At 54.3% G+C, this 137,114-nt stretch overlaps 5 protein-coding genes, 1 long non-coding RNA gene and 1 pseudogene across 16 annotated transcripts in view; 4 read left to right on the top strand and 3 right to left on the bottom strand.

Annotated features, from left to right (window-relative positions):
• Positions 1-19,512, bottom strand: part of GGA1 (golgi associated, gamma adaptin ear containing, ARF binding protein 1) — a 19,910-nt gene extending 398 nt beyond the window's left edge. Inside the window, exons 1-18 of one of the 5 annotated variants that reach the window (XM_036867539.1) lie at positions 19,126-19,511; positions 18,598-18,809; positions 15,143-15,227; positions 13,819-13,894; positions 12,653-12,751; positions 11,548-11,671; positions 11,029-11,165; positions 10,260-10,340; positions 9,070-9,210; positions 8,911-8,992; positions 7,703-7,810; positions 6,870-7,022; positions 3,383-3,447; positions 2,735-2,901; positions 2,077-2,270; positions 971-1,140; positions 623-733; positions 1-530 (exon numbers count right to left, since the gene is read on the bottom strand). The exon at positions 1-530 is cut by the window's left edge and continues 398 nt beyond it. In XM_036867539.1, coding sequence (XP_036723434.1) covers positions 420-530; positions 623-733; positions 971-1,140; positions 2,077-2,270; positions 2,735-2,901; positions 3,383-3,447; positions 6,870-7,022; positions 7,703-7,810; positions 8,911-8,992; positions 9,070-9,210; positions 10,260-10,340; positions 11,029-11,165; positions 11,548-11,671; positions 12,653-12,736 — 1,728 coding nt within the window. In that variant the 5' untranslated portion in view covers positions 12,737-12,751; positions 13,819-13,894; positions 15,143-15,227; positions 18,598-18,809; positions 19,126-19,511 and the 3' untranslated portion in view covers positions 1-419. Of the gene's footprint in view, positions 531-622; positions 734-970; positions 1,141-2,076; positions 2,271-2,734; positions 2,902-3,382; positions 3,448-6,869; positions 7,023-7,702; positions 7,811-8,910; positions 8,993-9,069; positions 9,211-10,259; positions 10,341-11,028; positions 11,166-11,547; positions 11,672-12,652; positions 12,752-13,818; positions 13,895-15,142; positions 15,228-16,487; positions 16,584-18,597; positions 18,810-19,125 lie in introns of all 5 variants that reach the window. The other 4 variants (XM_036867535.1, XM_036867536.1, XM_036867537.1 and 1 more) reach the window with 4 other exon arrangements.
• Positions 19,513-23,309: 3,797 nt separating this feature from the next.
• LGALS2 (galectin 2) lies at positions 23,310-39,790 on the top strand. 2 transcript variants are annotated; one of them, XM_036866594.1, is made up of 4 exons: positions 23,310-23,373; positions 37,559-37,641; positions 38,776-38,935; positions 39,101-39,790. In XM_036866594.1, exons 2-4 carry the CDS (start codon positions 37,574-37,576, stop codon positions 39,245-39,247), a joined length of 375 nt encoding a protein of 124 aa, XP_036722489.1. In that variant the 5' UTR covers positions 23,310-23,373; positions 37,559-37,573; the 3' UTR covers positions 39,248-39,790. The 2 variants fall into 2 exon arrangements, with proteins under 2 accessions (XP_036722489.1, XP_036722488.1); XM_036866593.1 differs by lacking the exon at positions 23,310-23,373 and adding an exon at positions 33,129-33,204.
• A 94-nt stretch (positions 39,791-39,884) lies between these two features.
• On the bottom strand, positions 39,885-47,839 carry CDC42EP1 (CDC42 effector protein 1). The gene is made up of 3 exons (XM_036866592.1): positions 47,692-47,839; positions 42,488-43,256; positions 39,885-41,152 (listed from the first exon to the last, which is right to left on the bottom strand). The coding sequence occupies exons 2-3, from the start codon at positions 42,948-42,950 to the stop codon at positions 40,530-40,532; spliced, it is 1,086 nt and encodes a 361-aa protein (XP_036722487.1). The 5' UTR covers positions 42,951-43,256; positions 47,692-47,839; the 3' UTR covers positions 39,885-40,529.
• A 23,860-nt stretch (positions 47,840-71,699) lies between these two features.
• On the top strand, positions 71,700-75,709 carry LOC118902260. The gene is made up of 4 exons (XR_005021536.1): positions 71,700-71,925; positions 73,824-73,950; positions 74,579-74,880; positions 75,095-75,709. It is a non-coding gene; the product is annotated as an uncharacterized LOC118902260 (long non-coding RNA).
• Positions 75,710-77,772: 2,063 nt separating this feature from the next.
• CARD10 (caspase recruitment domain family member 10) lies at positions 77,773-106,660 on the top strand. 5 transcript variants are annotated; one of them, XM_036866824.1, is made up of 22 exons: positions 77,773-77,994; positions 78,492-78,658; positions 81,286-81,537; positions 82,411-82,548; positions 84,005-84,330; positions 88,101-88,292; positions 89,233-89,388; positions 89,972-90,097; positions 91,218-91,409; positions 92,582-92,716; positions 93,062-93,177; positions 93,973-94,001; positions 94,451-94,574; positions 100,259-100,418; positions 100,857-100,965; positions 101,619-101,862; positions 102,024-102,093; positions 103,127-103,229; positions 104,408-104,566; positions 104,660-104,775; positions 105,252-105,367; positions 105,624-106,660. In XM_036866824.1, the coding sequence occupies exons 3-22, from the start codon at positions 81,303-81,305 to the stop codon at positions 105,859-105,861; spliced, it is 3,084 nt and encodes a 1,027-aa protein (XP_036722719.1). In that variant the 5' UTR covers positions 77,773-77,994; positions 78,492-78,658; positions 81,286-81,302; the 3' UTR covers positions 105,862-106,660. The 5 variants fall into 5 exon arrangements, with proteins under 5 accessions (XP_036722719.1, XP_036722720.1, XP_036722718.1 ...); XM_036866825.1 differs by having other exon boundaries at positions 78,457-78,658; XM_036866823.1 differs by having other exon boundaries at positions 78,413-78,658.
• Positions 106,661-109,299: 2,639 nt separating this feature from the next.
• MFNG (MFNG O-fucosylpeptide 3-beta-N-acetylglucosaminyltransferase) lies at positions 109,300-124,444 on the top strand. Of its 2 annotated transcripts, none has more exons than XM_036864646.1 (8): positions 109,300-109,757; positions 114,186-114,234; positions 114,644-114,746; positions 115,155-115,308; positions 118,068-118,153; positions 120,032-120,197; positions 121,950-122,035; positions 123,487-124,444. In XM_036864646.1, the coding sequence occupies exons 1-8, from the start codon at positions 109,503-109,505 to the stop codon at positions 123,551-123,553; spliced, it is 966 nt and encodes a 321-aa protein (XP_036720541.1). In that variant the 5' UTR covers positions 109,300-109,502; the 3' UTR covers positions 123,554-124,444. The 2 variants fall into 2 exon arrangements, with proteins under 2 accessions (XP_036720541.1, XP_036720542.1); XM_036864647.1 differs by having other exon boundaries at positions 109,542-109,757; positions 114,186-114,244; positions 123,487-124,424.
• A 3,539-nt stretch (positions 124,445-127,983) lies between these two features.
• LOC118902937 lies at positions 127,984-128,076 on the bottom strand (annotated as a pseudogene).
• Positions 128,077-137,114: the final 9,038 nt, after the last annotated feature.

The raw sequence follows: 137,114 nt of genomic DNA, 5'->3' as shown, positions 1-137,114 counted from the left end.
TCCTATGGAGGAGGCCTGAGCTGGTCCCGGCTCCAGCACGGCCCCAAGTTATGGCTGGGCCTTCCCATAAGGCATAAGAGACAGGCAGGGATGACCCCTCCCCAGGCTGGGGTCGGGGCTGGGCCTGAGGTCCTGGCCCTTGCCCGACAGCCATGCTTCTCCCCCACGGCCCCAAGTCCTTCCGGGGCCCATGTGCAGCACTTCCCTGCTCCAGCCTCCCACCTGTGATGAAGGTCCCCACCAGTGCAAACCGAGGCCTAGCCTCCTGCTGGGTTTGGCTCAGCAGGGGAGAGGGCAAGGAAGGAGGGGGCCACAGGGGGGAGGGGAGAAGCACCAGACCCAGGGGAATATGGCCGTGGGAACCCAGGCTCAGTGGTGGCCAGTCCCGTTGCCCCTCCTCTCCCCAGCCCCTCTCTGTTCTAGAGGCTCCCCCAGGTCTCCGGTGGGGGGAACTGGTCCACGTCCCCCATCTCGTTGTAGGTCTGGTCGCCCATGGTGAAGAGCAGCTTGTAGCGGAGACGAACCTTCTCCTGAGGCAGATATGGTGAAGGCAGAAGGGTCGGACGGGGAAAAGAGGCTGCCCCACCCCACAGCGGTGCCCTGTCACAGCCGGGCCCCTCACCTTCTGGGGGTTGGCAAGGAGCAGGACCTGGGTGATGGCTGAGGGGTGGACGATGGGGTTAAATGCTGGCAGCTCTGTGCCTGAGGGCGGCTGCAGCTTCACCTTCATGACCTGCGGACAGGAGGGCAGGACGGGGCGCAGCTAGCCCTGGCTTCTCGTCCCTGGTCCCTGGGGAACAAGGCCCAGCCTCCTGCCAGCTCCTCCTCTGGGGGCCCTTCTACCCCCCAACTCCCCAAGAAGAGAGAGACAGAGAGACGGAGACAGAGGCCCTACCCCCGCCCTGGAGAGCTGGCTCCCCATCCAGCCCCAAGTCACCCTGCCTTGAGGAGGGGGGGCTGCCTATGTCACCTTGGGGACAGCTGACTGGAAAACAATGTTGCGGATGGGCTGGGGGGCAGTGCTCAGCATGGAAACCACCACCACCAGCACATCGGAGCGCCCGGGCAGTGGGTCTCGAGCGAAGTGGAAGAGGACCCGGAAGCCATGTTGGTCATACACGGTCACTGGCAAGATGCTGCCTGGCGGAGGAGAAGGGGAGAGGGCGATGGCGGGGGGCGTGGGGGGGTGCCAAGCCTGAGCCCAAGCGCATCCGACCAGCTCCCCACGCCCGGCTGACCCCAGGCACTTGCTGCTCTGCTGGGGATGAATGAACAGACCCAGACCCAGGCTGTTGCCTTGACCCTGGGCAGCAGTGCAGTCAGGGGTACAGTCCGGGGCCCAGAGAGGCAGGTGGACTTCTAGTGTGATGGTGAAGGCAGGATGCCCACCCTGGAACTGAGTCCCAACCGGGCTCCCGAAGTGCCGGGCGGCTGCTCCCAGAGTGCTCGAGTGAAGGGCTGTGCCTGAGCTTCACTCATGCTCTCACTGTGTGACCCTGGTACCGCCACTCTGCTTCTCTGAGCTCAGGGTCCTCCATACTGCTAAGACGGTGGCACCACTACCTAGCTCCTGGGGACACCAGGGGTGTGACACCCTCGTCACAGTGAGCTCACAAGATGGACAGTGCCGAGAAGACTAGCCTGTCTTCATCAGTCTGCTCACAGCCTGGTGCCGTGAGCGGCCCTTTTGCTCCTGGGCAGGAGAAGCCTAGGCTTGGACCTCAATCTTTATCCTGGTTCGGTTTTATGATCTTGGGGAGCCCCCCCAAACCTCCCCTGTCCTGGCCCTGCCTTCCCGGGGAGGGGCACAGAGGCCATCCATGAGAAGTCCTCACGCCTGGGTCACCCTGGAGTTTAGAACGTAGTTTTGTGACACTCGGGGACCAGTGAGAAAACTGAGTCCTGGGAAGAGGAAGGGTCTTGCCCAGAGCCCCCCGCTGAGTCGGGCAGGGCTGGGAGGGGAGCCCTGCCTTCCCACCTGCTGCCCCAGATCCAGCTCCTGACAGCAGGCAAGGCGGGTGGGGCCGCGAGCTGACCCAGCCCAGCTGGTACCCGCTGTGCCCCCGCCCTACTCACTGGGTTTGATGGACTCCAGAGGCACAGTGATGTTGGCCAGCGAGAGCTCCGTCGGCGTGGGCTGCTGCAGGGGCCCAGGGGGCTCGGGGGACACGGTGTGGAGGAGGCTGGTGGCGCCGGAGCTGGACAAGCTGCAGCCGCTTTTATTCTGCAGGTCCCGGAGCGTGAGCCGGGGCGCTGGCTGCTGCTTCTCCCTTATCGGAGGGCGGTGCATTGAGAGGTGAAGCTTCGGCGGCCAAGAGACGAGGGGCACAGGAAAGGCTGGGCTTCCTGGCTGTCCCTGACGGCTGGCTCAGACGCCCCCTGTCTCTCTGGCCTTGGTCTCCTCACCTTGGAATGGGCAGCTCTTGCTCACCCCACCCACTCGGGGTCAATGCCCTCGTCCCTGGCAGCCCTCTGGGCCTTCAGTCTTTGTCAGGTGCTGGCAGGCCAGCCTAGGGGAGGGCGTGTGAGTGGGGCACGGTCCCCTCTCATACTCTCCACGCCCTGTTGGATGGGCCCTGCACCTGCTGCGGTCACTGCTGTGTCCCTCGAGCCCAGGACGGCACCTGGCACACGGTGGTGCTCTGGCAGTGCTGCTCACGGGGACAGACCAGCACCGGGCCTCTCCCTGATGGGCCTGGGGCAGGGGCAGACTCCGGGCAGGGCGTGCCCTCACCACCGCACTTGCTGGGACTCCGGGGGCAGCGACTGCTGCAGGAGGGTCTTCCCCAGGAGGTCCAAGTCATCCAGACCACTGCTCGTGGGCAGGGACGTCTGCGCCGGGGGCCGACTGTCCACGCTGGGGGCCGGAGTGGGGTGGGGGGGCTCAGTGCCATCAGACGACTGTCGGGCATACAAAGGATGTGGGTGGGTGAGGCTGTGCTGAGAAGGCGTCAGGTCACCTGGCAGGTCACCTGGCACTGCCCTGAGGCCCCTGCCCCTCCCGGCAGGAGACGTCTGGAGAAGCAGCAGCAGGGGTGTGGACAACATTCCCACCGGCCTGCGCCCCTCTCACCCCAGGGCCATCGGTGGGCCAGGCCTGGTCTGGGATTCTACTCGAGAAACCATCCCGTTCCAGGGACCTCGGAGTCACCCTCAAGAGAAAAGGAACGGGGAACCCCCATCTCAACCCAAGGGAAACCCAAGGCTGAGACATGCAGGGAAAAGCGCTGTGAGGAGAGGCCCGCCCACCTTCCTCCATCCTGGGATGGGTGCCTCCGCCCCCGGGCCACCCCGTCCCCCGGCCCTCCTGCCCACCCGTCCCTTCACTGCCCCTCAGGCTGCCTGTCCCAGCTGCTCTAACCCTGGGATGGGCCCATCCTACCTGGAAGCTGTTCCACCCAGCACCATCCAAGCCTGGGCCTGAAGGGGGTGTGGGGTCGCTTAGGCCTGCAGGGAAGCAAGACCGAGGTAAAGCAGCTGGATTCGTGAGCAAAGGCAAGAGAGCTGGGGCGGCTATGTGCTGAGTCAGGGTTCCCTGATTTCTACCCTCCCCCTGCACCCCCTCCTCCGAGAGGCTCAGCTCGAAGGGGACACACCCCCTTCCCCCCTAGAGGGAACCAGCTGCAGAGCAGAAGTAGAAACCAAAGACACCGAGAGCCCATTCCCTGGGCCCAAACACACTTCCTCTCTTGCCACTCAGAAAACAACTCAACTACTGAGGTCAGGACTTTCACCTTCGTTCATTAGCGGGCAGCTGGGAGCCAGTGGGGGTGGGGTGGGGGGGAGGGGAAGAGGGCATGGGAGATACCACGGGAGGTTCGTAAACTCACAGATCCAGGCAGGCTGGGGTCAGCATCCTGTGCCCATCCAAACTGACTGGAGGGACACCCTTTGAGCGTCACAAGGGCACTGCGGTGCAGTGAACAGGGCCCTGGGCCCAGGCCCGGCCCAGAATCTGCGGAACCGTGGGCAAGGTGCTGGCTGGGCCGCAGGGCCCCTGAGCACACCACGCGGATGGCCTGGGCAGACTCTAAAGGCCCTGTCTGCCCTGGCACAGGCCAAGGCTGGCTGACTGGTGCAAAGGAGGGCAGTGGCGCTTCTGGAAGAGGCGTGCTCATCGCCTGCTGGTCGGTAGAGGGCATTAGGTCACCAGCCAGTTTGACCTCTGCCCGCCCTGAAGCACACCCCCAGCCAAGTTCACCCTGGTTTTTAAAGAAAAGCCAAGTTATCCTGTTTGTAGCAAAGCCTGAATAAGTGAGGTCTAGCCTGACAGGCAAGAGTGAGGCACGGGAGGCTGTAACTGCTGGGTCTCCACCTCTGGACATGCCTCTCTGAGAGCAAGGACAGCACAGTGGAGGCTGCGAACAGCCCCGGGTCAGGCACTGCAGACATGGGTCTCAGTCCTCACACAGCCTTACAAGGTGGACGTGGACAGAGCAAGGCCTAATTGCTGGAGCTCAAACACAGCTCTGCCACCCAGCTGTGTGACCATGGGCTGGTGGCAACCTTCCTGTGCCTCATCTGCAAGACGGAGACAACAGTAGCATTTGCATCAGAGGACTGTTGTCACTGCTGAATGCGGTGCCTGCCCGGCGCGGGGACGCCCTCTCTGGCCGACAGGAAGTGCGTTTTGCTCACCCCACCCTCCCCCTCCCCCTTCCTGCCGCAGAGAACCGTTTAGGATGAGCCCCCTTTGTGGTCCCGAGGCTTCCTCCACTCCCCTGAGGCGGGGAGCTGGGCGCTGCTGCCCTGCCACTTCTGGTTCTGGTTCCCACATTTTCTTTGCTTTGAGTAGCAACCAGAGGAAGCTGGAGGCTCAGGGCTCCGCTGAAGCGACCAGGACAGGAAGTGCGAAGCACACAGCGCCTCGCTGGGGGCTGGGCCACACGCTTCCACTGCGGGGGTGGGGTCGGGAGCTGGCGCAGGCCCTGCTGGGGAAGACGAGCCTGTGTGCGCTTTCTGGTCACTGGCCCATCTTTACCTCTCAAGCGGGGCCAGGGTCCTCTCTCCCTGAGTCACCCCGGGCTCTGAATGAAGAGGGGGCAGGTGGGTGGGACTCCTCGGCAAGCCCCCGGACACCCTGTGGTCAGGGCCTCCTCCGGGGTGCTGGCTGACCGGCCCACACAGGGGAGCTTGACCCGGTCCGCTGTCCCCCTTGTCTCCTGCTCCTCACTCCAGGTCCTCACTTCCCGTTTCCGGCTGACGAGCCGAGTCAAAGCAGCTACGGGTGAGGCTTCAGAATCTGAGGGCCTCGTGCAAAGCCTGGTGCCCCGTCGGGCAAGTCACTCAGCCTTTCTAAGCCTTGCTCTGGCATCCGTGGACCAGGGACGTCGACAGCACCGTCTTCTGGGCTGAGTGGAGGGTGGGCTAAGACACAGCAGCGCTCGGTGGCCGCGGTCAGGGGAGCCCCCGCCGGGACCCCGGCACACCATCGCTTCTCGGAGTCCGTCAGGTACAGTTTTCACCTCAGAACTAACTCAGGAGAACACAGTCTGACTTGGCTTCCAAGTTAGTTTCCCAACATATCCTCTGAGACTCCTGTGACAGGGCAAGGTCTCCTTGACAGAGCCGGATCACCTCTATTCCTTCACAACTTTGGGGCCATTGTGAGGAGGCTCTGAGGCCCTCCCGCTGCTACACTCTCAGCAGGCGCCGCTGTGCCTGAAAGCTGGAAACTGTAAAACTGCTTGGCCTGCGAGGTGCCCGCTGCTTCTTCCCCAGGGACGAGCCTGCTCCCCACTGGGCTCTGGAGCCCCGACCCCGCCAGAGTGACCGCGGGCCTGGCCTGGGACCAGCGTGGCTCACAGAGTGCCTTGCACTCCTGCACGGGCTTCCCTGGAGCTTCCAGAGCTCCCCACCTCTTTCTCTCAGTGGCGAGGAAATGCTGACTTGCCTGGGGAGCTCCCAGTTCTAGGCTCTAACCTGCTACAGGGAAATCCCTTTGTTTTCCCTCAGGCCGCCAGAGCCTAGGTGTGGCTGGCTTATCAGAGGTGATGCCAGCCTTACTGTTTTTTTTTTGGTTTTTTTTTATTTGTATTTTTTTGGCTGCGTTGGGTCTGTTACTGCGCGTGGGCTTTCTTTAGTTGCGATGAGCAGGGGCTACTCTTTGTTGCAGTGCGTGGGCTTCTCATTGTGGTGGCTTCTCTTGTTGTACAGCACGGGCTCTAGGTGTGTGGGCTTCAATAGTTGTGGTGCACGGGCTTAGTTGCTCTGCGGCATGTGGGATCTTCCCAGACCAGGGCTCGAACCTGTGTCCCCTGCAATGGCAGGTGGATTCTTTTTTTTTTTTAATAAACTTATTTATTTATTTATTTTTGGCTGCATTGGGTCTTCGTTGCCGTGCGCGGGTTTTCTCTAGTTGCGGTGAGCGGGGCCTACTCTTTGTTGCGGTGCGCGGGCTTCTCATTGCGGTGGCTTCTCTTGTTGCGGAGCGTGGGCTCTAGGCGTGTAGACTTCAGTAGTTGCGGCACGCGGGCTCAGTAGTTGTGGCTCACGGGCTCTAGAGCGCAGGCTCAGCAGTTGTGGCGCAGGGGCTTAGTTGCTCCGCGGCATGTGGGATCTTCCTGGACCAGGGCTCGAACCCGTGTCCCCTGCATTGGCAGGCGGATTCTTAACCACTGCGCCACCAGGGAAGTCCCACCAGCCTCACCCTTTGACTGTAGGACCTGGCACAAGCTCCTTCATTTCCCTGAGCCTCAGCTTCCTCAGCTGTGAAAAGGGCCTGGTGCCTATGCCCCAACCTCCAGAGGACTCACAGGAGGAGGAACACGCTGACGTGACTGCGCTCTGAAAGCCGCCTCGTGTGCTGGGGGCATCACCCCCCACCTGCAGCAGAGCCTGTCCTGCTCTGGGCCCCGCCCCTTCCTCACCCAGAGACATGAGCTCATCGTCAAGTAGGGAAACTGAGGTGCTGGGCTGCTCCAGGCTGGCCTGGTCACCAGGGCAGGTGGGCGTGGCTGGGTCAGTGGTGCCCACCGGAGGGAGATCCAGACCTGAGAGGTCCAACAAGGCCGAGGTGCTCCCTGGGGTGGGAAAGGAGAGTCAGGCCAGCCTTGGGCGGAGGACACTCAGAGTCCCTGGGGTCTGGGAGCAGCGAGCTTCCCCTCCTTGGCCACATTCCCTCTGCCCCGAATCTGCTTGCCAGGTCTCTTCTTTGGCACATAGTGTCCCTTCCTCACAGAATGTACTTCCTTCTTCCCTCTTGGCCAATTGCCTCCCATCCTTTAAGGCCCCTCTTAGACTACGATGTTTCTGTGTAGTACCCCACCCCCACCTCTCCCAAACAGGGCCAATTCTAACCTCTCCCGGGGTCCCCCAGGGCTGTCACTTTACCCTGAGTGGAGCCGAGCCTGTAATGCTGATGTATCAAACCCTCCGTGCCCACTTCTGATAATTAAACTAAGCCTCGGGGGTGTGACCTAGCCCCAGACAACAGGTGCCAGACTGGTCAAATGAAAGAAAGGCCTTCCTTCTCCTGCCTGTCCTTGCCAAACCCTCGGCTCCCTCCCCTCCGACCCTCATCCAGACCTCCTCCCCCCGCCTCCCCGGCAGCTGCAGGCTTGGCACAGACTCCACCCCCAGTTCTCCCAGCGAGGGCCTCCCACATCTTAAGGGGCCACCAAGCTCTGTGACCAGCACCCTACCCGGGACCCCATGCCTCTCCGACTCGGGGGCCCTCCCAGCTCTCCTGCCACCTCCTCACCAGGGATGCAGGCGGCTGTGGCATCGCCGTTGACCTCCTCTCCCCGCACCAGCTGCTTGTACAGGTTGATGACCTGGGTGAGGTTGTCGTTGGCTTGCAGGATCTCCGCTGCAACAGGCAGGAGGGGAGAGGCCAGGCTGAAAGAATGTGGGGGCCTCCGGGGGGGAGATGAGCACCCCGCGGCCATCTCAAGCCTCGTGGGAGGGGCCTGGGGGCAGCCCACCTCGACTCCTCAGACTCAGGCCCTCTGCGACCTGCCCTTGCCCAGTCTCCTCCACGCTGCCCCGTGCCAGCCCCCGAACACACAGGTGTGCCCCGGCCTCCAGGCCTCCACGCTGGCTCTGCTGTCTGGAGACCCCTAGATCTCTGCATGGCTTCACCCCTTCCTGCTTCAGGTCTTCTTCCAATTCACCTCAGGAGGCCCTCTCTAACCCCGAGCCCGCAACACCAGTCCCACCTCTGTTTTTCTTCACGCCCCTTATCACCGCCTGACAAACTGCCCCGCTCACACCCTTGCTTTACTGTCTGTCTCCTCTCATCAGGCTACAAGCTCCATGAGGATTTGGCTCTGTTGATTTTGATCACTGCCATACCCCCCGGGGCCCAGAACAGTGCCCGGCACAAACTAGGCCCTCATCGATGTTACCTCTTGGTGGCCAAGGCTTAGAGGGATCTGAGCAGCAAGCCTCTTGGGTGGGGACCAGGTGCCTGGCACATGGGAGGCGCTCAGGGAACTCCTGATGAATGGAGGCTGAGATGGTACCTAGACTGCTGCCCGAGAGGCCCTGGCTGATGTGGGGGCACAAAACAAGGACGAGACCCTGACGTGTGGCCCTAGCAGGAGCCACGGGGCCCAGCTCTGGAAGCGCTCAGGCCTGAGGGATTTGCTCTAGGTTTCGAGCTCACCCTTACTGGGGAGGCAGTGTCTGGAGGGAGAGAGCCTCCGGTCCACCCTGGCTCTGCCACCGTTCTGCTCTCTGGACAGGTCACTTCCCTCCCTGAGCCCCAGTTGTGAAATAGGGACAATTCTCCCTCCTGTGCGGCTTACGGGCAGTAAAAAAGGTGTCTGCGAAGGGGCTTGACCCAAAGGGTCTCTAAAGCACATCAGCCCCTGATCTCTGCTTCCTTCTTCCTCAAAGTGGAGAAACCCAAGGTCACTGCTGGAGAAGGGGGCCCCCTGGTGGCAGCTCCTTCCAACTGCAGCTCACCTAAGGCCTCGTCATTGTCCTCCGTGTCGCTGGCCAGTCGGAAGAGCGTGGGCCGCAAGCGCTCACAGCGCTGGTACAGTTCCTGGGGGCAGCAGGGCGGGCAGGTCAGGGCCGGCGGGGGCCCTGCAGTGCGTGGGGGGTGGGTGGGGGCGGGCGCACCTTCATGAGGTCCTCACTGCTTTGGGCAGCCGCGCCGCCCTGGCTGTGGTTCATCACCATCTCCGTCAGCAACTTCACGTTGTTGTTCACCTCCTCGATGGCGCTCACCCGCTTTGAGATCTTCTCCATTCGCTTCTGGTCCTGGGGAGGCATCGGCAAATGGCCCCGGAGCGCCCGAGTCAGGCCTGGACCTGAGCCAGGCACTGTCCCACACCACCCTCTGCTGGGTGTGAGATCAGCCCCTGCTAAGGGCCCCTTGGGCCCAGGACAGGGCACTCTGGTCCAAGAAGCCCTTGACCAACCCTGTGTTCACTTCCTCTCCTCTTGGCAACGCCCCCTGGACCCAGGCCTCTGCACGAGCCCATCAGAATCTCTAGGGGTGGCCCAGGAATCTGGGTTTCCAACACACTCACCAGGTGATTCCGGAGGGCCGGGAGCTAGATTTACACCTGTGGTTCTACATAACCCTCCCCCTCTCTGTGTTTGTCCCTTGAAAGGAGGTTCCCGTACTTGAGAGTGAAAGGGGACCTTAGCGGTCACCAAGTACAACTGAGAAACTAGTGCCGTGACCCCCTTGAAAGGCCACTGCAGCAGTGACCCTGCTATCCCTCTCCCACTCTGCTCACCATGCATGCTCCTCCCTTGTGGAATGAAAGGTGGGCTTGTGCTGTGCTGTCTGATACAATCGCCCTCCTTGAGAGGGGCTGCCCTTTCTCTGGGCTGTCAGAGCACACAGTCTGCCCTAAGACAGCCCACAGTGTCTGCCCTCTGGGTCTCTGGACTGCACTTTTTTGATGACATACCCTCATCAATAAAAAAGATTTCAGCATGCACCCACAACACAGGTATACATACTTATAAAATACATGTATATTATTCTCTCTGTACATATATGTATGTAAAATATACTATATCTTGAACATAGTAAGGCCTAATTTCCCTCTAACTTTTACAGAAGAGGTATTCAGCCTCACAGAAGCTAACGCACGTCAGCTCGGCTGCTGGGAAATTCTTCCTTCCACACGCTGATCCTGGCTCTGCCCGCAGGGTCCCCCTGACTCGGTCAGCTCTTTTTCTGCTGTCACAGCCCTTTAGTCGGGCCACTGCGCACACGTACACACGACCTCCCTCAGTGGCCCGGCTCAACATCCCATCCCGCCACCTCCTTGCACTCTGGGCTTGGCCATCACCTCCTGCACCATCTCCTTGATGAGTTTGTTGGCTGCTCGGAGGTCCTCGGGGTGGGAGCTCTTCAGCAGGCGGGCCAGCATCTGTGGAGACAGAGGGACATGGCTGTGACAGCAGTCCTTGGGCTTGGGGTCCCGTGCTGGCTCCTTTTCCTGGTGGTGGGATGTGAATAAGTTACTAAGCTCTCCATGGGATGGCAAGGATCTACTGACACCTTACAGGGTGGCCGTGGGATAAGTGACACACTGCACGTAAGTGCTCTCCGCAGCGCCCGGCAGAAATAAGCTTTCCACAAATGGTGCGAAACATTACATTACTATTGCTAGAGAATTCTTCTGGAAGGATGTACAGGAAACTCAACAACGTTTACCCCCTGGGACTAGACTGGGTAGAAGAGGAGCTTTTACTTTTTATCCTACCTCCCGTGCTGTTTAAGTTCTTGCCCATGACCACATGCTTCTTTAACAAGCTAGTAAAATTATTGTTGAGAAGGTCACAGACATAAAAACAGGCAAGCTCCTTCCTGATCAACCTATGAAATGCCCTCAAACCAACCCCAGGGCCACCAGCCTCAGGCCTGAGTTTACTAAGTGAAGGGCACTGCGTGCGCAGCACTCAGCATGTGTAAGGGCTCAACACCCGGCACCCGTCACCCACCACAGCGGCCGTGCTCAGCGTAGCCTCTGCTCCAGGGACAGGGCCGCCAGGGGCTGGAACCCGCTGACCCCCATTGGGCCTGGAGTCCTCATCTGGCCCTCCCTGAAGCCTCACCTTGGATTTCTCCTCGTCTTCAAAGATCACATTCTTGGGCCGTGGCGGAGGAAGGGGAAAGGTGGCATCATCTGGAAGCTTGGGGTCGGCCTTCACAATCCCTGCAGCGGATGGCGGTGGGGAGACCGTCTCAGGGGCTGGGGCGGAGGGGAGAGGGGGATGGGGGCAGGCAAGGGTAGGATGGAAGGTGGAGGGCAGGCTTTCTCCAGCATGCTGGCGCTGGACTTTGGGGGGTCAGGGCCTGCTCCTGAACTACCATGTCAAATAGTGTGTGTGCGGGGTTGGGGGCAGTTAGAAACCTGTATTTTGAGGCCATACCATGGGGACCAGTCTCTGACTCAACCCCATCTTTTCTCCATCCAAGCTGGCCTCAGGCAGAACCATAAAGAGGCCCCACTGGCTCTATGTTCTTGAGAAGTTAAAGGGCAGACCTAGGACCTTGCTGCCAGAGGCCCTGAAGCTGCCAGAGCCCCAGGGAGGAGGGGAGGAGGTGGCCACACCCCACCTCTGGCGCCTCACCCTGCTTCTTCAGCATCTGGTAGGCCTCTGCGATCTTCACCTCCTCAGGGAGGCCGACCATCCAGCTGTAGAGAAGCTCCAAGATCTTGTTCTTCACCTTCTCCGACGTCCGAGAGCCCAGGTACTTCGGGGACGGAAGGGAGAGGAGGCTTTGACATTGCCCGGCCCCACTCACTGTAGTCCCAACCCCAGCCTAAACCTGGCTGCCTCCCCAGGACTCCTTCAGAAACCTCAGCCTACACGACCCTCCCACCTGACCAGCCTGAGCTCACCTCCTAGCCCTGCTGCTCACCAGCTGTGCCAGCCCTGGGTGTCCCAGTGCCCCGCCTGTTAAGTGGGGATGACAGCAGTAGCACCGTGCTGGGGACGCAGAGCTGGCACAGGTAAGGCCCAGAGCCCGGCGCCTGCTCTCGGCCAGCTCGTGGAAACCTTAACTGTGACCTCAGGAAGGAGGAGCCACCAGGCTCCGGGCTGACCAGGGAAGGAGCAGGTGTGGAACCGCTCGGCCCTGGGCTCCATTCAGTCTCCCAGCAGCAAACTCGGCAGAGGGAATCGGCTCTCACTCCGGTCATCTCCTGAGAAGAGCTGCTGGGTCATTCAGCTGCTCTGGTCAAGGGATGGGTCTGAGCAAGGATGGGCGAAGGGGTGGGCTCTCACCCAAGGGGCATCAAACATGTTCCTGCCCTAGGGGAGGACTCCTCAGGCCCGTCAGAGGCTCTATCACTCAGGTTTGGGGCCTCAGCATCCAAGGCCTCAAGGAGGCCACTCTTGTGAGGTGGAGACAGGGAGACCCTCCACTAGACACCTAGGTGGGGTGCTGTGGCCAGGTCTGCAGGGAGAGATCTCAGAGCCCGAGCAGCCCGCACTGGGGAAGTGTTCTGTGTTCACTGCAATCATTCCTCCCTAAGTGCCAAGCAGCTCCAGAGCTGGCCGGCCACCAGGCAGCCTGGAAGCATTCTTCCTGGAAACCCAGCCGTCCCGGACTCAGCCGTGAAGGGAACCCTGAGAAAGGGTCTGTGTTTGTGTCGGGTCAGGATGAGGCCAGTCACCCCTCCTCAACCGCCATCTGACAGCGCAGGTCGGAGCGCGCGCTGGGAGCACCCACCTTGGGAGACACGACCTTGATGAGCTCGTTGAGGAAGCGGAACTTGCCCACCTCGTCGTGGAACCTCTTGCCGCAGCTCTTCATGCATGTTTCCAGCACCTGGGGGGGGTGGTGTGAGGTGCGGGGACTCCCAGGGAGGATCAGAGGAGGTACCCTCCCTCCCACGCCTCAGCCAGGGCCCAGAAGCCCAGGGACCGGCAGTGAGAAGGGGGAAAATGACTCTTGAGAAAAAGAGGATTCTGAAGTTCAGAGACCCCCTGAGATTGATCACCACCCTCTGGGGGACAGGGCTGGGCCACCCCGAGAGCCTGGCGATGCCCAACTCGCAGCACCGACTTAGTCCCTCCATGGCTTGGCCACATCTGAGGACCACTTGTAAATTATTTTCTTACTATTTTCCTTCGATGATTTTTTGAAACGTAAATAGGCACCATCAAACTCAGCCTTATCCTAAGCTAGATGTATGTGAAATCACAGGACTAATATGTATTTCAGGGAAAAAAAACCCACCCAAACTCTAACATGTTAAAACAAATACATAACTATTAAAAGGAAAGCTGTTTATCTACCACCGTCTAAAATCAGCTTTGCTGTATGGTTTGTTGCTACCTGACCCATGCTTGGGGGCCACAACAGTGCACTCCCTGCTCTTCTGCTACTGGCTCAGCTTTGAAACCTCTGGCCTGAGCCCAGCTGTCACCCCTTGCACCCCTGTGCTGTCCTGTGCCTGGAGGCCATCGATGGGCTGGCCCGGCCCGGCCCCGCAATGCATCTATCAACACGGAGCTCTATAAACACGAAGACTCCTGGAGGCATATACTATAGGGGTTCTGGTCGGCGGGCCTGGGGTGGGGCCCTGATTCAGCCTCCTGAAGGTCGGAGGCACAGCTGGAGCTGGGAATCCCTGGGCCGAATGACCTAGGGCTTCCTCCCCACAAGAAACCTAACTGTGCAGGGTCTGGGGTGGGAGGTCAGCCCACTGGTTCATTGGTTGCCATGGGACCCTCAGAGGCTGGGCCACACCCCCATTCTAGGCCATCTGGGCACAATTCCCTTGGGCTCTAAAGAAGAACCTGTTGGGACCCCAAAAACCCCAGTCTTGGCCCCCCCCGGTGCCACCCACATGGTCAGGGGACAGATGGCACCGTGCTTCCCCTTCTCCTCACCGTCAGGGCCTGGATCGCCTCCCACTCCTGCGGGGATTGGATCTTGTGGGCCAACAGCCGGGTGGCAAGTGGGGGCCTGAGTGAGAGGAACAGCAAAGAGCCAGACTAGCCACAGAGCCCCGGGCACCCCAGGGAGGGCGGCCACACTTCCCCGCTGGAACTGCAGCCGGCAGCCGCTTCTCCAGGACACATGCAAAGGCCCAGCTCCCTCTCCAGATTGGGGCTGGAGACTGTGGCACAAGAGGGCAGGACCAGGTAGGGAGCGCAGGCCGGGGACCTTTGAAAGGCGTGAGCTCAGCCCGTTGGCCGGCTTTACTGAGAACTATGACCTGCCGTGTCCTTGGCTTGCCGTAGGGACAAGTACAGAGAGATGCCCACAGCCTTCAAGGGCCCAGCCTGGGAGCAGAACATGACAATGTGCACAGGATATTCTGCTGGGAGAAGTCACGGTGGCAATGGTGACATCATCTACCAGATCATGAAAGACCTGTCACCAGTGACAGTAACAGCTAACACATACGGAGCACTTACGATGTGCGAGGCACCTCACGTCCATTTTCCTGCCTAACCTCCATAAGAGCCCCCCGAGGTAGGCAGCACTATCACCTCCACTTTACAGTCCCAGAAATGGGGGCTCAGAGGCATCTAGTTACTCGTCCAGGAGACTCAGCTAACAGAAGGGATGGGACTCCCACCTGCGCAGCTGGACTGGGGAGCACACACGTCACGCTGTCTGCACGGCATCCCGAGTGGAGCGCCTATGCTCATGGGGTGTGGCGGGAGCGAAGCACACTGAGCTGTGCTCCCCAAACTTCAGTGCCACCTGGGGAGCCTGCCAACAACGTCCCCCCCCAAGCTCCCTGCCGGCCAGTCTAGTCCAAGTCTGGGTGCAGCCCACAAATGGACATTTTTGACAAACACACCAGGTGATTCTAATGCAGACGGTTCTGGTTCTTCCTTGAGCAAAGGGCCTGCTGGCCCCTCCCAGCTGGGGAGCACGCAGTTCTCTGGGAGGCCCTCCCCAACAAAGCATGGGTGCTTCATCAAGCCCGGGACTACCTCCTTCTCTCTACGAGATCTTGGGGCAACTGCTGAGCTCCCTGAGCCTCGGTTTCTTCACCTGTAAGATGGGTCCAGCAAGACCCACCTCAGAGGGTGGCACACAGTGGCACTGAGTACAAAGTGCGCGCTGCCATTGTTAATTTGGGAGCACTTAAGAATGGAAACTGGGTCTCAACTCATCCTTGTCTCTGCCCAAGGCCAGGGTCTGGAGTGTGCACGGCAGGTGCTGAGTATGTGAGTGAAAGACGGGGAAGCCACCTACCCCTCAAAGTCCTCGTTGAGCTGCTCGCAGAAGCCGTTGATGCTGGCCCAGTGCAGCTCCTTGTTCAGGGGGTTTGTGGCTCTGTCTGGAGGAGGAGAGAGGGCCAGTGGCCTGGTGAAGGGATCCCTGCCTCTCCCACTCCCTGCCCTGGCGTATGGCTGAGCGTGCGAAAAGGCCTCCCCTGGACTCCCTGCTCCGACGGCCCCGAGACCCCAGCACTGACGTCCGTCAAGTCAATGCACAGATGAGCCGTCGTCTGCGGGCTTCTCCTCGCAGCTTCTCCCCGAAGGGCCCCATGTCTAGAGATTGTGCTCAGGGGTCGTTCCCCTCCCGCCACTGTCCCAACCCCTGCTGCTGTACGCGTGTCTGCACCTCCTCTGATTCTGCTGCTGAAGTGTCCCCGTAATTCTCACGGAATTTACTCTCAGAGGAGATTCAGAGGTAAGGGAAAAAAGCAGTAGTTCCAACCTCAAGGAGCTTTGCAGCTGGGAAGTGGGCCAAGGTCAGCTAGGTTCTCAATAGAATGTGACAGAGGGAGGCAAAGCAGCCGTGGGAACCGGTAACAGGAGGAGGGGACTCAGGGGAGGCTGCCTGGAAGAGGCAACACATAGAAGCATTGGAGGGACTTAACCAGGCTGGGGATGACGTGCCTCGGAACAGCTCAAGGGTTGCGGGTGAGAAGAGCTGTGGATAACAGCTCAGGGCATGGGGGACCTTGGGAAGGAGTGCGGCTCAGGTATCGCTTCCTCCTTCCCTAACAGCGCCACCTGCCCGGGGCAGCACTGCCGAGGCAGCTCTCTGCTGCGTCCCCCAGACCCGACCTTCATCGTGGGCCCAAGTCTGCTATTGCACCGCATCCCAGCCACTTATGCACACGCCCATAAATGCACACCCAGTAAATGAGTGAATGGATGCGGGCTCAGCTGCAGGCAGGCAGGGGGAGGTTCTGGGGGAATCCGAATCCAGGAGTAGGTAGTGGCCAGGAAAGGGCCAACAGGAAGGGGTGGTAAACAAGGCCAGACAGTACCCCCCGACCCCCAACGTTGGTGAGACAACAGCTAAAAATAAACAACAAGGTCCTACTGTATAGCACAGGGAACTATATTCAATATCCTGGGATAAACCATAATGGAAAAGAGTATAAAATGAGAACGTATATATGTGTAACAGTGAGTCACTTTGCTGTATAGCAGCAATTAACTCATTGTAAATCAACTATATTTCAATAAAATTTTTAAAAAACCCCAACGATTAAGTAGGTCAGTTAACTTCCCCGAACCTCCATTTCCCCATTTGTAAAGTTGGAGCAAAATAAGAAGTGATTTGGGATGACAGCATACTCTACCCAGGGTAAGGCGTGGGGCAGCCAGAGCTGGATCTTCATCACCTCTCGACAGCCTATCTCCAAGCGTCACCCTGTGCTGGTCAGTTCTGCCCAAACCTGAGGATGGAGCCGAGGGTGTGGAGGGCACAGCCCAGGAGGTGAGACACAGAAGGATCTGTGGTCAGGAGGAGGCTGGGGACTCGGTCTGTGGCCCTGCCTATTTGGGGCCCTGTGCTCTGGCGGGAGGCCTGGAGTCCTAGGATCCCAGTGCCTGGCAGCCAATCATTTAATTCATATTTATTCAATAAATATTCTGAGTGTGGGACCACAGCAGTGAACAAGACAAAATCCCTGCCCTCTTGGAGCTCATCGCCCAGCAAAAGAAACACTGACTACTCAGATAAACAAACACAGGATACTGTACACTGTTGCAGAGTGCTATAAAGAAAAATAAAGCATTAAAAAAAAACAGAAAGAAAGAAAGAAAACCATAGCAGGGAGAAGGTATAAAGAAGTATGTGTGGGGTGCTGCTTTCTGGGAGGGCTCTCAGAGGTACAGCTGAGCAGAGATCTGAAAGAAACATTTCCTCTGTGCATACAAATCTCTGTTCCAGGAGCCCTGCAGAGCCCGCCAGCCCCTGGGAGAAATGAAGCCCCTGCTGACCACCCAGGAACACCAGAAACAGGTGCCCCCCATCTACTCTGCCTCCCAGCCTCCCAGCCCCCCAGCACGGCCAGAGGCTGCTTAGAAAACTAGAATGGGGCTGGATATTGCTTACTCAATGACATCCAGCCGGGGGACCCTAAAACAGGAAGTCCCTTAGAGTGTCAGAGACACGTGAGTCTGAGTGAGGACAGAGAAACTGGTTCTAGAGCCCGCTCCTAAGTCAGAAGCCAGTGAGGAAGAAGTAGTGGCATCATGAGACATGTCTGCATCTGGTTCAGAGCGAGGGCCTCTGGGTCCAAGGAGATCTGACCAACCTCTCTGGCCCTGGCCCCCAGCTCCCAGTCCTCTTACCTCTACCTGGGGGGAGCACTTTCCCCAGCAGGCAGCAGGGTAGAACACACAGGGAAGGAGGGAATTGTTTCACAACAGGGCATGACTCCACCCTGTCACTCTACAGTGGTGACAATGTCATCAGTTACCCACCAAAAGCTACTCTTCACCTCCAGTCACTGCAAGGTAAGAGCTTACCATTTTGCTAGGGCACAAAGGGGAAGAAAAAGAGAAAACCACCTCAGCCGCCATCTATCAGAGTCTAGCCTCCTGCCAAACCTGAGTGTCCTGACTCCTGTTTTTCAGATCAGACTCTTTGGCCGCTCAGAAAATCCCCACCGTTGCTAAACCTGACACTGTTCCGTAGCACCCATGGCTCAAGGCTTGCGGCCTGTCAGATCTGTCAGTGAGGGCCCTGCCCATCCCCCCTAAGTTACTGCTGAGACCTGGACACTTGTGGCGTTCCAGAACAGTCTCGACGGCCACTGAGTGCTTCCTTTCCATGCCCTCCCCCTCCACTGGCCAGACGGACTCTGAAACATCCTTGGAGACGGTGTACTTCTGGGACCATCCTCAGGATTCAACTCTGCACAAGACTGGCTTAAAAGGGGCTGGTCATAATCCCAAATCATCCTGTGCAGCTCCCTGGTGTGCCTGGAGTCAAGGGGCTGAGATGAAAGTAGACCCAGAGGACTCTCTGAGGCCCTGGTACAGATGTGACCTGAACGGGAGCAAAGACTTGGGAGGGAGCTGTCCCTAGTCCAGGGGGAAGCAAGCCGTGCTCTCAGGAGCAGAGTCCAGTAGTGGGTTATGAGAGCCGAGGATCTTCTGCAGTGTGGGACATGGAGGTCAGGTAGACAGTGTGAGGGCTAGTACTCAAGCCTAAGTAGTAGGAAATCGTGTCTGAGGAGACACAGGAGGGGATGCAGGGCCCTTTGGAGAAAACTTAGCAAGGGCTAGGAAACGAGTCTTTGGTAGGGGGTGCAGAATCTCAGGGCCTGGACTGAGGGTAGTGATAGAGAACTTGAAATCACTTCTGGAGTCTGAGACAGGACCCTCCCAAGCCTGTGGGGTTTGGGGGTTTCTCACTATGTGGCCAGAGCGTGGGGGATTCGATGGGTTAGTGGGTCCTACCTTCCTGGGCGGGGGAACGAGCAAATCTGAGTTGCAAGCTCAAGAAAGGGATAGGAGAGAGTCACGCCATGCAGCGCCAGTGAGTGGAGGATTCGGGGCTCAAGGGGAGCCTGGTCCCTCGCTCCCGGGTGTGAGGTGCAGCTCTCGGGGCCGCTCGCTTGCTTCCTCCCGGAATCCAGGGAATGACTTGGGTGTCCGCTCCGCGGAAAAGTCTGGGCCCGAGACAGTTGGAGGGTGCTCTGTCCCGGGGGTTCTGGGCGCAGAGCCGGGCGCAGCTCACTCCTCCCCGGGGGTCGCGGCCCAGGAATCGGAAGGGTGGGCGGCGCCCGCTCCCATCGCCGGTCCGCGCAGCTGGTGGGGTCTCCCTTAACCCCAGGATCGGAGGTATGGGCTTGGGACACCGCCCCTACCGGGCCGGGGCAGGGCGTGAGGAGGGGGCGCTGCGTACCCCGCCCCCGCCGGGAAGGGGCCCGCCTAGTGCCCCCGGTTCCGGTTCCGGTCCGGCCCGCGCCCCTCCCGGACACTCACTGATTCGCGCCTCCAGAGTCTCCGGCTCCATCGCAGGCTCCATCGGCCACGGGCCCCCAGCCTCGGCACCGCCCCCCGCCGCCCGGTGCTCTCGCGGGACCTCGTCGGCACCACCCTCCGCCGATTAAAGGGGCAACGTCCGTCCCGACGCGCGGAGCCGAAGAGCATTCGGCACCATAGAGACGCGAACGAACTCGCCTAGAGCGCCACCTGCGCTCCCAACCCCTCCCCCAAGCGGCGTTAACATCGTGGGAGGGACTCGCCGCCTGCCTTGCTCACAGCGCTCTGGCCGGAAAGGAAGCCGAGGGACTCGGGGCTGAGGGCTGCACCATGGAAACCCTGCGGGACGCTCTAAATCGTTCTGCGTCACGGCGATGCCTATGATCGCTTCCGGAAGAACTTTCCGCGGCCATGTTTTTGAGGGGCTCTTAGGTCACTTCCGTATCCCTGAGCGGGTATTTCCGCTTAGATGCAGAAGTGGGAGGGTCCCTTAAAAGGGCAATGACGTACGTTGGCCGCTGTGAAAATAAGTCAAAGTTTGAGTGCTTACAGTGTTCCAAGTATTGTTTTAAGCACTTTTTATACATTTCTCTATTTACTCCTCACAACATGAACGAGGTAGTTTGTCGTAGATCACACAAGTGGCAGAGCCGGAACCCTGTACTATTTTCTGCATTCATTCTGCAATCATTTCATGCACTCTGTATTCGCCTTGCTCTGGGACAGGCGCTGGAAGAGAAAGGCAAGTCCAGATATTTATTACACAACGTGGTAGGGGAAGCCCACGGGGTAATGGCAACACAGGAGGGGCCCTCTACCCCAAACTGGGGTGGGTATGAGGGAGGTGCTCTCTTGTCAGGGGAGGTTTCACAGGGGAGGTGATATTTAGCTGAAAGACAGTCAGAATTCTCCAGGTAAACCTGGTGTGAGAAGATATTCCAGGTAGAGGGAACCAAACGTTTCAGGGCTCACAGGAGAGAAAGAGTATGATGAGGTCAGATAATTGAAAGTATTTCAATTACGCTTCAGAGGATGTAGGCCTGGAAATACGCTGGGGCAAGATCACGCAAGTCCTGCAAGTTTAGCTTTTTTTCTTGTGAACTATGTTGGAGATGTCCTTAAAGAGTTTCACGCGTAGTGGTGACAAAGTCAGGTTTTTGTTTTAGAGAGGTCCAGGCGGCAACAGTGGGCGGAAGACACTGCTGGGTGCCAGACTGAAGTCAGGCAGGGCAGAATGAATAGACTTCCTAGCCTCTGCCTTTTCTCCTGCCGTTTCTCCTTCTATTACAGACCCTTTTCATCTGTTTTCCCACCCGCGGCCCGGGGGAGCCCGGTAACCGGCTTACCCGGGTCCGTTGCATTCTGTCGCCCCCTGGCGGTCCACCGGGGAACTGGTCCGTGGTGTCCTCTCGAGCCTCTTGGTCTCCGGGAGGGTTAAAGCGAGACCGAGACAGGGAATCTGGCGATTCTGGTTCTGCTCGGCCGTCGCCCTGGCAGGCGACCTCGATTCACCTTGTAGAACGGAACTGACCTCATTAGGGAGTTGAGAGGCATGTGCTGGGTCAGTTTTTCCCTAAACTCAATCATTCAGCCAGCTGGGACGCTTTTCTAAATTCTCCCCCACAGGCCATTAAAATTATACAGGAAAGTGATATGTATGTTTACTGCATTCCTCAATAAAAGCTGTAACATAATATGTACTTAGAGCTCTTTTCCTTTGTTTCTTTTATTACTGAAATGAATTATTACAGAAATAAGATGCAACCGCATTTACCGCATTGATTTAGGGGCATATACACACTGTCAAGACTCACTTTTTAAAGACGGCATAGATTTGACCAGGGTTCAAATTCTGACTTGACTTCTTTCTAAACTGTATGACCTAGGACAAGTCACTTAGACACTCTCTGTCTCAGGCTTCTCATCTGAAACACGGTTGTGAGAATTCAGTGGAAGGGTGTCTGCAAAGTGAACCCCAATAAATGCTCTCCACCCACTTTCTCTGCTGGACTTTTCTCCTTAGCATTTATCTATCTTAGCACTGTCTATTTCCTTTCTTCATCGTGTTTTCTGTCTTCCTCCCCCACTGGAATGTAAGCTCGGTGAGGATGAGGAATTTCAGCTATTTGGTTCATCGATGTATCCTCAAGACTTGAAAGAGTAACTGGCACATAGGTGTTCAATCAACATGGATTGAATAAATGAATGAGTTGAAACTATTATTCATAAGCTTTATGGGTGAAGGGGTGCAGGAATGTGCTCAACATTGCACAGCGAGTGTGTGTGGGAGGGGAGCCAGATCATACTTTTAGTGAAGGCTCTAGGCTCGCCTCACTGAGTCCTGGAGAGCAGGGATTGGTGAGGGAGTCAGGAGGTGGCTATGCAGGTAGGGCCTGGCCCAAACTGGGTGTCAGGGTAGAAGGTGTGGAAGGAAGGATCTGAGGATGGTGACAAAGGTGAGGATGCTGAAAGGAAGGAGGACCAACACAGGAAACAGGAAATGCAGGAATTGGGCCTTTGGCAGCTGTTCCCTTCTCCACCATTTGCAAATGTGTTCCTCTGAGTGACTTGGGGAACCCCTAGGAGGGGGTGGGCAAGTAGAGCTGAGCTGTCCTTGAAGCAGCTATAATCAACTAATCCAACTGCTGGTTTTCTCTGAGGTGGCTACCTGTGTCAAAATCTCCTGGGGAACTAATGAAGAATTCAGGCTCCTGGGCAACCTCATATTCAAGTAGGACTCCCGGGATGTGGCCCAGGAATTTGCAGTCCAAAGTTAGCGTTATCCTTTGCTCAGTCCACCCCCAGCTCCCTGAACACCCTTTGCCTGCTCTGGTTCCTCAAAGACCTTAGATGCGAGATGTGCACGTCTGGGGTAATACAGACCCACCCGATGGTCTGACTGCGCGGTGTGGATGATCACTGCAGCTTCGCGGGATCCTGGTGTCCGACCTCCCTCTGCCCCAGCTCTTCGTAACATCAGCCTCTCCCAGCTCGGTGCTCAGGTATACCAGGTAGGGTCACACTCGCTGTGTGACTGAGTTGTGTGCCAACGGGGTTAGAGGATAAGGGGCTGGGGACTGAAAGGTCTGAGCAACCCCGTTCCGCCCCCCACCCCCATCCATACCCCTTCCCAGCGGGTAGGAAGATCTGGTTTCTACAGAAGGGTGTGGCCACAGAGGCCGATATTATGACCCTCCTTCCACTGGCTGGAAGGAAACTAGAGACCACGGATTTCACCAATAGGAAGGCAATATGCAAATATTGCCCAGCGTTAATTGGCTGATGGACAGAGGCGTGCCATTCATTCTTGTGCTCTGAGACTTGGAGCGTGGAGCACAACTTTGAGGTAGAGGTTGCACTTGGAAGTAATTATTGAACGCCCACCTTGTGCCAAGTCCTGTGTCAGGGCATACAGGGGTGAATAAGACCGGCAAGGCACCGCCCTCGTGGAACTTACATTCTAGTAAACTAATAAGAACATAAATAAATGAACAATTTGTTTTCTAAATTTCAGATCTGGGTGGTGCCACGAAGACAATGCACCAGGGAGCTGTTAACACCAGCGATGCTGTAACAAGTCCTGCAAGGGTATATTCTAAGAGCAGCAGAGGAGGGCAAGACCAATTACCCTGGTGGTGGAGTGAGAGGTGGAAAGAGGAGGTGCCCTTGAGCATGGAGCTGAAGGAGGAGGAATTTCCTCCCCTAGCTGAGGGGGCAGTATGTGGGAAGTACATACTGAACTTTAGGAACCCCAGGAACTGTGAGGTAGATGGAGGGAAGAATGTGCAGGGCAGGAGAGAGCAGAGTTATGTGACTTTGGGCAAGTCTTTTACCACTTGAGCCTCAGTTGGCAGAGGATTAAAGATAATACAGAACACATAGTATATATGTGCACTCAATAAATGCTAAATAAAGAAAGCTCCAGGTGGTGACCACTACTGTCATACTGGGAGAGCCCCTCAATTGTGTTCCCTAGATTTAGGGCTTTGGTCCTACCCCTCTCTCTTCCCTTTCCCCCAAAGCTTATACCTTCAGGGCTTCTGTCTTCACTTCTCCCCCTGGAACTTAGCACACTGGCATTTTGTCTTCCTGCCTCCCTAGGGGACAAGGACTCCAAGTAGAGCAGGAAAGACTTGGATAAGCTCCAAGAAAGGACTTCCTTCTCTTTTTGTCAGAGTTGCAGCTGCTCAGAGGAGGGGACAGCGTGCATTTCCCACAGATTTAGAAATTTCTGGAGCTGGAAGAAAGGTTTGTGATAACATATATAGTCCAGAGCTTTTTTTTTTTTAATTTAATTTTTTTTTTTGGATTTTTTTTGATGTGGACCATTTTTAAAGTCTTTATTGAATTTGTTACAATGTTGCTTCTGTTTTATGTTTTGGGTTGGGTTTTTGGACACGAGGCACGTGGGATCTTAGCTCCCTGACCAGGGATCGAACCCATACCCCCTGCATTGTAAGGTGTAACCACTGGACCGCCAGGGAAGTCCCTAGTCCAGAGCTTTTCAATTTTTTTTTTTTTGACAGATATCCAATGTAAGAAATGCACTTTACATCAGGACCAGCTGAACTCAAGTTTTATGGAGGCTGAAGTTTGTAAAATTTAGGGACCTCTTTAAAAAAAAAGAATATAAAATTATGTATGCAAAATCAGGTATTTATTTAGAGCAAAAAAATAAATTCCTATAAATTACAAACTTTAAAAGTCTGACTGGGATTTCCCTGGTGGTCCAGTGGTTGAGACTCTGAGCTTCCACTGCAGGGATTGGAGGTTCAATCCCAGGCCAGGGAACTAAGATCCCACGTGCCGTGTGGCGTGGCCAAAACAAACGAACAAAAAATAAAAAGTAAAAAAAAAGAGTCTGACAAACACCATAATCATAAAGTCAGAACAATAAGAAATTTTCACTAAACTACCTGACGTATTGCTTTACTACCTTTTTTTCTGCAATTTGAGGATGCATGCTTTTCATATAGCAGTGACTTTCTTATATTTTCTATAAAGAGAAAGAAAAGTCAGGCTTCTAGCATGTTTGATCAAAATGTTTTTTGTTTTATTATTTTAGAAAAGTTTTTCTCAGCTTTGCAATCAGTTTTTGGTAATGTCATGTAAACCTAAAATGTTTAATTTTGTCAAATTTGGGAAAGACAAATTTTCTGTATGGTTTCACTAGGAGCCGCAGACTTTGTCAGAACAAAATGTGGTGTGTATGAGACAGAAGCCCATGAGTCATGATATATAAAACATTTGAAGACATACACAGATGTACTTGCTATGCACAGTACTGTTATGGGTTGGTGTCCTACAACAGAGGCATCCTGGTTAATTCTATTGCACATGATTCTCCCACCCCAAAAAGAAAATAGCATGTGGTGCGTTTATAATTAGATATGCTGTGTTATTGTGTTCCCAATGGCGTGGACTTTTGCTGTAACTAGATCAGTGGGAACTCAATCCTCCACATGTAATTTTACATGTCTGAGAATTGGAAGAGTTTTCCATAGACTAGCTTCTGGCTCTATACAACGCAGACCTGGGTTCTCCTCCACTGCCCACATTCTTCCCATGTCAGGTGCCTAGGTGTCATGGTGACGTAGTGATGTGACCTCTGTCCCTGCACCTTTATGTCAGGACACCAGGTGAATTGACATGGTGACTGGGTATGGGTGATTGGAGTATTTCTGGGAACCATTCCCTACACTAGGATGCTAGCAATCACCTAACTATTCTAGAAGTTGACTGTGAACCTTATAACTATAATCTACTAAACTCAAACTAAATGTATGTCCAACTCAATTTCCCATTAGTTGGATCTCAGAGTAGTTGGACACAGCCTTTGGAAAGAGAAAAGTGTTTTACTGATATGGAACAATCTTCAAGATATATTAAGAGAATAAAAGCAAGGTACACTTGCACACTTGCACCTGTGTGGTGTGTAGGGTATCTCTGGAAGGAAGCAGGAGAAGGGTATTCTCCTCTGAGTAGCTGTGGAGACCGGGGTGGATGGGGGACTTGCTTTTCCCTGTAAAGCCCTTTTGAGCTTTGTGAAGTGTTTTTTAAATAGCATGCATGTCTTCTTTTTCTTTTCTTTCTCTCTTTTTTTTTTTTTTTTAAGATAAATGCTTAGCAGTTGACAATCTATTTTTCAACCTGATTTAGATTGTTCTCTTAGTGGCCAGCAGGAGGAGGCAAATGCTTTCTGTCTCTTGGAGAGAGGTTTCCCCTTCTACAACCTTCAGAAAACACCATGGCTGTGCCCTGTAGCTGGAACCCAGACTCCAGGTGGGGTCTTAAAAGGAAAATAAGTGAAAATAAGTTGTCATTACGAACTCTAGGGAATCTCTGATTTTTAAAATAGCTTTATTGAGATATAATTCACATGCCGATCAGGAGCTGGGCGCAGGTGGGAATTCTCGGTTGGGAGTTGCAATCCAGGTGTTGCTTCTGTACTCCATGGATCTGCCGCATCAGCTGTGACCAGGCCATTAAGGCATTCAAGCCCCCATTGTCCACAGGAAGACTGGGTGCTCTGGACACAGGAACCGGGCTCAGGGCTGAGGTCTCCTCTTCCCCAGGAAGGGCACTCCAGGACTACCCAAGTAACAGAAACAGTTTGCTTTATTGTTTAATTTCTAGGGAGATGTTCTCTGTGGAAAAAATGTTCCTCTTGCCACTTATAAGAAGCAGAACATAGAACATTATGGTCTCTTGTGTAAATGCACCCAGTACCACATGTTCATAGGTAGGTATGACCCTGAGAAGGAGATTCCCTGGTCCAAAGGACCTGGGTAACATGCTGGGAGGGCGTGGGGGGAAGAGGAAGTGAAGGGGCAATGCATCACTGGATTGGAGCCACTGAAAATAACCCCCTTCTGAGCCCTGTGATGAGTGGTTCCTGCTGCTGATCTACCATCCAACCACCCATTCGTCCATCCACCCCTCACCCACCCACCCAACCACCTATTCACCTTTTCATCCTCCTGTGCACTCATCCATCCATCCATCCATCCATCCATCCATCCATCCATCCACCCTTGAGTTAAGATCAACCTGATAAGGTCCAGCCAAGAGCTGAGGAAGAGTTCTAGGTGGAGGGAACAGCAAGGACAAAGTCTTGAGGCTGGAATGAGTTTGGCGAATCCACAGGTCAGCCTGGCCAGGGGGCATGTGTGATGAGATGAGGCTGCAAGGTGGACAGGACCGGATCGGCGGGACCTTGTCAGCCAAGGGGGGAAGTTTGGATTTGTTCTAAGTGTGAGGAGAAGCCACTGGAGGGTTTCGAGCAGGAGAGTGGGGTGTTGTCATTTCCATTTTACAAAGACCCCAGTGGGTGGTGAAAAGATAGTGGGGGCAGGAGCGGAGAAGGGGAGACAGTGAAGTGGCTGTGACCCACCCCTTTCTCCCACAAGGGCCCTCCCCAATTCCAGGTGAGGCGAGGATGACCCGGGAGCTCCAGTGGACCTAGGCAGTCCTGGAAGGATGCGCACTGGGAGTGTGGCCAGGTGCAGCCAGCAGCTGGGGTTCAGGGTGAGGCCACAGAACCCGGCGATCAGGTTAAACAGGGAAGATCCCTGGACCAGATGAGGTAAGAGCTCTGTGGATATCCGTTGAAGCACAGACGGTCAGCTGGTCAGAGATGCAGAAGCAGGGCTGGACGTCCAAGCAGACCTGATATTAATATTTAATAACAGCGAACATTTATTTATTCAGCTGAACATGGGTCGGCACTACGATTAGCACTTCACATACGTTCTCCCTTAAGGCCCACATCTGCCCTGTGAGGTGTGACCGTGACAGTTCCCATTTTGCAGACGGACCAGCTGAAGCCCAGAGAGGTTACGTGACTTGCCCAAGGTCACACAGCTATAGACAGACCTCCCTGTGCCTGAGGCTAACACAACTGAAGAAAGATTGTGGGAATAAGAGGGGCTTTTCTCTGTATAGGGACTGGAAAGCACAGATCATAAGCCCTAGATCTGTCCAGGGGAAACAGGGCCCCGATCTTGCTGGTGTGATCATTTGGCCCCTTGAGATGGTACATCTGGCTGTCACCAGCGTCTTTCTCCTTACCCATCATGCTCTAGTCCCAGGCTCCCTGGGCTCTGGGAGGATGGACGCTGGCTTCCCAAGGAGAACTGTCCTCCAGGGGCGGGGGAAGGGATGTGCTCACCAGCCAGAGTCCAGGCTCTTAGATGCTGCTTGTTGCAGATTCGCTCCGAGCTTCTGCTCTCTCCACTGTCCTGGATACTTGGCTTCATCGTCTCAGGTGAAACCTCTGCCCATTTAGGAATCCTCCCTCAAAGCAAGGAAGGAAGACATTTGTTTCTTTACTTAATTTTTAGCATCTATTATGTGCCCCACGTGCTACATAGGTTAACTTTTTTAATTTAAAAAATCTTTAAAAATTCTCACAATCGGGAATTCCCTGGTGGTCCAGTGGTTAGGACTCCGTGCTTCCACTGCAGGGGGCACGGGTTTGATCCCTGGCTGGGGAACTAAGATCCTGCATGCTGCATAGCCCTAAAAAACCAAAACAAACAAACAAACAAAAATTCTCACGATCACCCCGTGAAGAAGATACTATTAGCTCCCTTTCACAAATGAAGAAACTGAGGCTTGAAGTGACCTGACGTGGCTCCTCAGCTTGCAGGTGACAGAGCCAGGATGTGTTATTTGCCTATTTGATGCCAAAAGCTCGGTGCTTTCCGTGAGCCCCGTCCTGGCACCTCCTGGTCTCAGAAAGAGGAAGTTGGAGAGGGAATGAGCAGGGAGGGAAGTGTGGACAGACATCACTGATGAGTTGATTTGTTTGTTCTTTGGGAGGAGAAGGACAGGAGAGGAGATAGGCAGGGATCCCACAGACCTCAGGACCAAAGTCCCCCAACAGCAGGAGGCCTGGTGGGTGACAGTTACTGGAAGCCACGGGCCAAACTCTCCATTAGGCCCAGCAGAACACGGTGGCTCAGTCCCAGACAATTTAGGGGCCCACCAAAATGTTTTAATCTCTTATAAAATCAGAAGAGGAATTCCCTGGCAGTCCAGTGGTTAGGGCTCCATGCTTCCACGGCAGGGGGCACAGGTTCCATCCCTGGTCGAGGAACTAAGATTCCATTTGTCACGTGGTGTGGCCAAAAAAATAAAATCAGAAGAGAAAATGAACTTTCAGGTGGACAAAAGTGTTTTAATAAATAGCATTGAGGGACTTCCCTGGTGGCTCAGTGGTTAAGAATCCGCCTGCCAACGCAGGGGACACGGGTCGATCCCTGGTCGGGGAAGATACCACATGTCGCGGAGAGCTAAGCCTGTGTGCCACAAGTACTGAAGCCTGCGCACCTAGAGCCCGTGCTCCGCAACAAGAGAAGCCACTGCAGTGAGAAGCCCTCGCACCGCGACGAAGTGTAGCCCCCGCTCACTACAACTAGAGCAGGCCTGTGCGCAGCAACGAAGACCCAACGCAGTCAAAAATAAATAAACGAATAAATTTATTTATTAAAAAAATATATATATGTAACATTGATATATTTATTCAATGCAGTCATAAAATACAATTAAATATATGTATGTTTATGTCTATGTGTATATAATATATATTTTCTAATGGAGGAAGGGACCCATGAAGGCAGAAATACCTCAGGCTCACAAAAGTCATGATGGGGCCCTGGGAGTTTGCAAGGAGAACATTCCCACAGGCCTGGGTCCCAGACCTGGCCGCCAGGTGGAGGTGAGCAGCCTTCCTCCCAGCTGACACAGGGAGGGCACTGGGCTCCTGATAACAATGACAAATGTTTTCTGTTAACTATTAACGAAGTGCCAGGCTTTGTCTCCCTTAATCCTCACAACACTTATTGCTCTCATTTTACAGAGGAGGAGACTGAACTCAGAGAGGTTGGAACCAAGATTCCAGAGCTATACTGACCTCTAAATGACATTGGAGAACCCCCTCTGGCCCCGGGAATCTGGGACTTTCTGAAGCCTTCCATTGGGGTGTCATTAATTATTTTCTAGTCGTTTCCTGTGTCCAAGCTTATCTCTCTACTAGACTTGGCCTCTTTAAGGCCTGGCTTTATTTTGTACTTTTCTTCTATGGGGCCCTCAATCCCATGCATTTGAATCAAGTCTTTTGTGCTTTTGTTCCATGAGGGAGACCCTGTGTGGCCAGCTAGGCCATGTCCTCCTTGGCACCTCAGAGGTGGACACACCAGCAGCTTTGTTACGGCTGCTCCTCACTGTTGTCCCTCAGCGCAGCCTGGTGGCCTGGTGTACAATTCAGTGAAGGCAGATCTGTAAGGGCCCATCATGAAGTCCTGGGAACTTGCTTTTGTAGCCGCTTTATTCACTTAACACTGTACCATGAGCAAGGAACCACGGCCATTGAGGGTCTCCTCAAATTGTGATCTCTGATGGCCGCGTAATAGTTCATTTATATTTTCTTAGCACCATTAACTTAGCCAATCCTGTAGTATTGATGTTTCACTTTCTAACTCTTCCCTGATGATGATGATGATTTTTGGTATTCAGTCAGTCAGTCAATAAATATTTATTAAGCATGTACTAAGTGCTGAGAACAACTTTCTGATCATCTGGCTTGATTCAAGGGTAACATTTGGAATATTGAGCAGAACATCTGAAAATCTACGAGAAGGGGCCAAAGTAGTAGGTAGAGGAAAATTCATAGCTTTAAATGCAGTTATTAGTAAGAAGAAAAGATGAAAAGTCAATGAACTAAACATTCACCTCAAGAAGTTAGAAAAAGAGCAATAAAAGAAAAAGTAAAAAAAAACTCTAAAAGTTAATTAGCATAAAAGCAGAAAATAATGAAGGAAACAAAACCAAGAGCTGGTTCTTTAAAAAGAACAAGGTAGTAGAATGTCTAGGGACATGTGCGGACTGCAGATTCTTTATTTATTTATTAAAAAAATTTATTTATTTTAAAAATATATTTATTTATTTTTGTCTGCTTTGGATCTTCGTTGCTGCATATGGGCTTTTTTTAGTTACAGCGAGCAGGGGCTACTCTCGTTGTGGCGTACGGGCTTCTCATTGCAGTGACTTATCTTGTTGCAGAGCATGGGCTCTAGGTACACGGGCTCAGTAGTTGTGGCATGCGGGCTCAGTAGTTGCGGCACACGGGCTTAGTTGCTCCGCGGCATGTGGGATCTTCCCGGCCCAGGGATTGAACCCGTGTCCCCTGCATTGGCAGGTGGATTCTTAACCACTGTGCCACCCAGGGAAGTCCCTGCAGATTCTTTAGTCAGGAGGCTTTCATGAGCATTATTTCTCCCACCAAACTTCTGATAACAATTGCTTGGCAAAGTGTATTACTTATCTACTGCTGTGTAACAAATTAACCAGAACTTAGGGACTTAAAATAAGAAACACATTTCTTACAGTTCCTGGGATCAGGAATCCAGACAGGACTTAGCTGGGTGCCTTCTGGCTCAGGGTCTCTCACAAGGCTGCAGTCAAATTGTTGGTGACACCAGCCATCCCAAGGCTCAAATGGGAGAAGATCCGCTGCCAAGTTCACTCACATGGGTATTGGCAGGGCTCAGGTCCTCATCACTGGTTGGCCGGAGACGTCAGTTCTCTGGCACATGGACTTCTCCATAGGACTACTGATAACATGGCTCACTTGCTTCTTCCCCCAGAGCTAGGGCAGAGAGAGAGAGAGAGTGAGAGAGCAGTCTTTTTGTAGTCTTTCTTTTCATAATCAGTCTTTTGAAACCTAATCTTCTAGCTTTCTGTTCTAGAATTCTAGTATGCTATTAGAATTGGGTCACTGGGTCTAGCCTCGCTCAAGGGGAGCCAGTTATACACAGGTGTGAATACCAAGAGTAGGGATCACTGGGGGCCAGCTAAGAGGTTGCCACCACACAAAGGGTTTAAGATCATACTCCTCCTGGAGGTCAAATATTGTTTTTGCTAAGTGAGGGCAGTGTAACATGCCTTGGCAGTCATCTGAGCAATGGGTTGGTAGACAAGGCAAGCTCTGCTACTTGTTAGTTGTATGAGGCCTGGGAACCTTTGTTCCTCATCTGAAAAATGGGGTAATAGTAAAGATCACCTCCAGAATTTATTGAGTTTATTGTGATGAGGTCTGGAAAAAGTGCTCTGTAAAGTGTAAAATACCCTGCAGAAGGTAGGCATTATTAAGAGAACAAGGTTGGAGATGCAGGTGTCAGTGATTTTTTTCCTTTCCTTCATTAGTATTTTAAAAATCTTCCATTGATGTAAAACATACACACAGAAAAGAGCACAATTCATAAGTGTGGTCATGTTCTCCTGTCTTTAAACATTCTTCTAAAACAAGTGAACTTTTAAGTTCTTTTTACTTTGTGTACTTTCTACTGTGGGCTAGAATTACTGATATCATCAGAAAAATGTCACCTCTACAAGGTGTAGTTTCTGTTGATTAGAGAGTTTCCGTTTATGAAGCACTTTCAACTCCTTATCTTGCTTGGGTTTTACAATGGCCCTGGGAGAAAGATCAAGAAGGGATCAATTTCCTTGCGAGGAAATCACTGTCGTCTCGGGGCGGGCCGGGGACTGAAGGCGGCGTCCTCTGTGAGTGCTGCGCAGTGAGCCACCTGTCAGCTCCTGGCACAGAAGGGCCTTCAGCAGGGCTGGCCCACCAGCACCCCACCCAGAGTGGCTACCGCCAGCTCTAATGGAAAACTCTCCAGCTCGCCAGACCAGGGCTCTAGAAAAATTCTACTTCTGGGAATCCGCCTTAAAAAAATTGTCATGATGCATGACGTTATGTGCAAATAATTGAACGCAGCAGCATTTTAATAGCAAACACTTGGAATTAATGTAAGTGTTCAGCAGAAGGAAATAGGTTGAATAAACTTAGTCATTGAAAGGTAGAGTATTTCACTGCCATTAATATGTAGTTCTGAAATATAGATTTGTGGGCTTTAATGTTTACTGAATGAAGCAGGATCAACAATTGAATAGACAACGTGTGTCTATGATATAAATCCATTGAAAACCGCATGGAAGGAAATGTGCCAATAAAATAAGCAGGTTCCATCCTGGTGGTGGGATTATGAGTGATCGTATTTCTTTTTTTTTTTTTTTTTTAAGTTTTTATTTATTTATTTATGGCTGTGTTGGGTCCTCGCTTCTACGCGAGGGCCCTCTCCAGTTGCGGCGAGTGGGGGCCACTCTTCATCGCGGTGCGCGGGCCTCTCATTATCGCAGCCTCTCCCGTTGCGGAGCACAGGCTCCAGACGCGCAGGCTCAGTAATTGTGGCTCACGGGCCCAGTTGCTCCGCGGCATGTGGGATCCTCCCAGACGAGGGCTCGAACCCGTGTCCCCTGCATTGGTAGGCAGATTCTCAACCACTGCGCCACCAGGGAAGCCCCGTATTTCTTTTTATTTAATATCTCTAACTGACTATGGTAAGCATGTCAATTACATAAGTAGCAGGGGTAAAGAGCAAAGCACGGAAATCCCATTACCCACCCCACCCTCCCCAGCCCTCCCCAGCCCTCCCACTCCCTTCCCTACTTAGTTTGCTATTGATACTTCTAGATGTTTTCTTTGAATCCACCATGTATTGCTTTTAAAACTTTCACAGACAATCAGAAAAATCATGAGGTGAGGGGAGAAAACAAAAGACTCTCAAAATGAATCTGGACATCATAAAAGTATAGAGATTTTTACACACAAGTCTCTCTGTTTAAGGATGAGAAAGTGGGGCTCAGGGTTGTTGGGTAGCCTGCCAAGCTCACATGGTTTGTGCCCGCTCCTGGCGCCCAGTTCAGCGCTGCTTCTGGGGTCACATGCCCTCGAGATCCGGGAGGAGGCTGGGAAGCTGGGCTGGAGGGAGGCCAGGAGGATGCTCTGGGCTGAGTGGGCCGGGCCGGGGTGAGGAGCCTTCTGCCTGTTTGTTCTGGGTACCAGGAGATGTGGGTGGAGAAACACCCTGGCAGAAAGGACCAAAGTCCTCATTTATGGCCTTGGGGGAGTTAATGTGTAATATTCTAGGATATAAGCTGGACTGTGAGGTGAGACCCTGAGCCCAGATCTCCAGGAGCCACCGAGGGCTGCCGTCAGGAGCTGCCACCATGTCGGTGAGGATGCCGGCTCCCCACTGCCCACCTCCTCCAACCCTCTGCCTCTTCGCCTGAGTGGGGGTGGGGTGGATGCTGGCGGAAAAGCATCGCTGCCCCTCCAGCCTCCGTTTCCTCATCTGTATACTGAGGAAGTTGGACAGATCACCTCCACAGCCCACCCCCGTTTTTTTTTTTTTAAATGAGTTTTGTACATTAGAATCATTTGGGGTGCTTGCTACAAATATACATGTTTAAGGTCACATCCCAAGAGTTTTTAAAAAAATTTTTTAATTTATGGCTGTGTTGGGTCTTTGTTTCTGTGCGAGGGCTTTCTCTAGTTGCGGCAAGTGGGGGCCACTCTTCATCGCGGTGCGCGGGCCTCTCATTATCTCGGCCTCTCTTGTTGCGGAGCACAGGCTCCAGATGCGCAGGCTCAGTAATTGTGGCTCACGGGCTTAGTTGCTCCGCGGCATGTGGGATCTTCCCAGACCAGGGCTCGAACCCGTGTCCCCTGCATTGGCAGGTAGATTCTCAACCACTGCGCCACCAGGGAAGCCCCCCACCCCCTTTTAAAAAAAGTATTTATTTATTTACTTGGCTGCGCCGGGTCTCAGTTGCTGCACGCGCGGGATTTTTAGTTGCGGGCATGTGGGATCTGTTCCCCAACCAGGGATTGAACCAGGTCCCCTGCATTGGGAGTGTAGAGTCTTAACCACTGGACCACCAGGGAAGTCCCTCCACAGCCCTTTAGCACCGAGGTTCTCTGCTCCCTCCACCACGGTTCTGAGCCTGTTTCTTTCCCCCTCTAGCCTCAGTTTTCTCATCAGTAATTTTTTTTTTTTTTTTTTGCCTATCCCCCTCAGCTTGCGGGATCTTATTTTCCCGACCAGGGATCAAACCCGGGGCCCCCTGCAGTGGAAGCGCTGGAGTCCTAACCTCTGGACCGCCAGGGAATTCCCTCTCATTAGAAATATTAATCGTGGCAATAATAGTAACTGCTAACATCTATAGACAACTTTAACCTATTAAAGATGAAGAAACTGAGACTCGAAGATTAACTTGCCCAAGATCACAATCTGTAAATTGCAGGGGTTGAGGTTCTTTGAGGTCCCTCGCTAATTCTTTGATTGCAAACCCTGCTCTGCCATAGCCTACTGTGTGGCCTTGGACAAGGTACTTGGACAAGGTACCCTCTCTGAGCCTCAGTCTCCCATATTTGGGGACTTGGATCACAGATGGCATCTTCTGAGGATGGTATATTGGTTTCCTGCGGCTGCCATAACAAATTTACTCTCTCTCAGTTTTGGAGGCTTGGGGTCTGAAATCCAGGTGTTGACAGGGACATGCTCTCTCTGAAGGCTCTAGGGGAGGATTCTTTCACGTCTTTTCCAGCTTCTGTTGGTTGCTGGCAATCTGTAGCCATCCTTGGCTTGTAGCTGTATCCCTCCAATCTCTGCCTCCGTCTTCACATGGTCTTTTCTGTGTGTCTGTGTTTCTGGGTCCAAATTTCCCTCTTCTTATAAGGACACCAGTCATATTGGATTTAGGGCCCACCCTCAGCCACTATGACCTCACCTCAACTTGGCCCTATTTCCAAATAGGTCTCATTCACAGGCTCCGAGTAGACATGGTTTTCTGGGAGACAATATTCAAGTCAGCACAGGTGGGGTGCAGGGTGTGGATGTGACTGGAGGGTCCAGCGTGGATGGCACGGTGCTCTCCGCACCCTCTGCCTCCCAGGGAGGACCTCTGTGCCCAGAAACTTTCCCTACTTTCTCCTTCCCCTGGTCGTCTCATCCCTCCCTTTTTTTCCTCCTTCCTCAGAGACCACCTAGTCCAAATCTCTTATATTAAAGATGGGGGAACCGAGGTCCAGAAGGCGGCACAGCTGGCCCCTAGTCATTTGGCCAGTTAGGAGCAGAGCTGGCACTAGATCCTGACCCCTGACACCTGCCACCACCCCGACCCCAGCTTTGCCTCCCTGTCTCTCTCTGGGCTTCAGACTTTGTTAAGCAGGGGGGTCAGGCCCCCTCCCACGGGCATCCCTGTTTGTCCAGATGCACCCCGAGCCCAGCTTTTCTCATGCCCCTGCCCTGCAGCAGCCTTGGGGTCTCGGGTTCTTCTGTTTGAGCCAGGCAGCCACCAGGACATACACGGGCAGTGGGGGTGCTTCTCCCCATCCCAGTCCCACCCTGACTGTCCCAGGGTCCTGGTGGGTGGCGCATGCAACTAGGAGGAGACAGGAGAGTCCTCACGCCATCTGGTGGGGACTGTGCGTGCCGCAGGGCACACAGCTGTGAGGGTCTGCTTGGCGGCAGGGCGCCCATGTTCCTCTTTGAGACGGACTGGATAACCTCTCTAAGGAGGGCATTCTCTGTCTATCTGTGAGAGGCTGAAGGAGAATTTTAATCCAGTCTGGCCGGTGATCCAGCTGTTACCCTAAGCGCCCATCTGAGGAGTTAGGCTTCCTGCCTCCGAATCCCACTTTCTCGAAGGCAGGGAGATTTCCCCCCACCCAGGGGACGTCTGGCCACGTCTGGAGACATTTTTGGTCGTCACAACTTGGGGGGAGGGTGCTACTGGCACCTGGTGGATAGAGACCAGGGATGCTGCTCTACCACCTACAGCACACAGGACAGACCCACAGGAGTGATCCAGCCCAAATGTCCAGGGTGCCGAGGCTGGGAAACCCTGCTCTGGGGCATCATAGGGTCTGACGTGCTGTGAGGCTCCACTCTGCTGGGCTTGGCAAGCCCTCTTTCAGGCCTTCCTTTTTTTTTTTTTAATTTGTTTTATTTGTTTATTTGTTTAGGCTGCGTTGGGTCTTCGTTGCTGCGCGCGGGCTTTCTCTAGTTGCGGCGAGCGGGGGCTACTCTTTGTTGTGGTGCGTGGCTTCTCATTGCGGTGGCTTCTCCCCTTGCGGAGCACGAGCTCTAGAGCGCAGGCTCAGTAGTTGTGGCTTGTGGGCTGTAGAGTGCAGGCTCAGCAGTTGTGGCGCATGGGCTTAGTTGCTCTGCGGCATGTGGGATCTTCCCGGACCAGGGCTCAAACCAGTGTTCCCTGCATTGGCAGGCGGATTCTTAACCACTGCGCCACCGGGGAAGCCCTCAGGCCTTCCTTTTAAAATGCACTGCCTCCAGGAGAACCGGGCAACCCTACCCCTGTGTATGAACTGGCAGATTATTTTCCCTCTTCGTGGAAAGGAGGCAGCTGCCAGCAGGGGAATATTGATCCTCCCCCCACGGACACCGCCCCTGACTTTCAGCAAAGCGCCCCGGTCCCACGAGTTGGTTCAGGGCTTCCCAGGTGTGCTCCCTCCAGAAAAAAAAAAAAAAAAAAAAAAAATCAGTGAACAGAAATCCCACAATGTAAATGTGTTCTCCCATAAAGTGTTCTAAATATTTGGTGGCTGCTGTATCCTGTCTGGCCCAACCTCACACCCTCCAACCATGGATGTGAAAACTGGACATTTTCTCGGGCTGGGATAATGAGCTTTGAAAACCCAGCTTTGAGAGCCTCCCTCTAACCGTAGTAAAGTTGTGGGAACCCCTGCTATACGAAATTCAGACAGTGCCAAGGTCGATGGAAAAATAGGAAGCAGATGGATACTGTAGTAGCAATAAATAAGCACAATGACCACAGTCCCTTGATTTGCTTTTAGCCTGTGCCCTATTTGTGGGCTTCACAAACGTGAGCTCTCATCCTCCCAACCAGCTCAAAGGAGGCGCTATTAACCTCAGGGCCTCCAACAGCATCTGTTACACAGTGGACGCTCGGCAACTGGTTCTGAATGAATAAATCAAATTAGCCCATTTTATAGATGAGGAAAGTGAGGTATGGAGAGGGATTTTGATGGACATGTTCAGACATGTGACTTACGGAGTTTTATAGATTCTTCATTTGGAATGGGCCTAGACCTGCCTGTGATACAGTCATTTTCTGTCAGTAAAATGACTCCAAGTTTGTGCAAGAACTAAGCACATCCTTGTTAGGGGGATTTTGCAGAGGGCGCTGTGCATCATCACTTAAACACTTTTGGGAACAGTGAAGTGGGCAGGAGTCATTCTATCCATTTCATAGATGGGCAAACTGAGGTTCCCTCAGCTGGGCCCTATGTCTCCAGATCTGGCTGTTCTTCAGGCTGCAGTGGATGAGAGTGAAGCAAAATGGGCAAGAGGGGGGTTCCGGGAAGGTTTGATCTGAGCACTCTGGCTCTTTCCCTTGCCAGCTCCGTGCTCTCATGTGGGCAGAGGGAGAGTGAGGCCTGGGGCCAGGTCGGGATGGGATGATGCTGGTGAATGGGCTTCACCAGCAGAAGAGCGCTGGGCACGTGTGTGATTGATTTGTGTGGGTTGTTTCTCTGTTGGCGCAGGGGAAATTTGAGATTATGAACATGGACATGAAGGAGGGGACAACCCTGAAGATCAAGGGCAAGATCGCAGATGATGCTGATGGGTGAGCCAGTGGGGGGGCAGGTGAGGCAGGAGGGGGAGGGGGGCTGCCCACAGACCTGGAACAGGCTGGGAAGGGCAGCCTTGTGAAATGGTTGGACAACGAGAGTGACCTCAGACCAGGGGCCTTCTGTACACTCTTGCACGCTCTCACCCCCTCCCACACCCCTGCTGGCTCCTCTTCTGTTAGGGCTGCTTTCACATCTGAGGCTTCAGAATTCACAGCGGATGCCATGTGCTCAGTTCCTTGACCCCAACAGACACTGAAGGGGCAGGTGAGAAATCCCGGAAGCTCTGCCCAGTCCTCTGCGAGTCAGGTGCCTCTACTGAAGGCCCAAACCCCCAGGGAACCACCCTCTTGACCCAGCTGAAGGGTCAGAGGCCGGCCTTTCACACACATTATACCAGTGACAGCCGCCAGGGGCCGCCAAGTGGTCTTGTTTGCCTTCTCTCCATTAGAATCCGAGGCATTTCTCCGCCTCAGATGTCACAGCTCAGCGTTAGCCTCTCCCGTGTGCAGGACAATGTCAGCATTTCTTGGGACTGATCTCCATCAACTTTTGGTTGGGGAAGGGCAGGCAGACACATTGTGTAGGAACCAAGAGAAAAATCACCCCTTTCTCCTGCGTGGGTCCCTAAGGGTTGCAGAAATGTGGGATACCTCTGGTCTGAGACGTCCCAATGAAGGCACCCCATGACTCAGAACGTCCCACTCTCAGGGACCCTGAAGGTCTAACTCAGGCCCCTGTAGTGATCTTTTCAAGAGACCACACAACTCCTGACTGCATACCTCTAATGACAGGGAGCTCACCACTTTAGGTGTCCAACTATTTATGGCCAAACTTAATGGGTCTTCAGATAGTTGAATACAGCAATTCTTTCCCCCAGGATAGACACCTTCATTTCCTGAAATGTCACTATTAGTTACCCTCTTGTCAGGAACCTTAGTCTGTGCTCTAAATGGAATGTGATAATCCAGTGCCAAGTCTGATCAAGTTGTCACCTCCCTTGTTTTAAGGTACAGACCTCAATTAACACAACCTTTGGTGATTCTTCCAGTATGTGGTCAACCCTGCGACCCAAGCTGTTTTAGCCAGGGCTGGCCCCTTATTCTCACCTGTTACTCCTTCCCCTGCAGCTTTGTGATTAATCTGGGCCAGGGGACAGATAAACTGAACCTGCATTTCAACCCACGTTTCGGTGAATCCACTGTTGTCTGCAACTCACGGGATGGCAACAGCTGGGGGCAGGAGCAACGGGACAGTCACATGTGCTTCAGCCCGGGATCAGAGGTCAAGGTGAGGTCAAAGGCGGGAGGGGCCTGAGGAGGATATCAAGGGGAGAGCCCAGATGGTAGGGCACCCTGGCCTAGACACGGGCTGGGACCGTCTGAGCCACCAGGCACTGCCGTGGCCCCTTTCCAGGGTGCTCCTGCCTCCCTGATGCCTTCCCTCCCACTACAGCTCCTCGTGACCTTCGAGAACAACGAATTCAAGGTGAAGCTGCCAGACGGGCACCAGTTGACCTTTCCCAACAGGCTGGGCCACGACCACTTGAGCTACCTGAGTGTGCAGGGCGGGTTCAACATCTCCTCCTTCAAGCTAGACTGAGGGCAGCACCTCGCCAGAACGCAAGACCCCGGAGCGGATTCCCGCTCCTGACCCCCAGCTACCGCCAGTCACGCGGAATCACGCGGAATCAGCAGCCCTTGGGTCCCGGCTTCCCATCTGCTGTTCCTAACCCTCTGCGCTCATCCCCCAAGGCTAAGAACCAACAAAAGAACCCACCTTTATAGAGTCTTTCCGTGGTAGGAACTGTGGTGCTTTCCATTATTTTAATGCTCCCAGCATCCTCATGATACAGATGAGGAAACTGAGGCATAAGGTCCTTGGACTGCCAAGTGGGGGCTGGGGGTTGGGACGTGCTCCCGAACACCTCTAAGCCACCAGTCCTGCCTGCTTGTCCCCTTTTGTCACCAGGGCAAGTGCCAAGCTGCCCTGTGGGATTATGGTTCCAGGCACCTGGGCCAGGGGCTGTTCCCGGAACTATAGATAAGGGCTCCCACCTGGGCCTCTTATCTCAGGGCTAGTCATTCCGGCCTAATTACTCATTACCCAGTGCCTCGGCCCCTCCCCTCACTGGGGCCCCCTGGGGGAGTCCTTGGCTTTCCAAACCCAGTGCTCAGGGGACTCAAGCAGGTGGCGCTGACACTGTCCTCCCAGGTCCTCAAGCATCTTGCAGGACACCTTTTATCAAAAAAGCCTTCTTTAATCAGGACCCAGAGGCAGGTCTGGGGTGCACGGGAAGGTGGGATTCCCCCACTGTGAGGTCACACCTGACTTTTCTCTGAGGCTTCTGGGACAAGTGGGGTGGCGGCGGGAATGTCGGGGAAGCAGCCTTAGCAAGGGCTGGGGCTCTCAGAAAGGCAGTGGGGACCCTGCTGGGGGCAACTCCAGGATGAGCTGGGGCAGGCGGTCCCTTTGGGAGAGGGGACAAAGGCTCTATGTGCTATGCTCCCCACCCCCACCCAGCAAGGGCAGCTTTCCCAGCACAAAGGCTGCACTGTGAGGCGAGGCCCTCCAGCTGGTGGGGACGGCCTGGGGTGGCGGGTGGGCCCGAGGAACGGCTACTGGGTCCAGAGTGGCAGTGGGGGGAGGCAGGGCGGCCCAGCACGGCCCATGGGAACACCCGGGTCCCAGGACAAGCCTGGTCTCCTCTGGCCTCCCTCCCATGTCTGTCCTGCAGAGGTGTGGAGGGGTCTGGGGACAACTTGGGTTCTCCCATCTTTCGTTGGCGGGACCCAGCTGTCAGGTGAGGGGCTGGCTCTGCAAGCAGGCAGTTCACAGGCGGTGCCCCGAGGCTGGCTGGGGTCCTGAGCCCATGCCCAGCCGCTCACACCTTGACCTCGTCATCCTCCTCAGCTTCAGCAAACTTGAAGGTGTCGGCTTGCACCGTGCTGGGCACGGGGGCCCTGCTGCCTGCCTGCGGTGGCCCCCACTCTTCGTCCAGGCTCTCCCAAGAGGCCCGAGCCTGGGGCAGCACCTCCACCAGCTCCCGCCGAGCATCCATCTCAGTGTAGTGGCGGCTGCTTTGGCTGCCACCCCAGCCTGCTCCCCAGTGCCTGCCGGGGCCCACATCAGCAGGTGCACAGGGACGCTCTCCTACCGGGCTGGCCCTCGCCTCAGCCGTTGGGCCCAACCCCGGGGTTACCCCATTGGGGCACTGTCCACGGGGTGGGGGGCTTGAGGCAGGGGTCGGGGGGTTTGCAACAGGGGCTGGGGGATTTGCAGCAAGGGGTGGGGCTGGGGTCTCAGCTGCAGAGCCTTCTGAGAGGCTCATGACCCCCAGCAGCTCACTGAGGAGAGAGGGCCCAAGGTCGAGGTCCAGGCGCAAGGACAGGAGGGAGTCAGAGCGGCGAAGCTCAGGCTCAGAGGGGAAGGAGCTATCACGGTCTCGGTCACGAGGCTTTTCTGGGCGAGGCAGGCGAGAGATGGTGCAGAACCCGGAGTCCAGGCCTAGAAGAGAAATAGGGACCAGGGTCATAGCTGGGGTCCCTAACCAGGAATTGGGGAGGGGAGAGCCAGGACCAACTCCAGCTTGCTATGTGGCCTTTAGCAAGCTACTCCCCCATCTGGCCTCAGTTTCCCCCATCTTTCCAATACAGTGAGCCCCGTAGTCTCTTGTGTGATCCTCCTGTCAACCCTGGAAATTTACATAATCCTCATTCCCATTTTGCAGATGAAGAAAGTGAGGCTCACTTTGGGAAGAGGGGAAGGGCTAGCCCAGTGCCACAGAGTTTGATGGGCTGGAGCCAAGCCTGGAGCTCAAATCTCCTGACTCTCAGTGCCAACTGTGAACTTGTATGACCCCTGGTTCCCTGCCATGAACCCATAGCATATGGGCTGGTTTGTGGGCACAGGGATGGAACCAGCAGCCAGAGTCTGACTACATAGAAATCAAGACCCAAAGGACAGGCAAATGCCCTCCAAAGGTCCTCTGTCCCAGCCCCTGGCTCCAGGACTACCAGGACTGAGGTATAGTGGTGGGACTGTGGACCAGCCCTCAGTGAGATTCTAAGCGTCACCCCTGGAGAAGGAGCACCGCAGGAAGCCTCTGGTGCGGGGTCAAAGCTGCAGGGCAGGAAATGGCCACCAGGTGGCAGCAGGGGCCCCGGTTCCCAGGTGAGCTGTCCAGAGGAGGAGCCAAGGTTACACCTGCCACTCCCCACCCTGGCAGGAAGGGCCTCTGGCTTCTGTCCATGTGAGTGGTTTTCCAAATTTGGCAAGTTACAGGAACCTTTGTTCACATAACGACACAGCAACAGCTCCTGTGTCCTGAGCACCTACTATGTGCCAGATTCTGGGCCACACTGAATATGTGTAGCATCTCACTGAATCTTAGCAGTGACCCTGAGGGGCCCATTATACAGGCCAGGACTTGACTTAACAGAGGTCAGTTGGCTCACTGGGAATCAGGCAGAACCAGAATTTGAATCCAGAGCCCTGGCTCTCTGTCTCTCCACTATATCATTCTGACACAAGGGAGCTGCTTCCATTGAAGGGGGCTAGAGTGGGCTGGCCCAGCCAAGGGCCTGGGGGTGGGGGTGGGGGGCAGCTCAGGGGCAGGTAGAACTCAAACCCCATCTCCTCACCTCTCAACCTCAGTGTTTTGGGGAGTGAGCAGGTTCCCACCCTGTGACCCCCCGCTCCATCCATGATTTGGGGTTTGGGCCTGACCTCCAAGGAGGCTGAAATGCTGTGGGGAAAAGAGCTCACTTGGAGGCTTGGCTGAACCATCAAACACTCTGGGCCTCAGCCTCTGAAAAATAGGCAGATAGCCCAGGCCCTCACCGTAACTGGAGTGGCCGTCTGTGGAGGTGGCAGGGCTGCAGTCGAAGCTGAGCTTGCCTACCACGAGGCTGTCGTAGGCGGCCTGGTTGAGCTGAGGCAGGGAGATGGCGTTCTTGATGATGGGGGAGATGGCCGGTGGAGCAGGTGAGGGCGCAGGTGGGGAAGCCATCCTCCGGGGCGGTGCCCCTACCCTCCGCATCAGCTGCAGCTTCTTGGCCAGGAAGCTGCGGGGCGAGCGGTGGGTGCCCCGTGAGCTGCCACCGTGGTTGCTGAGGAAGGAGGTGTCGCCGAAGACATCCCCGCCACGGCCCACGTGCATGGTGTGGCGGAAGTCCCCCAGTGGGGGGCTGATCATGTCCGCAGTCAGCCGCCTCTTCCCCTGCGAGCTGGACACCCAGCCCACGGGTGAGAGCTTGCCCAGGTTCATGGCCGGGGCTCCTCCGGCCCCCTGGGGGCCCGGCATCGGCTCTGGCTGTTCACAGCTGCTGGTCCATGCCCACCGGGGGCCTGGGGAGGGCGCTGGGCTGGGCTAAGGGTCCGCTTCTCAGCTCCCTCCTTCTTGGTGAGAGGGGGTGGATGGAGGCTGCGCCCCTGCTCTCCTAAGGTGCTGCCCCCAAATGCTGAGGTTATGGGAAGTCCATGGCTGTCTGTCCCTGAGGCCTGGCTCCTAGCCCCGTGGAAGCAGCTGTAGGTGTTCTGTCCAAGAACACAGAAAGCACCAGACGTGCCTCAAATGTGGACAGCCCCTCTCCTGCCCAGGGGTGGAGACCTAAAAGAAAGAAAAGTAGTGGTAGGCCTGGGGGCATCCTGGGTCCAAATAATAACAGCTAAAGAGAACAAATGGGGACTCCCTGGCGGTTCAGTGGTTAAGACTCTGTGCTTCCACTGCAGGGGGCACAGGTTCCCTCCCTGGTTGGGGAGCTAAGATCCCACATGCTTCTGGCGCGAGCAAAAAGTAAAAAAAAAAAAAAAAAAAAAAAAAAAGAACAAATGATGGGGAACACGGAGAAAATGCTGAGCAGGCAGACCCACAAAGGAGGACACATCGCATGATTCCACGTACAGGAAATTTAAGAACGGGCAAAACAAAACAATATGATAGAAATCAGAATTGTGGTTGCCTTTGAACAGGTATAGACTGGGAAGGGGCACAAAAAAATTCATCGAGCTGTACACTTAAGCTGTGTGGAGGTAAAATGTATGAATGGTCGTTATACGGCGCCCACTGATGAAGCACCTACTGAGTGCCAATGGCTTATCATCACTCATTTAACCCAGGCAACAGCCCTGAGGGAGGTTCTATAGAGAGGGGAGAAACTGAGGCACAAAGAAGTGAAGGGACTTGCCTGACGCCACACAGTAGGCAATGGTGAAGCCGGCAGGGCTCCCAACCCCAGAGCCCTTGAACCCCAAGGGCCTCCTGCTGGTGGGTTAAGTAAGTCACCTCCCTTCTCAGTGGGTTAAATTGTCTTCCAGCAAGGCCAGGAGGGAGGAGGTGCCCGGTGAAGGTTTTGTGAACTGCTGTGTAAACAGCAGAACCCTTCGCCTTCTAGATGCTTCCTGGAAAAAGGATCCTGTGGTCAAAAGTGGTTTTTCCAGATGCCTACTACATGCCTGAGCATATTCAAGGTTCTGAGAAGGCCCGCAGGAAAGAACATTATCATAGTTTTGACAAAAGCCTTGTCACTGGGGAACAAGTTTTGGAAAAAGCTCAGCTGGTGCCAAAAGCTATTTCTTGCCTACTTCCTCCCCTCCTGATCTCTCCCCCACTTTCTTCCCCAGTCCCAGTCTTCTCTAAGCTTCTCTTGGTCTGACCCTACCCCTTCTAGTATCATAGAAAGTGTAGGCTGGAGGACACCTATGAGCCTATGGTCCCACATCTGGTTTTCCTGTGGCCCAGAGAGGCCAAGCTTGCTCAAGGTCACATCAAGAGAGCTGGTAGAGACGTCAACTCAGAGCCTTTGACTCATGTAGCCTTTACTGGCCCGTGGAGCCCAGTCTTGTCTCTCCAGATCACAGCACACTCTGAGGCTGGGGCCACTGCCTGGATTTTCCCTCCTCTCTCCGTCCCAGCACTCAGCTTGGGCTCTGCACGCGGCCAAGTGCCAAATCAATACCAGTTTAATCACAGGAGTTCTTTGTGATACCTTCATGCCAAAGGCTCACCCCTTGTCACCTTCCGAGGGAGGGTAGGTGGAGGATTCAGTGGCCTCACAGTGTGACCTTGGGCAAGTCATTTACCTCCACAGGCCCAGCACCTGAGCTGATAGACGTTGATAATGATTCTTAACAAGAACACCTAGATCTGAGTGTCAACTTAAAAAAAATTTTTTTGCTGCCACCTCCAAGCATAACAACCTCAATTCTGCCCTTCAAATGTTATTTGAAATTCAAAATAGGTTAAATAACTAGATAAAAACAAAGGAGGCAATAAAACAAAGCTTGCTTTGTTTTCTGACTACATTCTCTTCCCTTCCCACCATCTGATCCTCTCCCAACCATAACTCCTCCCCCCTGGGGGGCGGTTCTGAATCATCCCTTTCCCTGGCACCCCCGGCACCAAGAAGTCCTTGTGGAATGTTTGCTGAAGTTATGAAGCACTCTGCATTTGGCCAGCCACTACATGATGTCATCTGATTCTCCAACAGCCCCGAAAAGCTGGAGGGTTAGCCCATTTTACAGGAAGAGCCACGGCTTGGAGAGAAAGAACTCTGGAGAGAAAGAACTTGGCCAAGGTCACATGGCAGGTACCTGCCATGGGCCAGGTTTCCCTGCTCTGTTGAGATGAGGATTAAATCTCTGGAGGAGGGGGGGAGGGTGTCATCCTGAAATGTCATGAAGAGGGGTCACTGTGTGTGCCATGGGGCCACACCCACCTCTCCCCAGCCCCCAATTCCCTGGCTTCTAGAAGCAGCCCCTCCTTTCTCAGCAAAAGGGGCTCCAGCCCCCACCCAACACCCATGGCCACTTTGACTTGTGAGACCAGCTTCTACCCCAATCTTGTGATGCCCCCACCTCCCAAATGTCTCTGGGCACCTCCAAAAGATCTCTACCCTACCCACTGCTGTAGAGAGACCTGCGGCATTGTGGAGTCGAGGGCAGGGCACTGCTACTGGGGACCTGTTTTCCCATGCGGAAAACAAGAATTGCATCGAACGCTGGTCCTCTCGCAGGAGAGTTTTAAGAGTGGAAGATGCTGTAAATTAAACCCTTGGATCCTGAAGCAGGGCTGGGTTTCAAAGCCAACATTCTTACACTAATATCTCTCATCCTGGGGACCCTTGATGGCAGCCTATTTGGCACTTGACGCTGACCACAGGGTATTGCTAGTGGTTAGGTGTGCCCCACCTGGCCCTGGAGTAAGCAGGGCTCCGGCTGTCCAGGAACATGGCCTATCTCCCCTCATCCGTCCAAGAATACTACCTGCTAATGCTCACAAACACCCATTTTACAGATGGAAAAAATGAGGCACAGAAAGGGAACTGACTTGCCCCAGGTCAGAGAACAAAAAAAGTGGTGTGGCTGGGAACCTCCCCAGGAGTCGACCAACATCAATAGTAAATGCCAGGGGAGTGGGTGAAGACTCCAGGGGTGCGGGGAAGAGTTGTTGGGGTCCGGGCAGATGCCCAGCCGCTGAGTACAGAAGGGCAGGCCTGGGAGGCAGGAGACTCAGCTCTGCAGATTCGGTGTCTGTGACCTGTGCTAGAGTGGTCACCGTGCAGCCTCAGCGTCCCAGGAGTCCTCATGTTTACCCTACAGAGGACGGTCAGGCCTGGGTACTCGGTAGGAGCTTGCTCAATAGCAGTGATGACCAAAAGGACAAGGTTTGGGGCCGGAAGCAGGGACCATGCGTTAGGGAAGGCCAACAGGGGCCGCTGTGGAGGCACCTGTGGTTAGAGGAGGCCCAGGGCTGTCTGACGGAGGTGGGGGGAGGGGGAGAGGCAAGGCTGAGGCGGGCATGGGGGCCGCGGAGCCCTAGCGCTCACCTGGGGGTCACCCGCAGGCCCCTAGCGGGCACCACCTCTCGTCCTGGAAGCCACTAGCTGCACATAGGCCCCCCTCTCGCAAGTGTCCCGCTGGGTAACACCACCCCTGCCAGTGCGCAGCGGGACCCTGTCTCTGTTAGGGCTGCTCTGGCCTCTGGAACAAGGGGTTAACTCCCTGGGGACTGCCTTCTTCTGCTCCTCAACGTCCTGCCACTTCAAGACGCGGAAACTGAGGCCAGAAAGAGGGTAGCAAGCTGTCCACAGTGGCAGCGGAGACGCCGTTCTCAGGACGTCAAGGGGGATAGTAGTAGGTGGGAGCACCTTGGGCCACCAGGGGAGGAAGGGGGAAGAGGGGGAGACGCTTCTTGCCCAGACACCCCAAGTTAGAGCCGAATCAGCCTTTGGCTCGGCGAGGCTGACTGGCTTCCGGCAGGGTCTCCCCAAGTCCTCGCTTCCAGTCCCTGCACCGCGTTTCGCGCGGCTGTGTCCTCCGGGCCAGTCCTTTCACCAATCTGAGCCTCAGTTTCCTGCTCCAGAAAATGGGCTTCACACTTCTTGAGTCTTGCCTGTCTCGGCAAGAATAGAACAATCTCGAGGGCAGTCGGGATTGGAAGTCCGGGAAAAATTTTGGCCAGAAAACATTCCCTCCGGGAGGTACGGGGTCAGAATGCGGAGGGTCGCTTCGCGGGTAAGGGGGCAGCCGGCTGCCTTGGCCCGAGGGGAACCGGACGGGATGACCTCATCCGCTGCTCCGGCCTGGAATGCGGCGGTTGGGGAGGGGGCAGGGTGCCTGGACCATCTCCCCAGCGGTCCCCCCCACTTCCCGCTCTCCGCGCGGGCCTCGCCAAGGGGCCAGACATTCCGACACATAGCCCCCTCCCCGTTCCTTCCCTTCCTTTCCCAGGGCAGGAAGGAGCCTAGACTGCCCTCGACTCGCCCCCTCCTCCCGCAACCCGCTTTACCTTCCAATTCTCTACCCCACTCTTCCCGCCGGGAACATTGCAAAACAACCCGAAAACTTGGAGCGTCCCGGAGCCGCTCCCGCGGCCAGCGCTCCGGGCCTGCCTGTTGGCACCCGGGGCGACTTTGGCAGGCTGGCCCCCCTCCCCCGCTCCTTGAGCCTAGCGGGGGGTGCCAAGTCCTCGCGGCGCCGCGATCCCCCTGCGGGTGTCCACGCCCACCCCGGGCTCGACGACCCGCGGGCCAGCTCGCAGTTACCTTCTCTCCGCGAGCCGCGGGAGCGGGGGGCGAAGGGCGGACGCGTCGGCAGCGGCGGCGGCAGTGCGTCCCGGCGCGCAGCCCGGGCGAGTGGCTGGGCCGGTCTGCGCCGCCCTGGCCGCGGGCTCCGCGGGCTGGCTCCGGGGGCGGGGGCGGGGTGTGGGCCCGCTCCCTCCTCCCGCCTCTCCCCTCCCGTTTGCGGGCGGGGCCGGGCCCCCGTCCCGGGCACCGATCACGCCGCCCCGAGCGGCGGCGGCGAGAGCTGGAGGGGGAGCGGCGGGGGCGCCAGGTCAGGCTTTTGCTTGCTGCCTGGGGCAGGGGGATCCGGGGAACGTGCGGGTTGCCGGGGCGAGGTGACTCGGTCCCCGGATCCCAAGCCCTCTTCCACCGGCTCCCTGCGTAGCCTTGGGGCGCCCTGACCTGGTAACTCTCGCTGCTGGGCTCTTCAGCCGCTCCCTGCGGGAGTCTGGGGAACAGGGAAGCCGGATCTCAGAGGCCTTGAATGCCAGAGTCCTGCTTAGACCTTAAATTCTACAAGCTGGGATACCCACTCACTTTCTCCTAACCCCCCTTTCCTTTTTGCTCCAGTACAGGCCCCCGCGGGTACCAGGACACAGACATGAGCCAGACTGGGGTGCAGGCCACTGGTAGAGTGGTGTGGTGTGTGGTCAAGGCTGTGGACCTTGGAACTCAACAGCCTGGCTTCCTATTCTGTTCTGGTCACTGCTTATCCTTTCTGTGCCGTGCTTTTCCCATCTGTAAAATGGCATAATAGCAGCAGGCATCAGATGTTATGTTGTTAAGTGTTCTCTGCTGTGTCAGCACCTAGGAGTCTTGCTGAACAATTACATGAGGTCACACCTCAGATAGATGGGTTCCGAAAGCTTTATTGAGCACCCCTCAACCCCACCCATGAGGGGCAGGGAATCAGCCAGGCACAGCACTCTGTGCCATCTTCAAGGAGGGAAAATCTCCGATCCCTGCCTCATGATGTTTTGACCTCCTCTGATACTCCCCTGTGACTGTGAGCCCCCTGAGGACAGGCAGGAAGACCTGGGGCTGTCCTTGCCCAAAGAGACCCCTAACACAGACTGCAGGAGAGGGGCGGGGCTCAGCAAGGTGTCCTAGAAGAGGCGATACCAGAGTTAACTTGTAAAGGACACACAGGCAGAGGGAAGGGCAGTGGAAATGCACACACACCTGGCAAGAGACAGAACAAGCTAAGGAGCCGCATGGAGGAGGCAGGTGTGGCTGGAGGAGGGGCCATATTTACACACACGTGGAAGGAGGTTTTCGCGGTTCAGAGTGCCGTGCTTCTTTCATTGGCTCCCAGAATCCTCATGCTGGCCACCAAGGGAGGGGTTATTTCCCTAGCTGGACAAATGGGAAAACTGAGGTATAGAGAATTCCAGCACTTGCTCACACAGCAGTAGCACCGAGACTCCAGTCGGTCAGAGCTCTTTCCCTGGGCTCAGGCTTGAAGGTGCTTTGCCTCGGGAAAATTTGGAACATCTCAGAGGCACTGAATAGCATGGGGGAAGGGGGGCTGCCCCTGAGAGGCTCAGATGGGGGGCACAGTCAAGGGCTGGGAGAGACTTGGGCCAGGCGTTGGGGGCTTAAACTTGGGCCAGGTGTCCCGCCTCACCAAGCCAGCAAGCAGTGTGATCAAGTGTGAATTTGGAAGCTCTTGCTGTGAGCCAAGAACGTCCGTGAAGGACAGTGACGGAGGCAGGGAGTAGCGCTCTGTGGGTATCATCTTTAACAGCAGCAGTAATAAGCAGCATTTATTGAGCATCTAATGCATACTAGGCCCTGTAGCGCCTCGCATGCATCATCACATTTAATGAGATGTGATGAGATCCCTGTAGGGACAATACTGCCATCATGTCCATTTTGAAGAGAAGCAAAGTGACTTTCCCAAAGCCTCCAGCTGTGGCAGGATGGCCATACTTCCCGGTTTGCCCAGGACGGTCCCAGATGACGCCTACTGTCCCAGCGTAATTATTAATAGCACTTCCTTTCACTCTCAAAGGTGACCTGGTTAGACAATAAATTACACATCTAGTCAGAAGATCCCCGGAGCATCTGGCAAAGTTTGGTGTGATGTCAGAGGCCCTGAGACCATGGGTAAGGCACTTGGCCTCTCTGAACCTCAAGTTTCTTGTCTGTAAAATGGGTATAATACCAGCGTGGACATCTGCTACTCGTGGGTATTTACTACTTGCTGAGAGCCCCAGAGATATGGCCGAGAGAGCAGTGTTAATGGAAAAAGTTACAACCTGCCATACATACTCTCTATCTTCTTTAGCTCCGGGCTCAGGGGCAGGCAGGGAACAATCAGTGGTTGAGAACCTTCCTACTATGTGCCAGTCACTTTGTTTCTGCTAGCTCTCTGTGAGGCAACCGGTGAGTTAGAAATTCGTTGCCCCACTTTACAGATGGGTAAACTGAGGCTGAGAGGCGCTCTCCCCTCATTCTAAGCCTCTCTCCAGATAGAAGTACAGTACTTCTCTATATAGGCTGCATTCCTGTTCTTGGCTTCACTCCTGATTTAAGGATCCAGCTCAGTTTTCCTTCCAGAAAATGAGAGAAAGGGAGGGGTCTGGGCATCCTTGTGAAAGATGCAGGGATGGGCAGTCCCCATCTCCCATGGTTTTCTCCTCTCCCAATTTCCTGTGGTCCCCTTCCTTCCCTTGTCAAGAGACTGTGCCCAGGAGCGCAGGGGTTAACCCTGGCAGAGCTGTAATCACCGTGCAGAATGCAGAACAAATGCCTCTCAGCTGGGGACTGGGAGCCGCTAGGTGGGACTGGCTGCCTGGAGTTCAGGAGGCCCCCTCTCTTCCTGTGTGCTGAGGAACCAGGCCCCTTGAGCCATAATCACAGAGCTCAGCTGCTGCCTCAGCTCACCCTGCAGACTGGGTGGGCTGAGGCCTGGGGCTTATGGAAAGGAGGCAGTTTCTGGGCAGAGAGTCCTTTATGGAGCTAGGGTGGAGGGGGCAGGGCACAGCTAAAGGGGTCACTTCCCTCTTGGGGACCTAGGAATGCCAGTGGCTGCCCACCAGGCCCCAGTGAGGTTTGGAGTGGGAGCCTTGAGCTGAGTGAGTTAGCCACATCTATCAGCCCCCATCCCAGCCCCTCCCTAGGAGGATGCATCGTTTCCATCCCAGAGTCTGGCTCGGCTTTCGGTCAGTTTATGCATCTGCTCAATGACCCACTGATTGCTCTTCTCAGTCCTTTGTCTGTTTTTTTTTTTTCTTCTTTGGTGATGCCACGAGACATGTGGGATCTTATTTCCTGGACCAGGTATCGAACCCATGCCCCCTGCAGTGGAAGTGCAGAGTCCTAACCACTGGACCGCCAGAAAATTCCCCCAGTCCCCTGTCTTTTGAGTGTCCACTACCCATCTACCCACCCACCACCCACACTCCTATCCATCCATCTACCCACCCTTCTACACATCCATTTAACCACCAATTTACCCATCCATCTGTTAGCCTATTACCCATCCACTATGCCATCCTACTACCCACTACACCTCAGTTGACCCACTGCCTACAGCCCTATCCATTATCTAGCTACCCCCCACCCATCCATCCACCTCCCCACCCATGCCTCCTTCCACCCCTATCCATTTACCCACCCATATATCCACCCCCCCACTCTATCCATCCAGCATCCCTTGTTCCACTGCCCACACCCACAGCCATCTACCCGCCCACCTGTCCCTCCATGGGTCCCTTCACCCACTCATTCCCTGTTCATCCTGTGATGATCTTACATCAACTCATACCTGGCCTCTGCTGACCAACATGAGTTTCTGAGCATGTCGTCATCTTTCTCAGGCACACACCTCACTCACCTTCATCAATGGGTTGCCCTTGGGCAAAACATCTTTGAAGGCTGCTTTGCAATGTCACCTCCTCCTGGAGGCCCTCCTTCAGAGTGAGCCTCTCCCCTGCTCCTGGTCCCTCCTCCATATTGGCATTGGTTACTCTGTGAGCTAGCTCTCCAATGAGACAGTGATGTCTGTGCTCCTGGCGCATTTGGGGAACAAATAGTCACAGCCAGCATAGGAAGGGGGTCCTTTTCACCCCAACTGGACTGCATCCACCATGAGGGCAGGTGTCCTCCTTCTGGGAGCACTCCAGGGACACTCTCCATGGGCTGGACTCCCGGCAGAGGCTCAGACACACCTGGGCATTGCAGGGAAGGGGGCTGCATTGGGTTCTCCAAGTGATTTGTGCTGCAGGCTAGTTCCCCAGCTTGGGGAGACTAGCAGTGGGGCGAAGGGGGCTACCCCACGCTCTCACTTCTAGCACCCAGCATGCATTTCCAAGTCAGACCAACCCGAGTTCAAATCCCGGCTTTGCCTCTCACTAGCTGAGTGACCTTGGTTGAGCCGCTTCCTCGCCTGGGCCTTGTGATGAGCCATAAAATTCACTACCTGTCCTGTAGGTGATGGTCAATGAAGGGGAGCTATTATTATTACTATCGTTAGAACTTTCCTTTCCCAGGAGGCGATTTCATTTAACACACATTAAGTAAGCACCTGCTGTGGGCCAGACCCTGGGCTGGGTACCCTGTGAGGAGGCAGTGGTGAGTAAGGAATGCAGTCCCTGCTCTCAGAGATTTGTCTGGTCTGGTGGGGAAGACAGAGGCCAGGAACTGGTAGGGCTGAAAGGCCAAAACAGTGGTAGAAGGGGCCAGGGAGGCAGAGGACTGACTGAGGAAGTCCAGGGAGGCTTCCTGGAGGAGGTGGCATTTGAACTGGGCCTTGTGTCTTGGGGTAAGATTGCCCACAGGTGGAGCTGGGGAGAGAGCTGGTCTCGAGAGGGGAGAAGATAAGCTGGGGAGGGTCTACTGTGGAGGATGGGAGAGAGGCCCTGAATGCAGTGCCTGGCCCTCTGTGGTGTGGGCTAGTCTGGGCCCCTGCCCTTTCCCCAGCAATGGCTGCCCGCAGGTGTCACAGACCCTGAGGTGCCTTGGGATCCTTACTGGGGTTTCTCATTAGCAGAGGCCTGTGGCAACCTGGCCCCAAGTTTTTTTCCCTGGTTGACCTTGAGGACAGGAACGTGCTCTGAGGGGAGCCAGGGGACGAAGACTTTCCTGGAAGGAACCTTCAGCCCTTCATTCCTAGTTCCTTCCGCCTACCCCAGATCCCCAAGAGTCAACAATTGGTGGAAGTTTCAGGGCCTCAGTGGGCTTCTGAGAACACTGAGGCCCAGAGAGGGTAGGCCTTGCCGGGGCTGCACAGCGAGTCAGCAGTGGAGCTGGAGTCCTTGGCTGCCCCACACCCCATGGCTGCCTTCAATGTGAATGGGCGTGTGTTGAGTACCTACTGTGTGCCAGCTCCCAGCCTAACAGAATGAAGCAGACAGGCTCACAGAGACTTAAGGCTCAGACAGAGCACGGACTTGGCAGGGCTTCCAGGAAGGCTGCCTGGAGGAGGTGGGACAAGGCTCTACAAAGATATGCGAAACTGTACGAACCAGAAGGTGTGAGAGCCAGGCTGGGTACACTGAATGTGTGTGTCTGGCATGGGTGTGTGTGCCATGGGGTGTCAGCTGGAATGATGACTGAGTTGCTGGGGCATCAGGGCCTGGCCTGGGGCTGGCGGGTGGCCTGGGGGCCGGGTGATGACAGATTAGTCCCTGGCTGTCCCCGCTTGGCTGTTTCTTGAGGTGATGCCTGGGTGTCAGTGGGTTCTTGGGAGCAGCAGGGTCAGGATGGGAGTTAATCCCAAGGGTACTTTAGAGGGTGGGACTGTGAGGCCCACAGGGAGAGCATGGCTCCCAGAAGCAGGCAGCTGTCAGGGCCGGAAACGCCTCTGGAATTCCAGGCTCTGGGAAAAGGGCTGGCCGCGTGGAAGAGTTTTCTCAGCCAGAGCCTTCCAGGCCAACTCAGCTCTGGTTCCTTATTCACTGCTCCGCAGGGAAATGGGGGAGGGGAAGCCCCCCCCCCCTGCCCCTCAGGCTCCCTTTCTCCTGGAGAACAGGACAAGAAGTTGGAGGGGGGCTGAGGAAGGATGTGGGGTCAGTTCCTCCAGCCCTGCCCCTGAGGAGGACAGTCAGATGGATGGATGGAGGGGGGGGAGTGGGGGTCTGAGGTGCCTGTAGCTGCAGGGGGTGGGGAGGGACAGCAGAAGGGCCAAGGCCAGGTGACCCTGCCATCTCAGGGATGATGAGGCTGGCTTCTTCAGACCTGGGCCAGGTGGCCAGGGGCCTGGATGGAAGGGCAGTGTTGCACGGGTGGGCGGGTCCTCCAGGAGATCTTTGTTCTCAACATGAGGAGGGGCGGGTGTGGAGAGAGCAGGGGCAAGGAGGGGGGACAGGAAAAGTGTTTGAGGAGCAGAAACAATGGCCTATTCTCTGCTGCCCAGCCTGGCCTGAGAGATAGGCCTGTGGGCTGGAGGCCAGCCCTGCCTTGCCCTGACCATCGCTAGCATCGACTCCCCCAGCCTATCCCAGCCCTTGGGGCTTCACCTGGTCCTGCCTAGGTCCGGTGGGGCTCCTTCCTCAGCCCCACAACCATGGGCTCATTCCTGGATGCATGGGTCCGTCTGTTTTCTTCTAACAAAAGCCAGCCCACTTTGGTGGATGCAGGGCTTTTACATACGTGATCTCCTTTGTGTGGTGGACGCAGAAACAGAGGAGGGAAAGCCCTTCCCACTGGCCCACGGCCCCTGCCTCTTGTTCGTAGAGCTGGGAGTCGAACCCGGTGCTCCCGGCTCTGAGTCCTGGGTTCTTCCGATGATTCCCCTTCCCACACAGCTTCTTAGCTCCTGGTTTCCTCCCCCCTTTCCTGGACGTATGATAAGAGGAGGATGAGCTGAAGTGAGGGGAACAGTAATTAAGCACCTCCGAAGTGCCAGATGCGAGCTTGAGCTCTGGGCTCGGTGCTTTACTTGCATTGGCCCTAATCCTCACAACACCATTATACAGATAAGGAAACTGAGGCCAAGGAGGTAAAGTTACTTCTTCAACCTCTTGCGGCTCGGAAGTGGTCCCACTGGATTCAAACCTCAGTCTGTGGCGTTCACACTGCCCTGCTGCCTTGAGGGCAAAGGCTCTGAGACCACGAAGGGACCCTGTCCTTGCAGTGTGAGGATGTGGGGAGGAACCCCGCGTGTTGCGCACACATCTTCCTGGGGCCGGGATTGCTCAGAAGCCTCCCTGACTGATGGATGTCGCCTCTACTTACACCTCTTTGGTGACTGGGAGCTCATTCCAAGAGAACAGCTCTGCTGATCAAGAATTTCTCCCTGAAATGGAGCAGAAATCAACTCCCCATAACCTCTGCTCACTGCTCCTCCCTCCACTTCCTGGGGCCGTCCCCTGACGTTCGCCCTTCCAAATGTCTGCCCAGGAGTCAGAAGACCTGGCTCCGACTAGTACCAGCTGTAGATCTTGGGTAAGTTCCTTAGTCTCCCTGTGCCTCAGTTTTCTCATCTGTAAAATGGGAATAATAATGCTGCAATCAAAGAAGATGGCTGGAAAAGAAGCTTTACAAACACAGGTTGGGGGTGTGTATCATAATGATTGCAGATGTTCAGGCTCCTTGTACTTTTCTGAGTTGTTTCCTGAACTGAACTGTCACGTCACAGCAAGCACTCATTAAGTAACTCCTCGGCACCTGGCAACAGGGCACAGCCATTGCCTCTGGACGCAGGAATTTGCACCCCAGCTTGCAGAGGGGAGATGCAATGGCTTGTACAGTTTTATGTGCAGAGTAACCTTTATTAATTCATAAAGATTCTGACACCATCCTCATGGGTAAGTAGGGGATCTCACAGGTGAGGAAACCGGCCCAGAGAGGTGAAGTGACCTACCTGAGGTCCCACAGCACTTTTCTGCAGGGCGATTGACTGTTTGATACTCACCAGGCCATTCCCCTGTCAGGCCTGCAGGGGTTAACTGGGCTGGCAGGCACTCAGGCAAGCAGAAGGGAGAGTCTCATGGAGAGTGAGGGGGTGGGCAGCCCCCTCTAGGTCTCTGACTCCACCTCGGTGGGCAGCTTGAGCCCCTGCCAGCCTCTTGTTGACTCAGCCGGCCTCTCTCCTGCCAAGGCCTGCTGGCCAGAGCTCCCACGGGGAGGCTCAGGCCGCATTCTTCTCGGGCTGGAGCCTGGGGGGTGGCTGGCACCTCCTGGTGGAGGCTGTGTGCTGGTTTGTGGGTGCTGGGCCAGATGCTGGGGCGAGGCAGCGGGATAGCCTAGCCTGAGAACCGGGCTACTTGAGCATGTGGCTCAGCTTCGCCATTAGTGAGCTAGGTGATCTCAGCAAGCCACTGCCACCATCCTGTGTCCACCCCGTGCCTCAGTTTCCCCGTCCATCAAATGGATATGACGATAATAAGCCTTGCCAGCCCTACCTCATAGCTGCTGGAAGGATCAAAGGAGAAAATGAGTTTGGCCGGAGTGAACGCCCTTTGCAGTTCAAGGACCCAGGCACGTCTGCTGGCCAGCCAGCCGGGCATTCTCTAGGTTGAGAACATGAACAGGAAGGGGTGCAGGGGCAGCTCTCAGCTGTGGCATGTGTCTGCCTGACATCCCTGTCTCCTCCCCAAACTTGACATAGTGACAATAACAATAACAACCCCTCCTTCCAAGTGCACAGCCGTTGAGAGTTTACAAAGTCCTTCCATACCCATTATGTCAGGTCACCCCCACTCCCCTGCCTCAGGACCTTTGCACTGCTGTTCCTTCTGCCCAGAACAGTCTTCCCCCAGGTGAGTGAAAGGCTGCCTCCCTCTCAGGTTGTGTCACCTCCTCAGAAGCCTATCAGACAACCCATCCAAATTAACTTCTCCCCGACCCCTCACCCCACCAGCACCCTCCCTTCCACTTGGTGTCTTTCGCGACTGCCATGACCTTGTTCATATGGGGGGATCATCTTCCCCCAGGACATTAGGCTCCATGAGGGCAGGGACCACGACTACCTTGTTCACTGCTGTGTCTGGAGATGGACCACAGCCTTCCGTGGTAGCTATTATTGTCCCATCTTACAGAGGAGGAGCCCGAGGCTCAGAGTGGCCAAATGATTTGCCTAAGGTCACAGAGCCTGGAAGGAATGGAGCTGGTCGGGGGGCTCTTTCCAGAACTGTCCCCACAATTGCACCGCCTGCATCCTCCTCAGGCCCCACCTGTCACCCCCATGTAGTCGAGCCCATGCCTCCCTCCTTACACACAGTAGGTGCTGTGCATGTATTTGTTTGGTGGAATGTGGGGAACGATTCTGAAGATTCTGTAAAGCGAATCTTCTGGAAAGATTCACTTTACAGAAGAATAAGCCACTGGATGCAACACACATATCTGGTTGCTCCTCTAGCAGGCCTCTGGGCTAACACCTTGGGCCCAGAGCAGGGGGCGTGCCAGGGGCCTCCTTACCCTGCGCAGGCAGGCTGGCTGGCCTAGTAGCCCTCCCAGAATTGCATCTGCGGCAGCTGTGGGGTGGCCGGATGCCCCACCCCCGGCGCCTCTGGGCCCTGAGCCCAGGCCGCAGGCGGATCTGTGGCTGGCACTGCTCCTTCGGTTTGGGGTGGGAACACCGCAGGGATTTTAAAAATAAAGGGCCTTGAGACAGTGGCCTGGCCCAGCCGGCCGTGGGGCGGGGTGGGGGCCAGACAGGGACAATGGGAAGCTGATTCTTAGGGGCTGTCCACCCACAGGGAGCAGCCAGGCCGGGGGAGCCCTCTTTTCCCTGCCCCCCACCAGTGCTGCTCTCCCAAGGACTCTCCTTCCCCGCCTATCCTATGCCTATCCTAAACATCCGTCTCAAATATTTACTGAGCACCTACTATGTGCTAGGCCTCAGTGACCGCGGGGTGGGAACCTCCAGCCTCTCTTTCCCCCAACTGTGTTGCTCTCCCAGAGCAGCCCCTCTCCTCCTTATCCGACCTCAGGCCGGATGATTTATTGAGCGCCTACTATGTGCCGGGCTTGTTCTGGCCTCCTTCCTTTCAGCCTCTAAGTGCTTTTCTCTTCTGCTTTCACACTCCCTCAGGCCATTTCTGTCTGCCTCTCTCTCCTCTGGCCCAGCTAACAGGAAGCAGCCGGAGAGGTCAAGGACTGCTGGGCCTCCAGAGTCCAGCGTCTGCATACACAGGGGCCTGTTGACCGGGGGGTGGGGGGGGGACTTCCTGTTTATGAGAATCAGAAGGACCCCCAGGCCGGTGCCTTGGACAGGCCTGCCGGGCAGCCCCTCTAGTCTGAACCTCAGTCCCTCCCTGCAGGGTCCCGCCTACCAGCAGCCAGCTCAGACCCAGGCACTGCCCTACCCCCATGCCGGGGAGGGCGAGAAGGGAGGAGGACTGAGTCTTCGGAATGGCCAGGAATGTGGGAGTCCAGTGTCCGCAGGAAGCATCCCTGGCTCCAGGGCCCAGCCCCCCCCACGTCTGGGTGACCCTCCCCATTCTCCTCCCCCAACCCCAGAGCCCTCCCCTGCTTTGACGGTGGAGGGCCTGAGGGAGCTGGGAAGGAGGAGGCCAGAACCCATCCTGCCCCAGTGGGGCCACAAGGCTTCAGCTCTGGTTTGACCAGGCTCTGGCAGCCTCAGTCTCCCATCTTTGGGTGGGGGTGATGGGCCAGTAACTCCATCAGCCTCATCTTGCACCCACCGCATTTTGCCCTGAGGCTTCCATGCTGGGAGGATGGGGCAGGGCTGCTAGGAGGCTTGGAACCAGCCAGAGAAAACTGGGACCAAGATGTTACTTCACATCTTCAAGAAGTATCCCTCCCTGTTCTAAGCCCCAGGTCCTAAGAGCTGGGGTGGGGGTGGGGGGGGGCAGACAGAGGGCGGGGCTGGCCAAAGGTGCCCAGGGGAAAGCAAACAGCCCTGCCCTCCTCACCTCTAGACAGCCCCAGCCAATCCGGCCTGTGGTTGCCCAACAGGCATGGTCAGCGGGTCATGGTCAGTGGAAGAGGCCCGGCAGAGGGAGACCTGCCCTTTTCCTCTTCCCCCACCTAACCCAGAAGGAGGTCAGCGACACCTGTCCTCTGTCTCCCCTCCCCTAACATCCCACCCCCTAGCTCAGAGTACCTGGAGACAGACCTTTAGGACACAACCTCATTACTGTTTAAGGCAGTCATCCCCTGGAGGGCGATGGGGGCACCAAGGAGCCCGCTAACCCAGAGGAGGCAGTCAGAGAGGGCTTCCCGGAGGCCACCCTCTCAACATGGAAGCCTAAAATTGGGAAAGGATGTGCCTGGCCTGGGAGAGAGCTTGATCAAAGACACAGACACAGCATTTCCAGAGAAATGCTAGTGACATGATGGGCCTGGAAAAAGGTGCAGATGAGGGAGCAACGGGAGATTATGGGTGGGGTGGGGGATAAGATCATTGCTCAGGGCCTCAAAGCCTGCACTTTCCCTGGCTCTGGAGCGCCCTCTTTTGCCCCGGGCCAGGAGGCGGAGGGGAGTCGGGTAAAGGAACCACTGAGATTGAGATTCAATGTGGCTGTGTGGACCTGGTGAGGGCAAGGGCCTGGGACTGGGACCCTGGCCTCCAGCTCTGTGAAGCTGCCTGTAAAAGACTGCAGGCTGTCTAGTTCCTGCGAGACCTGCCCTGGGCCGGAGCATCTAGGCACGTCCCCAAGGCGCTGGGGCTGCTTGTACAGGCCATACCATGTGGTAAAGACAGTCCTGGCTCTGCTGTTCCAGCTTGGTGACCTTGGGCAAGTTATTAACTTCCCTGGCCTCAGTTTCCACCTCTATAAAATGGAGCTAAAGAGAGGACCTGCCTCAGAGGGCTGTTGGTAGTTAGAATTAATTTAGCAAAGCACCTGGCACTAGTGAGCCTTTAATACCAGCTAAATATTATTACTAATTGGGAAAAAGAGAAAGTTGGTTTTCCCTCCAAGGACATGCCGACAGGTGGGTGGAAGGTGTTTTACCAAAAGAGACCACAAAAAAGGCATGATACTCAGCCCCTGGGATGCCCAGGCTTGCCTGATCCAAGCAACCCCCTGGGGTTCTTGTTAAAAATACCAGCTTCCCACCCCCAGTCTCTGACCTGGTAGGTCTGGGGTGCGACAGGACTTGGGATTTGTAAGGAGGCCTCAGGCCTGAACCTTCTACCAGGCAGGTATGGGGACCGTTCCCCTCTGATGACAACAAGGATTCACTCCAAATGCTTCCTCCTCGGGGAAATAATTCCTTCAAAATACCCTTTAAAAATATTTGCTGTTTATTGAGTATGCCTTGCCTGTTCTAAGGCCTTTCTGTGTTAACTCATACAATCCTCACAATAATCCTGTGACGTGTAGGTACTCAGAGCTGCTCCCATCTTACTGATGGGGAAACTGAGGCCTAAGGGGAACCTGAGGAAGCTAAAAAACTTGTCCAAAGTCACAGGAACTCTGTGACTTGTTAGGAGTCAACTTGGGACTTGAACCTGGACATGAGCCCTTACCCACTGGGTTGTAGTTTCCCCACCTGCCTCAAGTCCCTGCGATGTTTGACAAGATTCCTCCAGGTGTCTCAGGGCCAGAGCTGGGAATCCATACTTCTCACTCCTTTGTCCTCTAAGGGTGTGACCCTTGAATCAAGAAATGGCCGGTCCTGCTTTGAACCCCCTTGGGAGGCAGAAAACTGGGATTCAACTTTCTGTGCCCTGCTTACTTCCTCCGGGTGGTCTCCGGTAGTTTGGTCTCCCTGAGCTGGTTTCCCTACCTCTAAATGGGGATGCACCACCTTCCTGGGTGTCGTTAATGAGTCACCAGACCAAGGATGGGAAGGGGGTTTGTGAACTGTTGGGGCCGTGTGTTCTTTGGGACCTGGGAGTGGCCGAGGTTGGGGGTGTAGGAGGACTGGGGACAGTCTAGGAGTTGCTCCAGTCACCTGCATCCAGGGCTAGTCCTTTTCCAGCTAGTGTCACCAGGACTCCAGAGGCTGGGGAGGCCATATAGTGATGGAAAGAGAGGTTGATGGGGAGCCTGGCTTCTCCCTTCCCGCCTGGCACCCCAACATGCCCTGGCTGGCAGCGGCTCATGATTCACCAGCTTTAAGCCCTGGTTTCATCAGTAATCAGGAAGCGCACCACTAGAGAGCCTGGGGCATTTTCTGGAGAGCCCAGTGCCCTCCCAGAAACTGCGGGTGGGGTGGGGGTGGGGCTAGGAGGAGGGAGCCTGGCAGGGAGAAGGCAAAAGGTCTGGCCCCAGAGAATTTGCATAAAGTATTCTTTTCTTTGAGGAGGGTGAGAAATGCCCAGTACCTGACATCCCTGGAAACCATTCACTCATTCATTCTAGTTTATTGAACCCCTTACACTGTGCCAGTTACCATGGACCTAGAGGAGTAAAGTGAAGTTATCCAGAAGCTTCCTGGTGGGGAGATTACTGTGTGATCGGCTAATTCCTGCACAGCGCACTGAGGAGCAGGTTTACAAAATTCAGAACCCACAGAGGAGAGAATGATTAATTTGGGGTTGGGCGGTTGTGGCATGGATCGGGGAGGTTTCAGCAGTTCTGAGGCCCCTACCAGGGGGAATGACAGTGTGGGTGGGGATCAGATCCTTCTGCCACTTCTGAATGGTTCCTCTCCTATCTGGGCCTCAGTTTTCCCACCTGTGAACTGGGCACAGCGATGGAGCCTTTCTCCTGGGGTTGTTATGAGAATTCAAAAGGTTAACTCATGTAAAACACTGAGAACAGCCCGTGGTGTGTGGTCATCACACGGGTCAGAGTGTGCCTGGCAGACGGGGAGAGGGCTTTCAGGTGAAGGACACTGTCTGTGCAAAGGCCCAGGGGTGTGCAGCACATGGGTATGATGGACATCGGTGGGGTGGGGTGAGAGGTGGGAAGGGGCATTTGAAGTACTGTCATTCCCTGTGGACACTCTCCTTAGGGCAGTGGGGAGCTATGGAAGGCTTTTGAACAGAGGAGTCACATGGCAGATCTGAGCACCAAGGCTACAGAGTCGTGATGGGCTGGAGGGCCAGATTGGGACAGGGAAACCTGTGAGGAGGTGGCACAGGGTCTTGGTGAGACATGGGGAGGCCTGAACTCACACACTAGCTGTGGGGATGGAGAAACCTGGAGATGAGGACCAGTAGGGGGACACCTAGCTGAACTGACAGTGATGATACAATGAGGGAATAGACACAGTGTGCTGAGGAGAATGGGTCCAGGTGTGCTGGGAGCCACTGATTCGGAACATACTAATATACTTAGGAGAGGGTGTTTAAGGAGGGCCTTGAAGGGTGTATAGGAGTTGTCCAGGCGACCCATAAAGGAAGGGCTGTCCAGACAGAGGGCACCAAAAGCAGAAGTGTGAAAGCAGTGGGTTTGGGGAGGAAATAATGGGGTCAGGAGTTGGGGGGCCTTGGGTGCCATCTGTAGGCTATTGGGGGTTGGGGGCAGGTCAGCAGGCTGAGCAACAGGAAGAGAATATAAACATCTCTTAGTTTCCTGTGGCTGCTGAAACACATGACCACAAACTGCGTTCCTTAAGGCACTCTGCTTTAAAACAATAGAGATTTATTCTCTCACCGTAGTGTTGGCAAGGCTGTGCTCCCTCACAAGGCTCTAGGGGAGAATCCTTCCTTGCTCCTTCCAGCTTCTCGTGGCTCCAGGTGTTCCTTACTTGCGGTTGCAAGACTCCAATCTCTGCCTCTGTTTCCACATGGCCTTCTCTGTGACAGTGTCTTTTCTTATAAGGATGCTTGTCATTGAATTCAGGGCCCACCTGGATAAAATCCAGGATCATCTCATCTCAAGATCCTTATCTTTTCTCTTTTTTTTGGCCACGCCATGCGGCTTGCAGGATCTTAGTTCCGGGACCAGGGATGGAACCCGTGCCCCCTGCAGAGGAAGCCCAGAGTCCTAACCACTAGACCGCCTGGGAAGTCCCACAAGACCCTTATCTTAGTTACATTTGCAACCACTCTTTTTCCAAATCAAGTCAGCCCCACAGGTTCCAGGTGGACCTATCTTTTGGGGGGCGGGGTGGGGGAGGTTACCATTCAACACACTACAAGATCCTAAACTCTAACCCCAGAGCTCCATCCCAGGTGCAGAGTCTTCCCCCTTTCTCCTCCTTCGGGACTCACAGTCCCTCCAGTCCTGCCCCCTGGAGCAGGGAGGGCGCCCCGCTGTTCACCCTTCCACCCCCAGAGCCCAGAAGCGTTTGGACACGTGTGCAGAAGTAGCAGCCTCCCCGTCTCCCTCCTTCCAGTAGCCAACGCCCTCAGAGGCGGGGACCTGGCTGGACCTGTGGGGGGTGAGCGCCACCTTGTGTCCGTTTGGGAGCAGTGCGGTCGGAGGCTCCAGCCGGGTCCCTGCCCTGAGACAAGTGGCGCACGCGGCCACTTACAGTCCTCCAGCTGTCCGCCAGCCGCTCCGCACACATCGCTTCTGCTGGCCTCAGTGTGAAGTGGGGGTTATCACCCCCATTCTCCAGACCTGGAGACGCCGGCTCAGAGAGGCTATGACTCGGCAGGGTCACACAACTTCCACTCCCGTCTGACTCCAAAGCCGCACCGTAACAACTAGACACGTGCACCGGGCGCGGGGCGGGACCTGTCGACCCCGGCGGCTGCGGGGCTTTTCCGGGTCTACGTTTCCCCAGCTGTAAGCGGGGCGGGGACGCGCACATGAGCCCCCTAGGTGGCCCCTTGCAGGGAAACCCGAGGAACACAGAACTCAGCTTTTCGCTGAGGTAGTCTGTGGACCTCGCTGCTTCTCTGTACTTTTCAAACGTTGGTCTTTAAAATAAAAAAAAAAATTAGGTGTTTATTGTTTTTCTCTAAACAGTTTCATAAGTGTGAACTATTTAATAGTTTAAAATATATACTTACTTCCAGTTCCCCTCTGAAAGGCGATAAGCTAGGGCAGTTTCTTCCACATTCTTCCAGGAATGATCTCTGCATATGCATATATATATATATATATATATATATATATATATATATATATATAAACACATAAGTATATACACACACCCATGCATGTATATTCACACACCCCCATTAAAAAAAACAGTGACATGCAATATACATTCTGCATTTGCTTTTGTCACTTAATGACATTTTTGCATTTAATCCATATGATTACATATAATTTACTTTGGGGAGTACAATTTTCTATTGAAATACAACATATATCTATATATCTATTTCTATATCTATATCTACATCATAAATGTATACAAGGTGAACACAACATGTAGCCAGCACCCAGATACAGATATGAACACACACACACAAAAGACATGAATACAACCACCTCCCCATGAGCCCACTCTGTGCCCACTTCCAACTCCCTGCAAAGGGAACCACTATCCTGACCTCTCAGATTTTGAAGTTTTTGTTCTCTGTGTAAATGGCATCATGTCCTCGTTTGTCTGCAGCTCCTTTCACCCAACATTCTGTTTGTGGGATCCAGCCATGTTGTTGCCTGTGGTTGTACATTATTTATCCGCATGGCTGTGTAATGCTCAAATGTGTGACTATACCACACTTTATTTTATGCGTTCTACTATTAATGGACATTTGGATAGTTTCCAGGTTTTGCCCATGACAAATAGTGTTGCTATGAATATTCTAGCGTGGTATGTGTCTTTCGGTGAACATGTTGGATCTATACCTAGAGGCAGAATTGCTGGGTCAAAGGTCTATGTATGTTCTGTTTTAGTAGAAGCTGCCAAAAAGTTTTCTAAAGTGATGGTAACAATTGACGTTCCCACCAGTTCTGATTACTCCATATCCTCACTCACCCTTGATATCGTCTGTCTTTTTCATTTTAGCCATTCTGGTAGGTGTATAGTGCTATTGCACTGTGCTTTTAAGTTGCATTTCTGTGATTACTAATGAAGTTGAACACCTTTTCATGTATTTATTGGCCATTTGGGTATCCTCTTTGATCTGTTCAAGTCTTTTGCTTATTTTTCTATTCTGGTGTCTTTTTATATTGGGTGTTTTTCGTATTGATTTGTAGGAGTTCTATGTATATTTCAAACAGAAGTTTTTTGCTGTATATATGCATTACAAATATCCTCTCCCACTTTGTGGGTTGTCTTTTAACTCCTTGAAATGCATTTTTTGTTGAAGAGAGTTCTTAATTTTAATACAGCCCATTAAAAAATGATTAGCTCCTTTGTTTATTGTTTAGGAAAACTTTGCCTGTTTCAAGGTTGTGAAGATGTTCTCTTACGCTTTCTTCTAAGTCTTTATTATTTTACTCTTTCACATTTAGGTCTGGAATTTATTTCTGTTTCTGGTGTGAGGTAGGGGTTATGTTAGGCTGAAAAATGGGCTCCCCAAGATGCGCACCTCCTAATTCCTGGAACTGTTACCTTATATGACACAGTGTTTGCAGAGTGATTAAATTAAAGGTCTTGAAATAGGAAGATTATCCTGGGTTATCTAGTCAGGTCCTAAATACAATCACATGCATCCTTGTAAGAGGAAGGCAGAGGGAGATTTCATACACACACACACACACACACACACACACACGGAAGCCCTTATGAAGATGGAGCAGAGAGAGACAGAGAGGTTTGAAGTTGCTGGCCTTGTGATTGGACTGATACAGCCACAAACCAAGGTATGCCGGCAGCTCCAGAGACTGGAAGAGGCAAGCAACAGATTCTCCCCTGGAGCCTCCAGAGGGAGGTTGGCTCTGCTAACACCTTGATTTTGGCCCAGTGATACTGATTCTGGACTTCTGACCTCCAGAACTGTGGGGGGATACAGTTCTATGGCTTTAAGCCACAAGTTTGTGGTAATTTTTTATAGCAGCCACAGGAAGCTATTATAGGGGTCAAGATGCATTTTCCCCACAATATTCTATCCAGTTGACCAAGGACCATCTACTGAAAAGATCATCCTTCTCCCACTGCACTGCGGTGTCACATGTGTGGGTTTGTTTCTGGACCATTAGTCTGTTTGTCTATTGTTATACCAACACCACACTGTTCAAATTCCTGTTCTTACAACAGTTCTTGATGTCTGGTACAGTAAGTTCTCTGGTTTTGTTCTTTATTTATGTATTTTATATAAATGGCTTTTACTTTGCATATCCATATATATTTTAGAATTAGCTTGTTAATTTCAGGGGGGGGAAAACTGGGATTTTTTTTTTTTTTGGCCGCTCAGTGTGGCATGCAGTATCCTAGTTCCCCAACCAGGGATCAAACCTGTGCCCCCTCCATTGGGAGTGCGGAGTCTTGACCACTGGACCGCCAGGGAAGTCCCACTTCTGGGATTTTGAACTGGGATTGCATTGCATCTGTAGAGTAATTTGAGAAGAATTGATTTGTTTATAATATTGAGGCTTCTAGTCTATGAAAATGATATAGCCCTCAGTTTATTTAGATCTTATTTAATTTCACATTATGTTATTTAAAAATTTAAAAATTGAGATATAATTCACATACCATAAAATTCACTCATTTGAAGTGTACAGAGAATTCCCTGGTGATCCAGTGGTTGGGACTCTGCACTGTCACTGCCGAGGGCCTGGGTTCAATCCCTGGTTGGGGAACTAGGATCCCACAAGCCGTGCGGCACGGCCAAAGAAAATATAAATAAATAAATAAAGTGTACAATTTAGTGGGTTGTTTTTTGTTTTTTGTTTAGTATATTTACAAAGTAGTACAATCATCACAACTATCTAATTCCAGAATATTTTTTTATCACTCCCCAAAGAAACTCCACATCATTGGCAGTCATTCCCTATGCGCCCTTCCCCCCAGCCCTTGGCAACCACTAGTTACTTTCTGTCTCTATGGATATGCTTATTCTGGACTTTTAATGTAAATGGAATCATAAAACATGTGGCCTTTTGTGTTTAGCTTCTTTTATTTAGCTTCATATTTTCAAGGTTCATCCACGTTGGAGCGTGTATCAGCACTTTCTTCCTTTTTATGGCTGAATAATATTCCATTGTCAGGCTATACATCATTTGTTCATCAATCCATCAGTTGATGGACATTTGGGTTGTTTCCACCTTGGGGCTATTATGAATAATGCTGCTGTGAACATCATGCATACATTTTTGTGTGGGCATATATTTTCAATTCTCTTGGGTATTTTATACCTAGGAGTGAAATTGTTGGGTCATAGGGTACCACAATATTTAACTTTTTGAGGAGCTGCTAAACCATTATCCAAAGGAGCAGCACCATTTTACATTCCTACCAGCAATGTGAGAGGGTTCTAATTTCTCCACGTCCTGGCCATCACTTGTTATTGTTTTGATTATAGCCATGATTATAGCCATCCTCCTGGGTGTGAAATGGGACCTCACTGTGGTCTTTATTTCATTCTCCTAATGATTAACACATGTAATTATTTTGTAATTTTCAGTGTAGAGGTCTTGCACATCTCTTGTTTGATTTCTTCCTAGGAAGTTGATATTTTTGATGCTCCTACAGATGGCTTCATTTTCCAAAAATAGATTTTATTTTTTTCCAGCAGTTTTAGGTTCACAGCAAAATTGAGTGGAAAGTACTGAGAGGGGACTTCCCTGGTGGCCCAGTGGGTAAGACTCCGTGATCCCAATGCAGGGGGCCCGGGTTCGATCCCTGGTCAGGGAACTCGATCCCATATGCATGCCGCAACTAAGAAGCCTGCATGCTGCAACCAAAACATCCCACATGCCTCAACTAAAGATCCTGCATGCCTCAACTAAGACCTGGCATGGCCAAAAAAAAAGTACTGAGAATTCTCATCTATCCCCCGCCTTCACATGCATAGCTTCCCCCACTATCAACGCCCCATTGTTTTTTTTTTAAAACTTATTTATTTTTTGGCTGCACTGGGTCTTTGTTGCTGTGCGCGGGCTTTCTCTAGTTGCGGCGAGCAGGGGCTACTCTTTGTGGCGGTGTGCAGGCTTCTCATTGCGGTGGCTTCTCTTTGTTGCAGGGCACAGGCTCTAGGCACGGGGGCTCAGTAGTTGTGGCTCGTGGGCTCTAGAGCACAGGCTCAGTAGTTGTGGCGCATGGGCTTAGTTGCTCCGCAGCATGTGGGATCTTCCCGGGTCAGGGCTTGAACTTGTGTCCCTTGCATTGGCAGGTGGATTCTTAACCACTGTGCCACCAGGGAAGTCCCCACCCCATTGTTTTAATCAATGAAACTACCTTGACACATTGTCACCCAAAGTCCATAGTTTACATAAGGGTTGTACATTCTCTGGGTTTTGACAAATGTATAATGACGTACATCCACCATTATAGTGCCACATAGAATAATCTCACTGCTCTAGAAATCCTCTGTGGTCCATCTAGTCATCCCTCCTTCCCCCCAAACACTGATCATTTTGCTGTCTCCATAGTTTTGCCTTTTCTAGAATGTCATATAGTTGGAATCACATGGTATGTAGCCTTTTCAGATTGGTTTCCTTCACTTAGTAATATGCATTTAAGCTTCTTCCATGTCTTTTCATGGCTTGAGAGCTCATTTCTTTTTGGCACTGAATAATAGTCCATTGTCTGGATGTACCACAGTTTATTTATCTGTTCACCTACTGAAGGACTTCTTGGTTGCTTCCAAATTTTGGCAGCTATGTATAAAGCTGCCATAAACATCCATGTGCAGGTGTTTGTGTGGACTTAAGTTTTCAACTCATTTGGGTAAAATATTAAGAAGTGAACGACTGCTGAATCATATGGTAATAACAGTATGTTTAATTTATAAGAAACTGCCAAACCGTCTTCCAAAGTGGCTGTGCCCTTTTGCATTCCCACCGGCAGTGAATGAGAGTTCCTGTTGCTCCACATCCTCACCAGCATTTGGTGTTGTCAGTGTTTTGGATTTTGGCCATTTTAATAGGTGCATAGTAGCATTTCATTGTTGTTTCAATTTGCAATTTCCTACTGACACATGATGTTGAGCATCTTTTCATATGCTTATTTGCCATCTGTACATCTTTCTTGGAGGTGTCTCTTCAGATATTTTGCTCCTTTTTTAGTCAGGTTGTTTGTTTTCTTATTGTTGAGTATTAAGAGTTTTGTATATTTTGGATAACAGTCCTTTATCAGATATGTCTTTTGGAATATTTTCTCCCTGTCTTTGGCTTGTCTTCTGATTCTTTTGACAGTGTCTTTTACAAGTTTTCAATTTTAATGAAGTCCAGCTTATCAATGATTTCTTTTGTGGCTCGTGCCTTTGGCGTTGTATTGAAAAAGTCATCACCAAACTCAAGGTCATCTAAATTTTCTCTTATATTATCTTCCAGGAGTTTAATAGTTTCTGTTTTAAAATGTTGTTTTATATTTGTGGCCAAGGGAGAGAAATATAGTTGATTTTGTATACTGACCCCATTTCTAGTGACTTTGCTAAATTCACCTAAATTGTTGAGAGATGTTTGTTAAAGTCTCCTACCATGACTACAGATGTGTTTCTTCCTCTTATTAGTTCCATTAAGTTTTGCTTCTATTTTGAACCACTGCTATTGGGTACATACAAATTTGAGATTATGATATCTTCCTGATTGAAATGTCCCCTTTATTTCTAGTACTGCTTCTTATCTTCAAGTCTACTCTGTAACACTGGGGCAGCTACAGCAAATTTTTTTGGTTATTGTTTGTGTGGTATATCTCTTTCTACACTTGTGTTTTCATCCATTCTGTGTCCTTATATGTATTTATTTATTTATTAATTTTTGGCTGTGTTGGATCTTCGTTGCTACACACCGGCTTTCTCTAGTTGTGGCGAGGGGGGCTACTCTTCGCTGCAGTTTGAGGGCTTCTCATTTGCGGTGGCTTCTCTTGTTGCAGAGCGTGGGCTCGAGGCGCATGGGTTTCAGTAGTTGCAGGACGTGGGCTCAGTAGTTGTGACGCATGGGCTTAGTTGCTCTGCGGCATGTGGGATCTTCCCGGACCAGGGCTTGAACCCTTGTCCCTTGCATTGGGAGGCAGATTCTTAACCACTGTGCCACCAGGGAGGTCCCTGTGTTCTTATATTTAAACCATATCTCTTGTAAGTAACGTAGAGTTGGGTTTGTTATTTTTATCTAGTCTGACAATCTTAACTTTCACTTGAAATATTTGGAGTAATTATTTGAAAACTACATGTTTGAATTTAATCATCCTGTATCACCTCTTTGAAATAAAAGATAAATTCGCTCCTTTACATTTTCTTCCACTTCCCCTCCTACCCACTTCCCAGTTATTATTGTTCATATTCTTTTTGCTTTGTTGGAGTTTATAGCATTTAAATTCTGCATTTTCGCCATAACTTCTTTGCTTGTCTAGTTTTAATTCTCTACCGAAGTGGATTCCATACTCACCTCAGCTCCTCCATTTCTGAGTTCCTTTATTTATAGTCACCTCTTAGCTGCTTGCCATCCAGCAGGAAGGGCTTCACAGTTTTTTCAAGAAGGGCTCATATATGCTTTATGTTTTAATTTAGCAATACGTAATCACCTCAGTAAAAATATAAACATAGAAAATAAAGCAAAACCAACTAAAACAATAGCAAGATGCTTCTGTAGGCTCCCCCTTGTACATAGTATTTGCTTTCACTTCATCTCGCCTTTGTTCTGTCTTAGAAACGGTGGCTCGTAGTGAGATTTCATTCAGAAAACTGGTTTCCACTTTACCTTCAATAGATTGAGTAAAATGAAACTGCCCACGTTGAGTGTTGGTGAGTGTGTGGATTGCTCACACACCACCGGTGGGAGTGGAAAATGGTCAAGCACATGGCAAGACTGCTTGGTAGATCTACTGAGGCTGACCATATGCCGATCCCATGACCAAGCAAGCCGACTCTTGGGTGTGAATCCAACAGAGATGCACAAACATGTTTACTAGGGGAAGTGCACATGAATATTCACAGTAGCAGTATTATTTTTTGGCCGTGCTGCGTAGCAGGCGGGATCTTAGTTCCCAGACTAGGGATCGAACCCGTGCCCCCTGCAGTGGAAGCATGGAGTCCTAACCACTGGACCACCAGGGAATTCCCATAGCAGCAGTATTTGTAATAGCCCCTAAACAGGAACTACCCAGATGCCCATTAAACAGTATATCCACGAAACAGAATGCTATTCAGTAACAAGACTGGATAATCTACAAATATACAACAGTCTACAGATATACATACCTACGTGGAAGAACCTCACTGACGTGGTGAATGAAAGACTCCAGAGACCAAGGAGCACATGCTGGATAATTCCATTTCTACGAAGAACAAAAATAGGTGAAATTAATCCACGGCGACAGAGGACAGAAGAGTAGTTGCCTCTGGAGGAGGTCTTGACTGGGTGCTGGAAATGGTCAGTGTCTTGATCTGGGTGATGGTCACCTGGGTGCAGACATTGGTCAAAATCCACTGAGCTCCCACTTAAGATCTGTACACTTGGACTTCCCTGGTGGCGCAGTGGTTAAGAATCTGCCTGCCAACGCAGGGGACACGGGTTCAAGCCCTGGTCCGGGAAGATCCCACATGCCGCGAAGCCCGTGAGCCACAACTACTGAGCCCAAGTGCTGCAACTACTGAAGCCCGCGCGCCTAGAGCCCGTGCTCCGCAACAAGAGAAGCCACCACAATGAGAAGCCCGCGCACCGCAACAAAGAGTAGCCCCCGCTCACTGCAACTGGAGAAAGCCCGCACGCAGCAATGAAGACCCAATGCAGCCAAAAATAAATAAAATTAAAAAAAAAAAAGATCTGTGCACTTCATTGTGTTTTATACCTAAGTAAACATTTTTTAAAAGCTTTAAAAAAAGGTCTGAGGCATACGGTCACTTGACCCAGGACTTAGAGCTGAGTCTGCCACGCACAGACAGAGCAGGCTCCTTGGCTGACACCTTGATCCAGCCCCAGTCACCTGCTGTGACAGAATACATTTTCAAAAATGTCTAGCACAGTATTCATCACCCCACACATGCTCTTCCAGAACTTTGCCACTCCTCCATCAAGAGGTACAGCCCACGCCCCCGTGGCCGCCCCCAACCTGGGCGAGCCTGTGACTGCTTTGACCAAGAGCATGTGACAGAAGTGACACTGGCTGACTTCCAAGGCCAGGTCATAAAGGGCGATGGAGTCCTCTGGCTCTCTTTGTACATGCCATGTTGGAAGCTGGCTGCCCTGAGGCCGTGACGCTTAGAGACCATGCAGTGAGACCGCTAAAAGATAGAGGGAGGTGCCTGAGGAGCCCCAGCTCTCAGCCTCTAGATGGTCTTTGATCCCCACTGACGCCATGTGAGCAGAGACGAGCCACCCAAGTGCAGATTCATGAGCTACATAAGTGGTGGTTGTCGTTGTATGCTGCGTTTTGGGGTGGATTGATACGCGCCATTAGGTGAGTGGAACATCTGGTAACTTTATTCCCCAGGGCTTTCTCCAGGCCCTCTCTCTGCCACTCATCCAGCCACATCTGGGTGCATTCAGTTCCCTACTGTACGCACCAGCTCCCTGTCTGTGGTGCAGGAATCCGCTCCCCTCTTCCAGACACAGTTTCTGCCCTGCCTCTTCTAGGAAACCTTCCTGTTTGCAGTGTTGGACAGTTTATAAGCAAGTGTTTATAAGCAAGCTGATGGTGGGGGATGGTGACAATGAGGGAGGCTATGCCTGTGCTGGGGCAGAGGTTATATGGGAAGTGTCTGTGCCTTCCACTCAATTTTGCTGTGAACTTAAAACTGCTCTAAAAAATAAAGTCTGTTAACAAAACAAAACAAAACAAGCTGACTCCAGGACCAGACTATGTGTGGGTTCAAATTCCAGAGCTCCCACTTCCCAGCTGGGTGCCCTTGGGCAAGGTACTTAACTGGAACCTCAGTGTTCTCATCTATAAAATGGGGTAGTAATCGTGGCTACTTCCCAGGTCTGTCGTGAGGATTAAAGGGATTAATCTATGGAAAGCACTCAGAATGGTCTGGTAGACAACAAGCACTCTGAAATGCTGGCAATTATTATTATTGTCCGGGCCCCGGGGTCCTATCCTCTCAGAGCTCTGGGAACTTCCTCAGTGTGTAAGATGCATTGAAACCTAATAGGGGTCATTCATTCATTCATTCATTCTGCCCATATCTCTGGAATACCAGCTGTGTGCCAGGTACAGAGTTAGGCGCTAGGGATTAAATGATGAAGGAGGTGGATGCCATCTTTGTCCTCAGGGCCTTACATTCTATGGAGGATGGAAGTGGACAAATACATCAAAGAGTTGATAGATCTTCATGAGAGCACACAGTGGTGGTGGAAGACCTCCCTTCCACAGAGTGGACAAAGGAACCTCTCTGAGGAAGGGTCATGTGAGCCAGAATCAAAGGATATGGAGGAGCCAGTTACAAGAAAAGGGGAGGGAAAAGCCTTCCAGCCAGACATGGGACCAGTGCAGAGGCTTCTGTGGGGTCCAAGTGTGCCAGGACCTGGGGCAGGATGAGTGTGGAGGTGGGGGAGGAGGGAGGCAGGCAGGATCTTCCCAGCAGATAGAGCCCTCATGGATTGCAACAGCCATCACTATCCTGAAAGCCTACTATGTGCAGGGCACTTTACGTATATTAACTTATTTCATCCTCAGAACTGCCCTATCCGATAGGTACTATTCTCCTCCCCATTTTACAGATAAGGAGACTGAGGCACGAGAGGGGTTTTAATGCAGGCAATCTGGCTCCAGAGCCTGCGCCATGATGCAGGTTCATTTCATCAGACCACCCCCACTGCACAGATGGTAGAAAATGAGGCCAAGAAAGGAGGTTTTGGCTCCCCAAAGTCTGGTAACAAATGAGAGGCAGAGTAGGATTTAAACCGGGTTTTCTTGTCCACACTGAGATTGCTCATTCTCCCAAGAGCGTGTTGGAGTCAACAAGTTCCTGGTTGGGACAGGCAGCTCTGTCTGTGGTTTTACCTGAGGCTTGGCTTCCTCACCCAGCCTGGGATATTAACAGGCCCTGCCCCCTGGGCTTGTGTGAGACGGAGGAGTTCAGCGCCCTGCCTGGGTCTGAGTTCTACGCCAGTGGGATGATTATTCACCAGCCTGCCGGCAGGACCGCCCCACAACTCACCTCCTCCCCTGGGGTGGTGTCTGAGTCATGGGGACTATGGGGAACAGCACTGATGGCTCAGAATGGTGCAAGTCCCAGCAGGTGAGGGAAATGAGGGGCCCTTTGGGAACAGAATGTGAGATTTCCTGCCCCTGGGCCTTTGCACTGGCTATTCCTTCTGCCTGAACTGCCCTTCCTTCTCTTGCCTCTTCCTCAGCTTTAGTTTTTGATGCCCCTGGACAGAGGCCTCCCTCTTCTTACCACTGCGAGCAACTTAACCTAAAGTGGTTGGCCCAGGGCACCAAACAGGGCTGTGCAGGGAGACTGTGCAGGGAACTGTGCTGGTAGGTGGGCCTGGGGGAGGGGGAAAGGAGGGTCACACGGGGGGTGGTGGGCAGATTTCTCCCCTCCATGCTTAGCACAGCACCAACAACATCACCCTTGTGACTCCACATGTCTAGCTGTTTGTTAAGATTTAAAAAAAAAAAAAATTTATATATTTTATTCTATTTATTTTTGGCTGCATTGGGTCTTCGTTGCTGCGCGGGCTTTCTCTAGTTGCGGCGAGCGGGGGTTACTCTTTGTTGCAGTGCACGGGCTTCTCATTGCGGTGGCTTCTCTTGTTGCAGAGCACGGGCTCTAGGCGCACAGGCTTCAGTAGTTGTGGCTCGCAGGCTCAGTAGTTGTGGCACATGGGCTTAGCTGCTCTGCGGCATGTGGGATCTTCCTGAACCAGAGCTCGAACCCGTGTCCCCTGCACTGGCAGGCGGATTCTTAACCACTGCGCCATCAGGGAAGTCCCTGTTAAGATTTTAAGGAGCTAATTTTGGAAACTGTTTGTATAATATGTCCCATACACAAGTGCTCAAAACTGTTGGCTATTGTTGTTATTGAGTGCCAACTTTGTGCCAAGCACGTTCCATAAAGCCATTCATTTAATGACATACAACCATTATTGTCTCCACTGCCCAGGGTCATGACCTCACTGAAGTGTCCGGGCTGGACTTTGAACCCGGGTCTGTAGGATCCTGCGTTTGGTCCTGGCAGGCGGCAGAGGAAGGCACGCAAGCCAGTGGGGCCCAAGTGACTCAGAGCTGGCAGGTCCCCTGGCCCGCCCTTTCCTACTGACTCAGCCCAGGCAATTCCGCGGGCTTTTCTGTGGAATTCAGGGCCCCCAGGCAGCGTTCCTGAGTGGCTGCCTTCTCCTGGATGCACTCCCTGGAGAGCTGGCAGGCGGCTCGTGTTCCCATGGCAGTCTCTGCTGTGTCCCTCAGGTGTGTCCCCCTTGGGGTCTCCATCTTCTCTCAGGAGGAGGGTCAGTGACTTGCTGGGATGGACATCTCCCTCCAATTACCTTGTGGTACAGAGGGGCAAACCGAGGCAGAGAGGACCTGTGATGTGGCAGGGTGCTACAGCCATGGTTGGGGGTAGGGGTGGGCCAGAGAAGCTCAGCTTCAATTTCCGGCTGCTTCTTCTGTCTTTTCTCAGCCCAGCCCTGGACCTCCTGAATGGGACCCCTCAGCCCAGCCCAGCTCCCAGCTCCCAGCCCCTGGGAGCCCAAGTTCAGACAGGCACAAATCTCTCTGTAATTGATCTGAACTGGGATGAGGGTGAGTCGCCTTTCTGCTCCGCTGCTGCCGAGGCTGCTGAGGGTAGTCATGGGGGAAAGAGAAGGGGGGACAAGGCCACCCATTCTCCTCCTGACCCCTGTGGAGTCTCTAGCTCAATCACGTGATGCTGGAGGGTGGTTCCTGCAGGCCATTCCTTCCTCTGCCTCAGGGTGCCCAGCTGTTCCTGCTTTGGGGAACCCAGGGCTCACCCAGGCCACCAAAGCCTCGGGCCTCAGTTGCCCCGATTTCTGTAAAATGGTAGTCTTATTTCCCCAGTGTCATTCAGATATAATTGATATACAATGTTGCATTAGTTGAAGGTGTACAGCACAATGATTTGATACATGTATATATTGTGAATGATTACCGCAATATGTTTAGTAAACATCCATCTCCTCACATAGCTACAAATTGTTTTCTTCTTGCCATGAGAACTTTAAAGATCTACTCTCTCAGCAACTTTCAACTATACAATACAGTATTGTTAACTGTAATCACCCTGCTGTATATTACATCCCCAGCACTTATCTTGTAACTGGAAGTTTGTACAGTTTGACTCCCTTCACCCATTTCCCATGCCCCTAGCCCCCATCCCTGGCAACCACCTATCTGTTCTGTTTCCATGAGTTCGGTTATTTTGGATTCCACATATAAGTGAGATCATACAGTACTTGTTGTTTTCTGTCTGACTTATTTCACTCAGCGTGATGCCCTCCAGGTCCATCCATGGTGTTGCAAATGGTAGGATTTCCTTCCTTTTCACAGCTAATGAAAGGTGATAGTCTTAAAGGCCCTTCTGGCCCAGACTCCTGCGATTGGCCACAAAAGACTCCCCAGCCTCCTCCTTCCTTCCCCATCTCCGTGGAATAGGTCCCAGGGAAGCAGGTCCCCCCTGGCCTACTGCACAGAGTGACCCTAGGGGGACACTGGGCAATGGGACAGAAAGGGATGTTGCTAGATGAATTCAATTGATCATGTGCATTTAGGCTCGTCACATGAAGGGTAGAGAAAACTTAAATTGTGACTTGCCCAGGGTCACAAGCAAGTGTTATACTAGGATTTGAACCCTGGGGCGGTCTGGTTCTGGTGTCGTGCATCCCATCAAAAGGAATTCTCCCCAGTGCCAGGTCCATTCACCAGTCTCTTACTGAATACCTACTGTGTGCCAGGTCCCATGCTGGGTGCTGCCACGTATGCACCGATGGGACCCAGGCCCTGCTCTTGGTGAAGAGATGGCCAGACAAGGTGAGATCAGCCTAGGGGCTGGGGTCGGGGAGCCCAGGTCCACCATGCACCCACATTTCCAGTCTAGAGAAGAGAGAAATCAAGGCTCTGATTCCTGGGATGCAATCAGAAGTCGCCTAAGAGGAACAGAGAAGGTGCCAGTGTTGGGGGCCTCCCTGAAGGGGTGAACGAAAAAGTAGATGCCCGCCTCTGTGGGCTTTGAGGCTGGTTTGGGGGAGACAATAACAATCTGGTACAGTTGATTCTTGAACAACATGGGGGTTAGGGGTGCCAACCCCTGTGTAGTTGAAAATCCTCATAACTTTGCAGCTGGCCCTCAGTATCCCAGGTTCCGCATCCTTGGATTCCACCAACCAAGGATGATACCGTAGTACATATTTACTGAAAAAAAATCTGCAAATAAGTGGACCTGTGCCATTCAAACCTGTGTTGCTCAAGGGCCCCCTGTATTACTACTGATAAAAGGGAAAGCCAAAGTCTTGACAATAACCTGTATGGCCCTTCTGCTCTGTATCCTTTCCCCTATCCTCCTGCCTTCTCCAATCTCCTCTCCTGTCCGACTCCACACCTCATCCTCACTGTTCTTGGAACATTCCAGCCCACTCCTGTTGACGAAGACATTTCTGTTCTTGGAGCAGAAGCAGGCAACAAACAGGTAAAGTAATCGAAGAATGGGGAAATGTCTGATGGAGAAAACATGCAATGGAGAAAACAGCACAGAGTGGCTTGAGGGGGTGCATGGGAACCGTGCATGGGGAGCTCTGCCTGTGTGGATGCTCCTGTCCCAAGGGAGGTGACTTTTTTAAAAAATGAATTTTATTTATTAATTAATTTATTGTTAGCTGCATTGGGTCTTCGTTGCTGTGCACAGGCTTTCTCTAGTTGCGGTGAGCGGAGGTTACTCTTCGTTGTGGTGCGCGGGCTTCTCATTGCGGTGGCTTCTCTTTGTTGCTGAGCACGGGCTCTAGGCACACGGGCTTCAGTAGTTGTGGCACACGGGCCCTAGAGCGTGAGGGTTTCAGTAGTTGTGGCTCGCGGGCTCTAGAGCACAGGCTCAGTAGCGGTGGCGCACGGGCTTAGTTGCTCCGCGGCATGTGGGATCTTCCTGGACCAGAGCTCCAATCCGTGTCCCTTGCATTGGCAGGTGGATTCTTAACCACTGCAGCACCAGGGAAGCCCAATTTTTTTTTTTTAAGATTTTTTTTTTGATGTGGACCAGTTTAAAAGTTTTTATTGAATTTGTTACAATATTGCTTCTGTTTCATGTCTCGGTTTTTTGGCCGCGAGGCATGTGGGATCCCAGCTCCCCAACCAGAGATTGAACCCGCAGCCCCTGCACTGGAAGGCGAAGTCCTAACCACTAGACCTCCGGGGAAGTCCCAAGGGAGGTGACCTTTGATCTGAGACTTGAATAGCTAGAAGGAGTCCTCCATGCCAGGAGCTGAGGGACAAGCGTTTCAGGCAGAGGGAACAGGCTGAATGAAAGCACTGAGGTGAGAAGAGCTGACCGGTTCCAGGAACAGAATGAGGCTGGTGAGTGAGGGGGGCAGTGGGAGGAGATGGGGCGGGGCAGCTGGCAGGGTCTGGGGGGCAACTTGTTTTATATTCCCGTTTGGTGGGAAACCTCTGGAGGGTATTAACTGTTTTTAAAGCCATCCCTCTGGCTGCAGAGTGCATTGTAGTCCAGCGCCCTGCGGGTGGACAGGTTAGTGGCTTGGACCGGCAGGGTCAGAGGTGGTGGGACATGGATTGGTTTGCCATATGGGGACATGCTTTGCTCTGAAGCAGGAAGAGGACTGACTGCCCAGTGCCCATTTCACAAATAAAGGAACTGTAGCTCAGAGGCAGTCCCTGCAGAGGGTGACCATTATGTCCATTTTACAGATGTAGAAATTGGGAAGGGAAGGAATTTGTCCAAGGAGACATAACTAAGGTCAAATGTGCCCCAAAGTCCCTAGGGCACTTTCTCTGCTCCTAGACAGTCTTCTTCTCTAGGTGTGGCTGGAATTACTCATCACCTGCCTTTTCAGACAACGAAATTGAGGCTCAGAAGAACAGCACTCGTGGCAGTCAGCCTGGGTTAAGACCCAGGGCCCCTGATGCGAGGTCTAGACCCTCTGTCTCCCTGCCTCAGTTCCTGCCTTCCTGGTGTGGCTGTAGAGAGATGAATGTAGCAGAATCCACAAGAGGACATAAGGTGATTTATTTATTTTTTAATATTTATTTTATTTATTTATTTGGTTGCTTCGGGTCTTAGTTGCAGCAGGTGGGCTCCTTAGTAGTGGCTCGCTGGCTCCTTTAGTTGTGGTATGTGTGCTTCTTAGTTGCAGCATGCATGTGGGATCTAGTTCCCTGACCAGGGATCAAACCCGCCCCACCCCCCAACATTGGGAGTGCGGAGTCTTAACCACTGTGCCACCAGGGAAATCCTGAGGAGGTGATGTTTAATTGCACTCTTCCACCCTCGGTGCTGTGGACGCCCAAGGAAGCTATGCCTTGTGGGGAGGGCAGGTGTGTGCCCCCTTGTCTCCCACCTGGCTGGATGCCCTCTGTGGGTGAGTGTGTGTGAGTGTGTCTGTGGGTGTGTGTAACTGCATGTGAATATGTGAGCATGGTGCCCATGGGATTGCAGGTTCTCCAGGACTGCTGGGCATCCAGCGACCCCCTGCTCAGGTTAGTGTCCCATCACTTCTCTGTCTACTTACCTGCAGGCCCCTTGGTTTCTGTGCCTTATCTCCAGGCCCTGCTTAGGCTTCTTGATGAGGAAATAATTAACCACAGAAAGATTTTCAAAGACTTTCATCCCATTATCCTGGCCAAGTTAAAAATATTGACAATGAACAGGGCTGCTGGCGGGAGGATTACAGGAAGCCGAGGGCACCTGGGGCCACTGGGAGGAAGGCCTGGTGTGTGCCCGGGCTCAGAGCCTGGGTGAGGAGACAGAGGGGCCAGGGGCTGGGCTCTGGCCTGGTCCCATTGCTTCCTCGCTGTGTGAATTTGGGCAAGTTCCTTGCCCTACTGGGCATCTGCTTCCTCCTCTGTGAACTGAGGAATTTGCACTAGAATCCAGTACTTCCAAAGCATTTCCCCCCATGTAAACTGGTGATCTCCAAAACAAAACAAAACATGGTTAATTAAGTTTGGGAAACAACACTAGGATTTATAAAGTTAAACCAGTTTCTTTATCGCAGGGCTTTTCAGGGCCCTCATTTGTTGAAAACTTTTATTTCTTTGGATAAATAACACAAATGCACATGGCATTTAGTTCAGATGGTATGGAAGGAGTTTGGGGAGCTTAGAACTCTTTCCTGCCCTTCCGCTCTTCACTTTCAGCAGGCCCCACTGGCAGTTTCTAACCCATGGAGAGACGCTATTGCGGTGCCAGCAGATATGGGTGCACACTTTATCATGATAAGTGACTACGAGTTTCCCAAGGTGGCAGGGGGGAATATGGAGGCAGCGTTTCTCAGACTTCCTTGACTTGACCACAGAACCACTCCCAAGCATTTCTGGGTCTAGCATCTGGAGGAACACCCTTTATGGGGAATGGATCCCTGGTCTTCGTGTTCTGCCATGAGACTTTAGGTAGAAGGGGATCTGGCAGTGGTGCCCTAGAGTTCAGACTCCCATCTCTGAGAACGCATCCATACTTCTGTCTTTTGCAGCCCACCCAGGGGCTGCCTTTTAGTTTGAGGGAAGGTGCCAGAGGTGGCAGTCTACTTGGGGACACTGAGGCCTGCGAGGGCAAGCACTCGCCCGGGTCAGGAGCAGGTCAGAGGCCTGGCTGGGATCAGGATCTCCTGCTCCCAGGCAGTGCTCTCACACGACGGGCCCCAGTAGGCCCACAGCTGAGCTGGGCCATAGAAGTGCTTTGACCCTGGGACAGCTCTGGGGGAGAGATCTGGGGGAGTTCTCAGAAGCATGGGAGCCCTGCCCCACACTGCATGGTCATTTCCTAAGAGACGGAGGAGATAAGATTGTGACGGGGTGTGTGGCAGCTGCACAGGGTTGGTGTGACATGTGGGTTGTGTGGGACCTTTGAGCTCTGAGTACACTGGTGTACTCAGACGTGTGTGCTGTGGGGTGTGACGTCGTGTGCCGGTGTGACCGGTGTGCCTCTTGCTGATGTGACATGTGCGCCGTTTGGCCGCCGTGCAGGCTGCGTGTCGAGGTGGGCGCCAGGTGCCAGGTGGGAGCCGCGGGCCGGGCGCGGGGGGCGCGCGGTGCGCCGTGGGAGCCGACGCCGCGTGCCCCGCGCGCACGCGAGAAGATGTGTGGCGGCGCGCGGGAGGGTGAGAGCCTGCATGTCCCGCCCGCGCCGCCAGGCCCCGAGGCCGGGCAGGTGTGGGCGGGCCGTCGGGACCCCGCCGAGCCAGGGCAGGGAGAGCCGGCGGGAAACAGGAAGCGGGGGGAGGCGCGCGGTGGCCGGACGGCGGGGAGCCGGGCGTGCTGGCGGACGTGCGGGTGGTTGGCCGGCCGGACGCTCCTCGGCCCGGGCCGGGGCGGCGATGTGGGGAGGCCGGGGCAGCCCGGGCGGCGGCGGGGCCGGAGCCGGGGGCGGGGCCAGGGGCGCCGCGGACCCCGCCCCCCTGCGCCGGCGGAGCCGCCGCCCGAGCGCTGACCCGGGAGTCCGAGACGGCTCCGGCGTGCGGGGTGAGTCCCGGGGGCGCGGGGGCCGGGCACCCGCCGGGCGGACCGGGCGCGGGAGGGGGGGTTCCGGCGGCGACGGGCGGCTGGTCCTGCGGGCGACGCCCAGTGCTGGGATCGGCCGGCGCACCCCGCCCCCGGCGACCGCGCTGACCCCCGCGCGCCTCTGGCCCGCAGACCCCGAAGACGCGGTCATGCCGGGCGGGGCCGAGGCAGGGGAGGCCGAGGAGGAGGCTGGGGCCGGCTCCGGTTCCGAGGCGGAGGAGGACGCGCTGTGGGAGCGGATCGAGGGCGTCCGGCACCGGCTGACGCGCGCCCTCAACCCGGCCAAGCTCACACCGTATCTGCGCCAATGCCGGGTCATCGACGAGCAGGACGAGGAGGAGGTGCTGAGCACCTACCGCTTCCCGTGCCGCGTCAACCGCACCGGTGAGCCGTGGGGGGCGCGGGGTCGGGCCTGAGCGGGCGGTGCCGGCCTTCCCTGGGGCCTTCTTCGGGACCGTCGGGCCAAGGGCTCCGATCCCCGGGGCCTCGGTCTCCACATCGGTAGAGTGGGATGGTTGGTGTGCCCACCATCCTCCCTCCTCCTGAACCACAGTGTGACCCAGCGTGTCTGCGGTGCCTAGACCGCGTCTGGATTTATCTCCCATTTCCTGGGCCCCCCTTAGAGCAAGGGGTTGGCTGTAGTTGCCGGTGCAGGCTGGGCTTGGGACCTCCCGGTCACAGCTGGTGGATTTGGCAGCTTTCCTGTGTCCTTTGATCTCTTCGGTTCTCGCTGCTCCCCCCCTCCCGCCCCCGACTTCTGTGTGCTACACACTCCTGGGCGCGTTTTCCTCAAGTGCTCAAGACCCATCTCAGCTTTCTGAGGGTGCCTTCTCCCATACGTTGTGCCTTTGAACAGAGCTGGCAAAGGGATGAGGGTCTAATGGTGGAATTCAGGCATTGGTCAACGAGAGAAATATTTTTCTTTGCGTTTGGGGACGGAGGGGGCTTCCCTGTGCCATTGAAAAGGCAGGTTGCGTTTGCTGGCCCTATATCTGTGGGGGGGGGGGCGCAGGCAGCGGCTTGGGGTGCCATGGAGGGGTGGGTCCTGGCTTTCCTGGCTGTGGCAGATGGGCTCTCCCCGCTGATGTGTTGAGTCAGGCCCCTGTGTGTGTCACCGGTTCAGAAATCTGGAGAACGTGGGCCCTGGAGTATGGCGGGGCGTGGGGAAGGGGGAGAAAGCAACTAGGCACGGGGAGAAGCCCTCACCTTGACCCTTGGGCACCGCTTCTCCCCCCGCCCCCTCGCCCCACTTCCCAGGGCGCCTGATGGACATCTTGCGCTGCCGGGGGAAGAGGGGCTACGAGGCCTTCCTGGAAGCCCTGGAGTTCTACTACCCCGAGCACTTCACGCTGCTCACGGGCCAAGAACCTGCCCAACGCTGCTCCATGATCCTCGGTGAGTGGGTCCGCAGTGGGTGCCAGCGCCTCGGATACCAGTGCAGAGGTTCCTTACCCCGTCCCTGTCAGGGAGGCACTCCCATTGTCGCTGTTGAACAGATTGGGAAACTGAGGCACAGAGAGAACTGTACCGGTTTGCCCAAGGCCCCCCCAGCAGGCTGAGTGTGGGGCTGTGATTCTAATGCAGTTATAGTCTAAGTTCAGAGCCCACACATTTAATGCAGCTCTTTCCCCCAAAGATGTGTCAGGCATGTACCAGTTTACAGTTTCTTCTGTAAAAAATTAAAACACTCCAGGAGACTTGAAAATATATAGGAAAGATCTTTACTTCTTTCTTCAGCTCTGCTCTGCTGGTATCAGTTTGACGAGTTTCCTTTCTCTTTGCAGTTATACACACACACATACACACCGGGAATCATCTTACATGTCTTGCTCTGTGTTTCACTTTTTCTCAGAACAACTGATTTTTGTGTTTCTTCCACATCTGTTACGCTTGTTTTAAATGACTGCGTAGTGTTTATTAGTGACGTGCTGGTCATTTAACCCATCCCCTGTTGATGGACATCTAGGTTGTTTCCAGTTTGCACCATTACAAACAATGCTGGGAACATCCTTCTAGGTGCATCTTTGTGCAAATGTGTGTCTCAGGAGGAGAGGTTCTGAGAAGTCAAATTTCTTAGAGAGTGTGTATTTTAAAAGTTAAATCAGCATACATCCCTCCAGCAGTGTTTGAGTGCCCATTTTGCTGTACCCTCATTCATCCTGGGGATCATTTAAAAACACTTTATGCAATCAGATATGTGAAAAATAATGTTGTTGTTTTAAGTTTGTACTTTGTTGAGCGATGTTCACAGTTTACTAGTTAGTCAACCTTGGGCAAATGGCTTGACATTTCTGTGCCTTGGTTTTTCTGTCTTTAAAATGGGTACAATAAATAGTACCTATCTTAAGTGTTGTTGTGAAGATTAGATAAATTAATGTATGTATGTAGGCCAAAGAATAAAGTCAATTGTTAGTGGAACTACTATTATTGTTATTATTGTTATTATTGCTAGTGAGTTGGAACGTATTTTCCTATGTTTACCAGCCATTTTTGTTTTGGAATTTGCCTATTGATAGTTTTTGCCCACATTTTTATTTGGTTGTTTGCTTATTGATTTGCAGGAGCTTTTTGTATGTTGTGGCTCTGAGTCGTTTGTTATATTTGTTATATATTCTCCCACTCTGTTGCTTGTCTTTTAACTTTGTTTCTTATATCTGTCATCGTTTAGAAATCTCTTATAGCTCTTTGATTTTGTGCCTTGTTCAGGAAGGCTTTCCCTGTCCCCAAATTGTAAAAATTGGTTCCAATATTTCCTTCTAGTGTTCTTCTGGTTTGGGTTTTTCTGTGCAGTCTGTCATCCCCTTGGATTTTATTTGCCCGACGTGACTTTTCTCTCCTCTGCCCCTGGCAGATGAGGAGGGGCCCGAGGGCCTGACCCAGTTCCTGATGACAGAGGTGCGGCGGCTGAGGGAGGCTCGCAAGAGCCAGCTGCAGCGAGAGCAGCAGCTGCAGGCCCGGGGCCGGGTGCTGGAGGAAGAGCGGGCAGGGCTGGAGCAGCGGCTGCGGGAGCAACAGCAGGCTCAGGAGCGCTGCCAGCGGCTGCGGGAGGACTGGGAGGCGGGGAGCCTGGAGCTGCTGCGGCTTAAGGACGAGAACTACATGATTGCCATGCGCCTGGCACAGCTCAGTGAGGAGAAGAACTCGGCCGTGCTGCGCAGCCGGGACCTGCAGCTGGCGGTAGGGCCTGGGGAGATGGGGGGTGCCGTGGGAAAGGGGCAGCTTTGCAAAAAATGACGGTCATATGGTAGACAGCCGGTGTCCCAAAGCCACCATCTGTCGCATATTGGACTGTGGGCAAGTCCCTTCCCTGCCCTGTGCCTCAGTTTTCTCATCTGTAACATGGGAGTGTTGATTTATTATGGGAGCATTTATTTCATTGAATTATGACTGTGGTTTCAACTGGGAGCGATTTTGCCCCCCCCCCCCGCAAAAAAAACATTTGGCCATGTCTGGAAACATTTTTGGTTGTCACAACCAGGAGTGTGCTGTTGACATTTAGTAGGTAGAGGCCCAGGATGCTGCTAAACATCCTAATTGCACAGGACGGCCCTCCACAACCAAGAATTGTCCAGCCCAAAATGTCAGCAAGTGCTGAGCCAGAGCAACCTTGGGTTACGAGGATTCCTTGAGTTTAAGTCACAGGATTTAAGACATGTACAGTGCCTGGTACAGAGTTAGTGCTCAAAACCTGGATTATCGTTAGCCATTGTTGTTGATATTATTATTAAGTGCTACTCTGTGCAAGTAACGCGGGTTACATGCATCCCGTCGTGTAATCTCACTAAGGCACCATGCACCAGGTTCTCATTTTGAAATACAGATACAGGTTTAGGATTGTAAAGGGATTTGCTCAAGACTGCAAATTGGGAAATGGCACAGCCTGGGTTTGAACCAGGTCCACCTGGCTCCAACGCTGGCCTCCGCCCCATGATGCTGTTATGTTTGCTCCTGTCCAGGTGAAATCTCACCCAATTCTTTTCCATCAACGAGTGAGGCCATGCCTCTTACCGGCTGAGAAACGGAGCCTCTCTTTCTTGGTTCCTTACTGGGGCTTCGCATGGGGAGAAAGCTGGGATTTTACTGCTGCAGAGAGTTGTCCCAAGGATTTGACAATGCCCGCGGCACACAGTAGGCTCTCCCCAGTCATACCCAGAGAGGTTCCACAGGGGGGATTCTGACTGTGGGATTTGAAGCCCCCTGACCCCATGAGCCTCAGCTGTGGCTGGAGCACCCCAGGGGGTGACAGGTGCCCGTGGATGATGGGTGGCACGTGTGAGGCTGTCAGTGCGGGTGCACTGGTGCGCTGGAGCCTGCGGCCGTGCGTGCTGGGGGTTTGATGTCTGGGGAAATGAGTCCTGATTGGGGGTGTTGAGGCCACAGGTTGATGGGCCCAGGCTGCCAGGCCTACTTTAGCCTCAGCTTCCTCATCCTTGAAGCGCAAGGTCATGGATGCAGATGACATCACAGCAAGACAGCACCTCCTGTGCAGCAGACATGGTCCTCTGGGCTTGCCGTCCATCAACTCCTTTAATTTCCCAGCAACTCCATTGGAATGGGGGTTGGGGGGGAACTCTGTTATTATCCCCATTTATGGATGAGGAAACTGAGGCACAGAGAGGTTGGTTGGAGTACTTTCCCAGGGTTCGAAGATTGAGCATTTCTGACTTTGCTCTGGGCACTGCTGGGAGTGGGGTGGGGTGGGGTGGGGGCCGGTGGGGAGAGCCTGCTCAGAGAGGACAGCACGATGGCCACCGACCCCCCTGGGTGTTGGGAGGGGCTGTGGCCCGCACGGTTTGTCTCACCTTTGGGCTGCGTGTGATTGAGTTTGGTCCCCTTAGGTGGCAGATATGTGCATGTGACTGGGGTGGGGGTTGCCCTGTGTGTGTGTGCAGCTGTCTGGAGTCTCCTGGGGTTGGGTAGGGGGATGTAGAAGAGGTGTCACAGGTTCTCTCTGTGTCTGCCGTTCGGCTGTAGGTGCACATAGTATGGCCCTAGGGGTATGGCGATCTGCCAGTAGGCAGATAATAGCTGCTTTTTCCCAGTTTAGCAGAGGGTAAGGGGTGAAATTCAGTTAATAGATAAGCTTTTCTCTAAATGTAGCCACCCTACATTTGCCTTAACTTACTGGAGCTTTTTGGCAACATATTAACAAAGGCTTTGCCGATGGAAATGAACAGAGCAGCTGATGGTGCTTTTCTCGGCAGCTTGGGTTCCCTCCCCCTGTGGACAGGTGTGTAGTGGCTGTGATTTAATACTGTGCTTTATAAGGTGCAAATGTAATGAGCTGTTATTTCTAAGCAACATAAACTTAAAGGAACGAACGCTATAATTTTGTGCTAAGTGAGTTTGTACACCAGGATTAAATGCATCCATATTTCCTGGCGTGCAGCGGAGACTCCCAGGTGCCCTGTCCCCTGAGCTCATCGCGGGAGCCTGCTGGCCGTGGGTTGGGCGGGAGGCCATGGTGTGTGGCTGCAGTTTGCTGGAGAGGGTGTGACCACATTTGCCCTTGTAACTAGCTGTCTTTCTCCGGCGGTTCACAAAGCGTGTTTTGTGAGGGGAAAGGAATGTGAGAGTCATGAATTTCTTTCTGAGTCCTCTGCGGAGGAGGAGTGGGCTGTTAATTCGTGGAACTGCCTGACCCAGCCTCCAGACCCTTGCGTGTGTGTGTGTGGGGGGGGGGGCGGCGTGGAGGAGGGGGTGCCATGCCAGGCTCTGGGGGTGTGGGGCTGCAAGTCCTTTCCAAGCAAGGCCAGGGCACTCCTAGGGCACCAGATGTCGGCATGCCTGAGTATAGCCCCAGAGGTCATTGTGCCCTTTTTCCAACAGTGACTTCATTTTGTGGCCTGCCACCTGCTGCTCCTCTTGTCACTGTCTAGCCACCACAGGTCTAGCCACCTGGACCTGCTGGACACCAGACCCCGCGTGAATTTGGAAAATCACTCCGGCTGAGTGCATTCATAATCCAGCAAACTGGCCGTGCATATCTGCTGTCTGCCAGGCGGCCACCACCCAGCCGCCCACCCAGCACCCTTGGCCAGTTTCTGGCTGCCCGCACTGAACTGGTGACAGCTGGGGTCCTAGGATTTTATTTAAAGCTGTAAAGATAGCCACTGTCACACCCTCAGCAGCTCTATAGTTTAAAGGCCTCCGTCCACCTGCTGTCTTGTTTGATTCCTGCAGTGACTTTGGGAGGCAGGTGGTGGAGCAGGGGTATTGAATGGGCCCATTTTACTGATGGGGAAACTGAGGCTCAGAGGAGGTAAGTGACTTGCTCAGGATGACAGAGGGTAAAATGGTACAATTGAAATCTGGATCCCAGACTTGGAATTCGTGTTGGGGTGAACCAACTTCATAATCTTCCCAAGTGGAGGCTCTGGTAGGAATATCTTAAGGGAGGGCGAGACTCACATGTGTTCCGTGAGTGTATGTTGAGTGGGGAGGCTGGGTGAGAGGGGGACATCCTGGCTCTTGGGCTGGGTGAAACCCTCAGAATCCTCCTCCTCCTTCTTCCCCCGACAAGGAGATGAGGAGATTGAGGCACAGAGAGGGGCTGTGACTTGCCCAAGGCCACACTGAGTTAGAGGCCGAGCTGGGCCCAGCCCCTGGGTCCTCCTGTTCTTGGTGCAGCCCTCCTCCCCCTCTGTTATGCTGGTCCTGTGCTCAGTGTCAGAAGTGTGGGACAGAAGAGCGTGTTATGATACGGCCCCTCCACCCACAAGTCCTTGAGGCAGATTCCCCTGGGAGGGTGGCTTGGCCTCGCTGCCTCCCTTCCTTCCTCATTGTATTTGTCCAGCCTGTCCCTTCTTCCTAGACACGTCTGGGGAGGACACCTGCTCGGGCCCCTCTGGGAATCGGGGAGGCACCCAGGAGTGTGGGAGCAGGACCTCTCCTCTCTGGCCTGGCTGGTGCCCCCTCCCTGAGCTGACCCCTGTCCTGGGCCCCAGGTGGACCAGCTGAAGCTCAAGGTGAGCCGGCTGGAAGAAGAGTGCACACTGCTGCGAAGGGCCAGGGGGCCACTCCCCGGGGCCGAGGAGAAGGAGAAAGAGCCTGACAGCGCGGACCTGGTTTCCGAGCTGCGCGCCGAGAACCAGCGGCTGGTGGCATCGCTGCAGGAGCTGCAGGAGGGCCTGCAGCAGGTACGGGGGGCCGGAGGAGGGGGCAGTGCCGGGGGTCGGGGGGAGGCCAGACCCTCCTGCTGCTCACTCGTCCCCCTGAGGCCTGGAGAGTGAGGATTCTAGATCCGGGGATCTGATATCTGGATGGAATCCTGGCTGGCCCCTTGTCTTAAGCTCTGAGTGGAGGGCCTTCAGTGCTCAGCTTGCTCTAGGTGTTGAGTCTGGGGTCTGTGGGGGGGTGGGGTCGGGTGGGGCAGGAAGCCTCTAAAGTCCCTGAAACTGTGTACCCGATTTTGTGTGTGAGCATTTTTCCGGGGAGCGGGCCTCAGCTTTCCTTGGATTTGTAGAGGAGTCTGACCCTGGAAAGGTTGAGACCCCTGGGTGGCCCTGGAGCTTGCTCGGTGTCCTGCGGCAGGTCAGTGGCAGTGTGGGCCTGCCACCTGGCCATTGCTCCTCATAGGAAGTGGGGGAGGGAGCCGGGGCTCTGGTGTATTTCACAGGGTTGGGCGTGCCGGCTGGGGTTTGGGTCTGTGGGCTGGATCTTAAGCCTTCCGTCTACCTCCCTGGGCCAGGCTCAGACCCTATGAAGACCCATTGTCGGGGCAGGGGGAATAGGCCTTGGAAATATTACCCGTCTGCTGTCCTGGCTGGCAGGTAGGGCCCAGAGCAAGAGAGAACAGGCCTGGTTCTTGTTGAAGAATAAGGTCCTGGTCCAACTTGTCTGAGCACGCCCTCATCCACTTACCTCATTTGTACCCCCAGATGCTCCCTGGAGGGTGGGCAGGGCTGTTGGCGTCACACACACTACAGAGGGGGAAGCCGAGGTCCGGAGAGGTCAAGGCCCTCGGCCAAGGTGGCAGAGCTAGTAGGGTGGGGCTGAGGGCTGTTTGTCCCCCTTACCCCACACTCAGGGTGGGCCCTGAGCCAGGGGCTGAGGCAGCTGTGAACTCTGACCCCGCAGGAGGCAAGCCGGCCAGGGGCCCCAGGCTCAGAGCGCATCCTCCTGGACATCCTGGAGCATGACTGGCGGGAGGCGCAGGACAGCAGGCAGGAGCTGTGCCAGAAGCTGCACGCCGTGCAGGGGGAGCTGCAGTGGGCCGAGGAGCTGCGGGACAAGGTAGCGTCCGCACCTCCCCCCTCCCCTCGCGCCTGCCTTCTTGCTAACAGCCTGGGGGGGGGGCGGGGAGGGCATCACCAGTGTACTTCAGCCAGCCTTCCCCCAGCATCTGCTGTACGCCAAGTCCTGTGGCAAGAACTGTGCATTCATTTGCTCTCAAATATGTATTGAGATCGATCAGTGAACGGAACAAAGGTCCCTGCTCCTGGGGAGGGCAGATTCTAGCAGGGGAGACAAACAGGACGCCATACACGTAATCCGCAGTCCGTTACTTCATGTCACAGAGGGCGATGAGTGCTGTGGAACAAGTAGAGCGGGGTAAGGGGGCAGATTGCACTTGAAATGGGGAGACCCAGGTTGGCTGGGACGGGGTCGTTATCCCCATTTTACAGATCAGGCAGCTGAGGCCCAGTGAGGTGATGTCAGTCAGTGGCCCAGGCCACCCAGCTGGGGAGGTGGGCACTCATTATTGGGGCTCAGGCCTCTCTCCCTGGACCTGCTGGACACCAGCTGGTTAGCTGCCCCTGTCCCCAGCCCTGGGGTCCGGCCTGGGCGTGTCCCACCCCGCTCCGCCTGCCCACAGTACCTGCAGGAGATGGAGGACCTGCGGCTGAAGCACCGGACGCTGCAGAAGGACTGTGACCTGTATAAGCACCGCATGGCCACCGTCCTGGCCCAGCTGGAGGAGATCGAGAAGGAGCGGGACCAGGTGAGCCCGGCCTGCTGTGTGCCCGGCCCTGGCTTTCGTCCAGGGGAGGATGGCGAGAGGCAGACAGGACTGGAATTGCAGACAGAGATGAACAGTACACTTATCAGTTTAGGAGGGGGCAAGTAGGCCAGGAGAAACAGACAGGGGGCCTGAGATGTGCCAGCCCGGCCCCCTCAACACACCTGCCTCACTGGGCTCTTGTGACAGTTATGAAAGTTGGTCCTGGTGGCCTTTGCATCTGAATCCCTTGTGCTCCCTGCCTCAAGGGCAAGGCCTACACAGTGGGAGGTACTTACAGATATTTACTGATGAAGAGATACTCAAAAGTTCTGGCTTCCAGGCCCTGGGTACCATAGCCCTCATCTCCTGAGGCCATAGGGTAGGCTGAGGACTTCGGGCCAGTTCCTCCGGGCCCGCAGCCCTCCTTGCGTGAGGGTTCCCATGCAGCGGGAAGGGCAGGAGGTTTTGTCCTTGGACCACGTTTGAATCCCACTAGAGGAGTTGAAGTGTACACGTGAGAACGGGCCTCAGGATCCCCTGGAGGGCCTGGTGAAAACGCAGATTTGAGGCTTCGTCCCCAGACATTCTGATTCATGTGGTCTGGGGTGGGCCCAGGAATCTGCGCTTCACCTGCCTGCTCCCAGCCTGTGGGTCTCTGGCCCCAGCTCCCTCTGAGACAATGGGTAGCAGGTCCTGGCCATGGGCCCAGCTCTCAGGGACCCTGGTCTTCACTGTGGGGAAAAGCACTTTGAGTGCACTGGGCTGGGTTTGAACCCTGAAGGCTGGGAATAAAGACCCCTGCACCCAGTGGGTCCCACAGAAGAGTTTTAAGTTGTTTTGGGGAAACGGTACGAGCCTGGACTCTGCAACTCTGTCCCTGCTGGCTTGGTGTCCATGTCTGTAAAATGAGAATAGTGAGAATCTCTAAGTCGGAGAGTTAGTGTGAAGGTTAAATGAGCCGATATTTAACACAGGGCCTGGCACACAGGAAGTCCTTAATAAACGTTAGCCGCTGTTCCTGTTGCCACCCCCGCATCTGAGAGGTCAGAGGCCAGGACAGCTGAGCCCATGTGGCTCCTTCAGCTGCTGGCCCAACGCCCTCCCTGCCCTCTCTCACCAGGCCATCCAGAGCCGAGACCGGATCCAGCTGCAGTACTCACAGAGCCTCATCGAGAAGGACCAGTACCGGAAGCAGGTCCGGGGCCTGGAGGCCGAGCGGGACGAGCTGCTGACCGCGCTCACCAGCCTGGAGGGTGCCAAGGCCCTGCTGGAGGTGCAGCTGCAGCGGGTCCAGGGTGGCCCCTACCTCAAGGTGAGCAGGGTCAGGAGTCCAAGCTGGAGCTCTTGGCCAGGGTGGGACCTGGTGGGAGAACTCAGCCGGGGGTGGGGACATGGGGGACCCATTGGGAGTCCTCAGCTGGGCCTGGGAAGATGCAGGTTCTGGGAGGAAATACGTGGGTCTTGGCTGGAGCCCTCACCCAAGGTCAAGAACATGCCAGTCTTGGAGGGCCCTGTTGGCCAGGGTGGACAAAATGTAGCTCGGGTAGTTGTGGGTTGGTGTATCAGGGAACAAGACAGGAGCATGGGGGTCTCTGAGTTTCTGGGGTTGCACCTGGGGCATAAAGAATAGTTTGAAGCCTGGCTTAGCATATACTTGGAGAAGCCCGGCTGCCCGAGGGCCTGTGAGCATCTTAGAATGCAAAATGTGGGCCCTAGAAGTCCCTCAGAGACCAGCTAGTCCAGTTCCCTCATTGCACAGGGCCCAGAGAGGGTCAGAGGCTTGCCCAAGATCACACAGCCAGCCAACAGTGGAGCTGAGCCCCCAGATCCCTTATAAACCAGACACTGGCTCTCAGATCTCTGCCTGGAACTCTGCCTTTTCCTATCTTGGGTTTGCTTAAAGATGATCAGTTGAGTTTAATGCTTGAAGAAATAGAACAAAGGAAGCGTGAATCTGTGATTTCTGACTTTTAAAAATCCTCAGTGGCTTTTAGGTAAAGGCAAAACCCCTTACCATGCCCTAGAGGCCCTACAGGGTGCCCCCCACCCCCCAGCCTGGTTCTCTCTGTCTCAGCCTTTTAATTCCTGGAATGTGTCCCAGTGCTGCCTCAGGGCCTTTACACATACTGTTCCATCTGCCTAGACCATCCACCCCAACTTTCACACCTACTTATCCTTGAGTTCTCAATTCCAACCACACTTTCTCTGGAAAGCACTCTGATGCCCCCGGCTGGGTGGGGCCTTTGAGTGCCTTCCCCACCCTGGGTACCTTCCTGCCTGGCTCTCCTGGCCGCTGAGCCTTATTTCCTTCATCTATCTGCTTGTTTATAGCTTATCTCCTCCGCTAGGGTGTGAGCTCCACAAGGGCAGAGATCCAGCCCTCCTTCCCCACCGCATCCCTGTTCCCAGCAGGTGTTGAGAAAATGGCGGGGGCTGGCCCTGGCCCAGGGCTGCTGACCTCTCCCCACCCCCTTCCTCTCCCAGGCCTGCGCCTCTTCCCATTCCCTGTGCTCCAACCTCAGCAGCACCTGGAGCCTGAGCGAGTTCCCCTCCCCGCTGGGAGGCCCTGAAACAGCTGGGGAGGCGGCTGTCACGGGGGGATCTGAGCCCCACACCTCGGTAAGACACCTGCCCTAGCCCGGACATGGGGGGTACGGATGGCCATCGTAGAATTACTGACACGTAGAGTACTCTCCAGTTTGCTGACAGTTCGGTTTCACACGAGAGGAAATCGAGGCCCATGAAGGCCAAATGCCTTGTTTAAGCTCACGCAGAGCCAGCTCTGTGCTGGGCCTGGGCCTGGGTGCCGGGAGACCTGGGGAGCCACTCACACGTCCATAACCTTGCAGAGCCTACCCCTCGGCTCTGGGCCCTAGTTCCCATCTGTGAAATGGGCACAAACTAGGTACGATGAATTGTGGGCAGGTCCCGTGGGGGTGACCAGGCCCTGCTGTGGGTTTGCAGGAGGAGGCCACGGACAGCGAGAAGGAAATCAACCGGCTCTCCATCCTGCCCTTCCCCCCCAGCGCCGGCTCCATCCTCCGCCGGCAGCGGGAGGAGGACCCCGCACCCCCTAAGAGGTAAACAGCTTCCTCCCAGAATCCCTGATGCCTGAATCAGGTCCAGGCTGTCACCTCCCTTTACTGCCCTTAAATGGCTGGAGCTCTGGAAACCCAGGTTGCAGGAGTCATAGGCATGAATGAGGTCAGGGGTTAAGGCAAGGTCAAAGGGCAGAGTGAGCTCAGTCCCTGCTGAGCACCTTGACATGAGAGTCACTGGAGGTCAAGCCTCAAAGATCCTTAATCCAGGGGGAAGCCTGGGTGGTTCAGGGCTAGGAGACATGGAGGAAGTTCCCAGGGGTCAGGGACCTCAAGCAAGAAAGTCAGGCCCCAGATTCAAGCAGCAGCAGAAAATGGGGGCCAGAAAAACTGAGCCATATCACTGATGGCAAGACCAAGGGCAGGAGACGCCTCCTGGCATGTATCCCCCTGTCATGGGCTTGATCCGATGGATGAACTTGCCATGACAGGTGTGTGATGGGGAGGTCATGGTCTAGTGTGGGAGGGAGGCAGACCCCAGAGTCACGAATGACAAAGGTAGAAAGTGAGGCTGAGATGAGGCGTGAGAGGTCAGGGCAGCCTTCCGGGAGGGGGTGGCATTAAAGGACAGGCTAGGGCATTCTAGGTGGAAGAACGGGGCAGAGGTCAGGATGTTAACTTCTTGTCCTGTGTGTTGAGGGGACTGGGTGGCACGAGTGCACCGTGCCTGAGACCCTCCCGGGGTCTAGCCTGCACGTGCTTGGGGGTTGCAGGACATTTGGGAGGCACAGGATCACCGTGCTCAGTGCCGGCCCCTCTCGCCCTCTCTCTGCCCAGGTCCTTTAGCAGCATGTCGGACATCACAGGTAAAGGCCTGGGGACTCCGTGGGGAGGGCTCATCTGGGGGCCCACCTGAGGGCTATGCTGTCTGCTCTGCCCTTGGCCTGTGTCCCCCTCCCTGAGGCTTTGCTGTCCCTTGGCCGGGCAGGGAGGCTCTGCTTGGGAGGCCCTGGGGGAGTTGCTTCCCACCTCTCACCCCGAGCCCACCCTGGTCCTCTCTCCTGGTCCCGGCTGTGCTCTATGGGGCTCCTCAATTCCAGCCCGCCCTCCACCCTCTTCCGGGAAACTGAAGGGTCACCCTGGCCGGCCCAGGCCCAGCCCTGAGCCCCGTGAGTCCAACGTGTTCCAGGGGCCTCAAACCTGCCGAGTCCCCAGGCCTCTGGGCCCTGGGCCATCCCAGGGCTTGAGGGGCTCAACCCCGGGCCCTACCCCATTGCTCAGTCTGGCACCCCTAAACCTCACTCCTCCTCCCCAGGGAGTGTGACGCTTAAGCCCTGGTCCCCTGGCCTCTCCTCGTCCTCGTCCTCCGACAGCGTGTGGCCTTTGGGAAAGCCGGAGGGCCTTCTGGCCAGAGGCTGTGGCCTGGATCTCCTCAACAGGTACTGCAGCTGCCTGGGGTGGGTGGAGCTGGGGGGCTGGTTCGGATTCCGGAGAAGGGTGAGCAGGGGCGAGGTGGGAGGGAGCAGCAGCGAAGCCTTTGCCTCTCGCAGCTGTCAGACCATTAAGGTCTTCAGACAGAGTCACGCGTTGGATTCATATGCTGTCACCACCGCTTATCGTCTGGGAGACTTGGGCTGGTCACTTCACCTCCCTGGGCCTCAGTTTCCTCACTGGCTGAAGGGCCACAGTGATGTCTTCCACAGGTGGTGTTCGGAGGTTTAGGACTCGTGGCAGTAAAGCACCCCACTTTGCCAGGCAGGTGGTGGGTAGATGGTAGCTCTTACTTGTGCTGCTTGCCTGTCCTCCCGGCTCGGGGTTCCCAGCAGGACTGAGCCTCCCAGCAAACCTCACGCTGAGGGTGGGGTGGGGCCCCTGCAGCTGGGCTGGCCCCAGGCCCACAGCTGGAGTCATGAACCGCCTCAGCTCAGAGCGCGCTGCAGGCCATGTGCTCTGTCCGTTTTGGTGGATGCGTGGTCTCCCTGCTCAAGACTGTCCGTGATCTCAGGAGGGCAGGAGATGGAAGAGGCTGGTCTGAGAATGTGGCCTTTGAACTCAGGAGCAGGCATGGGGGGCCGCTGGGTGACGTGGAAGAAGAGAGAACAGAATCTGTCCAGGGATGGACCTGGAGTTTGGTGGTGACTGGAGTGTGAGGGTGGGGGAGGGGGAAAGGCGAAAGGCTCGGGCAGGCTTTGTGAGTCAGGATGGGGAAGTGTGGATTTTGGCTTGTGCACCCTGGGAAACCTGGTGGTGGTTGGGGGAGCTTAGCTATTACTAAATGCAGGGCCGGCTCCTGGCTGCCTTACAGCATTCCCTCTGTCCTGGGAGGCAGGCATTATTATGATTACCCCTGTTTTGTAAAGGAGGAAACCGAAGCTCAGAGAGGTTAACTGACTTGCCTGAGGTCACACAGCTGGGATGTGCCAGGGCCAAGGTGCAGAGTGACCTGATCAGATCTGGGTTTTGGAGGGGGCATAGGAAGCGCTGGTGTCAGAGCTGGAACGTGGGGATGCTGGTCACAGAGTGCAGGTCACACAAGAAATCAGGGCACAGCAGAGCCAGGGGCCTCCTGCCTCCTGGAAGCAGCTTGGCCAGGCCCCTGCCCCCACTCTCACCCTCCGGCACAGGGCCCAGTGCGACATTGTTTCTCACTGTGCAGGACGTGCTTCTGGGGGAAGGGGCGGAGGCGCCTCCCTTCCTGCCTGCCTCGGCCCTTCCTCCCTTCCTCCGCTCTCGGGCCTGCAGCAGGGGTCCTGGCTGCTGTCCAGGGGGCCGGGATGCAGCAGAGGCAGCTGGAGGTTCTGGCCCAGCCCCCACCTGGGCCCCGTGATCACGTGGGGCCACCTCTGCTGCCCACGAAGTTCCTGGGGAGGAGGGAGATGGGGAAGAACGCAGACTGAGGTGGACCGGGAGAGAAAGGGGTGGACTGATGGGAGGTCAGGGACTCGAGTGCCCTAACGGGCTGGCGAGTGCTGTTTGCATGTGTCCTGGGCTGGAGGCAGGGTTACAGCTCAGAGCACAGGGGGAAGAACAGACTTGGGAGCCAGCTGAAGTCCGGGCTCTGTCACTCGCTACTGTCGGGCCTTGGGCAAGTCATTTAATTTCTCAGTGCCTCAGTTTCCTGCTCTGTAAAATGGGTTCACAATAGTGCCTGTCCCCTGGGGTCATTGTTGGGGGTTCCGGTACTCCTACTAGAGTGCTTAGTACAGCGCCTGGCTCGCAGTGAGCGGGAAGCTAGCTCTTAGCTATTATTATTGGTGCTGTTGTGGCTTAATCCTCAGGGTAGCCCTGCAAGCCCCATTATACAGATGAGGAAAATGAGGCTCAGCGTCAGGAATGTGTCCCATGGCCACTTGGTGGAGCTGGGGATTCTGTTGTCCCTTCCTCCCGTCGAAGCTACTTTAACCTCGCGCCCGTGTTGAGTGCTCACTGTGCTCTGGGCATTTCAGCCCTCTGCTCTCATCTGCCCCTCTTGGCTCCCAGGGCCTTGGGGCAGGGCAGGATGGGGGACATGGATGGACAGGCAGAAAAAGAGTGAAAGTGAGGTGCTGAGTGGGGAGGGCACTGGGAGAGTATCGGGATGCTGTCTCCCGGGCAGGGCCACCCCTGTCCGCACTTGTCACGTAGACATAGGGTCTCCAGCACTGGCCGACCTTGCACAGGGAGGGTTTGGATAGGTCATCACCTGACTCCACCACCCACCACGTGTGTAACCCTTGTCAAGTTATAACTTCCCCAGGGCCTCAGTTTCCCTCTTCTCTAATGTGGGGGGAATAACAAGCGGCTCCTGAAGGGTTGTTGGGAGGATTCAGTGAGGCAATCTATGTGACATGCTTAAGTGTCAACTTCAAAGGTCCCTGGCCTGCCTAGGGATCTTCCCACAGTGCCCTGGGGTGGGGCAACCCTCATCCAGGCCACTTGGCCCATCACTGCTCAGGGCTGGCAGAGTGAAGGACTTGGCCCCATTCCCCTGTGACCCAACTCCTGACCTGACACTGGGGAAGTGTCCTCGGACCCCATCCTTTCCAGCCCCCACAGGCAGGGTTGGGGTCAATCAGAGTGTGCTGCCCGAGACCCAGGAGTCCTGAGAGGTTGGAGCAGGCCGCCCCTGCCCCCTACGCATTCCTTTCTCTTCCAAACCCGCTTGTCTGCTGAGGCCTGGGGCTGAGGGACCTGGCCTGGACCCTGCCCCCAGTGAACCTCCAGGTAGTAGCCTGGGGCTGTGGAGGCTCAGAGAAGTCACTTGGTCCCTTGGGGAGGTGGGCAAGGGTGTCCTGAAGGAGGAGATGCCTGAGCTGGGTCTCAGAGCAGCAGGAATTGGCAAGAAAAGCCTGAAAACCTGGGGTGGCTGAGAAATTGCCCTGATCCTGGAATTACGGAGGGGAGGGGGCGTGCTCAGGCAGGGGTGGGTGGTGAGCAGGTGGGTCCTGGAGGGCTTGGATGCAGGCTGCCTGCTGGGCCCGCGACTGGGGAAGCTGTGATGGCCAGTTGTCTGTGGGTTTGAAACGGGTGGGGAAATGGTGCCACAGAGAGGTGACTAGTCCTGAATCACACCTGTTGACAGTGAATGTCTATTATTGAGCACGTAGATTCACCGGGCACTGTTCCAACAATGTCCCATTTTTTTTTTTTTTTTTTTTTATAAATTTATTTATTTATTTATGGCTGTGTTGTGTCTTCGTTTCTGTGCGAGGGCTCTCTCTAGTTGCGGCAAGCAGGGACCACTCTTCATCGCCGTGCGTGGGCCTCTCACCATCGCGGCCTCTCCTGTTGCGGAGCACAGGCTCCAGACGCGCAGGCTCGGTAATTGTGGCTCACGGGCCCAGATGCTCCGTGGCATGTGGGATCCTCCCAGACCAGGGCTCTAACCTGTGTCCCCTGCATTGGCAGGCAGACTCTCAACCACTGCGCCACCAGGGAAGCCCCATTTTTTTTTTTAAGTAATTTTATTTTATTGATTGATTGATTGATTGATTGGCTGCGTCGGGTCTTTGTTGCTGCGCGTGGGCTTTCTCTCTAGTTGTGACGAGTGGGGGCTACTCTTTGTTGTGGTGCGCGGGCTTCTCATTGCGGTGGCTTCTCTTGTTGCGGAACATGGGCTCTAGGCACACGGTCTCAGTAGTTGTGGCTCGCAGGCTCTAGAGCACAGGCTCAGTAGTTGTGGTGCGCGGGCTTAGTTGCTCCGTGGCATGTGGGATCTTCCCAGACCAAGGATCGAACCTGTGTCCCCTGCACTGGCGGGCGGATTCTTAACCACTGCGCCACCAGGGAAGTCCCATGTCCCATGTTTTAACTCACTGAGTTGTACAATGAGGTAGGTAGATGCAGGTGGGACTGCTGAGAATGAGGCAAGCAGCCTGGCCGCCTGGCCCGAGAGTCCCTGCTGGCGCTCTCCACGCCACTTTTCTCAAACTCTTCTGACCACAGCCCTCCACGCAAGAAACCCAATACACGTGCCTGAAACGAAAGGGTTACAGGAAGATAGTTGGATTTACTTGAAGGGAGGCAGGCTTATGTTTTCTGTTCCATTCCATTAAAAAACAGTGCTGGTCATGACCCAGTGAATTTCACAACCCATTTAGTTGGAAGGCCCTGCAGCCCTCTGGTTTCCACCTCTACCTGCATTATCTCTATATTTGACCCTCACACCCACAGTGGGAGACGGGTGCCATCATCGTTCTTGCTTTAGGGATGCGGGGGCAGAATCAAGTGGCCAGCTCGCTTGTCCAAGGCTAGGGCACAGTTAATGCTGGGGTTGGAGCTGGACCGTGTGGCTTCAGCCATCGGGCCATTGCTCAGCATAGCCAGGCCTGGCCTCAGGCCTCCTGTCTCTGCCGAGGCCTTTCTGTGCCACACTGATGCGGCCAGGACAGTCCCGGGGCTGAAGGAGCCTGTAAAGGCAGCCCTGATGCCTCTAGCACCCATGTCTAGCCCCAGCCCCTGGGGCCTGGCTCTCTGTTTTGACTGAGGGGGCAGGAGCCAAGTCGGACTCCCCAGGGCCAGGGTTCCCCCCCTGCATGGGTGCTGATTGGGTTAAGGTCTTTGCAGCCTTGCCCACCCCAGACTGGCAGCAGGGGGCAGTGTGGCCCTGTGGCTGCAGCTGCCAGGGTGGGTGGGGAGGCGAGTGAACGCCTGGGCTCTTCCTGGGCCCCCTCTCCAGCTGGGGCACACCCATGGACCCTGGTCTCTCTTCTTCCCCAGAACCGTGGGGGCCCATGTGGAGACTTGTGGTCAGCTGTCACTTAGTCTGGCCACAGGGCCTCACCACTTCTCATCCAGGGACTGGCAGAGCCCTGCCATGATGGGGGTTTGGTGACTCTTTGTCCTGTCAGTGGTACCCACTGCCCATGAGAGGAAGGCCAGGTGCCTTCATTCCGAGCCCTCCATAGGCTGGCTCCAGCTTGCCTTTTCTGGGAGTTAATTAGGGCAAGGAGCTTAGCATGGTGTCTGGCACATGGGAAGCACCCAGGGTTTCCTGCTACTATTATTATTGTTGTTATTAAATTCTTCCACACTGTATCCTGTATCCTGCCCTCCACACCTTTGCCCATGCCAGCTCTTCAGCCTGGAACCGTGTGCTCTCTGTCGATTCCCGAAGTGCTTCTATTTTTCACCATGATGTATGTAGCCCAGCTGCTGCTTCCTCTGGGAAGCCCCTCCCCTTTGTGCTCCCACTGCCAGCAGTAACCATCTCTGATCTGTTGTGATCTAAAGGTGACCTCCCGCCCTAGTCTATGAGCATAACAAGCTTATATTAGTCATCTGCTGTGTGCCAGACACTGTGTTTGGTGGTAGGGATCTGGAGCTGAACATGACAGCAGGCTTATTCTCAGGGCGTTCTTTCTGAGCGAGGAAACAAATGGGAAAATACAAAAACGCGGGGCTTCAGCAGGAAGCTCCACCTCACCGTGTGCAGGGGTTTGGGAGGGAGAGGTCACTTTTTACCTGAGCTTTGAAGGATGAACAGAATTTGCCATGCAGAGAAGAAGGGGGAGGGCGTTCCAGCAGGTGCAGTGGCCCGGGGTGGGAGTCATGGCATCCTTGCGGAATCACTATGGTTCTCCAAGAATGTTGAACTGAATCAAAATACTGAACGCTAATTCCCATCTCCTTTCTCTCTTCTCAGGTCTCTGGCCATCCGAGTGTCTGGCTGGAGCCCCCCGGGGGGGCCTGAGCCCCAGGACAAGGGCCTAGACGGCCTGTCGTTCCTCGGGGACAGCTGGTCGGGGGCTGTCGTTCGGAGGGTGCTCTCTGGTCCAGGATCGGCCAGGGTGGAACCAAGAGAGGTGAGGCCCCGCCCCTCTGAGCTGGGGGCGGAGTCAGTGCTTTAGTTGGGGCTGGACGCCCTCTGATTGGTGGATCTAGGTCACTGGGCGGAGTTTCTGCGGATTGGCCGAAGCTGAGGCGGGCTCAGTGACTAGCGGCCGGTTGCCCCGCCTCAGCCAGCGTCAAATGAAATCTGATTGGGCAGGGGCTGGGAGGTGGGGCAGACTGACTGAACCTGGACAGATCCCCACCCTTACACGTGGGAAAGACCAGACTGAGCCAGGCTGGGTGGGGAGGCCAGTTGCCAAGAGCAGTGTCTGACCGGGCACCACCCTGTGAGGTGGGGGCAGCTGAATTTTGAGACATGGTCACCCCCACACCCGATGTTCTCCAGCCCCAGGGCTGTCTCCGGAAGCCCTGGGAAGCTCAATTCCCTCCCTGCCTGGGTTTTCTCCCAGCCAAGGGCAGAGGCTGCTGGCTTGGAGCGGGCAGGCCTGGAAGGCGAGGCCCAGCAGAGAACCTTGCCCTGGAACCAGACATCCACACTCCCTCTGATGGACTTCAAGGGTAAATCTGGCCTGGGGGAAGGGACTGAGGACTCGGGAGTCCTAGAAGGTCAGAACTGAGGGCCCAAGAGAAGGCTCATCTGGTCCATAGTGTGGGTGGGACAGCCAAGGCCTGAGAGGGGGATGTTCCGCCTCCTGACTCCTGGCAGTTCCCTTCCCTCCCGCGCCGCTGCCTCCTTGCCGGTTGTCCTTGTGCCCTTCCTCTGTCTTGTCCTCAGTAAACGGCTTACAGTGAAAGGAGCACTGGATAGGAGTCCAGAGACCTGGGTTCGGGTCCTGGTTCTGTCCTGAGTGAGCTTGGTGGCTTTGGGCCAGTCCCCGCCCTCTCTGGGCCTTGGACTCTCACTTTAAGAAGGGGAAGGTGGGGACTTCCCTGGTGGTCCAGTGGCTGGGACTCCTCCCTCCCAATGCAGCGGGCCCGGGTTCCATTGCTGCTCGGGGATCTGGATCCGCGTGCCACAACTAAAGATCCCGCATGCCGCAACTAAGACCTGGCGCAGCCGAATAAATATTAAAAAAAAAAAAAAAGAAGAGGAAGGTGGGGTCCTGGCCGCTCAGGCCTCGAGAGGGCCACATCTGTGGCCTCTCTGGGGCTGATGCGTGACTTTGCCCTCTCCTTGTCCTCCTTGCTGCTCCCTGCCTGTCCACGCCCAGCCTGCCAGTCCTTCCATGAGGCCCTAGACGCCTGGGTGAAGAGGCCGGGGGCCGAGCCCTTCTACATTCGAGCCAACCTCACCCTGCCCGAGCGGACCGACCCCCATGCCCTGTGCGTGAAAGCCCAGGAGATCCTGCGGCTGGTGGACCCGGCGTACAAGCGGCGGCAGGAGTGGTTCTGCACGCGGGTTGACCCCCTCACGCTGCGGGACCTGGACCGGGGCACTGTGCCCAATTATCAGAGGTGACACTGCCAGCAGCCCTGGGAGCTGGGACTGGGATGGGGGACTCTTTCTCCCTCCTTCAGTCCCTTGCCATCCCCTGGGACAGGATTGGGGGGCTGGAGGAGAGAAGGTGAGGGGCTCCCCTTCTCCCTACAAACGCATGACATGACCCCCCGCACAGAGCCCAGCAGCTCCTGGAAGTTCAGGAGAAATGCCTGCCCTCCAGCCGACACCGGGGGCCCCGCAGTAATGTAAGCAGGGCTGGGGGGGGCAGGGCGAGGGCCTGGGGACGGGGTACTGAGGGGGGCCCCAAAAGGGAGAGGACAGGCTCCATTATCTGGGAGCTGGGGGAGGAGACCCCACCCACGCTTGGTTCCTCATCTTCTTGGTGAGCTCCTTGGTTGCTTCTCCACCCAGACTTGGTTGATCCTCTCCGATGTGTCCAGCAAAGAGAACAACAGGGCTCCCGTCTGGGTAGTTGAGAGGGGGAGGTGAGATAGTGTGCCCGCTGCCCAGGAGCATGCGTGGCACGTGGTGAGCACTTAACGGAACAACAGTCACACCCCCTTCTCTAATCCCTGGACCAGGGCTGGGCTGGGTGATGGCCCCCACTGTGCGCCTGGGCAGAGTGAGGCTCAGAGAGGTTCAAGAGGTCTCAAGAGCCCACGGTGCTAGAGAGAAAGGGGAGAGCCTGGGCTCTGGAGCCAGGCCACCCAGATTTGCATCCCTGCTCTGCTCCTTCTCAGCCTGTGACCTTGGACGACCACGGGACCCTCCCTTGAGGCTCTGTTTCCTCATCTGTAAAATGGGGGGATTATGCTGCCTGCCTCTTGGGTTCATGCACGTGGGATCTAGTTAGTGTCTGTCACATTGTAGGCTGTCAACACCTGTCAGCTATTGGTATAATTAGTGCTGTCCACATTGGTTTCTGTAATCTTCCTACCCAAGGTCACATTGCTAATTCATTGGAAGAGACCCCAGAGTTTGTCCCTTATGTCTTATTCTGGACCTCGGTTTCTCAGTCTCTAAAGTGGGGGCAGACCTAAGGCTCCTCTAGCTCTAACTGGGTCTGACAGTCTTGCTTCCCTTGGTCCCTAGTGATGGTTGCCCTTCCCTGCCTCGGGGGCTGTGCTGGGCCGGGTGGGGGCAGGGGAAAGCCTGGTGGGGAGGGGGCTCTTGTGCTGACCCATGAGCCTGGACAGTGGTGGCAGCGGGGCCCTCTCTCCCGGAGGGTGGGATGGAGCTGAGCTCTCAGGTGCCCCTCTTTCCCTACCTGCTCCGCAGCTGAAGAAGCGCGCCCTGGACCAGCTGCGGCTGGTGAAGCCCAAGCATGTGGGGAGTCCTGCTGGGGACTCCCCGGAGCAGCTGCTGCTGGAGCCCTGCTCAGGTGCGTGCACAGGTGTGAAGGTGCAGCCTCGCTGCTCACGGGGTCCAGGAGTGTGCACATCTGGGTGTCCTCGGCCTTGGTGGTCCCTTTGGCCTGGAAGGGCCTGTGGGAGGGTTCCGGTGGGGGGCAGGGCCCATGCCAGGGGCCTGGTGGGAGATGGGCCACCAGGGTTGAGGGAGCTGTCTATGTCCAGGTGTGACTGTGGGTCTGGGTGAGTTTGGGGCACCCACGAGCATGGGCCTGTCATTGTCTGGCAAAGCATGCGTAGCTGTGTTTCTTGCCTGTGTGCGGTGGCAGGTGCCATGACGACCCCAGAGGGAGTTTCTGGAGGCAGGAGGGTGAGGCCTTGGGCCAGAGAAGGGAAGAGGGGCTGGGGGAGCCCAGATGAGGGAATAACAATTCTGAGGGGCAAGGAGGAGAGGGTGGTTAGGGGAGACTTCCTGGAAGGGAGGTTGTTTGAACTGGGGCCTTCACGGATGAAGAGGAGTTTGTGCCAGGCAGAAGGCACAGCTTGTGCGAAGGCTCAGAGGCATGGCTGCATGTACTGTGTTTGGAGGACACTGAGTACAGCAAGTGCATAACTCTGTCATGTGTTGTGGCGGTGAGGAGGAGAGGGGGGAGGGGGGGAGGGGGGGTCCCCGGGGTCCCCGCCCACCTGGGGACCTGGGAAAGCGTGACCTGGGCTCTGAAAGGAGAGTTAACTGGGCCACCCCAGGGCATGCACAGGCCCTGTGACTAGAGCTGCTGAGCTGTGAGGCAGGAATGGAGTCCGTTGTGAGGGGCCACGTGGCTCGCTGCTTCTCCAGGCTCCGGCAGGGCTGGCTCACCCACGTGGAGGATGTGGCTTTCTTCCTGAGAGTCGTGGGGAGTCACTGGTGCGTTGAAAGCAGGGGAGTTACAGGATCTGACTTCAGTTTTAAAGTGTCCCTCCAGCTGCTGAGAGGAGAATGGCCTGTAGGGGGCAACGGGGAGGCAGGGGGTGGGGTGGAGCCTCCTGGGAGGGTCCCAGGTCCCAGCGAGGGAGGGGGCAGCTCTGCTGTGTGTAGGAGGAGCAGCAGGACTTAGGAAGGGAAAAAAGATAGGGGCCTTGAGAGTATCAAGGGGACTGGCTGCCCCAGGAAAGAGGAGCTGGGGCCCTGCCTGCACCCCCATCTCTTCACACCCCCTTCCCTGTCCAGAGCCAGAGCGGAGCCTCAAACCCTATAGCCTGGTACGGCCCCTGCTGGTGTCTGCCCTGCGGCCCGTGGTGCTCTTGCCTGAATGCCTGGCGCCCCGGCTCATCCGCAACCTCCTAGACCTGCCCAGTTCCCGGCTGGACTTCCAAGTGTGCCCAGCAGGTGAGCCTGCACGCCCGGAGAGGGGAGGGCTGGGTGGCACCCTGGGGCAGCGAGGCCCACTGGCCCTTCGTTCCTGCCTTTCCCTGCCTGCAGAAAGCCTCTCTGGGGAGGAACAGTGCACATCGTCAGCACCCGGAGCCCCCAAGGCCCGACCTGCCACCCCTGGGCTGGGCAGCAGGATCCGTGCCATCCAGGAGTCTGTCGGGAAGGTAGGTGCTTGGGGTGGGGCGGGGGGGTGCCCTCTGGGCCCAAGAGCAGAGTCTGAGTGCATGCCTGTGCCGCTCAGTTGCAGAGTGACCCTGGGCAAGTCCCTTCCCTTCCGTGGGCCTGTTTCCTCACCTGTGAGATGGGTGGCCTGGGGCAGTCGACCTCATGTGGGTCACCCTGGAGAATTTGGCTGATACATCTCACCTGTTTGTCTTTGCCTTCAAACTTGCCTCTTCCCTGGGAGCTGGGGCTGCCGGGGTCAGCTCCATCCTACAGATAGGGAGGCTGGGGTCCAGTGGGGGGAAGTGACTTATTTCCCTGGGTCTTGGCCCTTCCCCTCCAGTTCTTTCCTTGTTGCCAAGGTCCCCCTGGATGCAGAAACAGGACCCTGTAGGGGGCTGTGTCATGGGGCCCAGTCAGGGGGCAGGGAGCTTAGGGTCTCTGGCCTGAGAGTAAAATGTAGCCTTGACCCCCTGAGAAGAAGCACTGCCTGTTGGAGCTGGGTGCTCGGGGCGTGCGGGAGCTGGTCCAGAACGAGATCTACCCCATCGTCATCCACGTGGAGGTGACTGAGAAGAATGTCCGGGAAATCAGGTGAGATGGGCCGGGAGGATGGGGAGGACCCCAGCGCTTCCTCCTCTTTAGGTGCCTGTGTCTCCGTCTCTGTCTTTCTCTCTCTCCGCCTCTTCCTCTTCTCCATCTCTTTGTTTGCCTTCTGTCTCTCTTTCTGTCTCCCGCTGTCCGTCCTCTCTCTCTGACTCTCTTATCTGAGTCTGTCCCTCTGTCTCTGTCTCACCGTCCATCTTTATCCCCCACTCTGACCACCGCCCACCTTCCTCTCTCTCGGCAGGGGTCTGCTGGGCCGGCCGGGCTGGCGGGACTCAGAGCTGCTGCGGCAGTGCCGAGGCTCGGAGCAGGTGCTCTGGGGGCTGCCCTGCTCCTGGGTGCAGGTGGCGGCCCACGAGTGGGGCCACTCAGAGGAGCTGGCCAAGGTGGTGCGTGGCCGCATCCTGCAGCAGCAGGCCCGCCTCGTGTGGGCGGAGCGCGGCAGCGGCAGAGGCGGCAGCAGCAGCAGCAGCGAGGCCTGAGGAGTCCCCTCTGACGCCTGTGCCTTCCTCACGCACCTCAGAAACAGCCCCCAGCGGGGACCCTGGTGTGTGCAGTGGAGCTGGGGCCTCCCCGTCCTGAGCCTTCCTAGACCCTGAGACGCTCGACGGGGGGCCCTTGGCTCTGGGCTCCGGGCTCTCTCACCTGGAGGAGCCCCCGGGGCAGAGCTCCCTCCCATCCCTGTACTTGCTGCTCTGGGCCTTCCCGTGGCCCCGTGTCTCCACGGACCCATCTCGTGGGTCTGATGCACACGTCTGTGTCCTCTCCCTCGTCGCTCACCTTGGAGCATCTGCGTTCTCACCCCTGTGCACTGGTTTGCACACCCAAGTTCCCATGGGGCTGGCTCGCGTCTGCCCCTCCCCCTGGCACACGAGGTCTCCAGGCTCCACAGCCTCTTCTGCTCACAGGAGCCCTGAGCCCGTCAGGCGTGGTGCCCACCCGTCCAGCTCACATCTCTTGTGTATACCTCCACGGGGGCATTGTGGCTTCCCGGGTCCACTGTCACTTGTGCCCCTCGTGTCTTCCGGTCACACATGTGTCCGTGGTTCTCCCCTGTGTAAATATCATGTCCCCACCCCCATGACCCTTGGGCACTGACCCGCGTGTGTTCCTGGTGAGCACACCCAGGACCATGTTCTCACGGCGCCTGTACCCTGCCCTGCCCTGCCTCTCAGAGGGACGGCCGGGGAGGGGGCCGGCTGCCCCATTACCAGAATGTACAGCTCGTAGATTTTTAACGGGCCTTTTTCACTTAGAAGCTGCACATTATGGAACATTAAACAGTTTGTCATAGAAGCTGGTGGCCTTTTGCTTGCTTGCATCCCTGGCCCGGGGCCCCCTTTCCATCCCCCCACTTGTTGCCACCACGAGCTCAGGTTGATACCACCTTTCAGGTTCCCACTCTCCCGTGGGGAGGGTCAGATTTCGCTCCTGACTCATCCCGGAGCTGCCTGCCATCTGTGCTGGCATCACCTTACCTGCCCTGGAATGACTGGAGGAGGGTCCCACAGATGGGCCACCCCTGCGCTCAGCTCCGCCCGTGTCTGATCATCAAAGGAGTGTCCCCTGGAGTGGGGATGCCAAGCCAGCAGGGTGTGGTCTTAGGCTAAGGGGCCCAGCTGCTGAATCCAGGGGACTAAGAGCAAACCCTCAGTGTATTACCAGGTCCCTGAGACTGCTTCACTGGAGAGGATGGTCACCTCCAATGGGAGAAATCTAGGTGGCCTTACTGCAGGAGGTGCTACTTGAGCTTGCGTTGTGGGATTCCTTTCTTCAGGAAGCACTTATTGGACTTACATGCCTATATGTTCTTAGTCCTCCTATGACTGTCCTCAGTCACAGTGATGAATTTGGGCAGGCTCCTGGGAGGTTTTGGGGGAGTGGGTATACTAGGTGGAGGGAACCTCAAGAGCAAAGGCTCAGAGGCAGAAAATGGGTTGAGATTGGCCACCTGGGGAGTGGTAGGAAATGAGGCTGAGAAGTCCACATCCAGGGGTCGGGGACTGCTTAAATTTGAGGTCTGGCTCAGACACCATCTCCACAAAGCCTGCCTGATTCTCCCAGCCCTTGGGAATTCTCCTGGGCCATGCCATGCTCTGCTTTGTGGCAGGATGGTGGGTCTCTGTGGGTGGCTCTGGGCTCCCTGGCCATGGAGACTGGGTCATGCTCATTTGGGTAAACAAACCTCCCCACTTCCTTGCTGTGTGCCTGGCCTAGTGCTTAGTCTATGGACATATGAGTCTGGGTGAAGATGCAGGAGCCCAGTAGCTGGTCCCATCTTAGGTGCCTTTTCCATGGGGGTGGAGAAGCCCACCAATCCTTTAATCTTCACCGAGTCTTATTTTTGCCCCCATCTGACAAATGAAAGTAAAGTTCAGAGAGGTGAAGTAACTTGCCCAGAGTCACACAGCTAGGGAGTGCCCCAATCAGGATTTGAACCCTGGTTTGTGTGGCATGAACCACGGGATCATCCCTTGGTGATGCCATTCTGAGAAGACAGACTGTGAAGGGGCCTGGCACGGGGCTGGCCCATAGAACGGTGACTCAAAAGGGTTGCTTTTCCTTTCCTCTCCCTTTATGGGGCTAATGCAATTCACCAGCCATCTGGTACTTTCCTGTGTTTAATTAACAAATATTGATTGAGCTCCTACCATGTGCCAGGCACTGTTCTAGGCACTGGGGATTCAGTGAATAAACAGAAATCCCTGCCCTCATATTCTCATGAGGAAGACAGACAATAAATAAAATATACAGGATGTTGGAAGATGAGACGTGCTATGGAGAAAACAGCAGAAAAAGGGGCCTGGGAAGGAGAGCCTGGGGAGCTGGGAAAGACGAGGGAGAAGGGATTCCAATTTAAATAAGGTGTTCTGGGAAGGCTTCACGTAGAAGACATTTGTGTAGACTTGAAAGAGGTGAGGGTGAGGTGTATGGATCTCTAGGGAGAGACCCAGGCAGGAACAGCATGTGCAAAGGTCCTGAGGTGGGTGTGTCGCTGAACTGGCCAGAAGCCCACTGGGTCTGGAGTGAGGAAGCAAGGGGAAGATGGTAGGAGATGGGGTTGGAGGTAACAGGGCCCCCCTTACACAGGGCCTGTAGGCTGGTGTCTGATCTTTGGCTTTTGTTCTGAGGGAGATGGGAGCCATCAGGGTTCTAGCAGAGGGAGGACAAGATATGAGTGACCTTGTACAAAACAAGACGGAGGTGGTAGCTGCAGAGGGTCCTCTGTCCACTGGCCTGGCTGGGAGAGAGGCAGCAATAAAGACTGCTGAGCAAGATGGGCTCCAGTGGGCCACAGCAGGACAGGCACCCTCAGGGGCCTCTGGTGGGCCAGACGAGGGCCAGCGACCTGGGTTCTACCTGGCTCTGTGGCTGAGCTGCTGGATCATCTTAGATCATTCTGAGCCTTATGTGCCCAGCTATGAACTGGAAATAATTCTAACACTGTTGTGAAGACCAGAGGAACTGAGCTAACTACTGGGGGAGCCCCAGAGGCTGGGAGGCTTCCTGGAGGAGGGAACCCTTGAGCTGAGCCTTGAAGTCCAGATAGAATTAAGCCTGGTGGAAGGAACGTGGGTGAGGATGGTGGGGGCTGGGGAAGAGCATCCAGGACGAGGAACAGCGTGAGCAAAAGCTGGGAGGCTGGACACCAGAAGATACTGGGTACTGAATGAGCTTAGCTGGGGATCTCTGGGGAGTGGGAGGGCTGGAGGGCCCGGCCCCTCCCTTCCATCTGGCATGGAGGGGTTGTTGTTGCCCCCCCCCCCCGCAGCAGCAGGCAGGGCTGGGCTGTCCCTTCAGCCGGTGACACTTTTTCAGCCACCTCTGGGCTCCCCTGGGCCAGCCCCGCCCCTGGGCTGCCCTGGAGGCAGGGGCGGGGCCAGGCGCCCCAGAGCCGGCAGTGGGAGGGAGGGCCCGGGAGCAGGTGGAGGGCTGGCGGCAGCGGCAGCGGGGCTGCCATGGCTCGGCCTCCGGGTCCAGAGCACCGACTCCCACCTCTCCCCTCCTGGCCTGCCCCCCATGCCTGGCAGACCTTTGCCTTTGCCGGGGCTCCCGCCTGACTGGCCTCCCCTCCCCGTCTGGTTGGGATTTGGGGGCTGAGCCGTCTGGGGTCCCAGGGCCAATGCAGTGCCGGCTCCTCCGGGGCCTGGCTGGAGTCCTGCTCACCCTGCTGTGCATGGGGCTCCTCTCCCTACGGTACTACTCAAGCCCATCCCCGCAGGGCGTGCCGGAGACCCCTGGGCTGAGCCCGCCAAGCCCTCGGCCGCCCGAGCTGCAGCTGCACGATGTCTTCATCGCAGTCAAGACAACCCGGGCCTTCCACCGCTCCCGCCTGGAGCTGCTGCTCGACACGTGGGTCTCCAGGACCAGGGAACAGGTGACAAGTGGGTGACTGCGGGCCCCAGGAGTGGCCTCTGGTCTGAGGGACTCACAGAGGACTTTCTACCGAGCTGGGGTCCCTGGCGGCCTCGAGGGAGAAGCTGCTCACCCACCTGCCGCACCTGGGCTGTCTTCTCGCTCCTTCCTGGAAGGATCGGGGGCTCCTGCGGCCCTGACTGTGTCCCTTGCTGGCCCCGGGGCCAGGTGCTCCTCAGGCCCACTGCTTCGTTTCTTCTGGGGCCAGGCTGGGCCCCTACCCCGGGCTCCTGGGTCCCTTCTGGGGGGTGGTCCCTCGATTCGCTGGTTGTCCTGGCACAGGTTTCGTTTCTGCCCACCCTGGCCCAGCCTGGCATCGGGGGCAAGGGGGGGTGTTGGGCAGCTGGGACAGAGGCCCCCGAGAGGTCCTGCCTCTGGCATGCGCCCAGGCCAGGCCGCCCCCTGTCCAGGCCCTGGATGCTGTCCTGCCCTGGCTTTGAGGGTGGAGCACAGGGACTGAGCCGCTGAGGAGGGGACAGTCTGGGGGGGCCTGTTCGGGGAGAGCGGCAGGGGGGCATCCTTTCAGAATTCCTGACAGCCCCTGCCCCCACGCCTCTGCTGCCCAGGGTGTGCCCAGGGCGGTGGCACCTCACCTCCTGTGCTCCATTTCCTGTGGGGCACTTTCCGGGCGAGGGAGGTGGGGTGTGTGCTGCGATGGTGGTGGCTGAGGTAGTGGTGGGCAGGAGGGCAGGGCAGAGGTCTGCCTGGCATTGGGATTGTGCGTGTGTGTACACCCGCGTGCATGCTCACCTGCATGGAGCCGGCGTCAGTGTTAGATGTGCCGTGACAAGAGGTGTGTGTGTCACAGGGGTGCGCGGCTTCTGTCTTTCTGGGGAGGTGGCCCTGACACGCTGAGTCCCTTCTGGCTCTTCCCCTCCTCACATCCAGTGCCCTCCTCAAGCAAACTCAGTGATTTGGGGGTGCTGGGAGTCATCCCTGGGGGAGGGGGAGAGGCAGATTCTCACACACACACACACACACACACACACACACACACACACACACACTGTCCCCACTTTGGCTCAGTGGAAGTGACGAGCCTTCGGAGGGGGTTGGGGGCTCCTGGAGACCAAGGAGGGGGGAGGTGGTGCCTGGAAGAGGCCAGGGCCCCCTGGGGAGGGGGCACCCCTGCCCGGATTTCCTAGCACCCTGGATTAACCCTCTCCTTGCTGTACCCCCAACACCCCAGGCTCTTCCCTGGGGCTCTGTACAGCTTCTCATCTTGGGGAGATTCTGGATCCGCTTGCGGAAGCCGCCCAGCCTGGCCCTCCCCGCAGACCTTCCTGTTTATGGTGCTGTGTCTGCGTGTACCCGGGAGCATGGCCTCACGTGGTCAGAGGCCCTTTCCTGTCTCGTCTTGATCACTATGGTGGTGCGCTTGCTCCGGATGAGGAAACTGAGGCCAGAGAGGAGGAAGTGCTTGCCCCCAAGGCCTGAGGGGGCAGAGCCCAGTAGGACCCGCCTGCCATCTCCCGCTGGGGCCCCTCCTTCTCTGCTGAGACCCGGGATCCCAGAGCTGCCTAGTCACTTGGGCCTCCAGCCTGGGTGTCTGGGCCTGGCAGGACCAGGTCGGCAGAGGAGAGGCAAGCAGCCCCCCTCTGTGCCCTGAGCTCAGTCCCAGATGCTAAGCAGGCAGCCAGAGGGAGTGCCTGCCAGATGCTCAGCATCTAAGTGACAGCATATCGGGTGCATCACTCTACTGAACCCTCACAACAACCCGAGTGGTAGGTATTGATATTCTCAGCTTACAGGTGAGGAAACTGAGCAAGGTTAAGCAGAGGTAGGAGATGAATTCACTCAGTTGGACACTCCCACTCCCCCCACCCCTGCCCCTACCACAAGGGGCAGAGTCTAGAAATCTTGTCCTTTAAGGCAGAGTTGAAAAAAGGAAAGATATTCAGAGGAAGACGAGAGGAGACAGAGAGACCCACTCGTGCCACTGCATCTGGGCCCCCTTCGTTTCTACCCTTTGGCTTATCTCTTCCTGTGACCTCGGCCAAGGCCTTCCACCGTTCAGCCTCAGTTTCCCCAGCCACACAGGGCGGGAGGGTCTCGGAGCCTCTTTCAGCTCTGCTATCAGGAGCGGTCCTGAGCTGGTTAACTCCAGGGCTGGGCACCCGCCCCAGCTGGTTAAGGCAGCCGGGTGGCAGGTGGGCCTTTGTGGCAGCGAGCTGGGGCTCGTGTGGGGCCTTTGTCCCAGGCAAGGGGGGCGGGCTTGGGGGAGGCACGTTTTGTGATTCAGGGGGGGTCTTCCTCTTCCCCACAGTCCTCGAGGAGGGCGGGTGGGGGATGGGGGGAGCAACAATGGCCCCACTTCTCCCCTCCTCTGCAGCAGATGGCCCCCGGCCACCCCTCCCCTGACCCCAGCAGGCTGTCTGTCCCTTTGTTTTCCTGCGAGGTTTTAACCATTGTCAGAGTCCCTCCTTGAACAAATCAAATGCAACCCTCAGCTCAGAGGAAACTCTGCCCGCTGCTCTTTGCCAGCCTCAGGATTCCTGGGGACCGAAACACCAGCCTCATGCACCCTGCTCGGCCCCCGGGCCCTGCTGCGGGGACCCCTCCCTTCCGCCTCCCCCCACCGATTCATTCACAGGCATTCCCTGGCCCATTTGGCCCACGCTCCAAACTTGAGAGAGTTCCACTATCTGGGTGACTGTTTGGTGGCAAAAGTTTGCCAGGGAGCAGGGCAAGAAAGGTCTGATTTATTTTACAGGCTCCCCCGGGGGCTGTGTTGAAAACAGACTTGGGGTGGGGCAGGACAGAGCAGGGAGAGCAGGGAAAAGGTGACTGCAGCAAAACGGGCAGGAGGTGACGAGGGTGGGCTGGACCGAGGGCTGGCCGCGGAGGCTGGAGGGAGAGGGTGCACCCTGGGCAGTTTGAAAGCTGGGTGGACAGAATTTGTTGACAGACTGGATGTGGGTGTGAGAGAAAGAGAGGAGGCACGGTGACCCCAAGGTGTTGGGTTCCAGCAAGATGGGGAAGAGTGAGAGGAGCCCAGGTCTGGGGGTGCTTGGGTGCTCGGTGTTCTCGCCCTCAGTCTGAGGTGCCTGCTAGACCCCCAGGGAAAAGTCTGGCTGTAGCGGGAGTTGAGGGCGGGGAGAGGTCCAGGCTGGGTTCAAATCCCAGCTCACCTCCCGCCAACCGCACAGCCTTGCTCCATCACTTACCTTCCGTTTTGCCATCTGCGAAGGGGACAGATCATAACACCTGTCTGGAGGTTTAGTGAGGTCATGGGGGACCGGGTGTATGAATGCTGTTGGTGGGTCACCTCTCCTATCTGGGAGATGTGTAAGGGCCCCGACACTTGCACAGGGAGTTTGTGTGGCTGTGAAAGTCGTGACCATCTCCCTAAGTAGTTTGGTGTCCTAGTGTGTGGGTCTGTCTACTGAACAAGTGTTTAGGGTTCTGTATATGTGGAGGGGCCAAGCGGGACTGTGATGTGTGTGTGATGTGCTGTGTGATGTGTGATGTGATGTGTGGTGTGTGATGTGTGATGTGATGTGTGATGTGTGTGTGTGATGTGATGTGTGATGTGACGTGTGGTGTGTAATGTGTGATGTGATGTGTGATGTGTGTGTGTGATGTGATGTGTGATGTGTGTGATGTGTGTGTGATGTGCTGTGTGATGTGATGTGTATGTGTGATGTGTGTGTGTGATGTGATGTGTGATGTGTGATGTGACGTGTGGTGTGTAATGTGTGATGTGATGTGTGATGTGTGTGTGTGATGTGTGTGTGTGATGTGTGATGTGATATGACGTGTGTGTGATGTGTGTGATGTGATGTGTGATGTGTGTGTGTGATGTGATGTGTGTGTGATGTGTGATGTGTGTGTGTGAGATGCATGTGTGTGATGTGATGTGTGTGTGTTATGTGATGTGTGATGTGTTTGTGTGATGTGATGTGTGTGTGTGTGATGTGATGTGTGATGTGTGTGTGATGTGATGTGTGTGTGTGATGTGTGTGTGATGTGTGTGTGTGATGTGATGTGTGTGTGATGTGTGTGTGTGTGATGTGTGTGTGTGATGTGTGTGTATGTGTGTGTGTATGCTTGATGGAGGTGTGATTCTGCTAAGGGTGTGTGACTCTGGTAGGGACCCTGTGGGTGCTGGTCTGTAAGGGGGCTGAGTGTGAGACTGATGGGCTGGTGTATACCGCGAAGTTGTACAAAAGCTGGGTTGTGTGTGTTGTATGGGGGCGTGGGTTGGGTAGCTGAGAAAGTCATGTTGTCCTAAAGGAGCGTGTGACTGTGAGAGGGGTGTGTGTCCATCACTGAAGGAGGACAGAGGTCTGCCATGTGTGTATCCACCTGGACTTGGCTGTGGTGGGCTGTGGGCTGGCCCGGGACTCTCCTTGGCCGACCCCAGTCCTCATTCCTCTCTCCTTCCTAGACGTTCATCTTCACCGACAGCCTGGATGAAGGCCTCCAGGAGAGATTGGGTAACTCTGGGTGGGTTGGGGGCCCCTCGGCTGTTGCCAGGGAAAGCTGGGGTGGCTGTCCCCTGGCCTGGGGTTCCCCAGGAAACAGGGCTGCCCACCCTTGTCACACGTGGATTCCCCTTTTGCCCAGGAGGGGAGCAGGCTTCTTCCCTGGAAACGGGTATGGGTGTGGGGAGGGACTGTGCTGGACAAGACCCTGGACACCTGGGTCCCAGCCCGGCCTACTGTCCATTAGCTCCAGGGTCCTGGGCAGGTCAGCCCCCCTGACCTCAGTTTCCCCATATGTAAAATGGGACTGGATGCACTGCTCCAGGCTTTCTGAGGCCCCGCCTTCCTCTGCATTCTCACACTGTGTAGGGCTGTTGGGAAGAGCTGGGCAGGGGCCCCTGACCTGTCCTCCCTTATTCAGGGTCCCACCTCGTGGTCACCAACTGCTCCGCGGAGCACAGCCACCCTGCCCTGTCCTGCAAGATGGCTGCTGAGTTTGATGCCTTCTTGGCCAGCGGACTGAGGTGAGTCTTAGGAGGCAGGCGTGACCTTTGCCTCAGGCCAGTTCCTAAATGAGGTGTCTTGTCAAAAAAGTAAAGTTGTCCGGGCCCTGTGAATTTAATCACATGTAGGGCCTGCTGGGGTCTGTCTCTGGGCAGACAGATGGGATTCAAATTCTGCTATTCACCGGCTGTGTGACCTTGGGCAAGTGTCTTAACCTTCCTGAGTCTTGGTTCCCACCTGTGAAGTGGGCACAACTTCCTCATGAGCTTACACCAGACGCTGCCTGGCACAGAACAGGTGCCTTCAATGTTAGCTTCCCCACCCCATAACTCTGTTGACTGATTATGAGGGCGCAGGGCGGAGTCTGGCTGGCTGGCAGCCCCTGGGAACCCCCTCCAAGTTCACTGTCCCGCATTCCATCCCCACAGGTGGTTCTGTCATGTGGATGACGACAACTACCTGAACCCGAGGGCGCTGCTGAAGCTGCTAAAAACCTTCCCGTGGACCCGCGACGTCTACATCGGCCGGCCCAGCCTGAACCGGCCTATCCACGCTTCCGAGCCGCAGCCGAACAACCGCACGGTCGGTTCCCTCTCTGCCTCCTTTGTGCATTGGCCGCTGGCCCCGGGGGCGGGGCCATGCGGGGCGGGGCCATTCGGGGGCGGGGCTGTGGAGGGGTCCGGTGGGTTTTCTGGGTTTCAGATTTGGCTGCATCCGGGTGTGTCTGGGCTGGGGGCTTCGCCTGTGATCCTAAGTCTCCTCCTTTATGAAATGGGGAGATTGAGATAATGCAGGTAAGGCACAGAGACTGGCGCTTAGTAGGGCCTCGGCCATGGAGGAGCAGGGGCTCGTCCTGGTCACAGAGTGAGCAAGGGGGGGTGAGTTGAGGCTTCCTGACTCCACGGCAGATTGTTAAAATGCTGAATCTGCTGGGCCGGGTAGTAAACTGTGGCTGCCGGGAGCCCCTGAACCCTCCCCTCCCCTCCTCTCCTCTCCTCTAGATACCCCTCCTCTTTCCAGATTTCACTAACCAGCAACTGAGTTGACACCTTGCACAACAGGGTCCCCAGCACCAGCTTCGGCTCCAGACCTGAATGGACAGGTTTAGGTTGCCAGATTTTGCCCCTAGGGCTCCCTTGGCCCCTGTGAAGAGTCAGGCCATGGGTCCCCCTCTCTAGACGTGGTGCCTGGAGCAGGAGCTGGGCCAGTTGTGGGGTTTTCTCCCTCCCAGGGTCACCATCTGCTTCACTAGGGAAACCAAGAGCAGGAAACACAGAACCTTAATTATCTGCAGCTAATCAGCCTCTGAGCCCTAATTAAATCTTCCTGGGCCTTGGGGGAGCGCGTGTGAGCGAGATGATGCCAGGTGAGCCGCGGGGTCCTCCAGACTCCCACACCACCTCACCCCTGACCAAAGGGTTTTAGAGCTCCGCTCTGGAACCTGACTCCCAGGGTTCACACACCAGCCCTGCTACCTCCTGGCTTTGTGACCTTGAATGAAGTCACCTCACCTCTCTATGCCTCAGTTTCCTTATCTGTAAAATCAGTGAAAACAGTCACTACCTCATAGGGCCATTGTGAGCAAAAAAAGAATTAAATGCGGTCATCTATCCAAGGGCTTGGAACGGGATCTGGCACGTGGTGGACGCTAGTGAGCGTTATCAATCAGCACCCGACTCATCTCAGCCTCATCTCTGAGCTGTGTTCTTCCTGTGCTGGTTCAGGACACACCCAGTCCTGGGCACACCCAGTCCCCGACCTCACAACGTGCATGAATGCCCTCCTTGTCAGACACCCCACCAGCGGGATCCCAGGACTCTGCTCCAAAGTGTCCTAGCCTGTTAAGACCCTGGCATCCCCCAGGGTAGGACAGCAAAGGGGACAAGGGCTTGGGCTTGGAGTCAGTCCCAGCTCTGGGACCTCAGTCAAGTGACCTCAGTTCTGTGCACCTTGGTCACCTCACCTGCAGCACAGGGCTCCGCAGTCCGTGCTCAGGGTTAGGCGCTTGCATGGTCACTGCTGATGTTGCTACAGTTCTCTGGGAGTGGAAGCCCTGCCCTCATTAATTCATTAAACAAGCATTTATTGGGCGCCTCCTGTGTGTCAGGTCCTCAAGAAACCATTCATTCTGCCTGTTTGAGGCCTGACCTCTCTCTAAGAGGGCAGAGTTTCCAGAAGTAAGCTCGTAGAGGTCTTTAGGAGGAGGACACCTCTGGGCCAGGAGAGCCATCGGATTTCAGAACTGGAGCCAATGTTGTACTCACAGGTGACAAATCTGAGGTACAGAGAGGGGCAGGAACTTTCTCAAGGTTACACAGCTGTGCAGTGGAGGAGGCGGGGCCCCCTCCACTTTCCAGCTCCCTGCCCACGGCTCTTCTCACTGCTGCATCATGGGAGGTGACCCAACCCAATGCAACATGCATCAATGAAGCACCAACTCTGTACTTGGGAGAAGGTAACTTTAGGGCACTTGTTTGACCAAGAGATGGTACAGCTGAAAAGGTTCAGTGTTTCTCAAAAGCCTTAAAGAAATTCATGGGTGAATTCACAGGTCCTCACAGAGGAGGTAGAAGAGGCCTTGGGCCATGGTGATGTTGGGTGAGGGCAGAAAGTGGTTTACACCCCGAAGGGGTGGTGTTGGTTGCTGAGACTGAAGTGCCAAGGGGTTTGCTGCCCTCAGGGGCTCGCAGGCCTGCCTGCCCTCCTCTCTTTCCTCCATGAGACCTCATTCTCTCCTTTTGCAGAAAAGCTTTCTTGGTCCCAGGAGTTGGGAGTGGCGAGGCCAGTGTACATGGCCCGGTGTAAATGGCATCAGGATTATATTTACTGGTGACCCTGTAAAAGCATCTCTCCCTCACAGCATATGGAACTCAGGCGAGGACTCTGATTGGCTGGCTGGGTCATGTGCCTGTCGCTGAGCCAGTCACTGGGTCAAAGGTGTGGTCTTGTGATCCGTCATTCCTGGGGCACCTGCCCGTATCTGTGGCCTATGGGAGCAGGTGCTGTGTTGGGCAGTCCCTCCTGAACCACACGGGGATGTTTCTCTGAGGATAGGGATAAGGTGCACTGGGTGGACAAATAGGATATGTGTCCTCTTTAACTGAAATCCAGCCAGACTGGGGTCTAATTGGTGTCCCCATCATTCTTAAATAGCTATGTGACTTTGGGTCTCGGTTTCCTTATCTATAAAATGGGCATAATAATGTCAGGCTGTAGGAAGACTCTAGTGAGATGTGAAATTAAAAGTTTTGAGCCATGCTGGTTGGGGGTAAGGGGGGGCCTGGCTGTTGCCCCCACCCCAGGTCACCCTACATTTTGGCCCTCCCCATCTCTCCCCGCAGAGGCTGGTACAGTTCTGGTTTGCCACCGGGGGTGCCGGCTTCTGCATCAACCGCAAACTGGCTTTGAAGATGGCCCCATGGGCCAGGTAAGCAGAGACCTAGAGACTGGTGGAAGAGGTGGGGGGGGGGTGCAGAGAGGGGGTGTTGGCTGGTGTGTGGGTGGGGCCTTTGCAGCAGGAAGGGCTTGAGAGAGAGCTCAGGAGAAACTACCTCTCATTCCCGCTGCATCACAGAGTTACACAGTTAGTGGTGAGCAAGCCACCTGTCACCATGCCCTTGGGGGTACACCGCCTAGTGCACTCTGCCACACACAGGCAAGTTGTGTAATCTCCAGGAGCCTCAGTGCCCCCATCTGTAAAATGGACCTGATAGTACAATGGCCAGTGGTTGTTGTAAGGGTTAAATGAAAAAGTGTCTGGGCTGGCACCTGGCAGGAGCCCGGCAAACATTAGGTCCCATTTTCAGCCCTCTTCTGACTGGTCACTGTCACAGGGGAGGTGAAGGCCAACTGGAGGGGCACTCAGAGGAGGGAGTAGGGCCTTCTGCTTGGGGAAAGGGGGGAAGGCTTCCTGGAAGAGGTGGAATTTGAGCTGGGATGGTCCTAGAGGGCTCAGACTGAGGGGGATCGTGGGAGTAGTGGAAGCCCTCAGTACCTGGTGGGGGTACTGATATTCTAGAGAGGACGTGGCAAAGGTCTAGCCTCTTGAGGTCTGCCGAGCGGGCTGTTATTCACAGCCACATCAGTGTCGCTACCTTGAATTGAGGGTTGACTCTGAGCCAGGTCTGTGCTTTGCTAAGAGTATCACAGCCCCCAGGGAGGAAGGGGTGTTGGCCTTATTTCTACTTGGCTGAGGAAACTGAGGTGCTGAGAGGTTAAGCAAAGTAATTGGTTCAAGGTCACTCAGCTGCTGGGTTTGGCTCTAAGGCCTGCGTGCTCTGTCACCACACCAGCCTGCCGTGCCCTGTCCTGGACGGGTGGGGTCCTCCAGGGGCAATCTGTGCCCTGACTGGGAGCAGGAGTGCTGTCCTAGTATCTGTCGACAGCAGGCATGTACCCACAACCAGGGGTCATCCCTGTGCCTGGGGTGCCCCCATCCAGGCTTCTGTCCACCTCTATGGTACATTTGTGTGAATTAGAAAAATGTACCCACTCTGGGCAGGTGCAGCCTGGGGAGGGGAGCAACGGCTGGGTTTCTGCACCCACTAGACCCCTCGGTCAGGTATCCTGCGCAGCGGGGCAAGCTGCCCCGCCTGGCACCCCTGCGGCGTTCGTGGGGTATGCAGTCAGGTGACGCCCTTGCCTGGAACACTGCTCCTCCCCTGCTCGGCACCTGGCTGACTCCAGCTCATCCTGTAAGACTCTGTTTAAAAACTGCTACTGCCATGATTAAGTAAAGAGCAAAACAAAAGCCTGCCACATCCCCTGGGAATCCACCTTGTCCTCCCTGTGTCCCCAGGCCTCGTGCTTCCCTCTGACTTAGCATCAGTCCTCCTCTGAAATGACCTGCTCCTCTATCTGTCTCCCTCCAGAATTGGGGCTGCTGTTGAGGGCAGGAAGCATTTCTTTCTCATCTCTTTGTCCTCAGCCTCTGTGTCATGGTGGCTGGCAGCAGGTAGATGCTCAAACTCAAGAATGAATGAATGAGTGAGTGAATGAATGAAAAGAAAGAGAGAAGGGAAGGATACATTTATAAAGGGCTTCATTTCACCTTTCCTCCACTTAATCCTCACAACAGCCTTGTGAGGGCAGGGCCATTATCATGCCCATTTTACAGAAGAGGAAACTGAGGCTCCCCGAGGCTTGTGACTTGCACAAGGCTACACAGTATGCAAGAGGCAGATGCTAGAGCTGAGCTCTGTTTTCCCAGCTGGCCCTGGCGGAGGCAGGGTCTTCAGGGAGGCAGGGAGGGCTCTAGGTGTCGAGGGCCTTAGGCCAGTGGCTGCAGCATGACTCTATCCCTCAGTGGCCCCCGCTTCGTGGACACATCTGCCCTCATCCGGCTGCCTGACGACTGCACTGTGGGCTACATCGTCGAGTGCAAGCTGGGCGGCCACCTGCAGCCCAGCCCCCTCTTCCACTCCCACCTGGAGACCCTGCAGCTGCTGGGGGCTGCCCAGCTCCCAGAGCAGGTGAGCCAGCCTTGGGGCAGGTGGCACTGGGGAAGGTGTTTGTGGGGGCTCTCCCCTATTGATGGGGAAACTGAGGCCCAGGGTGGTAAAGGATCCCCTTGAGGGCGTGCAGTGTCTCAGCTCTCTCCACCTCTAACCCTCAAGGGTCTGCATTTATGATGCTAAAATTCTTCGATCTGGTTCCCAAATGCCAGCTGGAGGGATCTGCACACATGAGATGAAGCTCGTCTTGAGGTTCAGACCACCCAGCTCGCCACGTGCTACCTCCTTCCCTCTCTCCTCTCTTCAAGCTCCCATCCTCCCCGCACCCTCTGAAGGGGCCAGTCCTTTTCAACTGCCTATTGGCAGCCCTCTCCTTCACCAAAGCTTACCCGTCTACTGATTGCTGCTTTTCCTTCTCACTCAGGTGTCACTGGGAAGGACCAGGTCTTCAGTAGGGACATCCAAGTGTAATGTCAGGCTGGGGGAGGGGTAGGGACCCCTCCCACCACCTGGCAAGTAATGACTCTGCTGAGGTCCAACTGGCTCTGCCTTGCAGACACGGCCTCCAACTCATGGGTTTCCAGGCCCGTAGAGGGTCCTGGCTGGGAGGCCCCTGGGATCTTCTGCCCCATGGTGTGAGTCAGAGCCCTTTTGGCTGCAAGTGACAGAGGCAACAGACTAATTAAACAGAAAAGGTCATTTATGGGCCTGCATACCTGGGAAGCTGAGGGCTTGGCCTGACTTGCTAGATCTGGCAGGGTCTGGGTGCTCAGACTCTATCCCTCCCCTCTCTCATGTGCCCTCCCCCACGCTGGCCTCATGCTCAGGCAGGCTCAGCCCTCATGCTGGCAAGGTGGCAGCCCCAGGTTTCCACCCCACCCATGGGAAGAGAGCTCCTCCTTCCACCAGATCTCAGGACTGGCGCTCATTGGTCACGTGGCCCCCTTGGGTCACATGACCTGTTTCCTACCAGCGCCTAGAGTTAGAGTTGATTGGTCAGGCCTAGAACGGGGATGCAGATTGGTCCCATTAGGACCACAGCCAGGAAAGAGGGGCAGATTTTGGACAGCCGAAACCAGGGCAACCTAAAGGTGGGGTTTTCAGATCCCCCGCTGTGCCAGGCCCCACATTGGGAGCCTTAACTTCTTTAACTCTCTGCTTCCTCACAACATTCACGTGGGGGTGAGTCCTAACATTATTCCCATTCTACAGATGGAGAAACTGAGGCCCAGAGAGTGGAACTAACTGTGGCACACAGCTAGTAGAGGACAGAGAGGGATTTGAACCCTGCTTGGGTGGCCCCTAAGCCCACAGTCTTTAACCACTGTGCTTGACTACCTCTTGACGGGTGTCATCATCCTGCATCCTCACTTCTCGTGGAGTGACCTTAGGCTCTGGGTGGAGATGGATTGCCCAGGCCCTAGAGTGGGTCTCAGGAAACCTCCGTTCAGGCATGCAACTTCCTGGAAAGGTGCTTTCCTGCCTTGAGCCTCAGTTTCCCAATCTGTAGATGAGGGAATCGTTCCAGCCTCCCTAGTAAACTGGACCGTTGGGGGCACAAATGGGATTATGGTCAAAGGGGAGTGGGGTGGGGCCCTCAGCGGAACACCTGTTACTGACGGTGGAATTTCAGGTGCAGAGGCAGGCTTTTTGCGTCCCTCAAAATGCCTTATGTGCCTTCTCTGTTTCTGCCCAAATGCTGCCCCCTTGTGGAGTTGCCAGTGGGACACCCCGCACCTTTCACTCTCTTCTCTGTGTCTCTCTGCGCAGGTCACCCTCAGCTATGGCATCTTTGAGGGGAAACTCAACGTCATTAAGCTCCACGGCCCCTTCTCCCCTGAGGAGGACTCCTCCAGGTGGGTCTGGAGGCTGAAACTGTAGGATGGGAGGAGTGGGGCCTGCGTCCAGGCATCCAAAGATGGGGGAGCCGGGAGGGAGGGAAGTGAGAGAGGCCAGTGGCTGACAGCGCAGAGCCGGGAGTGGGGGGAGTGGATTTCAGTCTCTGCTCTGTCACTGGCTTGCTGTGTGACCTTGGGCAGGTGCCTTGCCCTCTCTGGACCTTAGTCGCCCCATTTGTAACACAAGGAGGCTGAGCGATGTGGATCTGAAGGGCTCTCCCAGGCCTGATCCTCTGGGAGCCTGTGAAAGACTGAGCTCTCTTCACTGAGCACAGGAGATGCTCTAATGGAGGCGCTCCAGGCACTCATGGGGAAATGAAAAGAAAGTCTTTCTCAGGCTCTTTGTTTCTTTGATGATACTTTTCGATGGATAGAGGGTTGGGATGGGGGCTAGAATGCCACTTAGGCACCTTCCAGTTCTGTCCCCAAAGACTCCCTGGGGGGATTAGGACTGCTCAGCCCAGCCCCCTCTGTCCCACCCCCAGCCCCGATTGCTGTAGGGCAGCTCAGAGCACAGCCTGTGACATACTGTGGCAGGGGAGCAAGACCTACTCAGGGAAGTAAAAGAAGCCAGTGTGACTGGAATGTGGGAGAAGAGAGGAGAGTGGTGTCAGATTCAGTTGGGGAGGTGGCAGGGAACACCCTCCCCCACGACCCCGAAGGCCTTGTAGGCTCTGTCTGGACTTTGGATTTATCTGTAGGGTAACCCTTAGGGGAGCCAGCACTCCTGCCCCTGAAATTCTGCAGAGCTGTCCGGCTGGGGGCAGAGGACTCACAGCTATCCCAAGGCTGCCGGGACCAGGGCTGTGTTGAACAAGTTGGACATTACAAGGAGTCAGAATTTGGCTCAGTTTCTAAGAGGAAAGGAGCTGCCTGCTAATAGAGTGAGCTCCCCATCAGTGGAGGTGTGCAAGCTATGGCTATACTGCCAAGACGTTTAAGAATCGGTGTTAAATTCTCTCAAAGCCTGAAGATTTAGAATCTAAAGGTTGCTACCTAATGGGGCTGGAGCCAACTGGGGACTCAGATATGTGCGGTCAGATGGTGTGGCCTCAGCTGAGGCCTCTTCATGGTTTCTCGGGCTTTTGAAGTCTTTATAAACCAGTGGTTCTCAACCAGGGACCATTTTGCAACTCCCCCGCACGCCCCCCACTAAGGGACAATTGGCAGCGTGTGGGGACATTTTTGATCGTTAGGACTCAGGGGATGCGTGCTGGCATCTAGTGGGTGGAGTCCAGGGGTGCTGCTAAAGATCCTACAATGCACAGGACAGCCCCACAACGGAATTACCTGGCCCCCAGTGTTCATCGTGCTGAGGTGGAGAAACCCTGCTCCAGAGCATATCTGTGACGCGCTCCCCAGGAACCCGTGGGGGTGACCTGTCTTGTCCATTTCTCGTCTCTCCACAGGTTTCGCTCCCTCCATTGTCTCCTCTACCCGGATACTCCCTGGTGCCCACAGCTGGTGGCCCGATGAACCCTGAACCTCCGGGCAAAGGTTGAGCTGAAGCCTCTGGTTGTCCTTAGCCTCCCAGGCGGCCTTGAGGGCCCATGGCAGTTGCTGTGTGGGCAGCAGTCCCTGGCAGGGCCTCTGTGGTGGGCAGGCCCAGGATTGGATGGTGGCTGGCGGTAAAGGCATCCCAAGCCCCTGGGAGGTGGGCTGGACAGCCCAGGACCAGGTGCACCATGTGAGGGCCAGAGAGGCCTCAGGAGCTGGACTTCCACGGGCCTTAGGTGGCTGAACTGAACAAAGGTAGGGGTCCTTGAGCTGCTCGGGCTCAGGAGTCCTAACTCTCCAGAGAATTGCATGGGTCCCTTGGTGTGGTCAGAGCCCCCACCTCTGGTCTCTCAGTCACTCTCCTGGGGTCAAGCGCTGGGCCACCCACTCCTGCCTTCCTCGGCTGGATCCCCAACCACCGAGGGGACCCAGGTGGAAGAAGGCCAGAATCCAGGGTCTGCGGCAGATACTGTTATTGCCGACCAGTCTCCAGTCCCTGCTCCCCACCCGGTTTTGTTTGGAGCATCAGCATGTCCAGACCCAGATGATGAATCAGAATGGGTCCTAGCCAGTCATGATGATCCTTTTGCTCACTTTCCCAGCTTCCCTTTCTGTTAGGAGCCACTATATGACCCAGCTCTGGCCAGAGCCAGAGCTCTGTCTGTTAGTGCAAATTAAGCAAAGCCAATAGAGAGGCTTCTGGGGAAGGTTTTGCAGCCCCAGACCCCATCTTCCTGCTGTGAATGTGGGTGTGATGTCTGGGTCTAGGGCAGCCACCTTGCTACCATGAAGGAAAGGCCAAGACAATCATCCACAGCTGTCCCTTCCAACATCTGGTTGTGTAAGAATATTAAACCCTTATTTGTTTAAGCCTCGCTTGGTTCAGTTTTCTGTTACGTGCAGCCAAAGTCGTTCCTGGCCAGGGCGGGGTCTTTGATCTGTCTGTCGCAGTGGTGTTGATTTGGGTCCCTCGGCTAGACAGCCCTGCCCTACCCTTGCTGGCTGTGTGACCTTGAGGAATCCACTTGGTCTCTCTGGCCCGTTTGCTCATTTTTTATATGAGAAAAGGAATACCTACCTCGCGGGTTGTAGGTGAAATGACGCAGAGTTTGTAAAGGGCACAGCACGGAGAAAGGAATGGCTCAGTGAACAGTGATGGTGAGTAGTGTGTGCTGTGTCACTGCATGCTAGGGCATATAAGGGTGTGCATGTGCCGTACACCCTTCTACGCTCGTCTGTGCCTAAGGACATATGTGGGGTGTATGGATGTGTTTGTGCCTGTGTCACACCTGTGTGTGTGTGAATATCTGTGTGCTATGAGGTGCTGGTTTGCTGGGGACGATTCTTCCTTTTATCTGTCTTCAGGGCCTGGGTTGGCGTGGCCAGAGAATCAAGGAAGGCTGAATGGAGCTAAGGGATTCAGCCTCTGGTATCAGATAAAAGGGCACTTTGACAGCCCAGGTAGGAGCTGAGTAAAGGTAAATGCCCTTAGAATTTCATGTCCCAAAGAGGTTGCATGACTGAATGAAAGTGATCATGGTGAAATGTCAGGCCTGATGGTACCTGTGGGGGGGGCTAGGAAGGGAAATTGTCTGCCCCCCACCAGCATCATGCTCAGAGATGTTGGGGAGTTGGCGTCACAGTGGGGCTCAGGGCTGAGGGGAGGAGGGAGGGAGGACAAGGGGGCTCTGAACCAGGCAGCCGGGACTGGGGGCTCCTTTGGAGCACGTCCTCCAGCCCTCGAAGGACCTTGTCCCTGCCGCAACTCTGTCTGGGCTGATGGAACCGCCGAGCACTGGAGCCTTAGCACCTTCTTTTCCAAGGAGGAGCCTGACCTAGAGGGAGGCCGCTCTGTGCTTGTTAGGTGCAGGGCTTCCTTTCTTTCTGGGTTGACCTAATGCTGGGTTTGTGGGATACGAGCCGAGTGGGGCGGCCCCTGGGCCCACAGCCCGGTCGGGATGGGATAGCGTGTTGTACTGCCGCTGTCCTCTCCACCCTGTACGCGGAAGGCTGCCGGCTGGACCGCTTTTAGAAGCAGCAGCAAATTTGCAGGTTGCTCCCAGATTCTGAGGGTCGGGTGGAGGGAATAGGACTCGGGCCATCTGCTGCCTCCATTGTCCCAGAATAGCTGCTGTAGGGCGGGGAGCAGAGTCAGCAAGGATCAGAATTGGGATGGAGGAAGGAGGGAGGCTGAGTTTAACCCTCCGTGGGTCCGTATGGGAGGGTGTGAAGCTGCCTGTAGGCTGTGCTAAGGTGACCCGTGTGGGCCCCACAGGCAGGGACTGGGAGCAAGGTTGGACCACCTTGTCTCGGCTTTGCTGTGCCCCTTGGGCAAGTATTATTCCCATTTTACAGGTTAGGAAACTGAGGCACAGGGAGAAGGCCCTTGGTCCAGGTCACAGGGCTTTCAGGTGCCTGGGCCAAGGTTTGAGACTCCACAGTGGTCATCACAGCGTGGGATGACCCTGCAGGCTCAGAGGGCCTCCTCAGGCCTGGGCTCTATCCTCCTTTCCCCCTCTGCCTCTATGCCCTTGGGCAGGTGACTTCACGATTCACTGGCCTCACCTGTGAAATAGGCACAATGACCTCTACATAGTGTGCAGGGGCGGTCTTGAGATGCTGCGTAGAAAACTCCTGTGGCGGGTAGTTACTCAATAACCACTGTCTCCCTGCCCTCCCCAAGCTCAGTGTTCTCGGCTGTGAAAGGGGGTGGAAGGGGCGCTGGACTGGCCATCACCTCCACTCCGCCGTCTGGTCTGGGTCATGGTCAGTCTCTCCTGTGTTACCATAGCAGCCTCCTCGCTGGCCTCCCCTCAGGCCCCCTCACCCTTGCCCACTGGTGCTGAGCACACTCGCCTCCTCATTACTGCTGATGGGTGCTCAGCTTCTCTGCCTGCCCCAGCTCTCCCTCTCCCTGGAATGCATGACTGGATCGCTCTTGTCAAGCTCCAGTGTCCTCTCCTAGGGAGGCTCTCCTTGATCACCCACCACAAAGTGGCTGCCTGACCACCATCACCTTGCTCTGGGGTAGCTCTTTACATGGCTCTAAACGTCTCTTGTTGGTGTACCTGCTTGCTCAAGTATTTGTTGTTCGCTCCCATCTGACTGTTGGCTCTGTGATCCCAGGGATTGTGGTGGTTTTTTCTCACTCCTGCTCACTGCCTGGTGCATAGTAGATGCTCAACAAATATTTGTGGGATGAGTTGAAAAATGAGTGAATGAGTTTCTCAGAGCTATTCCAGCTTTGTCAGTTTTAAGATTTTACGAAAGGTGCTAAAACCCCTTGGGGACCAGGTGATGGGGAAGCTTTATAATGGAAGGATCAGGCTGGTAACATTGATCATTTTTAGTATCACACACAAAAGGAATATCTGACCTTACTTGCTCCTGATATGGTGCACTAGGAAGGACACAGCTTCACCCAGGAAGTCTGCTTGCCAAAATAATTGACTCTACACAGATCAACCCTCTGGGTCTAAATATCAGTTTCTAGGAATTGGGCGGGGGGTGGGCAGTGGAACATGTAAAATGACACCAGGAGGGCTCAATCCACCAAATCAACAATGAGGACAATTCTACAGGACAAAGAACCTGGTTTCTTCAACAAGTAAAATGACATAAAAAAGGGAAGGAGGAAGGAATGTTAGAGATTAAAACAGATTTAAGAGTCATAGCAACAAAATGCAGTGCATGGACCTTGTTTAGATCCTGGTTCATAAAAATGGACCCTAAAAAGACATTTTTTTTTAGATTAATTTGTTCTTTTATTTGCCAGTATAACTACAGTAGCCTGCAAACTTTTTTAATCTAAAAAGTACATTTTACATCACAATCCAACAAACACACACATATATAATATGTATCCACATATAAAAGTGAAACAAAAGTTTTGCCAAAAACGTCTACCCTCAGTGTTAATTCTTTTTAAGACATTTTTTTTTTTTAACCAAGGCTGAACTGCACTGACCCGTCATAATCACCAAAGTCCCTAGTTCACCTTAGGGTTCACTTTATGAAGTGAATAGTGTTGCACGTTCTATGGGTTTGGACAAAAGTATGATGACATAAAATCATTATAATGTCATACAGTGTATTTTCACCGCTCATAAAAACTTCTGTATTCTGTGTATTCATCTCCCCTTTCCCCTCAAACTCCTGGCAACCATTGATCTTGTTATTGTCTCCATTGTTTTGCCTTTTCCAGAGTGGCATATAGTTGGAATCTGTTTTTCTTTTTTCTTTGAAGAGAGGGGTTCAAAGCCTATATGCCTATAAGAGCACTCATGGCCCACCCACGTGTGGACAGGACAGGCTCCAGGTGGCAAACTCCCCCACTAAATACTGTAGCTTTCCTTCCAGTACTGAGCCCCGTCCCACTGGTCCTGCCCAGCAGCCAGGTTCAGGGGGATATGTGGTGGGTATTTGTTCACAGGAAGGCCACAAGGTTTGTGTCCCTTGTCACAATGAACCCAGATTCTTGTCGGGTGTTAAAAAGACATTTTTGATAAAAATGAGGAAACTTGAATGTGGACTTTGCATTAGATGGTATTAAGAAATTGTTAATTTTATTAGGTGTGATAATGAGGTTACTTTTTCAGAAATGTTCTAATATGTGAGAGATACATTCTGAATATATTCTGAAATGATATATTGTCTGGAATTTTCTTTAAAGAGATGCTTGGGGGAAGGAATTAAATAAGGATGTTAAAATGGGGATGGTTGTTGAAGCGGGGTGATGGGCACATGGGGGTTCATTATTCCTATTCCCTTTATTTTGGTGTGTGTTTGGAATTTTCCATAAAAAAAAGTAAAATTAAATAAATAAGAGGGCCTGTGGATATTCCATTTTGCTAGCTATGGCCCTCCCCCTTTGCTTTTCCCCTTTCTCTCTCCCCTGTCCCCTCCTCCATGCCCCACATTCAGGCCCAGAGAACATCTGTTCTCATCAGACACTGCTGTCCTGAGTCTACTTCCTGTCTCCCCAAACACCCAGAGAAAGGAGAGGCAGACCTTGACCAGAAGCTGGCCCCTGCCTGATTTGCATTTTGCCTGTTTCCTGGTTTCCTTGAGGCCCATCCTGACTTCTTTTTGTTCTGAGCACTTGTCCCAAATGCTTTGTAACCCAGCAGCACTCTCCTTGGGCACAGTCACTGGGCAGATTCCTCTGTCCACTTATCACTCCCCCTAGTCATCCATCCAATAAGAATTTACTGTTCACCTCCTCTGGTGGGGGCATGGAGAGGTCCCAGTGTTAGAGGCTACACAGGGGGGTCAGGTGTAAGCCCTACCCTCAATAGGGAACTCGAATCCCAGTTGAGACAATATTGAAAACATGGTGTATCATGTAATCGATGACGAAATGTGACCATGGGACAGAAGAAGGGAGGAGTAAATTCTAGGGGGTATAAGGGGCAGCAGGAATCAGGAAGATCTGGGTCTTGAGCCATGAGGAGGTGAGAAGGAACAGAATGCATCACATATTGCCTTGAGATATGTCTAGGGAGACCCTAAGGAAAGATAAATGTTAGTTATGGTTATGATTACTGGTTTCACGTGCCTACTTATCTCACCTTGCAGGACAAAGATGAAGTATGTACCTGGCACTGTGTCCACATAAAACAGAGCAAGTTCTCTCCCTCCTTCCCTCCCTACATCTCCTCCTGAATGACTTTGTAAGTTCCCCCCAGAGCAGAGACCCTGCTCGATGCAGCTCTGTGCCTTATAGTATCTGGCACAGTGCTGGGCACATAGCAGGCACTTCATGAAGACCGATGACTATTTAGGTGGGTGAGTCAACCTCAGGCTAGTACCAACCTGGCTGTATTAGAATCACAGGTGCTTGGTAAAAACAGATTCCAAGGCCCCATCTTAGATCCTCAGAATGCAAGTCTCCAAAGAAGGGGCCAGGGAATCTGCATTTTTTACCTGGTTTCCCAAGAGGATCTAAGTGGCTGCTGGGTTAGAGAACAAGGATTTGAGGTGCGTTCAGCACCATGGACAGAACCTCACACTGCTGCCTTTATCTACTCTCCTTCCTGGGACTAGCTGGGGCGAGGGCATTCTATGTATGTATGTGGCGGGAGTTAATGGTCTAACCCTGATGGGGGCCGTGAGACATCTGTGGCCTTGGCCCTCAAGTGACACAGCCCTTGTCTTTGCTTCAGGAGCACGTTTCGGGGTGGACACTGGTCCTGCTGTGGGAGACAGCTCTGACTGCACAGGGAGAGGCAGGATAATAAATATTCCCTCTATTTCTTTTGTAAGTTGTAAGCGACCCTCATACTGTGCAAGCAGCAAAGCATGAAGCCTGAGCCAGTGTGAACAAATTAATCCCCCAACCGTGGTTTGAGCACCTACTGTGTTCAAGGGCTGTGCTGGTAGCCAGGGGGCAGAGGGATGAGTGAGATACAGCTGCCACCCCAAGGAACCAGCAGCTTGTCAAATATGGCTCATTGACTGTTAGAAAGCAGAGCGGCCTCGAAGATAACCAGACCCGGAGTCAGTGAATATGCTTACTGGAGAGGCTGCCAGGGGAGTGGAGAGAACAGACACGTGGCAGAAGAGGCTTCCTGGATTTGAGACCTGGCCCTGGCACCGACTAGCTGTGTGGCCTTGTGCCTGCTGTTTAGCTTTCAGAGCCTCAGTTTCCTAATCTGAGAAATGGGAGTGACTACATCCTTCCATCTCCCAGGGCATTTGTAAGGAACGTGCCTACTCAGCCCAGTTCCAGCGGTGCAGCCCCAGCACCATTCATTCACTCATAGACGCCACATTTATGCCAGGCATGGTGACAGTCACTGTGAACAAGGGGCATGAGAACTGGCACACAGGGGGAGTAAACTGGGGGGTAGGGCAATACTCCTGGCCTCCAGTGAGACTACATTTCCAGCCTCCCTTGCAGTGAGAGGGTGGCCATGTGACTGAGTTCTGGCTGACGGATGTGCCCCACTTGCAGGCCTGGCCCATAAAATTCCCCCGCAATGAGATGATCTCTCTCTGTCCTCATCACTGGCTGGAGGGGGAGGACTTTGTGTTACAGGAGCCTGGAGATGGGAGGAGCCCAGGTCCCAGAATCTCTTTGTGGAAGTCTGTCCATCAGACAGATGCACTGAAGTGTTAGAAGAACCAGAAACAAACTGGTGTTGAGTTGAGCCCTTGGGTTTTGGGGTGTTTGTTACAGCACTTAGCCTACCCTGACTAATAATACAGGGAGATACAGCAAACAGATAAACAAATAAGCAGGAGTTCTAGAAACTGATGGAGTGAAGAGAGCCACACACAGGAAGGAGAGAGTGGGGGAATGTTTGGAGGATACATTATGGATTTATTTTTAAGTTCTTCTAAGCTTAAAAAATAAACCTTTAGCCCCTCAATGGTCCTGGTCTGAAATTCTCTAGCTTTGGCTATATAACTTCCTTCTCAAGCCTCCTGAAACCCCATCTTGTGTGATATATGTCACTCATAACTCCACCTTCTGGATTTTATTTCAAGGACCTGCTGACGAAATTTTGTCTTTAATCTGGCCCTGCTGGGTCAGAAACCTGTCCCTTCATGCTACATAGCTCCAGTGACCTTTCTCTCTCCCGTAACCTGGCCTTCTGGGAAAAGAGTCTCCAGATGGACCTGTGTTCCCATCTCTCCAGCCCACTGAGCCTCTCCCACCCCAGCTTTGTTCAGTATTTGGGTGAAAGTATATTTGCACCTTTAATGACTTTACAGAGGCAGGATACAGACCATGAGGGTGAAAACATCCAATTTACCAGTTGGTTTGCAAGAGATATTTATGTAGTCCAAATCTGTTTTATGTGTATCTGATTATTTTTAAATTAAATTGAAATAAATTCTAATACATAAGTAATATGTTTACCATTCCATGTCCCATCGCTGCATAACAAACTACCCCAAAACTTAGTGACTTAGAACAGTGACACCACTTATTTTGCTCATGAATCTGAGATTTGGGAAGGGTTTTGTGGGAAAGCTTGTCTCTGCTTCACTTGGTGTCAGCTGGGGCGGCTCCGGCTGGGGCTACGATTATCTGAAGGCTCTTCCACGTGTCTGACACCTGGGTGGGAAGACTCAAATTGCTGCTCTCGTTCTATGAGGTCTCTCTGGTATGACATTGCAGGGTAGATGGACTTCTTACATGCTGGCTCAGGGTCCCAGGTATAAGCTGGGTTGCCCCTTATGACCCAGCTTAGGAAGTCCAGCAGCATCAACCAAGGCCAGCCCATGTTCAAAGAGAGGGGATTTAGACTCCCCACCCTTGCCTTTAAGAAATTACATTATTAATTTTAAATATTGTGTTAAAATATAATATATATAAAACATAAAATTTGCCATTTTAACCATTTTAAGTGTACTTCAGTGGCATTAATTGTATTCGCAATGTTGTGCAACCACCACCAAAACTTCTTCGTAATGTTTCATCCATGTTGTAACGTGTATGAGAACTCCATTCCTTTTCGTGGCTGCATACTATTCCATTGTCTGTATATGTCACATTTTGTTTATCCATTCGTCCATCCGTGGACACTTGGGTTGCTTCCATCTTTTGACTATTGTGAATAATGCTGCTATGAACACTGGTGTACCAATATCTGTTTGCATTCCTGCTTTCAATTCTTTTGGGAATATACACAGGAGTGCAATTGCTGGATCACATAGTAATTCTGTGTACATTTTTTTTTGAGGAACTGACATACTGTTTTCCACAGCAGCTGCACCATTTTACATTCTCACCAGCAATGCACAAGGGTTCGAATTTTTCCACATCCTCACCAGCACTTGTTTTCTGTTTTTTAAAAAAAATAATAGTCATCCTAATGCATGTGAAGTCTCGTCAATGGGTGGGAACCATCTTATTGTGGTTTTGATTTACATTTCCCTGATGCTTAGTGATTTTGAGCATCTTTTCATGTGCTTATTAGCCATTTGTATGTCTTCTTTGGAGAAATGTCTTTTCAAGTCCTTTGCCCAGTTTTAAATTGGGTTGTTTTTTGTTGTATATGAGCCCTCATTCTTTTTTGCAGCCATGTAGCATTTCAAAGAAGAGTTATACAGTTCTTTTACTAACCAGTCCTCTACTGATGGCTATTCAGGTTGTTTCCAATCATATGCTGTTCAAGCAATGCAACAATGAATTTTCTTGTACACATGTTATTATGCTCATGTGTGAGTATATTGAAAGATAAATTCCTAGCAGTAGGATCGGTGAATTAAAGAGAAGCTGCATTTATCATTTAGGTAGATACTGTCCAATTGCCCTTGAGAGAGGATGTACCGATTTATATTCCCTGTAGCTATGTAAGAGAGCAAGGTGCAGCTTTAAAACTAACACATATGTTTTCAGCATTGTGCCAAAGATTTCTTCTTCCTTGGGGATGCTAGTCTGACATTTCCTAATACCGATTAAAACATTGGCCTAACACTGCCCTCTGTTAAGGGATTTGCAACTCAATTGCATTTGTTCATAAAATGGAATTAATATTGAATAACTTGCCATCAACAGAACTGATTTTTGACCCTGTGCTATGGCAAAGCTATTCATGTTTTATGTTTTAAAAATCTATTCAAAATTTAAAAAGCTGCTCCTTAATACTATTAAAATGATATAAAAAATTAGACTCAATCTCAATAGGTATGCCAATCTTTCCAAATAGGATACAATTTATTTTTATCAATATTTTCCCAGAGGTATAGCCATGAAAATTCATGACGGGAAATTCTTTTCTGTTATCAGTGGTATCTAACAAGATAATGGAACAACTCACACATCAAATATTAACTCAACCTGCGCTTTTTAGATGACGTGTGGATTTAGAAGCAAACAGCATCCCTTTCCAAAGCCAACACCAAACACCTCACTCCTCCAACTTCTAATTAAGAAAGTAACTGAAAGTTGCTGTGATCAAACCGGGATCCAATTAAAACAGATAAACAGATTGTAGCCACATTAACTACATTATATTAATATATGTCCATAATTAACTAGACACAGTTTTCAAGAAGAAGGGGATTTTTTTTTTCAGGAGAGAAAACTCCCGTAAATGAACTAACTTGTAAATCAACTCAGGACAGCAAATTCTATATCCTCTGTATGGCAACGAATGTAATATTTATATTAACTGATAATAAAGACATATGTCAAATAAAACATTGATGTGCAGGGTGAATAAATGAGGAATACTTAATTAGTATGTTAAAACCATAGTAAGTACACATTAACTTTGTATTGTGTGTCAATGTAGAAGCTAGTTTACATAAAGAATAACTCACTTCTCTTTCCTTGCATGAGAACTTCAAGTTCATCCAGTCCAATCTCTTACCCAGCAAAGGAGTCCCAGGTCACCCAAGCACAGCTTGCTTCCTCCAGTGATGAGTTTTACTATCTCAAAGGGTAACGAAGCCATGCTGCTCCTTATAAGTCACCTAATTGGGTGCTTTGTGTCTTTCCCCTCCTCTGGGAGCTGTCCAGGACACACTGGCTTCTTCCTCAGCCACCGGAGATTCAAAGGCACATACCTGCCCAGAGATATTTTTTTTAAAAAAAGTTCCCCCGGTGATTTCAGTTTACAGCAAAGTTTGGGACTGTCTACCTTCTGCTCTACAAAGAGCATCATAATCTGCTGGTCATCTCCTCATTCATTTATTAGCATTAATTGAACACTTTCTATGCTAGGTCCTGAGAATACCCATATGTTACTTACTTAATGGTTTTTTTTGTACCTAAGGACATTTGTTTTAAACAGAAAGTTTATATAATGGATTTGATGAGCCAGATCTATTATATCTAACATACATCAAAATAAGTACATAATTCTTAAAATAAACAAGAATTATTATCTAAAAAGTACACTACTATCTAAAAGGTATCTTGTATATTACTAGTGATATTTACACCACCTTTTAGGAAACAATGAATTAATTTCCGCATTTGTTCACTCATTCTTTCATTCATCCATCCCACATTTCCTGAGCTCCTCTGATGGGTCATGCTTGATACTGGGCATCCTCCCCTGCCTTCTTTCTTGACCATACCTAGTGTCCATCTGCCACCCAGGAGCCTCCCGATCTCCCTGAGGCTGGAACAGGAATGGGGCCATCCCCAGCGTCTTCAGGCCCTGATGTTAGACCCCGGGGGGTGGAGTCCCAGTGGGTAGTATAGGCTGTTACCACCAGGGGGCACTCCTGCCTCACTGCTGGCTTCTCCCCCAGGCCAGGGCCCGGCAAGGTGGGCCCCCGCTGGAAGGTTAGGATGCCTGGGATGCTGCTGGGGGTGGGGACCAGGCCAGGCTTGGGAAGAGCCTTGTGGGATAAGGAGGCATAGAAATGGGCCCCCTGCACTCAGATTCTAGGAGATTTCCCCTCCTCCCTGTCAGGGGAAAAGAGCACACAGTACATCTTTTTACACAGGAGCACCTGGGGACAGCAGCCATCAGTTAAATAATCCTGCCATTTGGTGAAGGGCAAGGCCACCCCATGTGCAGGCGCTGCCCACCGTGAGCACCAGGCAGCACGCCTGTGGCCGATCCGGAACCTGCCCTGTACCTCAACCCTTTGCTGATTCTTTCCAGGGAGAGGAGAGGGCTGATGGGGGTCAGTGGGGGCCTTTCCTGGGGTCTGGGGCCACACTGATCCCCACCTCCAGCCAGGAAGACCAGTCCAGGTGGACCTGCTACAACTGTTCTTCCCCTGGGCCTCAGTTTTCCCTTCTATAAAATGGGACTGAAATCATTTCTGCCCTCCCTGCCTCTCTTGGGAGCATGGCTGTGAAAACTGCTGCAAACAGCAAAGATGTTTAAACAGAAACAAGAGAATCTAAAATGGAACTTGGAGCCTCCTCACCCCGCCCCCCCCACCCCTTCCTGCTTTGGAATTTGTGCCAATTTGTAATCTGTGCGATTGAGTCTGTGCTTCACCACGCCTTGCTGGAGCTGGCAATTAGGTGCGGTGGTGGCTCCTGCCTTGCCCTCCGATGACTTTTCTCTAATTGCTCTAATCTGTGTTTTCACGCACTCGCTGGAAAATGAGAAGAGCCGCCAGCTCCACGGAGGGGGGAGATGAGGAGTGAGCCCCAGGCAAGGGGGAGGGGGAGGTGTGCCGAGCACCTACTGCCTGCAGCCCCGTTCCTGGGAGCTGCGTTAAAGGAGGACATGTGGGAGGGTGGATATTCCTGGGGGGCCTGCGTATCTGGGAAAGGGGATGGGTGAGGATAGGGAATCCTGATTGGGTTTGACTCCTGGGGAGAAAACTATGGGGGCAGAACTAGCTAGGGGTAGGAGTGGGGGCACAGGGCAGAGAGACCCCAGGGGAGCAGGTCTGTTGGTGAGTGTTTTTCAGGGTGTGTGTCCACCTTGTTTCTGGGAGTGCACAGTTGTGGCTTCCTCTGAGACAGGACGATTCCCTGTGGTCTTTCTGGATTTGTTTTGCCTTTGGGAGGACAGTTCAGTGTGTATCTGTGTCTGGTGTTTTGTCTCTGTGTGTCTGTGCATGAGTGTGTGTGTTTGTGTGTGTGTGTGTGACAGAGAGAGAGGTTGTCTGTTACCACCGGTAGCTGCTGGCTCTGTGGGATTCAGCTTCCAGCCCTGCAGGGTTTCCTTTCTGAACCTCTGGGAACCTCACCTTGGGACAGAGGTGGCTGGTGCAGCCGGGGGGGGGTGGTGCTAGCCTAGATAGCAGCTTAAGCCCCTACTGCTGGGGTAAAGCGATTATCCATGTATGTGTGCATGTGTGTGTGTGCACGTGCACACACACTTGGGTAGGTGGGTGAGACTGAGCTCACAGCTCACCTACCCCAAAGAAGCTCCAAAATTTTCCCATGGTGTTTCCTTCCCTCCCTTTCCTTACTATGATTCTCTCCCCCTGGCTGACCTGGATATGTGCATTTACTCCAAGACGCTCTGTTCCTAAATTGCTTCTCTTCCTAGGGGTTCTCTGGCTCTAATGGTGGCATTTCAGTCAGTGCCAGAGGGGGGATGGTTTGGGACGTAGGGTGCTTCCTGGCATTGCCTTAGTAACATGGACAAGTTGAGATTCCTGACCTTGTGTTTGACAAATGAACCATGTATAATCACCACTTAGTTTTACTTGCATAGACTTAAGCAAGAGGGAAAGCTTTGGGTTGCTCTTCCTGGTGCCCGGAGACTCTACACAGGGTTACTTATGATCAGAGCAGTGAGTGTGAAGTCCGCGAATGAAATGTTCCAAAGCTGGTGAGTAAATTCAGTTTCCTATAACAGACACACGATAAAGAAAGTTCTCAGCACGAACATGTCAACAGTGGCTGATACTTAATATCTCCTCCTACATATCAGGACTGAGCTCTACCCAGGTCAGCTCCTAAAACCCTCAAAGCCACCTATGGTGCCCATTTTATAGATGAGGCACAAAGAGGGTAAGGAATTTGCCTTGAGATCACACAGTTCATGGAGCAGGGATTTGAACACAGGCTGGCTGGTACCCTTGCTTAGTACCCAGCCGCTAGGCCATGAATTGTAGGACAGCCCTGTAGGGTGGTCTCAGTGTGAGTTTAATGGTT

The sequence above is a fragment of the Balaenoptera musculus genome, chromosome 10 (genome assembly GCF_009873245.2).
Source record: "Balaenoptera musculus isolate JJ_BM4_2016_0621 chromosome 10, mBalMus1.pri.v3, whole genome shotgun sequence".
Classification (NCBI taxonomy): domain Eukaryota; kingdom Metazoa; phylum Chordata; class Mammalia; order Artiodactyla; family Balaenopteridae; genus Balaenoptera; species Balaenoptera musculus.
Note: the sequence above shows the minus strand (reverse complement) of the source record. Positions and strands in the feature narration are given on the sequence as shown.

Excerpts from the sequence above, each read along its gene's own strand:
- LGALS2 (XM_036866593.1), top strand. Across the intron at positions 37,642-38,775 it reads ATCGCAGATGATGCTGATGG|CTTTGTGATTAATCTGGGCC; the intron begins GTGAGCCAGTGG and ends CTTCCCCTGCAG. Across the intron at positions 38,936-39,100 it reads GCCCGGGATCAGAGGTCAAG|CTCCTCGTGACCTTCGAGAA; the intron begins GTGAGGTCAAAG and ends CTCCCACTACAG.
- CARD10 (XM_036866821.1), top strand. The coding sequence starts at position 80,970 with ATGTGGGGAGGCCGGGGCAGCCCGGGCGGCGGCGGGGCCGGAGCCGGG. Across the intron at positions 82,549-84,004 it reads ACGCTGCTCCATGATCCTCG|ATGAGGAGGGGCCCGAGGGC; the intron begins GTGAGTGGGTCC and ends TGCCCCTGGCAG. Across the intron at positions 94,575-100,258 it reads GGCCTGGATCTCCTCAACAG|GTCTCTGGCCATCCGAGTGT; the intron begins GTACTGCAGCTG and ends CTCTCTTCTCAG.
- CDC42EP1 (XM_036866592.1), bottom strand. The coding sequence starts at position 42,950 with ATGCCGGGCCCCCAGGGGGCCGGAGGAGCCCCGGCCATGAACCTGGGC. Across the intron at positions 41,153-42,487 it reads AGACGGCCACTCCAGTTACG|GCCTGGACTCCGGGTTCTGC; the intron begins GTGAGGGCCTGG and ends TTTCTCTTCTAG.
- MFNG (XM_036864646.1), top strand. The coding sequence starts at position 109,503 with ATGCAGTGCCGGCTCCTCCGGGGCCTGGCTGGAGTCCTGCTCACCCTG. Across the intron at positions 115,309-118,067 it reads CGCAGCCGAACAACCGCACG|AGGCTGGTACAGTTCTGGTT; the intron begins GTCGGTTCCCTC and ends CTCTCCCCGCAG. Across the intron at positions 120,198-121,949 it reads CTGCCCAGCTCCCAGAGCAG|GTCACCCTCAGCTATGGCAT; the intron begins GTGAGCCAGCCT and ends CTCTCTGCGCAG.